The sequence below is a fragment of the Brachycentrus maculatus genome, unplaced genomic scaffold (genome assembly GCF_059751285.1).
Source record: "Brachycentrus maculatus isolate JH-2025_06_01 unplaced genomic scaffold, ASM5975128v1 h1tg000107l, whole genome shotgun sequence".
In the NCBI taxonomy this organism is placed as follows: Eukaryota; Metazoa; Arthropoda; class Insecta; order Trichoptera; family Brachycentridae; genus Brachycentrus; species Brachycentrus maculatus.
Window position 1 is genome coordinate 265289 of NW_028280860.1, and position 144179 is coordinate 409467.

Consider the following 144179-nt stretch of genomic DNA (forward strand, 5'->3'; position numbering starts at 1 on the left):
ATGCAACATATGTGCGATCAAAGCGTTTATTGTTATTACTTTTATAAATATTTTTTTAATATTTTGATATAAAAAAATAATCTTAACAAATTATTAAACATGACAAAAATTTGAGAAAAATGATTTATTGAATAATTTTATTTATTTTCTTAACAGCGAGTCCTACTTACAAGTACCTACATATTTTAATCCAAGAAATGAATGAATAATATAATATTTATTCTTAATATTTTTAAAGCATTTTGTGGTTAGTCATATTTACTTTTATATTTTTTACAAATATGATAGTTATATTAGTATTTAACCACTCACCGAGATTTTTATATCTACCAGTTTTGAGATGTACCCGTCTCTTCGTCAGGACAAACACTACAGTATAGCACTATTCACACACTTACAACTACTTGTAGTTGTAAGTGTGTGAATAGTTTTAATAATATGGTAGTGACGGATAGTATTATTTGCATGCTGTTGTAGTGATTGTCCTGAGAGACGAGTTCGTATCGAAATCGGTAGACATAAAAATCTCAATGAGTGGTTATATACTAATATTACTAATATTTTTGTACGAAAATATAAAAGTAAATATTTTATTTGCTCCAAAATTGTGTAAGACCATTATTTTGCTTAGAATACCAGTCCCCACATTAATGTAAATATGTAAAAAATTTGCTAAATTTTCGATTATTTAAATTTAAATTAATTACTTTTGGACCAAATTAAAGTATTTTCAAGTTACTCTCTATAGAGTGTAGTGAAAGACACTGTTTATAAATGAAAGCAAGAGAATTTTAAAAGCTGGAAAGAATATAAAATAATTCGTGTTTTTCTCATATTACAAAGCGAATTTACGTTTAATAATTATCAAAATGTATAAATTAATTGAAATATTGTATTTATATTTTAAATATAAATTTTTAAATTATTTTGTAAGAATCAAAAATCACCGTGTATTATTTGATGCACTTGAAATATCATTTAAATTATTTTGTTTATCAAAAAATATATATTCCTGAATACTTCTCCAGCTGGAATCAATACTTTAATCATATTATACCATCCTACGTGTTGTAGTGAATTTTTCACTCGCAAGAAGCTGAAAGATTGTTGTCCAATTTATTCTTTTTCATTTTTTTTTAATCTTTTAAAAATTAAAGTTTTGCTGATACGGCTTTAGTGTGGTCTCAGTTTTTTTTTTTTACTTTTTTTCAATTCAAAACATAAAGTTAAAATGTATAGATATTTCCACAAAGTGACTGCCAAATCAATAAATTAAATTTTTAAACAGTTTTTCAAAGGCCGGGATGAAAACTGACCGGATCAGTTAACACGATTCTATGGATAACAATAACAAAAATCCTTAAAAGTGATTAATTACAGGAGCAACGTAGCAATCGTTCGATAGAAAAATAAACACAGCTTTCGTTGTTTTGATGCTCTAAATTTAAAACTGATTTTTAAGTTCTTGTTTTAAAATTTTATTTTAATTTATTTTGTTAGAAATCAAAACATCAAATGCTATGAATTGTAAATCCACAATCAAATCGGATAGTTATTTTAAATCTTATTTTAAAAATATTTTTTCTACTTTTTTCCTTAAGTTTTTTTCGCAAGTATGGATCTGACAGGAAGCCTAAAGCTTCTGTTATGGGATTCGGGAATGTGGTAGAAAGCATTCAATATTTTAAACTGACTGTTTTTCTGAACAATATAATAATCCAAATCACTGGCAAAGCGAAATGAAATAACTGAACGTTCAGATAGAGAAAAAATATTCTCTTTTTATTCTTATTCCAATGAAACGCTGGTCCAGTGCTGTTATTAATTTACCAAATGGAGTTCAGATAGAATATTTTATTGTTCTTATATTCTCGGCACGATCGAAAGAGATGAATTGATTTTTGTGTAATTCTTCTCGCACGTGCCGCGTACATTGATGAAGAGCACCAACACATTCCCACTTAGTATTACGTCGTGTCATCACCGGGACCAGATGAGATGGCTCTCGTATTTATTCTGACCTACAAAACTTTTTTCATCAATTTTCATGCACCTGACAAATACCGACATACGAGAAGCGCGTTGAAAAAGGTACTGGGGTAGAAGATTTATGGCAGCATCCGAATTCAAAATGAGGAAGTTTTGTTCTAAGATTTATGGAAAATAAATTACGTTTGATGGCGGAAAAATATTCAGAATATGAAGTTTACATAATAGTTTAGTACGATAAAAAGACATATCTTTACCATGTTTAAATTCCTATATGCTAAGTATTATTTATAATGATTTAAATTTGATTCTCTTGTTTAAAAAGTCAATTCCTCTTAATTGTATGAAAACTTTAAACATATCGCCCACTCCTTTCAAAAACGTCATAAATCAAAAATCGTCAATTTTCAGTTGAGCATGTTTTCGGAATGCCCAGAAAATGTACTATATCCCAGCAAAAGAGGCATATTTTTAACTTAATATTTATCCGCTACAGGGCAGAAAGTGTTGTTTTGCATTTTGATGAAAGGGTATTGTTTTTTTTTTTTAAACTACATATTTTTCAAATGGAGAAAAATATTCAGAAAAAACCTTCAGGTTAAACCTAAAAAGATCTGTTACACAGTAAAAAGTTCAATAAGTGCCTTGATATTTATTTTTAATACACTGTATTATATTTTTAAACTTTAAAAACGTTCTCCTGAAAATCAAGTTTTTTGATTTATGACGTTCTTGAAAGGAGTGAGCGATATATAAAGGAGCTTATTTGTGACAATGTGAAGTATCGAACTATGGACCTCGGAATTATAAGAAAGCAATACTACAACGAAACTCAAATTACACTGGCTAGTTTTATGACGTGTAAAAACCAACTTCATTATCTATCATCAAATTTAACATCCGCGCGCCTTCGTAGTGCAATGGTCAGCGCGCTTGGCTGCCGTACTGGAGGTCCCGGGTTCGATTCCCAGGGGGGGTCAAATAATTTATTTTTTCACTCTTATATTTATTCAATATTACCTTGGACTGGTACCGGAAGCGGAGGGCTGATCACCTATCCTTCATGTGTTAACGATCAAGATACCTAGCACTGCGTTCCCTATGCACCATTAGGGTGCGGATAAGGGTTTGAATGAAAAATGAATACTATGTTCATATATACTCCTGTTCAAATTAAGTCAAAGTCAACGTTTTCACCTTATACAGCTATTTGAAATTGGTCCTTGTATAGTTTTTTAATGGTAAAGCTGTATGAATGGCAGTAAATGAATAAAGTGAATACAATTTTGTATGTACATATATGATACTCTGAACTGATGAAAAGGAAAGAGAACATATGATGTAGGATCAGGTAAAGAGTTAAGGGGGCTGGATAAATGTATGTTCCAAAAAGGGGATGATATTATAGCCACTTAGGTTTCTAATTATGAATGCATAAAAGTTCTTTTAGTTGAAATATACTAAGAAGAGGCTGTATAAATAATAAAAATTGAATTCGAGAACAAATTATATGGTTTTACCTATTTTTTTTCATAGAAAACCTTATATGTAGGTCCTGTGGGATAGGTTGGTCAAAATTGTTGACTACATCTTTATTAAAATAAAAACAAATCTTTGTTGATAACGTCCTTATGCACCACTCAATTTTGGGTGATTTGACAAAAAAATCTCATTTTCAAAAAAAGTCATTATCCTTTAATTTAATAATTTACTAAAAAAATAAACCAAGGCTACCAGACAAGAGAGAGAGAACCAATAAGATTGGAGTTCTGTGATAGGTATGCGAAGGGCGAATCTACTTTTTTGTATTATTAAATAGATTGTTTTCCAATACTTTTTCAATATAAATTCAACGTTAATATCGAAATTAATTACCTACTTCTTTTTTTTTTATGCGTTAAATCTCATCCATCTTCCTTAAGTAAGCAAATATTGAAGGATACGATTAATAATTATTTCTAAGGGATTTACAAATTAAACACCGAGTTAATTTGAAAAACTTTCTACAAATTTATTCACACAAAACTTAGCGGAAATCTGCTGAGGAAGCAAATTCTAAGGGATATCGAGATAGCATTTAATGAAACGATCAAATATTCATACAAAAATCCAGAGATTTACTTTAGAGTATTACATAAATTTGGAAAATGTTGAACCCTAGAGTAAAGGGTCATAACGCTGACTTAGAAAGACGGTTCCTCTATTTTACCACCCTACGCCTTCGATTCACTTTACCTACGGTTCCCAAAGTATAGAGTATGAAAGTATAGTTTATTTAAAAAAATTCACATTCAAATTTGCCTCAGAATTTTTTTAAAAATATATGTTTTAGTTCTGATCAAAAAAAGTTTCTAAAACAATTGAACTATAAATATGGAGACATTAATATATTTAGCTCCTAATTTTTAAAGCTGAAATTCTTCAATATTAAACAACATTAATATCGTGATATTCCATGTATTCTCATATTGTATTTCACTTCCTTTCCTTCCTTCCTACCGTCCATGTCTTGCTCCTTCTTTAAATTTTTAATTCATATAAATAAACAAATTAGAAATTGTAATTAGGCCAGTGTAAGTGTTTATTATGCAATCACTTATTATCTGGCACAGTGCATAAGAAATCAAAAAAAAATGAAGCCAATATGGATGTCTGGGCTTTATTGATTAGCCAAAAACCTGTTATTGGCAATTTATTATTCACAGTTTTGGTCCTGATGTTGAATTATGCATAAAGTAGTAAATTTTACACAGTATATAAAAATATCATTTAAACCAGAATATGAGAGGACATAAAATAAAAATAAAAATAAAAATAAAATAAGTATTATGAAACCCTTTAGAAATTATTATATAAAGTTAATTTTTATCAATTTTGAAGACCTATAATAACCACTGGCTAATATTATTATCTTTGTCGAATTCCAAGTGTTCTGATTTTATTAATATCAAAATAAACAACTTTAAAAAATAAAAGAATCTCAGCAAATATTCCAAGATAAAATACGAGTTGTTTATTGAAAAAAAAATCCAGCCAAATTTTTTTGCTTTAATTTTGTCCTTCAAATGTTATTTTTAATTTTTAATGGGAACTTTAGCTTTTTTTATTAAAATACAATAAATACATATATTTTTAAAAGTTTCTTTTGTAAGAACATTTTTGTAGAGAACAAATTGAATATTTAAAACAGTCTTAAAGTTTGAGAAACGTTTTCCTGACCCTCTGACGATTCTTCTGATGAATTAAAACCGACTGTGCGATTTATTGGTGTACGTCCGAATATTTATGTCCATTTGTCAGTCCAAGTGAAATACATTACGGCCTAGCTATACTTTATCACCTAACCGAGGCTAAAATATTAACAAACCGCGGACTTATTACAGCTTACGAGTATTATTTCAAATGCCGCTAAAGCCTGAATTTCGTTAGCTCATTGTAATAATGTCACCCCTTTACTACTGTTTCTAAAACGATTTGCAAGTAATTAGATTATAAACTGCATTAAATTCAAAAGTAAGTTATTGAAAAGCAGCCAAAAGAAATAAATCTGTTTACAAATAATTGAAACAAGTTCAATTAAGTCTCATCTTAAAAGCTAAATGAAAAATTTATTTGTTTATTCAAAATTATGAGATTATAAGAATGAATAAAAAATTCGATATATTTTTTTTTTTAAAAAAAATCGTTTATAAGTTTTAAAAAAAAACTTAGATTGATACCTATGGCTGATACAGACGTGCTCTTAAAATTCTCTAGTGGCAGTAACTATTTCCGATACAGACCTAGAATACGAGTAAGTGAACTTAAAAGAAAATAGAATCAACATCAAATTTTCTAGCATTTTCTAGAGACTGAAAATACAAATTCAATTGAGATTGCCTTATTTATGTACCATCTATGAACTAACGTAACGTCAAAACGCATATTTCAATCATCTTTGTGTCAATTGATTTCATTTTAAAGCATCGTTGTACATTTAAAAATATTTTTGGTTTTTTTAGATTCTAGTTCAACGTTACTCTCAAGTAATATATATATATATATATATATATATATATATATATATATATATATATATGTATATATATATATATATATACATATATATATATATATATATATATATATATATATATATATATATATATATATATATATATATATATATATATATATATATATATATATATTATATATATATATATATATATATATATATATATATATATATATATATATATATATATATATATAAGTATGTTCCCATTTGAAAGCTCATAGGTTCATTAATTTATAAATGTTTAATTTAACATTCTAAATAGCACTTACCGTTTCATATAATGTGTTTCATACACTGAATTGACAATGGCACGAAATTACCAAAGTCCATTTTGGCAATGGACATCCTAGATAATTAATACCAGTACTTGGTCCCGCCATTAAAGCCTTTTACGGGGGTTGTAAAAAATTAAAATTCTACAGTAAAACTTTTACTAGATAATTACCATTAAATGAGTAAGTTTGGATAAAAGGGTAGTGACACGTATGGTCCACGTATAATGATGAAAGGGTTAATGCAGCCATCCTACGTTTTAACCCTTTTGCGGTTGAAATGTTCAAGGAATATGCGATATTCAAAAATGAACTGTTAAAAAATAACGACCTATTTAAACATTTATATTTTGTACGTAAAAATGAGTAGGATAACCCCTGTTGAGAATACTTAACGTGCATGATTGCTTTTTCGTTTGGGTAAGCGAAATAATTAGCGTTGTTTAACATAAAAAAACTCTCTTAATAATGTGCTTGAAGAATAAAGCATCTCAGATATTCGTAGATATTTATTCTCAAATTAACAAAACCATGGCAAGGCAACTGAGTTGAGACGACTTCTCAAGCATAAAGAAAACTGGGTATCGGAAATCGGTTACAGCAAATCTATTAACGTCGAAGGTTATAAAAAATACAGTAAAACACTATCAGTAGGTCCCACGACAATAAATATCATTGTGGTTTCATGTTTTAAAAATATACAATAAATTAATATTAGGGAGTGTACTCGCAGTGCCAAATTTCAATAGTAACATTATTTACATAAAGTAGTACCACAGTATAGTTAGATAAAAAAGTTACCATAAATATATGTATTTCTATATGTTGGAGAAAGTAGAATATTGAATATTTTAAAAGATAATATGAAATTAGTGTAATTATGAGGCAAATTAATCGGCGCGTTTGTATGAGGAGATAATTAAAAGGCGAAGATGATTTGGAAATACAGAGTGGCATTCTATTATCGTTGTCTATCCCTGCAGGTAACCGGCGTGATGGTTAGTTAAGTAGTTAAGGGGAAAATACGGAATTATAGCCAAAGTGTGATAAAATAAGAAGAGATTTTATCAATTTATAAAAACAACAAAAGAACAATTTTAATTTAAGATTTACCTGGTTAATACCACCATATATTAAAATCTATTGTGACACGTGTTTCATACATTTTAATACATTCCGCATCATTTTGTTCCGCAACACCGTATGATGCGGAATTCATCGAAACACGTGTCACAAAGATTAAGGAAAACAAATGGTATTCATCAAGGAAGACTTAAATAAAAAAATGGATAAATATTAGCATAATGTGACTGTCGAATCAATGATTGAAAAAAAATCCTAGTAAAAATCAGAGAAGTCCTAGTGATTCAAGAAAAATGAACAGAAATTGGTAGTGTGATTGTCAATAATGGGTAGAATTGGAGAATGTTACTCGTGTGTAAAGTATCATTAAACCAGCCTATGACGGTCATCAGCCCCGTAAATGCCCAGACTTCCATATTCATCGTCATCTTTGATGAGATGTCAAAAAATAATATGAAAGTGACTCATATAATTGGAGATAATCCAGATTTGTGAACAAGTATTTGGACCCACTCAAAATGTTGAAAAAAATCCGTTACAGTATTAAAATGTGTAGATTACGTTTTAAGGCATAACTTTTCATTTAACGTGTTTAAAGTGTAAGTTTTGTCCCACCGTGCGCAAAGCGTACCAACCTTCATATGTAGTACTCGTTTAGATATAGGTACATTCTGAGTACGGGTGATGTGGTAAGGGTACCAAGTAGCCTCCCCCCTACTGAGTATGGGTGTGTGATTACCAACCACCGAACGTGCTCTTAGTCCTGATACAAATGTTTCAAGTGGATGAACGACTCGTTAAAGGAGACCGGTGTACCTTAACTTAAAATTATATATCAAGGATACTATTCAACATTTATAAATTAATAACAAACTTATCGCAATAATATGTTTCTATTATTTTTTGACATCTCATCAAAGATAAAGAAGAATATGGAAGTCTAGGTATTTACGGGGCTTACGATCGTTTTAGGCTGGTTTAAGTGATCACTTTACACACGCGTAACATTCACCAATCCTACCCATTGTTGACAACCAAACTACTCAAATTCTTGGAATTTCTATATATATGAACCAATTTAGAAACCTTGTTCTTGAATCACTAGAACTTCACTAGAGACATCTATTGGTGAGATAATTTGAAAATAACTCCTGTAATTGGAGAAAATCCAGATTTTGAGAACAAGTAATTGGACACACTCAAAATGTTGTTAAAATGTTTCTAATTTATTTAAAGATTTGGCGCTTAATTTGAAACTCCATTTACATTCATATATTAAATTTTAAAATCAAACACTAACTTTTTGAGTTGTATTTTATTGTTAAAAAAACACATGAAAAGATTATTTTGTAACAATTTTTTCGCATAGTAATGGCATTTCAAACGAATGTGAAGAATAAATGGACTGATGGTCCTTATACTGCTAAAAATTTCTAGGTGCCTATTTAAGTAATAGTTTTAATATGTGCAGTAATAATTTACGGGAGACAACAATAGTTAATAGAGCATGTAAGTACATACATTTATATTAATTTTCGGGGAAAATGAGAATTTTTCGACATGGTATTGTGAGACCATTAATGTTCTTTTAACTAAAACAAATGTTGATAATATTATAAATGTATCGGATTTAAATAACAATTACCTATTCTAATATAACTAACAATTATATTCAGCTTTAAAACATTAATTCTCTCATAATTGCCATGTCAACAGATCCATCATTTCTCAGAAAATGAATATAAGTATACGTACTCACATGTCACATTACCTATTGAACACATGATTCTTAAATCATGTATTGGAGCCAAATACCACTTACCTTTATAATTGAATTAAATATATATTTTGTTAACATTTTCGTTTTTTCCTTAATATTCATTGTCAAACGTTCTTATAGCACTCACTCGTTTGAATCCGATAGCAAAAATTGAAATTATTTTATAAAAAATGGTTAGGTCCACCTTAAGATTTGGCTAGCTCCAGCGATCACTTTATACACTTCTGTAAATTTTACCATTCTTTCCATTTCTAAATGTCCTCATTGTAATATTTTTTTTTGCAATGAAAATGGATTGCTTTCACATGCGAGGAGTCATTTAATATATTTGGAAGTATGGCTGGCAGTAGCGCAATCAGTTGAGAAATTTGTGAATATATGTAAGAATAACTTACTCCAACCGAACATAGATAAGATTTGATTTGAATAAACCTTTTCACGTAACATTTCGAAATACCAGCGTATTAAATATTTTTGAACAAAAAAATAAAGATAATTTACTTTCATGGAAACCAAGTACATAAATAACCTACCTGCAGATATGAAAAAAATGAAGACATGAAATGCTGAAAATAAATCGAATGAGTTATATACATGTTCATTAAAAAAAAAACAACAAAAACATTATTGAAAGTAAATTGTATTACCAACAAACGTAAACAATAAAATCATAAATGTAAGTCCTTCTTTAAGCACAAGAGCTAAGTCTCTTTATTGGAGAGAACTGTGGGATCAATTTTAAGATACCGAAAGTAGAAACGTCTAGAAAATTAATTAAAATTATAAATAAACTTTTTTAACCATATAAAAAAATACATAAAAAAATGTTTATCCAAGGTGGCCAGTATGTATTTTTTTAGAAATAAGTATCTTCGGTAGATTTTCGGTGGAATATCTCTCTAATCTTCAATAAGAACTTTTGCATGGGAATAGTGTTAAGCGTACCTACATATCTCACGTTTCTCCTCTTGAGCCTTTAAGGCTTCAAGTTCCTCTTCAGACCTGCAGTAGGGGTTGTTCAGGATGTTCAGTTCCATGAATATAAGGGGTGGAAATCCTAGACTAAGATAATGCGCTGCAATTCACAATTCAACCCTTACACTGCCATCTCCGTCTTACGATGAATACACCGTGGATTTTCCACGTTTCATTGATATCGACATTATTTCTTGTAAACTACAGATATGATTTCATTAAATGGTTTGGCAGTCACTTTGTGGGAAAGTCTATCCATTTTGAATTTTAGTTTTACTTAGGAAATAGTGATTATATTAATAATTAGTAACTAGGAAATAAGATTTTTTTAATAATTAATAATATTTTAATTAATAAATAAAAATAAGAAAAAGCTACAACCCCCTCTTCAACCTTCAACGTCCCAAGGACTAAACTCTAAAATATAGAATTAGCTTCACATACGGTGTTTGAAAATGATGTGGAATGCATCGAAACAAGTGACGGAATCTATTTTAAGAAATAGTGGTTTTTAGTAAGTTAAAAATAAAATTAAAATATTGATATGATACCTATAATTTAAGTTTTTAAGTAATGCATTTATCTAGCTTATTTTTACAAATTCGTTTATTTAAAATTTATTTATTTAATCATTTGACGTCCAAGTGACTTTGAAATCTAGCTACATGCCTTATGTAACACTGCCTACAGTGACCCTACTTTGGCTCTAAATTTATGAGTTTTTTAGCCTATTCCTACTTGTGAGCGAGTTTATTTTTAATGTTCAAAGTAACTTTTAATTCATGCAATCCATGAATGAAAATTATATTATTTATATATGTGTGTCACATCTTAATTATACTTCAATTATGCTTTAATTACTAAAATATAAATCATGATGTGATAGACACACACTAACATATATCGTATTTTACATCGTTGTTATTGGATTGAACTAAATAGTCATATCTACCTTTTTTATATTTGAGTACATACACAAGTATAGTAGTCATATAAATTTCAATGATCTTATTTAAATAATGATAGTTTAGTTTTTATCAATATATGTATATTAACTACAAAATATATGTATTTTGATTATACGGATGGACAAATACAATTGTATATAATTTTAAAATAAACAAATTTTAAGTACCTATTAAGGATAAAAACAATACCTCTTGAATATTGCACGATAAATTTTACGTCAAAAATAGAAGCAAAACTACCAACTACGTATAGTCACCTCTTTTTTTACTGCATCAAATCCTATAAATCCTTATTTAATAGCTCATATTGCCGTCAAAAATTGCGATAATCTTACAAAGGTTGAAGATGGTTGCTCTTAGCAAACCACCCCTTCCACGCCCCTCACCCCTCACCCTACCGCACTTAGTACAACGAAGAGCCAAGCTAAAAGGGTAGGGTGATATATAAACGGGTAATAGTCGCGTATTATGATTTCACTTGCATAAAAACCTGAAAATACAGGTAGGCTCCGCCCAAAGCGACTTGCACGAGCGCAGCTTGTAAACTTGTGGATCGCAAAGCGGAGGTATTTTTCTTTAACGCATTGAAATATAATGGTTTTTTGTAAGTTTGTTTAAAATTGTTTCCATATATCAGAATTTTGATTATTTATGAATTTTATTTAATATTTCAAATGCGTTTTGCTTCCATAAGATATCTGTGTAAAAAACATCCCCAATAATATAAAAAATAAAGTATTCGCAGAAAAAAAAGTATATAATAAAGTATATAATTTGATTTATTATACTTAAACTAGTTAAATATAATTTTTCAAGCGAGGAAAACTTAGAATTTTTTATTTTAAAATTTTATTGTTTTACTAACAAGATAGTGCTGTCGATCAAAATATTATGTCAAAAGCAAATAACTGAAAGATGTTAAATTCAATTTTTTCATATTATTATTGTTATTCAAAAATAGATTTATATTATACAATAATACTATAAATACTCTTTAATTTTTTCCCTACTGAAACGATATATATTTGATTGGATGCAGATAAATAAAGAAGCTTACATAAAAAAGAAGCTTACATAAACGATGCATAAAAGATGTTTGAAATAAGGTAATAATGTAAGGCATATAAGCATTATCGATAAAATAATGAAAGTTAAGATGGTTTGGATTTGTGAAATGAATGAGTGATGTAAGTACAGTAAAACGATTTGACGAGGCGAATGTAGTTAGAATAGCAGCAGAGAAAAACCGAGGAAATTTTGGCATGATAAGTATTTCAAATGCTTGAAAATGGTTAGGTCAAAAGTCGGAATAATGGCGTGTATGTATGAGGAGACGTTTAATGTGGAAGAGATGTAGATTTTTTGCAAAAACACAGTGGTGTGGCGTTTTAATCCCTTTGCCTACTCCTGCAGCAGCGTGATGGCTAGTAAGTAAGTTATATCGTATTACTTATCAGTTATATCATCAACGAATGACGCGTTAGCTATACGTTTATGTAAAATACAACTTATGGATGCAAAATAAAGCTAAAATATTTTTTCGATTATTCGAATATATAACCGGTTATTTTTCACGTAATTTTTTTTACATTGTGCTTCCATAAAGTCATCTGTTTTATATTTAAATGGCCATATCCTCGGAGTTTGTTCACAGTTCCCACCAGGCTCTCAGGAAGAGAAGGAGGTATTTCACTCGGTACCACTATGCGATATTATGTATGAACCCCCGCCCTTATATCTACTGGCGCTATTAACCTAACGAGATGTGTTTTCACCCGGAATAAGGAAACATGGCGCCCTCTTTGTAGCGGTTTCTCATGGGAAAATCATTTTTGCGGTTTATATTAAAACAACCTTGATATACATTTACAACACATTAGCACGTGAACATTTCCGTTTTCTTTTTTCAAACCATCACCTTCTGGTATTCATTTTCTCATTATGTATTTTGAATGTATTTTTGATATCATTAAAATAAATAATAATAATATACCCTTATACGCACCCCAATGGTGCATAGGGCACTGCGTCATATAAACGCAGTGTTATCTTGATCGTTTACGCATGAAGGAAAGGTGATCAGCCCTCCTCTTCAGGTACCAGTCCAGGGTAATATTGAATAAATATAACAGTGAAATAATCACTTTTATTTATTTAACCCCCATTGGGAATCGAGCCCGGGACCTACAGAACGGTAGCCGAGCGTGCTGACCATCACACTACGGAGGCAGACAAAAAAAATAAAATAAAATTCAAAACTGTTTTTTTTTCTGTTAATTGTTAATAAAATATTTATTAAATTACTTTATTTGTAGCTTACTTCAACCAAAAAAGTGTGTTCATAAGAAATGTAGAAAACTAATTGTAAAATTATTTTCTTATTAGCAAAAAAATAAAAGAGAGCTGAAGTGACTATGATTTTAATAAATTTTATATTTAACACTCTCCTTATCATTCATCGTCCACTTTGTGTAATACCACTTAAAACGTAAATGATGAATGATAAGGAGAGTGTTATTTTCCATACCAAAAAGTAAACATTTACTTTTAATGTTAAAAAAAATATATATACTTATTTGTTTACTAAATTTACAAATTATACCACAAAATACCATGAATTATAATTTTAGAAAAATATTTAAAAATTTTAACAATGTGAGATATCGCCTTTTATCCATAACATAAATGTATGTAAAAAAAAAACTAATTCGATAACCGCGATTCGAACTGACTCATTAGAATATAATTTATATTTGAAGCACTAACTTTGTGATTTTTCATTTTATCAGTCTTGATAAAGAAGCGGTTTGCTTCAAAACCGGTAGACATTATAATTATGTTATAATAAAATATTTTATAGTGATTTTAAAACAACGTTACATTTTAATTATATGACTTATTAGACTTTATTTAATTTAACTGCTTATTTCTATAACAAGACCACCAAAAAAATTAAAGAATGGAAAAATAAATGACCCACGCTCACATGTTCAAATCTCCTAAAGCAATTAATTAAATTCGTTGAAAACATACTTATTACACGTATTTTTATCTGTTATAAGTAAAAAAAATAAACATCTTTTTTTACTAAAACTGCAGCGCTATCTGTTGAATGTAACAGCAACACACGCAATACTAAACGTTGGTCTTGATGGACTCCTTGCTTCACTTTGATCGTTCGATTGTTTTCAAGCATTGTGAAATGAAGCGTACGAAATTTGTGGTTTCTATTTAATTTATTTTACTTTTAACCAGGTACAGCTAGTTCAGTAAAAGCTTTTGTAAAAAGTAAATTCTTATATGTATTGACAATTCTACCCCTTTTACTATTTGACAATAATTTGGTTTTTAAGTATTTTGCATGTTATTTTATATATTTTCCGGTATTTTATGATCAGTTTAATTTTTTTCTTTGTTTGGTATCCTTTTGTCGGCAATTTATGGTTTATATATGCAAAACAAATATTTAGTTTGATCGAATGACTAATGATGATTGAGGTCACGGAGGATTAATCCAACGATATTGCCGGACAGTAAATTTGAGCTTTTTACTGGTATAACATTATTCCACGCATACAAATTCATGTAAATGATTTATGAACTACCAGTAAATTAATTTCAGTGCCACATTATTCATTGGCCACTTTGTTGACGAGTTCAATACTATTATTATCGTTTTACCGATCAACAAAAAATAACATAACTCAGGCCAAGCTCTGTCTCTCTATTTTTACCACTGTTTTATTTGGAAATGGATGAAAAATCGAATACGGTTTTATGTGTTTTCAGCTTACCATTATTTGAAAATGACTCTTATTTTTAACTTGCCTCATACAAATATATTGAACTTATTATTTGACTGATTTTTTAACAATAAATTTACCTCGGTTGACTCATTTCTCTTTTAATTGTCAATTGTCAATTTGTAATTTATGTTTTTTAAATGTTCAAGTACTATCTACCCTCTGATTGCAAACGGCTATATATGGTATCAAACGTTTTAATCAATATCACTAGTCCGTCTTTGGTCGGTTGGAAGATATTGCTTTTTAGCAATAAACCCGCCAATGTACTTTTTATTTTCTGGACATGAAGTTTAAATAAATAAATAAAAAAAAAAATTTTTAATAGACTCTCGAATACGTTTCACGAATCCTTTGATTAAATTGTTTAATAACAAAAATCTCATCCATATAAAATTAGCATTCAAAGATTTTTTTCACATCATAAATATTTATTATTGAATAAAATCAACTTAAAAGATAACAAAATTATAACAATAACATTGATAAAATGCGTGCTAAGCACATATTCAAATTTTCAAAGTGCATGTTATATTGCTTGCAATTTTTCCTTAAATTGAGATTCTTGTATAAACTTATGTGGAAATCTATGAACCTGATTAGATGAGATATTTTCTTGAATGTTTTTTGCATATACTTTGTGGCACATTTTATAAACTTTATAAAATAAAACAACTTTGTTTTAATCACTTTTTATTGGAAAACTTTATCCAATCGGTTTTGACAAGAACCTTGTCATCATCAGGGTTTATGTGCTAAATTCTGAAACATAGTGTGCTGCGTAATATAATACATTACAAGGGCAGTAATCCCTAAATGAAGCCGTTTTACACGGCAGTTGAAATTATTTTTGATTGATCAAACACGTTATCAAGGCACGCACATGAGATAAATGTGTCGTATAAATAATGCAGGCTCTCTGCAAACGGAACGTGTGAACATACACACTGCGGGAGTGTGGGGGACACCTGGTCACGGAGTAAGTAAACAAAAGGACAAGAGATAGATGATGGGGCATATTTCACGGATATTGACGAATCCATAGTAACCCCTTCACGCCCAAAGAATAACAACACCCCCCATTATATCAATTAATAAATAACTACATAACACTCACAGATATTATTTTATAACGTCTCAACAAAGATGAAGATGAATATGGAGGTCTGGGTATTTACGGGACATACGACTATTATTTAAACCAGCGTATGACGGTCGTTAGCCCGTAAATGCCCAGACTTCCATATTGCTCTTCATCTCTGTTGAGTTAAAAATAATACTTTGTTCAAAATAATACTACTAATAACTCCTGTGATTGGAGATAATCCAGGTTTGTCAGCAAGTATTTGGACACACTCAGATACATAAACGAAATGTTGCACACACACATACATTATCGAAATACGAACAGAGGAAGACCGAGGAAAAGCACGTCAAAAGCTTTAAAGTGCTCGGGGAGGAGTCGGAATAATCGGCAGGTTTTTATGAAGAGATCCTTATTATTCGCCTCTTACATGAATATGGAAAAGGCGAATAATGTTTGCACGAACAGAGTGGTGTTTCGTTAATTTTTTCTGCCTACATATATATTTATATATATATATATATATATATATATATATATATATATATATATATATATATATATATATATATATATATATATATATATATATATATATATATATATATATATATATATTTATATAAATATATATATATATATATATATATATATATATATATATATATATATATATATATATATATATATATATATATATATATATATATATATATATATATATAAATATACATATATAAATATATATATATATATATATATATATATATATATATATATATATATATATATATATATATATATATATATATATATATATATATATTTATATATATATATATATATACATATATATATATATATATATATATATATATATATATATATATATATATATATATATATATATATATATATATATATATATATATATATATATATATATATATATATATATATATATATATATATATATATATATATATATTTAAATATATATTCATTTTCATTTCACTCAAACCCTTATCCTTACCCCGATGGTGCATTGGGCACTACACAATACAAACGTTATCTTGATCGTTAACACATGAAGGAAAGGTGATCAAACTTCCACTTAAGGTACCAGTCCAGGGTAATATGGAATAACTATTAGGGTGAAAAGTTCACTTATATTTATTTAACCCCCCTGGAAATCGAACCCGGAACTTCCAGAACGGTAACCGAGCGTGCTGACCATAACACTACGGAGGCGGACATACATATATACATGTGTGTAAGAGAGAGGTGAATGTTACACGTGTTTAAAATTATCACTTTAGTAGCCAATGACAGGTCATTAGCCCTGTAAATACCCAGATCACCATATTCTTCTTCATCTTTGTTAAGATGTTAAAATACAAATTTGTATGTTTTAAATTCTACTACCATCCAAGTAACATTTCAAAAAAATCATTAAACTATTTTTAATAATAAATAGTTTTATATTTTGGAGTATTGGAAGGGATTAAAAAATAGTTAAATTATAACAACGTGAGGGATCCGGGTCCCAAAAGGGTCAAAAATAATATATCTGTTTGTAGGCACGTAATCCGCCAGGTGTCTAACTTTACCCTCTGCACCCCGCTCCGACTCACAATTTCACAAAAATAATTATTACCGCCCCTAATGAGTGCTTTGCCGTTCAAGCCTTCGTGCCGCCTAAGAGTTCGTCCCGTCGTTAGCCCTAGATTTAAATAGATTTAAGGGTGTAAAAAATACTTCGTATCCGTTTACCTAATTAATTTCCCATTATTAAATACAGCGTGATATCTACATTTATAAATAAAAATGTCATGTAAGTTTGTACATATTAACAACATTTTGAGTGTGTCCAAATACTTGTTCACAAAATCTGGTATTATTGTATAATTTTAGACATCTCATCAAAGATGAAGAAGAATATGGAAGTCTGGGCATTTACGGGGCTGACGACCGTCATAGGCTGGACCATTCATTTCATCTCACCAATAGATGCCTCTAGTGAAGTTCTAATGATTCAAGAACAACGTTTCGAAATTGGTTCATATATATAGAACTTTCAAGAATTTGAATAATATGGTTGTCAATAATGGGTAGAATTGGTGCACGTTACTAGTGTGTAAAATGATCACTTAAACCAGCCTAAGACGGTCGTCAGCTTCGTAAATGCCCAGACTTCCATATTCTTGTTCATATGCTTCAAACTTCTAATGTTACTTACCGATTGATTTGAAATTTCGACAATACGTTGCATTTAAATACGCAAGTATTATATTTTAATCCATCCATAAAAACAATTGCTCTCCGTTTGCTCAGTATCATAAATCTTCTAAAGTTAATCACTGATTGCTTCGAAGATTTGACACAACCTTTCATTCTATTTTTGACGATTTTTTAACCTTTATAAAAAAATGTTTTCTAAACAGCTTTTGATACAATGGCAGGCCACATTTTGAACATAACAGCAACACATTCAATACTAAACATTGCTAATGGCGGATGGCGTATTTTTTGACAGATTCTTAAATCTTTCATACCCACAAAGTTGTGTTCTTGTAAAGTGTGTCAAGTGGTTATTTGATGCAAGTGATGACAGGTCATGAGGTCATTTTTCTACCTCGATTATTTCATTATCGAGTTCATAATCATAATTGTAATACTGATCCTCTTTTATGTGATTTTCCGTTCCCATCAGAGCATCCATTTCCCCCTTCCTAAAATGAAATTTGAAAAAAATTATTGGTATGTTACATCTCGTAAATGTTACACTAAAGAGTACATAATATTGTTTCACTCGTTGTTATTTAAAAAATATTATTGCTACCTCAAGGACGAAATTATCTATATATATACGAGAGAAGATAGAAGTCTGAGCATCCTACGACCGAGTATAGGGCCGGTTTGAATGATTTTTTTTAAAACACTTAATAATAATACTAATAAATCTTTATTCCAGCTTGACTAAGTAGTGGGTGCAATACTTGTCAGCCACATATGTTTTAAAACTTTTTTTTAAATGAAATTAAAAATAATAAACAAATAAAAATAAAAATAATAAAAACAAACGGTGAAATAAAAAATAAGAAAATTCGGAGAAATGTGGATGAAGATTAGCTCGCTGGCAAATGCAGCACTGTGCCCATAATTATAAATGGTCAAGAAGTTAAGCGGGTAAGTAGCTCAAAATATTTAGGACATATCCTACAGGAGAACTGTGCGGATGATGAGGACATCAAGCGCCAGTATCGTGCTCATTGCGTGCGGTCCAATATGCTGACACGACGCTTTGCCCACTGCTCAGGGCAGGTAAAAAATAGACTATATCAAGTGTTGTGTACGCAGAAGTACGGCAGTGAGCTATGGTGTAAGGTTACACAACGAAGCTTAAAGAACATAAAAATATGCTATCATAACGGTTACAGAGCTTTAATGAAGTTACCCCGATACTGCAGCGCGAGTGGTATGTTTGCCACAGCACGCCTACCACATTGGGATGGCCTGTTAAGGCACCAAGTGGCAGGCTTCCGGGAGAGGCTGATGAAGAGCTCCAACCTCATCATAAAGCAGCTTATGGAGCACAGATGGGGGTTGGACATGTGGTAACGGTTCACATTACGTCTATTTTTGAACATTTAAATTACATTATCTATATAAAATATGTAATCATGCATCATCAAACACCTACAATAAATATTAAGAAATTATCCATACGACGAATATTCCAGTATCTAATATGTTAAAATAAAATAAACATGATTATTCTATCCAAGACTTCGAAATATTAAAATTTAATTTTGTAAAAAAAAAATAATATATGTAATATTTTTCTTATCATTCTTTATGTTAATTTTCTTTATGTACGCGTAATGTCAAAGATGTATAATGAATTTAAACATGTACATAATTTTATTTGAATAAAAGCTAACTTATCTCTATTTCACGGTGAGTATTTTGCTTATCATATAATTAAAGACAAACTTGGAATACTAATATTCTATAAATTACATAATATTACTTAACGTGAACCATTATTTTTACCACGTTGAACTTTCTTACAACTTAATAAAGATAAGATTCGCTAGTAGCAACCTACTCGTACATTTTAGTTATATTAATTTATGATTTTATTTTAAAATAAGTATTTTCTTTTTTAAATATTGCCGATTTTAAACAACCATAAGTTCTGAAATTATAAAGGCTCTATATTCTTATCTTTGGTGATTCAAAAGTCAAATGTGTCTTGATTTGGTGGTATTGTTGAGAAAAGCCATTTTTAATTGGAAAATTATCAGATTGAATTGCATTATTGGACACAAGAATAACTTCTGAGAAAATATGTATTTTTAAAAAAAAAGCATAAACACACACACACACACAACCTCACATATTAAAACATACCTTTTCATTCTTAATAAATAACAAAGCATTCATAACATATATCGTAGTCGTACAGGAGAAAGTGACCAATTAACAAAACGTAAAATGTTCAGGAGGGGCGTTAAAGTCACTTTTGATTGTCAACAATATAAACATCAATGCAGTTAGTCATTTTCAACAAGTCAAAATATCATACTTCCAAGTTTAAAATAGCTTTGGGATTATTTTCAGGGCAATATTAAGCTAGTGAGATAACAAATACTCAATAATCACGTTTCTTGTAAAAAAAATGCACTTGGTCACGTTCTCCTGTATGACTACGAAATGTGGATTTTTAAAAATTTTCTTTTAGTATTGTCAATCTATTTTTAATATGTCAAACTTTTTTCATATTTTTATGCATAATTTCCTGTATTTTTTCCAAATAAATAAATAAAATTAAAAAAAGGAATTTTGTGGATTAATTTTCGTTACATTGAATAACTCAATTATGAATAATGACCGCCTCCGTAGTGTAGTGGTCAGCACGCTCGGCTACCGTACTGGAGGTCCCGGGTTCGATTCCCAGGGGGGGTCAAATAAATATAAGTGATATTTTCACTCTTATATTTATTCAATATTACCTTGGAATGGTACCTGAAGCGGAGGGCTCATCACCTTTTCTTCATGTGTTAACGATCAAGATAACATGACGTTTATATGATACAGTGCCCTATGCACCATTGGGTGCGGATAAGGGTTTAAAAAATGAATTATTACTAAAACTTAGAACTCCGTGTGATTTTTTTCATTATATCACTATGCGCCGTTCAGGTTATTTGAGGGTAAGTTAGCATAGAACGTATAGGAAGCGGGAAGCTGATAGTAGAAAGGTGAGTGACAAATTGCTTGGGGTGGTATCGACATGCCACGGAGGCATTTGTCAGCTATGAAGATCTCCCGACCTAACGACATTAACGTCGCAACTCAAGGATGCGTCAGTATTATACAAACTTTTATTTTCTAGGGTAGCAATTAAAATTCCGAACCAGATTCCTTTATGTTGATTATTATATACAAATGGGGTTGCGGCTTTTTTAAAACCGTAAATCACATTTTATTTAGTATGATGTTGTTTTTAACATTCTCAACTGCATTTTTTTTTAAATAACTACTGCCATATCATTTTATCCATTAAAATATTTTTTGTGAAACAAAATTACAATATTTTTACAACTCAATATTTTTTCAATACAATATTTTTTGCCGCTTAAAATAATTCTTTCGTATTTTTGTAATGCCCTGTTTTTATTTTCAATGTTACACAAATCTGCTATGAAAATACTTTAAAATGCAGATTTGTGTTACATTGTTACAAATTGTTACGATTTTCATTTAAATTACTTTGAAATGCACAATTTTCAATGTAATTTCATTCACCTTTAATTTTTATATAACCGTATTATTATGAAAAAAATGTATCTCAAGAATTATGAAAAAAAACGGAATTATTATACTTTCATAAATAAAAACAACTTTATTACCCCGCAGGGATAGGCAGAGAGAATTGAACGCCACAGTACTCTGTCTTTGCAAACATTTTTCGCCTCTTCCACATTCGTGCATCTCCTTATAGGTACACACCCGCCGATTATTCCAACTCCTGTCCCGAGCGCTTTCAAGTTTTAAACAAAAATAATCCCTTTATATTTTTATATGACGTCCAACTTTTAGTATTTTTTAAGCATGTAAAGTCAGTGTATTTTGGGTTCATAATTTAACTGTCATAATTTTATCTTGGAACTACAGAGTTGACATATTTTATGGCAATACTAATTTCACTTCAATAAGATATTTTACTCACTTATTCAAATGATAATAGAGTAATAATGATTAATTTATATTCCAAACGTTATATCATCCTCTTCTGCAGTACAACCCTGTTCGTACAAAAAAAAACCGTAAAAGTTATATCGCTCTTAAAGAAGCGAAAGTGAGATTTCACTCATAGCCGCCCTCTTTAGGCACCTACGCACATCTCTTGGCAAAAATAAAGAATAATATAATATTTACAAGTAAAATGTCACGTGCGTTCGGAAATACGTCACGTAGACGTACCTATCTCCCAATAAATCCGTTCGTACGTTATGTGATCACCCCCTTTCTCTTCGTACGGCCGATATAATGTTATCTACATCTGCGCACGTGCGTGCGTACCGTTACGAAGGTAAACTTGCTAAACGTTCATTTATAATACGTACGTTACTAAACTTATTTATTCTTAATACCCAGGTATAATAAAAATACTAACAGGAATCGTAGGCTTTTTCATATCACTTTGAGTATTTCACATGTAATAATATAATTTAAAAAAATGAAAAACATCTGAAGCCCCTCCCAATCATTGATATTCATATTTAAAAAAAAATTAAAAGAGGAATAATAAGAAATTGAGAATCTAAAGTATGTAACTAACTAACTGATCAACCATCACGTCACTTCTCCGCAGGGACAGGCAGAGAGAATAAAACGTCACACCACTCTGCCTTTGCAAAAATTCTTCGCCTTTTCCACGTTCATGCGTCTCCTCATACATACGCCAATTGTTTCGACCATTTATAAAAAGAACTAAAAACTATAAATTTTATTAAATACATTACGATTTCACTGACTGACTGTTTATTTCTATTAAATGATTCGTCAGTAATATCTGCTTATTTATAAGTTAAATTTTACTCGGTAAATACCCTTATATATTTATTGGTATTTATCGAGATTAAAATTTAAATTTATATTCTTAAATTCATTGAGATAAATTTTAAACCAAATGTAAATAAAGTGAAGGATGGGAGAAGGCTGTGATAACTACATATGGCTGGCAAGACTACATATTATTGAAAACATATTGAGTATTATGAAACAATGTTCTCTTTTAGATACCAATAACATAAATTAGACAAAATACACTCGCAGGAAGGTACGTAAAATTAAACAATCCAGCATATATTATTTTTATATGATGAAAAAACATAAGGAAGTCTGGGCATTTATGGGGCTTACGACCGCCATAGGTTGGTTTAAGTGATCACTGTACAAACGTGTAACATTCACCAATTCTACGCATGATTGACAAACACACTACTCAAATTCTTGGAAATTCTATATTTATATATGATCCAATTTCAAAACATTGTTCTCGAATCACTATTATTCACTCGAGACATCTATTAGTGAGATGAAAAGAAGCTTTTTATTGAGCGGAAACTCTTTTATTTGTATGTGAGGTCCGAATTTCGGATTTGAATCACATACACGAGAAACCAGAATATATAAGCTTCATTTATATTTATTTAGCTTATAATTTGACCAGTTAATGACTGCAATTGGAGATAATCCAGATTTGTGAACAATTATTTGGACACACTCAAATCTGCTAATCCACCATATTTTTTCCTCTCGTATAGAACTGCTTAAGGTTAACTTAAATATCTAACTTCTTCAAACCCTTATCCGCACCCCAATGGTGCATAGGGCACTGCATCATATAAACGCAGTGTTATCTTGATCGTTAACACATGAAGGAAAGTTGATCAGCCCTCCGCTTCAGGTACCAGTCCAGGGTAATATTGAATAAATATAAGACTGAAAAAAATAACTTATATTTATTCGAGATCCCCCCTGGGAATCGAACCGGGACCTCCAGAACGGTATCCGAGCGTGCTGACCGTTACACTACGTAGACGGACAAATATCTATCTAGGTCCATTAATTATCTATTAAATAAGCCTATAAATGTTTGAGAACTTCATCTTGAAAGTTACCTCCGTCCATAGAGTCGAATCAAAATGAGGCGAGGATTCATGAAGTTACACAAGGTGGCTCGGGTTTCGGGTAATTTGTTTACATTGAGTTTCAATCATTTTATTAAGAGGTTCCCCAATTTCGCCTCCACGCCATAGCGTCCCAGCACTAGGTAAACACCTTCAGGTCTGATTAATGTTTCACTTACATCACCCGGATAAACGCTTGCCGAAGGTGTCTATCAATATTGTTGTATAAATATGACATTACACTCAAAGGATGTGATAATAATACCTTCGGCATCTAAATAATATTTTGCGGCAAATGCTTTTAGGAAAAGCTCAAACTCTCATAAAATATTATTTTATTTCTGCTTTCTTCTTTCTGCATGTTCGCTCCCTAGGTGGAGCATATGGCTAAACTGACCATTTATTTTTGTCCTCAAAACGGGACATCTACCAATTTTTACGTAAAAGTATGTATATTCAAGAAAACAAGTATTTTTTTATACTTTTTATGCGTTAATAAAAAGAAAAGGATTGTTGGTAAAGAAAATAAGAGGAGTAAATATGAAAAAAATATGATGTTTTATATTTTTATATATGTAATTTATATATAATATATATAATAAGTGAGTTTGCTTTTAAATAGGAATGGAATTATTGGCAGAATCTTTAAAAATTTATCTTAACTAACTCCGACTTGTAATTTTGTTTTTTCTGTCGTCCACAACTGATTCATCTGTGAAAAGATTAAATCAAGCTACGATTTGTTGAGCAAATTTATATGAAACGGCTGTACTACAAACTGCCGTCGATTTTTAACACTTTTTTTTTAAAAAATTACCGTGTGTTGCTCTGTTTTGAAAAAGGGACATTTCGACGTCCCGAAACATTACTTGGGGACAACGGGACAGGCTATCTAAAAACGGGACGGTCCCGTTCAAAACGGGACGTATGGTCACTTTACATATGGCCAACACGAGACGTCTCCAAGTCACTTTTTCACGTCCGGCATCCCGAAGTTCCGCTGAGTATAGTCGGTGAATGGTCGTCAGCGGCCTTCGGGGGCGCCGGAATTCTCGGGGTTGGAAGAATCGACACGAGGGGTTAATGTTCTCAGGTGGCATTCTAAAAACATATCCAAATCATGTCCACCTTCTCCTCTTCAGGACTTTCAGTATGAGGGGCTGTTGGGCTGTTGTCATTCCTGACGAAGTCATATCACTTTACACCCAGTATTCGTCTCAGGCACCTATTTTCACAACTTGCTAGTTTCTTGCGTTGGTGAGGTGCCATGACTCACATCCGTACAGCAGCACTGTTATTTTAATGAATATAAGGCTAATCACAGCCTAATTGTTGAAGTTTCTTTATATAGTGTGGCTAAGTATTTTTTTAATGTGTTCAAAAAATACATTTGTACACAGAATAATATGAAAGGAAGACGTGATAATGTTTTATCAGGTTAAAGTTATTAAAGAAAACACTTGTTTTTATACCACTTGCTTAACTTCCGGATGATTACTCAGGATGCTTAGCTTCCGAAATTAGTAGTCATAAACAAGCTCAAGTGATACAAAAGCAAGTGTTTTCTTTAATAATTTTAACATGTCTTACCACAAAGTTAATGCCGAAACAATAAATATTTTATCAGGCATGTTTATAATATTTGCGATTGCACAAATTATTACACCTGGATATATATTTGAAGTGAATGCACATTTAGCCTTAATTCTTATTACATACTTATATTTTTAAGAAAAGAAAATTAAACTACTTTTTTTTTAAATGGCAACAAAAGTTGATGAAAAGATCAAAGAGCGTCGATTAAAACATGATGGTATAAATAGTTGTTGAAATCGTTTTAACTTGCAAAATGCCGATTTGTTTGACTATACTTTAATGTTTCGTCTTTTTTTATTTTTACCTTTATCTACCATAATAAGTGTACAGAATACTGCATCGTATCAATGTAGTATTATTTTGATTTTTAATTATTTAAAGGCTAATCGATCAGTTCCAGCCCTGGGTTGGATTTTATAAATACAAAGAGTATTTTTTAACTCCCCTCCCCCTGGGAGCTTACTCTGAAACCTCTTCTACGGATATACACAGAGAAACGAACATTTTTTTTCTCTATTATTATGTTGTAACATCCAAATTTACAAACATTTATATTCGATTAAAAATAAAATATATTACCATGAAAACGCACAATCAAGTTAAAAAAAAACACTGTAAATCAACAAAGTAGTTACGAGTCTACGTGGAAATATAACGAGTCAATTCAAACATTTGCTAATTAAAGTGAAATCCTTCATATTAATCACTGTTATTTTTGAAATAATAAACGTAAACAAACATCGTGTTTTTATTATGATAGCAAATTAAATTTTGGTTAAATCATACATTTTGCTATTAATACACTGCGGATAAATAGAAACATATTATTTTAAAGCCGAAACCATTCCCTTAACTTTCGTCTCGGAGGATGGAAAGTATTCAACAGTTCGGAAATTTGCTGGTTATACAGCGCTAATGAAACTCATACCGCAAACCGCTGCGAAGAGTATTTACGAAACGGCACAATAATAACAGGATAAATATATTCATAACAACACGTTATAATTACTCGGCGCAAATTAGTTTTGCCTGAATTTACGTTCACAGTTTAAGTACATTCTATAACAGATTTAATCCGTTCGGTGCTTGCTACCCTTCTAAGGGTGGCTTCGTGAATTTTAATAACAGCTTTGTAAGTTTATTTTCAGTAAATCTGGTCCCAGTTCAAGCTGCAGAATGCCCCGGAGAGTCCTAGATTTATCCCCAACCGCTTGCTAACGAAAGAGAAAATCAATTCTGACCGATTTTACCGAAATGCTCCCCAATAGGAACGTGCTTAAGCAATTCTCTTGATATTCCCTTTAATATCATTCAATTTATACGTATTCAATTTGTTGGGATTTTTAACCATTTTATTTTATTTTAATTGTGTTGTTTAGACCGTTCTAATAATTCAACAAACCAACTCATATTTATTTAAATGTAATTTTTGGGATGTTTTACAAAATGCAAAAAAAGACCTTCCGAGAAAAACCAAAAAAACATATTCAAATGGTTTTACGTAATCAACCCGTCAAATAAATATTCAAATTATGTAGGTACTATCACTCTCTTGACTAAATATCGTATCTGCATTTGCACAAATATTGTTGTGCAAGAGAGTTTTTTTCGTAATGCAGTATATTACCATTTATTTGAACTAAAACTTCAAATAAGTGTTTTCTCTTTTACAGGTAATTTAAAAAAAAAAAAATTTGAATTAATTTTATAATTTAATATAATATTATAATTAAGTTTATAATATGTACGTTAGATGTCTGTAATTAACAAATAATGTAATGATTTTAATTCTGTACGAATATACAATTTAAATTAAAGTATTTAAAAATGTTACGACAGTTTGTCTGAGGAGCAACGATATATATAAACCTATAAATATTGCACGCCAAGAATTTTAATTTGTCAGTTTATCAACTCAACATTCAAGAAAAATATTACAATTATCCAAATAAAAACTCGTTTTATTTTTATATTTAAAAAAATATCATTGATTGTAAATAGTGTAAAATATTACTAGCCCAAAACAGTTTTATATAATTCCAAGTCATGCATAAATCGCATAACTTACCAGAAAACCTTTTATTTCACCCTTATTGTAATACCTTAGTAACATACTTACCGTTTAATTAATACCCTTAGCACGAGAACCAAGCATTATTCATATTTGAATATTCAGCATTTTATACATTTGCTCATTCGTAAATTATAATGTTAAAAATAATGCATCTTACATCTTTCTCATACTATTAATCGATAACTACAAATGGTCAGTTAGCTCAATAAGGTATCAACTAATGACAAAACCTTATTTTAATTTAATTGCAAAAAAAATACTCACATTATGGTTAATCCTCTGGGGAATCAAACCCGGGATTTCATTTATTGGAGACAAACAAATCAATATATACCAGGTGACTATCAAACAAATTATAACAAATTCGTCGAAAATAAATTATGGCACGAAAAGACAACTCGAGAAAGGTAAAGACATTTTTTTAATGCTGTGTACTGAAGTTTTTACATGATATTATACAATGAATTTTTAAGCTTGTTTTTCCAACGTCTTCAAAAACAGAATAAATTTGTAAAAACAACTCCAAGTGACTTAAGTATAAGATTGTATCTTTTTAATATTAAAAACCAAAGATTCCCAAAACATGGGTTTTAAAAATGTTACCATGTTAAATTTATTTATGTCTATTTATATCTTTAATTCAATCTACTTGATTTTTGTAAAATGTATCTTTCACAATATTTTTTCATTATGTCTCTATATGAATATTTTGAGAATGTTAATATTTGAGTGAAGTATTTTATATTTTACAATGATATATAATCTAATACTTTTATAAATTTTGATCAGGATAAGAATTGGCTTAAAATTTTAAAATAAGTTTAAATAACATAAGTAGTATAATGAAAACTATCAGATCAAAGCTAATCGCAGTGAAATCGCTGACGTTTCATGTTTTAAAGAGAAAGTTTAAGAAGCCATGCTACGGTACAAAGTTCTTACGTATGCGGATATAATATTAAGTTTTTGTTCTTAAACGCTACCCCTTCTAATCTACATATTATCAGATTCAAATTTCAGCTTACTAATAATGTTGTTTAACTCCAAAGTAACACACAGCAAACTCCCATAAACAATAAAAGTAAGTTTCAAACTCTACTATGTCCCTTTACTAACTACTCGTACCCACGTTCATATCGTAATATGTAATTCAGATATGCATAATCTCGTACGTTGTTTTAACCCTCGGACCTCTTTCTTATTGAAATATACAAAAATACCTTTATACATATCCATAGCAATTGACTGAAAATGGAATAAAGGTTTTTTAGTTTTAAAAAATGACGAAACATATTTATGAGGTGCACAATGTTAGAAATAGGAGGAGAGGAAAACTGAGAATAACTTATTGAATCGATCTCTTAGATGTATGTGGGACAAAAAGATGTATGATAGATCTTCGAAAAGGTGATATAAGAAGAGAATACAAGTCTGAGATAAGCATTGTCGATAAAATTCAGAATGATGTGTTAAGATGGTTTGAAATAATAAAAAATATAAAGTATATTTAAAAATTAAATTACACGATACCTTTTCTTCAAAATGCAAAAACAACACTTTCTGCGCTGTAGCGGGTAAATATTAAGTTAAAAATATGCCGCTTTTGCTGGGATATAGTACATTTTCTGGGCATTCCGAAAACATGCACAGGTGAAAATTGACGAATTATGATTTATGTCGTTCTTGAAAAGAGTAAGCGATATATCAGCTCTCTTTGTGAAGAATAAGAATCGACAAAATGCTTCCATGCTTATTTATCAGCTGCCCAGCCCTTCGCATCCTACCAATTCAGACCAGCGTCTCTTAGCGGAAATGAAACAGACGCGAGACGTCCTAGTGCGTGGTCTAGGTCTACAGTCTAAGTCTACAGTCTAGTCAAATAAGTCGTCTGTCGTAAAACGATGATAAAATTTACGCTTTGAAAATAATCTCATGAAATTCAGACCGATTTAAAAAATATATCTTCCAATTGGCAGGCCAAACCTGCAAAGCAACCTTTTTCAGTTAAATGTTCACAGGAAGCTTGTCATTAGACATTTCTACAGACATCTTTGTTGATACAAAGCTCTGGTTTGCGGGTGAGGTTATATTGTGTAACCAAAGGAAAGTCTCGTCTGAGGTTACCCGTTGTACGATTGTATTGCTAAGCAGCGGAAAGAGGGATGAACGAATTCTTGGCTTGTTGTCGTTTGTTTTCAAAACTGATTTGAGCTGCAGTTCTCCAACAGTTCATTATATTTGTTTATATGTATAAAATACTAGGGAGTAAATTTGGTATGTTTCTTTTTACTCTTAAAGGTTTGAATGACATAATTTAGTTACATAAGTATTTATAAATAGCGTTTTAGTAGAATGACAGAATATTCTCCATCTAATAAAATGTCTATAAAATTAACTCAATTGAATTGAATCGTGTGGTAAAATACAATATTATTTTTTAAATCAAATCAAAACTCGTAAATGAAGACATTTTCACCTTAATATATTCTTTGGAGATAAAAAAAAATCTTTTTTTCTGCTATAAAACGCACCAGGTACTACGCCAAGGAGACAGACATTTTAGCAATCATTTTTCAGAGATCAGATTTTCAAAGATTTTTTTTTAACGAGAAATATTTGTGTTTTTATTATTTACACAAATATTTCAATTTCATACTATTTATGTGAGCCTGAGCGGCTCAATATTACAAATAGGTATCAAATTGTGGTGGTTTGGGTTCGAACCGAGAAACTCTGACTTAAGAGTCCGTGACACTAACCACGGGACTACAACCCTTTTGAACCGTCAAATATATTAATTTTTTATAACCTGATGAAGGAACAGGGGGTCACTTTGACCCGGTACTCTATGAGCCATTAGATCAAGTTCAAGTTCAAGACAAAGATCAGTCAAATATATTTTTCTTTTTTTATAAATACTTTTACAACATTATCTCACAAATAACCTTTTTATTTTTCACTATTGTAGGATAAAATTCAGACTAGAATTTTTATCTGAAAATTTATGTCTATTTGGTTACTGCTACTGCTGACTCTTATCTGCACCTAATGGTGCATAAGGCACTGAATCATATTGGTGCAATGTCAATGTGATCGTTTTTCATTATTAGAAGTCATTATTATCAATCCTACGCTTCGGGTAATATTAAATATTATGGTGACAAAGCACACATTTATTTTGACTTCCCTTGGAATCGAACCTCAAACCTTCAGCACGGCAGTCAAATGTGCTCACCAATAAACTATGAAAGGAGACAAATTTAATCTTTTGTGTTTAGTTATAAAATTGACTTTAAATTATCTCATTGATTCGGCAGTCACTTTGTGGTAAAATCTATCCATTTTTAATATTTTTTTACTTAGTCACCTCTTCAACCTTCAACGTCCCAAGAACTAAACTCTTAAATGTAGAATTAGCTTCACATACGATGTTTGAAAATGATGCGAAATGCATCAAATTACGTATCACAATAGATTCTAAGAAAAAGTGGTATTTATTTAGTAAAACAAAAATTAAATTATCTATTTAGTTACCTTAGGATGATCTCAATTTTTTAAAGCAAATATTTGACTGATTTCCAAACAAACAATTCTAGTATAGTGTGTTAGCTGGCTTAAATAACATGGCTTCACAAAATACAAAATACCGTCACGAGTTTTTGAATAAAAACGAAAAAGTGAATAAATCGAAAAACGCGAAACAAAGGTGAACAAATGAGTGTTATCTACTGCGCGTTTCAAATATCCCTACAAAATTGCGAATTTCCAGCGCCAGACATGTGTTTGCGTTCGAGCAGACTGAAAAAACTAGCGATACGGCAACTAAAATAGTGTGCATAAAATGGGACTGGGCCATCAGGCGAATAATGGCGTTTATAAGCAGAGCATTCTTCCTGCGGTCGCCAGATAATACACAGCCACCGCGGGTTGGCGGTAGCAGTATGGATGCTAGTACACCCACGAGTTATACATACAATCCAGGATGCAGTGGACTCGCACGCGAACTGCAAACTGCGAACTGTGAACACAATATTGCGACCGATGCGATACTGTCCGTGCTCACTGCACACCGCATATGTTGCCCGAGGCATATGCTTTACTGACATTACGAGAGGAGCTCCACTGGAAAATGTTTTTACTATTCCGTTATCTGATTTTGATACAAAGAACACCATTTTCAAAACGAATTTATGCAATTTTAAAATGACAGTTTTTTCGGATTATTTACTTGGCGAGTAGGTATGTGATTTGAAACTTTATTTACGTGATATTCGCATATGGTGTTTTGAAATGATGCGGAATATATCGTAACACGTGTCACAATAGATTTTGTCAAAAAATGGTATTTAGCAAGAGAAATTGAAATTAACCCTTTCAATGCCGGAAGGTATTAACGTAACCACTGCAGGCCGTGATTTTTTCAACAAAAATGTGAAAGCTTTCAAAAAGATGACTGTAATTTTGATTATATCGGTAAATTGTGATATATTAGAATTTTTTTATCTTTCTCATAGATTTATCTATATATTCTAATTAAAAAGAATTGCAATTGGATTTGAAATTGGCTTGCGACAAGCTCAAACGAGAGCGAGTTTACGCGCTCATTTTATAAGGCCGGCCTGGCGAGCACGAAATTGGAAAGCGCGTTAACGCGCCCGCGTCATCGAACCGGTTAGAGAATACGTAAATATTGCAACAAAGTGATCAATAAATAATGATTCAATTTTTTAAATTTTATTTCAAAGCTTTTAAAAATTTAAGATAATATGAACCTAATTAGTGAAACTAATAAAAGTTGATCTACATCATAATATTTACCTCGTCTCTGTTAAGATACTTATTAAATATTTTGATAAAAATCACTTGTAGGTTTAATCCAAAATTAGAGTTTGAAGACTTTGATACAGAGCTTAAGAGCAAGGAATTTTTATAAATATAATATTTAAGGCAAAAGTGTAAAAAGATATTTTTTGTTGTCTCAAAATGTGTAAATAGTTCTAAATAATATCAATTTAAAAAATAAAAATAATGTTTCCAGATTTTTTTTACTCGAACCTTTATAGATGTCGCCTCTAACTAGTATACGAATTAGTTTTGTTATTATATTTTTGTTATTTTTAACATCAATTCGTATGAAAATTCAATCACGAGCAGAGTGGTGAATGTCACACAGAAAATTAAATTAAAATATCTTAAGTCAGCCAATGATTGTTCTTAACAACTTACGTATGCCCATCTCAATATTTTCATCTCTATTTATATAAAATAGCAAATGAAAAATAAAACTCGAAAATGTAATTGCATGGGTGATGAGATTTTATTCAATTAAAATAGCGCTGAACTAATTGAATTCGATGTCGATTAATGTGAAGCTAGAAAATAAAATTATCGATGCACTAGAAGATTCTATCACATCTTGGCCGGGGTAAAGAAACTCTAGACTTTCATATAAAAAAAAACTAAATCGGTATAAAATCAATCATCCAAAGTATTTTAGACCACTATTACTGAAGCATTTAAAGTCCCAATCACTGTTAGCTGGGTATGTTAAGCCGTATTTTACGGCCATCTTTCAATTCCTAGAGTGACATTAGCAGGAAAGTAGCCTTACTTAGGGGATCTTACCCCCAATAGGGGAATGCTCCCACCGAGATGACAACCCTACCGCGCCCCGGACCTACCATCAAACCAAAGTACTGAGAAGGAATACCAAGCAGACTTAATATATTCTAACGACCCTATCCTGAACTTGTTTGCACTCGTTAAACTACATATGAATCCAGATTTTTTTGTTTGTTTGTATTCAGTTTTTTTTGTCCGCCTCTGTAGTATAAGGGTCAGCGCATTTAAATAGCATTCTGATGATACCGGGCTCGACTCCCAGGGGCGTCAAAATATAAACGAGTGATTTTTCACTTTAATACTTAATTTATATGAACTGGTACCTGGTAAGCGTGGGACTAATCAATTTTGATTCACGCAATAAACGTTCAATACAACAGTGCATTGATGCGATGTAGCGCCCTATGCACATTTTTTGCAGATAAGGGTATAAAGAAAGTATTGAATATAAATATATAAGAAATATATTTATAAAAAAAAAGTAATAAAAGAAACATAAAGAGATGAATAATTATTTATTGGTGATAAGCTTAATTTATGTTTTACGGGAGTTGAAACTGATAATTATTGTAGAGATGAACTTCGTTATTTTCATGGAAAACTTAATTTTATTATTGAAAATCAGAGAAAACGAAAGACGAATTAAGTAGCAAAATAAATAAATTAAGCAGACTTAATACCCCTTTTGTTAATACATAATTTAACCGCTCGTTTTCGCGTAATAAATTTTGAACAAAATGTCTAAATTAATTTGCTCAATTTTCGTAGAAATTGTTTAGAATAGGTACAATGAAATTTGTTCATTTCCACGTTTTACGGAGTAAAGATTAAACTGTGAAGTAAGGACTTCATTACATTTACCAAGTATATCAATACTAAAACCTTTTTTTGAACATTGGTATTTGTTGTTCATCAATATTTCTCACGTATATTTACGTGCAAAATGACTGAAGCAGACGAGCTTTTAGACTTATTAAGCTCCTTAGAGCATCTTTTCAATGTATTGCCGGAAAATGTACCTCTTAAAATTCATCGTTCGTTTAAGGTGGCGATGAATTGTGGCATACCGAAGGTTTGTTTTTTCAATAGAAATCAGAGTTTTGCATTTAAAATATTTCAGAATTTATCTTCTTTTTTTGTAAAATTCGACGGTCTGAAGAAAAGTATTTTAATATTTATTGCCGACTTCGAGAAAAGAGTCTGCTGTTTAAATTCAAAGACTTTTCATCTCATCCCCCGTTTTCTTGTCGAGAATAAGAAGCATATTGTATTTGTTGGCTCGAGAGTACTTGTGTAAGACCAAAAATGAATATATTGTGGAAAGATTACCAATGCGCATGGCTCAAATCCATTTTCGCTCTGTCTTCAGTTTATAAAATATTATAAGAAGGAAAGAAAAAAGCTCTTTTATTATTTTTCCATCATTACCAAATAAAAAGCTTCTCTTGTTCTACTTTAAGCCTTATCTTTTCATAAATCCTTCGAGCAATTCAAATACCGAGTTTCTCAACCCGATAACTAGAATTACAAAGATTAACCGAACTCTCGTGGCATACAAAATTAGAGATTAAATAATGTTAGTGGCAAATTCATAGATTTGTGTTAAAGGCCAGTAGCTTTGTTTAATGCAGCACTTTTTTTTTATCATTATTAGTACTCCAAATGAATTTTTTGGGATTCTAATGCTTTTGCGATAGTCACCCAATTTTATTTTGATGAAAATAACTACTTTTTTCATCAACTGATTCAGCAGTCAACATTGTGATAAAATCTATTAATTTTTAATTTAAATTTTACTTAGTAAATACCCTTTCTTAAATTCTTACTATTTCTTAAAATCTATTGTGACGCGTGTTAAGTTTTTACTTCTGTTTTTAAGTCCGCCTCCGTATGGTAATGGTTAGCGTGTTTAGCTACCGTGCTGGAGGTCCCGGGTTCGATTCCCAGGGGGGGGTGAAAATAAATATTAATATTTATTAAATATTACCCTGGACTAGTCCCTGAAGCGCAGGAATAATCACCTTGCCCTCATATAAGTAACGATCAAGATAACACTGCATCAATACAATGCAGTGCCCTAAGCACCATTGGGTGCAGATGAGGGTTAGAAGAAGATTGTTAAGTTCTTAGTTGAAAAATATCAATCTGAGAGAAAAAAATCTTTTAAAAATCTTAATTGGTAGAGTCTAACATCCGATAAGCTGCGTTAATCATAAGAGTAATATTAAAAAATACATTGCTTAGGATAGGGGTTGTCACAAAGGGAAAAAGTTACACTAAGCAGGATCAAGGCACTCTCCATGTATTAATAATAAATCCCTTACCGCACTCCAATGGTGCATAGGGCACTGCTTCATATAAACGCAGTGTTATCTCGATCGATTACACATGAAGGAAAGGTGATCAGCCCTCCACTTCAGGTACCAATCCAGTGTAATATTGAATAAATATTAGAGTGAAAAAATCACTTATATTTATTAAACCCCCCTGGGAATCGAACCCGGGACCTCCAGAACGGTAGCCGAGCATGCTGACCATTACACTACGGAGGCGGACTCTCCATGTATTACAATACTTAAACTGCTGAATTAAATTTTAACAATTTTAACAATTTTAAGTGATTCTGGTTATTGAGGTGTTATGAATGAGAAATAAAAAAAAAAACATCTTTGCTGGAGGTAAGTTTTATTCAATTTACAAACATTCACATAATTTTGTTTAAAATGTACATCTTAAATTGTAATGATTTATTCATATACTATTTCATTTACATTTCCATCATTGATTTTCCAAAACTTTGATATGACTTTAGAAATATTTTTTATACAATATACAAGATTGTTGAGATAATCAAGCATAAATAAAACCAGGCCCAAAATTTGTACTAATCGTTTCTTTTGCCAAAATTTCAGCATTTTTATAAAAAAGTTTTTCCAACGCAAAAAAATATATTTGTTTTAAGTAAGCATAACATATCAGCTAAGGTTAATATAGTTTTGGTAAAAAATCGACTAATTAAATACGACGGCACAAATATACCCGTTTTATAAATCATATTTTCATATGGTGTACGGAGTGCTTGGAAGTTTTTGGTATCGTAAGGGAAGGGTAATTATCTTTATCCTAACTATGAGTATTTCAATGTTTTAGAATTTTGTACATAAACCCTGATGATGACAAGGTTCTTGTCGAAACCGGTTGGGTAAAGTGTACCAATAAAAAGTGGTTAAAAAAATTGTTTTATTTTAATGTTTGTAAAATGTGCCACAAAGTATCTGCGAAAAACATTCAAGAAACAAAAAATACAAATTAATGCTTAATTTGATTTTCATAACTAGTTCACTAAATGACTCCGAATTCTAATCATGTACTTATTGATAGGGACGCATTTAATGCTAGTGAAAATTATCACACTTTTCACCATAATTTGATAAAATCGTTTTACGTAAACACCACACAGTAGATCATTTAAATTAATAATTTGACGATATTCACATAGGTAACATAAAGATTTCGCTTTTCTTAAAACGTTTTTTTTTTAATAATCATTTACTTATTTCACTAGTCGAGGTAACTACACGAAATTATTCGAAGGGCGGATGATGTTTGAAGTTTGGTGTGTATCAAACTCACTGCTTTCAACTGTAAATAAAAGTAAAAAAATGTAAGTAGTTTTTAACACATATTAATATTAAATACATAAAACTATTGAAAAATTGTAAATTATATAGAATCCAGCAGGCCTGCAATGTGATTTTTTTTATTATTGGCACTGAATAGATGGATGACTATGTAAGTTTATTAAAATAATAGACATTAAATCTACATAATTCAATAGATGTGTCATATTTAAATCAAATTTTGAAGATTATTTTTTTTAAATACGAATCCTTAAGAAAAAATCTAACTTATAATTTATCACTAAGCATATCTTATAATATGTGTAGCAACTGCGATTTTGTTTAAATGCAAAACCAACAGTGCATAAAAACTGTGCTTCGTTATAGAGCTACATAGGTTAACAAAAGATCGTACTCCCAAATAATGTATTTTGTATATTAAATGCATTGTTAACAATGTGGTTTGGTAATATAACGCTCTCCTTGTCATTTGTCGTTAACATTGTGTAATACCACTTTAAAGTGGTATAACACAAAGTGAACGATGAATGATAAGGAAAGTGTTAAACAAAAATCCACTGGATATTCAGAGCTACATATCAAAATGACACAATTGCTGAAATGATATTGAGGGTGTAAATAAAGACTTTTAGCAAGAAAAATTACTACCTTCCATAAAGTATGACCATCAGCGATAATATCCAGAGATATCCCGGGGAGTGAAACATCCAGGGTGCAGACGAGATGCCCTTACTGACCGAAGATGCCTGGACTCTGTCAGCTCTTGAATTACTGGTTGAAGCTACCTCTCTCGTCTTGGTGTAACTCTTTTGTCTCTCTCCCTGGACGCTCTCTTCATTACTCTTCCAGTAAACTGTGGCTATCATTGCTAGGCACTGAAATATAATAATGTAATTTATATCAATCTTTTAAAATAAATTGTTGATTTTATGTTGGTCTTTAGAACGGATTTGATATTTTTATTTACTTTATCTTGTTTTATTGATTTATCAAAAATGTTTTAAAACATTTATTTAAGTAAAACAATTTTGCATACCAAAATAAAATAAACGAAGTTTGAATAAATACTGGTGAAAGAAGAATAAAAATAAACAATTCATTTTACTTTATGGAATTAATGAATAAATAAACAATTGTCTTGCTTAAATTGGATTTATAGATATTTATTTACAAATTTGAATTCAATAAACCCCTTTTAGTATTATAATAACTTATATTTCTTCATTGTATTTTTGACCTTAAATTAGTTAACAAAATCCAAGATGACAGTACTAAACTGAAATTTAAATGACAACATAAAAATAATTCTCGAAATTCACATTTTCATCGAAATAAAAAAGGTAACTTTAGTTGTATATAATTATTTTTCACGTGAGTATGGCTCTTTTGGTTTTTACGCGTAAGTTTAAAATTGGGATGAAATAAAAGGTTAATGCAACAGAGTTAAATTCCTCAACATCTTAATTTAGATTAGCAATTATTGAACAGCCGTAAAAAAAACACAAAGGAGGGTTATTGAAATGGATTTTTATTGAATAATATTTTCTAAAAATCGTTACCTTCAATTTCAAATCTCCTTTTCTAAAATGTTTCGGCCGAACTTTGAACTCCAGGCCGAGTGAAGTGACCTCCATTTCATTGTCTGTCTCCATGATGTAAGGGCCCTTCAGAAGCGCGGAGTTGGCAGGCTCACCATTGACGAACCAGCTCAACTTGGCTGCAGGCTTTGACTGTCCCGATGTGCAGTTCACCTTCACATGGTCCCCGACTTGGTACCTCGGCCTCGACCCGGTAATTACCGGTCCGAATTCAGGCAAAGCTAAAGAAAAATAAAACATTTTCTTTTAAAATAATTTTCGTATTTATTTTTATCACGCTGAAAACTTTTATTTTAGGCGTTATAGCTATTTAACTTTTTTCAAAACCTTGAGATGAAGTGCATAGGTCTTTCAAATTTATTTGGTTAAAAACGTGATATATGAAAATTATTTATTTAAAAAAAAGCATTTTTTATTTAGGTTTTAAAACAGTATTCTCAAAATAAAATACACTGAAATGAAAGTAATGTAAATAAACGCACACACATTATTGAGCAAACATATTTTTATACATGATAGTTTAACACTTGATTATTTAATATTAATAATAATAAAACCCTTATCCGTACCCCTATGGTGCAAATGGCACTGTGTCATATAAACGCAGTGTTATTTTGATCGTTTACACATGAAGAAAAGGTGATCACCCCTTCGCTTTAGGTACCAGTCCATGGTAATATTGAATAAATATTACAGTGAAAAAATCACTTATATTTAGTTTTTTACTGAACCACTAGATTATTTACTGAACCACAAACCTTTGAACATTTATTAGCGATTGTAATAGTATATTTCTATCTTTTTACTCAAATAATTTCAATAGAAGATACTACTTAAAATAATAGATAAAATTGTGATTTTTACTAACTACGTCTAATGAAACTCGGTTAAAAGCATTATTTCAAAATTGTAAAATTACGAAATGTTGTCATCAGTAAGGTTTCGCCTAATTAAAAAAATAGCACGGTCACAGTATAACGGTAGCAGTTTTTTTGGTCATTCAATAAATATATTTACCGACAACATCCATGTCTCCATGATCAGACACGGTTTGGAACAGTGGGGCTTCACCAGATACTTCACAGCGGTATCGTCCTGATGACGACAAGGCCATCGGACCGAGGATTATTGATATGTTTGTAGAATTATCCAGCTGAAAAAAAATTCAATCAATAATGCCCTTTGAAATGTGCCCTTTTAAAGAGATATTAATATGCATAGATATTCACGTATTTTCGGGTACTCCTTGAAAGGATATTTAAGGATGGAAAGGTTTCAAAAAAGGTTTTCGTGCATCATCTGGGTTTTCAATTTGAATGCAGAACCGAACTTAAAAAAAAGTCTCATAGAAAAGATGGGATAGATATTCGCTTTTAACAAGCTCTGCATAGCAATGAGAACTAATCTACCCTTTCTAGATAGAAATTGTAGAGTTGAAAGCATTATTGAATTTCAATATTCATTATTTTTTTGTACGATGTGTTTACAAACAATTTTTTTTTTATTTCTTAGAAAAAAAAACATCCACCATCATTTACCTACAAAATTTAAACTAAGGACTAAAAAATTCAATCATTTATAAAGTTCATATTTTCTTTTTCAGCTTAAGTTCTACTTGGTAAATACCACTCTTTCTAAGAATTCTTGAATATTATATTTACTTGAATATTTTTTGCAAAAATTATATGGCATATTTTGCCAAACATATTTTTTTTTCAATCCCGGTACTTTTGAAATGTGTTTTAAGCGTGATTAATTTTAAAGTTAAGATTATCTTTACAAAAAAAAAAGGTTGGTTTAAATACATAGTTACGCTACTTTGAAACGAAATGAGTTCATCTAAACCCTAAGTGAAATAAAACTAGAACTTTGTTTTTAGCAATAATATATTTGGTACTTTTGTCCAACTAGTTTTGACAAGAACCTTGTCATGTTCAGTACATCCCTACTCCCAAAGATTTGTATCATTGATCATTTATCAGAAAAAAATACAATAACCTTATATTATGTCAACAAACGAGAGTTAGAAAAGAGAACAAAAAGTTCGAACTTGTTTTTGAAATGTGTTGAAAATATAATAATTACGTCGAAAATAAAAGTAACACTTAGTGATTTTTATTTTTAATAACGCATTTTAGTGAAGCCGTTTACTTTTCTCGAGTAAATAGCTTCATATATCACTAATGCCTGCCTATCACGCACATTACAAAATTTCCTTTTATCCGAATGTTGACTTTATGATCGCTTCAGGGAAAATGCCGTCTCTCCGTATTTGATCAAATAAATCAACTTTGTATTTGAAAATAACGTTAAAACGAAATTACCATCATATAAACAAATAATGTGGAGGGAAAACTCACGTTGTTGGCAATTTAATGTGGAGTAAACGATGTAAACAAATTTACGATATGTTTCCAATATTCAAGCGAAAGGATTTCTAAGAAAATGATATATTGACTTTACTGAAAAATATTTCATTTTGTATTTGAGATTTTTATTTCTTTCAGGAATGTAGATTTATTGTCAGACAATTCATTCCGACCCCCAATCATGCATAGGGCACTGCATCATATAAACGCAGTGTTATCTTGATCGAACACATGAAGTAAAGGTGATCAGCCTCAGGTACCAACCAGTCCAGGGTAATATTAAATAAATATTAGAGTGAAAAAAACACTTGCACATTTATTTGACCCTCCCTGGGAATAGAACCCAAGACCTCCAGTACGGTAGGCAAGCCGTTAGGGTGTCAGACAATAATAAAATAAATATTTTGAAACCGTTAATGTCTGGATTTAAATAAATTATGTTTATATTATCCACTGACACTTCGTGATGGAATTGCATTTTTAATATATTATTAGATTAAAACCAATATTTTTAGCTTTTCCACTTTTTTTTATTTGACCAGCGACCGGGTTTCATCGTTACCGACTAGTCTGATGATGTCAGTAACGACGAAACCCAGTCGCTGGTCAAATAAAAAAAAAGTGGAAAAGCTAAAAATATTGGTTTTAATCTAATAATATATTAATAAATTATGTAAATACCAATTCGCCAAGTATTTGAATTTGAAGTTTCCTTCTCCTGCGTGCCTTCCTGGACTTATGGAATATGTTTGAAACATTCAAAAGGATGCATATGATGAAGGTAAATGAACTCTGGGCAAATGACATTACCGTTATATTTGGGAGGGAAGGGAAGAAAATAATGGCGGTACATTTTAAGAAGAGGTAAAATAGATTAGACGCAATGGCTAAGAGGCTTGGGGCTGCATACCTGATTTTTTTAAATGTATACAAATCTCTGAGGCCAGTTTCAATTTTCTCTGTATAAAACTAATTTATAGAAAATGTTATTGAAATTAAAACGTACAATTTTTATTTATTTTTATTTATAGATTTTGCGTTTAATGTGTAAAACTCCAAACGAATGTCGTTTATTTGAAAAGGCCACAACTAGGCGAAACAACTGTCACAAAATTGATTTATATGTGTTTTTCTAACAATAAAATACAACTTAGTAGACTCAAAAAATTTGTGTTTGATTTATCTTTTAATAAATAAACTTTAATTTTATTTTTTTTATTGATACTCCTCTCTGCTTATTTTTATTTTTATTCAAAGTGTGTCTTTGTAGGTGAAAGTTTAAGATGCTCTTTATACATACACACACACATACACATGTTGTGACTCTTGTGGAAGCTGTGACATATAATATATCTTAATGAATATGTAATAAGGCATTTAAAATCGATGATACTGAACAGTTTTGGAAATTGGTCTGTGATTTTAATTAATAAATAGCACACATTTTCGTAACGCAATATCCAAAAAAAAAAGTTTCAGGTAAAATAATGAATAGGGGAGGAGCAAATATCACGTTCCTTTTTTTAAATTTCCTCGGGTAGTGTCGTTAGGCAGGAACGGAAGCGATTAGTGCGCCCGGCGCTGGTGAGAACTAATGGCCGGATCGCATGCGCGATAATCCTTCATTGTTTTCATACAAATCAACAATTCATTCATGGCATTCTAGCGAGTCATTTCGGCGGTTTTTTCTCCACCCTGACCCGATGGCCGACAGCGCCGACCCTTGTTAGCTTCCCCGAGTCACAATAAGTCGCCGCTGTCTGTTATTCCCCGTAATGGTGTCCGCTTCCCGATATTTTCTTGTCGGAAACCGAATAAAATATTAGGATCTATTTTTCCAGAGGTCAAAGTTGCGCGCAAGTCCCTTTTGTCTTCGATAAATCAGACTTATTTCGTAATGGTACATAAATCCGCTTTTGTAGATGTTTCATTGCCAATGTTTTCGATAATGTATGAGATTATTCCGACGAAATATATCGCTCCGGATATACTTAAATCACAATTTGCAGAAGGAGAATATATTATATCTACTCTCAGCGGAGAATCAATATGGACTTATGTTGATAACCTCATACATAATAAGCCCGTAGGTATTATTCGTACGCTTTTATAAAATATTATATTTCGAAAATTTACACAAAATATACACTTTTTATTTGAAAAATATTTTGAACGAAGATCGTTTTCTTTTTTATGAATCGTCTAAAGCAATTATATTACAAACAGCAAAGTTTAAATTATACTCCACTAACATATATGTACATACAATATTAAATTTGAAAATTGTAATTATTTCCATTACCTACTTACCACACTCAAATAATAAAATATGTAATAAGATTAAATACGGATGTGCTTCCGTGATAAGGGTTGCGTAATTTAAGTCATAGTTTCTTGATCGAGCTTACTCTACCGTTACTTAAAATAACTAATCTTATCTCAGCGTTTCATTATTTCTTACATTCGATGATCTATGTATAATACAGCAGTTTGCCGCACATTTTTCTGATATTAAGTATTTTTTATGCATTCAGTCAACTTTCATCCTACTTTTCTTTACTCTATGCTTCACATACATACATTAGGGTTAGAACCAGGACTTTATTTCTATTATTGATAACGGGCCACTTGGCGTACATAAATCTGAATTTTTATGCGGCTTATACTTTGAACAGTTATTTAACTATAAATGTTACACTTTTTAATTAAATAAATATAGATCCTAATAAAATTTTTATTTTTGGAAACATTGTTATTTTATTTTTTTGTTGTGTTCTTATTGTTTATATTTTATTAAAATTAAAAGAGGTAATGAGGGGATCCCGAGGGGTGGGGACGAAGTGTCGGCCTCTGTCCGTACATCCTCCTCCCCCCTCATTGAATAGAGCAATATTTATTTCTTCAGAAATATTTTGAAGATTTTCCTCTATGTGCAGCTGACAGAGAGTCCCTCAGGACTCTATAACTGCTGCGGGTGGATGGTGGGCTCAGATTCCAAAAAAAAAAAAAAAAAGATCCTAATAAAAATTTAAAAAATTTTGGAGTTTAAATCCAAGATTAAACAAGGTTTTAGATTGAATTCTACCTTTTTTTTACACATATCGCTCACTCCGTTCAAGAACGTCATAAATCAAAAATCGTCAATTTTCAGTTGTGCACGTTTTCGGAATGCCCAGAAAATGTACTATATCCCAGCGAAATTGGCATATTTTTAACTTCATATTTACCCGCTACAGGGCAGAATGTGCTGTTTTTGCATTTTGAAGAAAAGGTATTGTTTAATTATTTTTTTAAGCATACTAAATATTTTTCAAATGGAGAAAAAACCTTCAGGTTTTACCTAAAAAGATCTGTTGCACAGTAAAAAGTTCAATAAGTGGCTTGATATTTATTTTTAATACATTGTATGATATTTTTAAACTTTAAAAACGTTCTCCTGAAAATTCAAGTTTTTTGATTTATGACGTTCTTGAAAGGAGTGAGCGATATATGAAAATATGTTACGCGTTTTGTCTTATTAAGACATTGAAAATGTCTTAATAATACGAAACGCGTCCCGTATTATCATATATATGTATGTAAATAAAAGTAAAATTCAATCCTTTAACCTTGTTTAATTTTGAATATATTACCCAAATATTTCAAATTAAATTCTGCCAACTGTCTGAAGTTACAATAAATAAATTTTAAATTTCTTACAACAATGAATTTAAAAATATATACTTACATCGACAACTACTCCCGGGAGGTCGAAAACCTGAGTGGGAGGATTGTCTCTGGGGACGTATCTGAAGAATTCGTTCCCATCTTTATACCATTTAAGGGAGTAAAGCGATTCTCCATCATCCAGCTCATATCTACACTCTAGCCTCGCCGATGTGTTGAAGACAGAGTGAGACGGTATTCTCAACTCTACCAGCCGCAAACTGCTGACTCTCACTGAAAAAAAAGCAAACAAATGTTTTTAGCTCTTTTTAATATCTGAAACCGTCACAGATGTTGAGAGAAGGGTGAATAGAGGAAATATACTTAATGGTGCTTTGAAAACAATGATTGCAAATATAAATATTTCAATTGAAACTTAACTTAATAACAGTTCACAACGAAGTGCTGGTACCGATAGTAATATATGAAAGCAAAACAAGGAATGGGCAAAGGAAGGATGAAAGCAGAGTGAATGGTGTTGAAATGCGTTCCCTCAGACGAATGTGTAGAAAATCGTTATATGACAGTATTTATAATGAATATTTTAGAAAGAATTGATTTCACAGCATTTTGAGTGTGTTCAAATATTTGTTCACTAATCTAGGTTTCTCCACTTAAGAGTTATTTTTATATTCTTACACTAATTGAATTTACACATAAAACGTCATGAGATGAATTATATAGATGGTCCAAAAAATTGAGTAGTGTGGTTGTCAATCATGGGTAGAATAGTGAATATTAATGTGTGTAAAGTGATAATTTCACCAAAGTGATGACATGTCTAATTATATCCAGACTTATACCATATTTTTCTTCATCTATGTTGGGATGTCAAAATGTGGACTAGATTTCACCATGTAACGGTTTTGATGGCTAATATTGGTGCATACCTAATTATTTTTAAATTCATGCATAAAATCAATTTAGTATATTATGACATTGCGTGTTTTCATCATTATTTAACTACCGTTAAAATGTCTTACCGTCTTTAACTACCTAAATATGGATAAAACGTTTAAAATTGAATCACATTAGGACGATGAAAAGAAGCCCAAATACCAAAAATATCCCAAATATGCATGACTTGCACATTTCCTTCTAGCATTCAGCGTGAAATGTAGACATGCGAATAAAAGGTTTCAATTACGCTGTCAAAACAACCCTTTTTCTTTTTTGGAACGTAAATTAATATGAGTTATCTTTGTTGGTTTTCCGTTCGTCAAAAAGGTACTTTGATTTTTGTTTGTGAATTTACAATCAATGGCCGGTTCCCGGGCCGAAGGTCTCGCGAAATTGGTACCAAAGCAATTTAAATGGAAATGATTCTCTGTTTTAGAGGAGCCGAAGTACCGAGAATACCGGAACGTAATATGTGTATTCTGTAAATTATTAGGATCGAAATATTTGATTTCAGTTTTACTGTAAATAATATTGAAAAAAAACTTCAATTCTCTCTCACAATCGTTACATCAACTTTGATTTATGCTATTTTCAGACTCTTAATGAGATATTACATTTTTTTACACATAAACGATTGATTGAACTAAAATATATGATAAACTCATTTATAGATTTGGCGCTTAATTTGTAGAACTCCATCTTAATTTACGTGTTAAATTTGAAATCAAAAACTGATTTTTACTGTACTAAGTTGTATTTTATTGTTTAAAAAACAATAAAATACAACTTGCTTGAAAAAACTCAAAAAAGACTTCTAGTTTAATCTAAACAGTCTTTTTTTATATATTTAAACCCGTAGATGGAAGTATTTGTAGCTTTCTAAACAAGTCGTAACAAAAAAATGTGATTAACACCTCCTCTGCGATGGTGGGTCTGGTCAGACCCACCATCGCGGAAAATTATTGATTACGTAATAGGTAATTTGTTTACGTCGTTTTCCTTGAGTGTAATCGTTCTTCAAAAAATTACCTACAAATTGAGATACAAACGAAAATTATTGGACCAGATTCAAATGAGTTATTTAAAAAAAAAGAACAAATAAAATATCAAAAATCATATTGAGTAAGGTCAGTTGTTCGCTATCAATGTGTTAGTGTGCCGTCTGCCGTGATTTTGAAATCCCAAAAACAAAAGCATACATTGTCAATCTTTGGCGATTGTTTCCGTTTATTGTTTTTTTTTATATTTGTTTTTAACTGATTTATTTGTTTACTTGTATGACGGATTAAATATCATATATATAGACTATAAGGTAAATCTACATTTAAAAAATATTAATATTACAAAACACAGACCTTCACAATAAACTGTTTTATATTTGAACGATTTATACTTTTATTTTTTTTAATCTTTTCGACACTTTACCACAATGGCAGGAAAAAAATAATTATCTCATGACGAGATTGAACGACTTTTGGACAGTTCTAAAAGTGAAAGAAAAGTGAGAGAATAGTGCAGATGACAGTGATTTAGAATTCAAAAACCTTAGATTCAGAATTTGAAAGTGCAACGGAAAACGTGGTTTTATAAGAAATGTCAGTAAGTGATAAAAACATCGATTTCAACAAGAAAAGTACCGATTGTCCTCTTATTTTTTGGTAATAATTTATTGGTCAATAATAAAATTAAATATCATACCTATTATGTCTAACGAACTTGTATATAAAATTTTTATAATAATTAGTTTTATTTGGTTTCGTACAAAATTGTATTCATAATTTCTAAAACCCGCAAAATGTTTATGTAAGAAATGGCGAACTTTAAATGAATATTTACACCATTTTGGGCAATTCCGTATATATTTTTCAATGAAAATTTAAATATTTTCACTGTATTTAAAATGAATTTTAATTGCATTATGGACAAAAATTTATCTTGAAACATTAACTCAAAATCCTAGAATCATTTTGTGGTTTTTGGAGCTAACTGCCACGTTTTATATTTGAAGATAATTACTTAGTTGCATTTTGTTAATAATTCTATCTGTTATGATGTTGACTTAAAATATAGTTATAAAATTAAAAACACAAATTATTTGAATTCAGTAAAAATAAAAATGTTTACAATCACTGCTTTATTGCCAACCATGCTACATGCGCGTGTGACATGCTCCGCGGTAGTAGCGAGTATATAAATTAGTTAGTCTGTGGTAGTGAGCCGCAGCGCGCTGTCGCGTTTGGATGTAAAATAATGCGCTTGGATAATTTAATTTCAAAACTATCAAAAACTTGAAAATTCTCATACAAAACTTATGACACATTATCCTATTGCTATGTAGGCTATTTTGAATAATATATAAAATATAAAAACCCGACGAAAAACGCCTAAAAGGCGATTTCTGTACTGGGTCAGATCAGACCCACCACCGCTGGGCGCGTTTTGTTTGAGGCCATCGCGCTTTAGGTGTTAAAAACGAAATTATTTTATGTATAACTTACTAACGTCTTACCACAAAATTTATGCTGAAACAATAAATAATACATGAAAAAATATTAAAAAAAACCACTTATTTTGCTGGTAATATGTTCAAGTTTTTACAAAGTTTTTTGAATGTTTTTTTTAAATACTTAAAGTCTGTACGCATTATAGTGTCTGATATTTAAGACACGTATTTACCTTAATAATGGGTTTCGTACTCTAAGCACAAAATAAATTATTTGCTAACAAAATATTTGTATTTCCGATTTTCATCTAGTTTACAATGAACCGAGCCGTATATTTGAATATGAACCCGACGAAAGTATACGCTTTCAAATCAAAATAGAAAATACCTCAATTTCTTATTCATTTCCACGATTCTGCATAAATAAGCAGTCACTAATGCTCCGTCACCTTCGGCGAAAATCTTTTCCGAGATATTTTTCCCCATCTTTGTTTTTCTCCGTTCGTTTTTATGCCCAAAGACAATATTATCTCTAGGGAGACGATGGAAGTAGCAAAGTTCAATTTATCTTTTAAGCAGCCACATCTCAAACACCTCCATACATACGTATAGCGGAAAAGCTTCTAAAGAGCGTTTCGTCTCATCTGAGTGTTTTGCAAATAGACCCGCATAACCGTGCCGTGCTCTAACATGAGGTAAAATATTATATCGTGAACGACTAACCAGAATACAACGTATATTCATATAGGTAGGAACTATATCAGTCGACGAACAGTCATGAACAATGACTCAATCAAATTAAAATCTGAAAAATAAATTTAAAAACAATTAATTGATACTGTTTTGTGTGAGTGTGTGTGTGTGTGTGTGTTGTGTGTGTGTGGCACACTCACTATATATTTTGAATAAAACTGATATATATTTATTTCAATTACCATATTCGTTCCCTATGAGGAGCATACGGAGTCCACCAACTGGCACCAAACTTTTCTGTTGGCTGTCACCTTCCTCGTTTTACTCCCTTTTTTTTAAGCATAAAAAATATTTCGAAAAAAGAATCTTTCATATATTTCAAGCAGGATTCGATTTACTTACAAAATTCATCAATAGATAAATCCGTATCAATATTTTACTCGAAACATGCAAATTTTTTTATCATTAAAATAAATATTTTTATGTTTACACTTTAAAACTATTGTTTTATTAGTATGACCGGTTATACGCATCACCATGATTCTTACGAAATTCATAATAACTGATTGTAATCGAAAAGGTTGACAGGAAAGTTTAAGTGAACATTTTATCGTACTTAGCTCAAGTAAAAGATCACGGTATCTGAGTATTTATGATTCGAGATGTCTAAGGACTTAAGCAAGGGAAAAACTTTTGTGAACTTCAAGAAAGTAATTAGACCGTAATTAACTGGATAAGATAAGTCAAATGTATGAAATACAAAAGTGCTGTTCAAAATACTATATTAAAATAATTATAAACTCAATTGAAAAATAGAGAATTGCTTTATGTTTGCATATACTACAAGTGTCCAAAGCCGAATTGAATTTGTATTATTGCGTTATAATATTCCATGTATTTTGCTTGGGTTTTCGGAATAAAATACATTTTTATTTGAAAATCATACATTAATATAAAGTCCTATTTGTATATAAATTTTAAAGTAAATAATGAACTAAACCATTTTTTTTTTATGTAAATATAAAATGTACAACAATGTCTTAAACTTTCATTTGTCCAAGTATTGAACGCATTTATTTAATATTTTATATCAAATTTTCCTGGACACTTTTCTAGGAAGAAAAAATGTTAACTTGAAGAACTTGAAGACATATTATAAAATATTATTTCATAGTATTAAGTACAAGTATGATCAAGATATCGAGAGATTAATCGCTTCAAACAAGTGTCTAATATGAACAACCGAACCTTTTAGCCATTCAATTAAAAAGGGTAAATAAACGTCTTTCTTTACAAATAAAAGTTTACTTTTGTAGTACTTAGCTCTGAAGAAAGTTCGGTCTAAGAAAATGACAAAGTTCAGCCCCTATCTTAAGGGGTGATCGCAAGTAGCTTACATTGATTTCAGCAAGAAACTTTATTCTAGCTAATTGTTTCAAACAAAAACATAACGCCCTACATTTTTGCTAACGTTTTGTTAAATGAAACATTTTCGAACAAAAGGAACAAAAAATAGTATTGAACAATAGTAACATCATTCATTTGAATGTTTTCACATTTTATCGCCGATTTTGAAGAGAATTTATGAACAAGTTTTGAAATTTATTATCATTATACTCTCTTTTCACACCCAAATTGTACAAAATATGATCAAATGAATGTAAGATGTGTGTTGCCTACTTTCAAAATCCGCCAGATCCAATTTTATAAGATTTTAAAATAAATACTCTATCGGAATGCCAATTGTGGGTTTAATTGTTTAAATTATTTAAATACTTGAAAACCCTGCTAAAAAAATGCTTAAAACAGCGTTGTATTTCAAATTCCGCTATATTCATGAAATTTGCCTTCTGACCCATACGGCCGTCCAAACTTAAAACACAGTAAGGGACATTTTTTTAGTACGTTTTTTTGCATTTTTGGATTAATTAGAATCTACTTAGTCCAAAAATGCAAAAAAACGCACTACAAAAATAATGTCCCTTACTGTGTTTTGAGTTTGGACAGCCGCATATCGGCCAATCAAAGAGCGGGGATAGGTCAAAAATTAAGATGATGTCATTATCGGTTTATGTGACGTGTTTTTTTTTTAACATTGAAAAACAATCCAAAAGAAGGGAAAATTCTCTATTCCATAATATTTTATCTAAAGATAGACAAATCTTTAAAACATAAATGTTACCCGGAGAATTTTGCATTTTTTGTAAAATTGACTTACATGGATCTGGCGAACTTTGAAATTAGGCGACACATATGTTCTTCTCTCCTGTAACCTACTTTGATATAGGAGCGAAATATAAACAAAGGGATACATGACGTAAGTGAAGAAGCTTGGGGTGAAATACATTACTCTAGTGTAGAAAAACGAAAAAGATAAGATTTTTTAAATAGGAAAAAAGTATAGCACAAATGATTTAGGTACACAGGGTTGCACAAATAACTATTTAAATACGAATTTAATTACTTTTTTGTAAGTTCTTGAAAGCATTTTTTTTTCAGAAACAGTTTGAAGAAGGTTGGTTTGTGCACGGAACGTCTTATTTTTAATAAGACATTCCGTTACATACGTACATACATATGTTTCGATATGATTCACCTCGTAATATCATATTTATTGCATGCTTGTGCCACGTGCCACGGCATACGGGCTCTAGCGATACTATAAGATAGGGGATGAAAGGTGTCGATGGCATTTCGCGCCACCACAAGTGGAAAACTCTGCCATTTCGCAATAATTGGGTCATCATGCTTGACGGAAAATAAACTCGAACGTGTCACGCCCGTACCTCGCGTGTTACTTTCCCGACTATAGAGTACTGTTTACGTACACGTTATATCTCAAACCGCGTCTGCGAAGTTTATCGGCGTAACAATAATTACTATGTTCACTCATTTACAAGACGGCAAAACGATTTTGTAATCTAAACGCAATATTTTTCGTGTTTTCGTAGTAGACCAATAATTTATTTGAAAACTGTGGTTAAAACCTTAAAAACCTAAATAAAATGGTGGAAACCGAGGAACTTTCATAATTCCCAGGAGTGATTTATTGCTCGAAATATTTTACCCTGAACTTTTTTTACTGAAACTTAAGTGAGTTACTAAGAAAAACTGTGTTACCTTTACAATAATTACAAAAAATATATCTGACTCGATTCATTTATGATAGAAAATATATTTTCTTTTTATTTACTGTAGTTTTATTGATATATATTGTGTATTGCGTAAATGTGTTTCTTTTTTTCTTCATCAATGTATGTAAATACTCACAGAAAACAAAAAAATCTCAATAGTTTAGAAAATATAAACAAATATTTTTTTATTGGGATTTAAATGATTAATTTATGCGTTTAAAGCGTGGTATATATGAGTATATATTTTTATTTGTGCCACAAAATGTGAATCCTGATTTCAATTTTTTTTTGTTTTAAACGCTCCTTGATTGTGTTATAATTTTAGGGGCCCAAGAGCCTTTTTTACGTATTACACAATTATTATTTGTATTTAAAATTATTTTTTTCTCGTATTGCATCAAAAGAATTGAACTAAATTAGTTATGAATATTTGAAAGTCGTTCGTTTTGCAAGTAAATTTTCAAAAGTCAATATTCCGATCATCAACACCACACCAAATCTCCAACCAATAAAAGATTGTCCTGCATAATACAGGTAAGGCAAATGTTGAATTGCATTTAAACAAGCTATTGACTAACTGTCAAACCAATGGGATGGATTGCCTACAAGAAAGTAATTAAGTCTCGAAGATAAAACTGATATTTGTTGCACAAATAGAGGTCTCGTTCCATCCTTATCACTATCAGGGTGCAAAGAGATCTCATTTTTATTATTTACAAAAAATAGTCGCTTTCCAAGAACATTGAGTTTAAATTGATAACATAATTGAAGCAGCCAACGCGATTCTTTATGAAAGTCTGCGTATTAACAGGATTCTCTGACTAGTTATTGTTAAGTAATCACGTAATCTCTGCATAACACTCACCATTCTTGTAAATAGGAATCAAGTTGTGGTGGAGTTGGGGTCGAACCATTAGATATGTTTGTGACACTCACCAAGGAACCATTACTCGAGTGTTTATTAATTCCTTATTTTTGTTATTTCAAATTGGTAAAATATTATAAACTCTTACATTAAATAAATCAAATAACGTTTGATCAAAACATTTTCATTCCTTTGTTTAAAAAAACGTAAACTGTGAAAAATTGGCTCAAACGCCGTCAAAATAGGCTCACGTTAATATTCAACGCAATAAAGTGATTTGCAGCAAGAAACAAGAAAATTCCTCCAAAGCAATAACGGTAATTTGGGAAGAGCTAAGTTTTACAAAATATTCCTAGATGGAAGATTTTTCATCGTCGCCGGGAAACTTGGGGTAAGTTGAATGCGCAAAGTTTTCCAGCCCCTGGGTTCTATATATCGGTCTCATCAGAAACTAGCCCTCTCACCCAAATTAAACTTCACAAAAGTGCTGATTTCTCAAAGAGTCAACAGCCGAAGTTCAAAGTCTTTCGGCTGCCATGACACGACAATGAATATTTTAATACAAAACAAGCGGCGAACTTTTGCGTGGAAATTTTCGAAATTCGCTCAAGTTTTTTCGCCCAGACCTTAGCCATGAATCGGCAAGAGGGATAGTAAATTGATTAATGGTTCGCGGTATTAAATTAGTATTTCGCGAAATTCTAACTTTGTAACACCGCGAACGGTTTGTACTAATCCTTGAAAATGTCATGTTATCATTCATCATTCCTTCATAGTTGATTTAATGAATCTTTTTGTGGTGTAAATATTTTTCAGCATACCCTTATAAATACCCAACGGTGCATAGATCACTTTATCGAATCGATTCAGGGTCCAAGTAATCAAGTGTTCGTCAATTGAAGGTGTCAAAAAATTGAGATGGAGATTGGTTTTATAAGATACAAATGAGGTAAGTGAACTAGCTCAGGGTGAAGTGCTTTAATGTTTTTTTGGAAGAAAAGGGGATGAATATTTTAAAAAAAGAAGATAAAAACTGTCGGTCATAATTGTACACTCCGAGCTCCATATTTAAACTCGTACATATAAGGTTTCATTATTTGAACACAACATTTTTTTATACGTACAATTGCCTCAAAGAAAATATTTATTTATGTTTATTATTTTTGTAATATATTAATGACTGTTTTAACCTTATTTCTGAATACATATGAACGATTATCCTTCATACATTCATATTCCATTCATATCCAAAAACCAGAATTTCAGAACTGATTCAGCAGAAGCAATAATTAACGGTTAATTTTACATCTCGTTCATTCGTCGAGTAACCAATCCAGTATTTAATGCTTATATAAGGCAATACATAAGGGTATGTATGAGGACATGCATAAATGAGGAAGAGGAGAAGATTTTTTGCAAAGCCAGATTGGTGTGGCGTTCAATTCTCTCTGCCTAATTCTGTGAGGAAGCTCCGTGATGGTAAGTTAGTTAGTCAGATAAGGAATTATTAGTGTAAACACATAATACAAATTTCACTTATCTTTCAGGGACTTGTTTCGTTGTATGTGTCATGTATTTTTTTTACTAAATATTATCGAATTATAAAAATCAAACTTCTGAAATGTATTGTTATTTGTTTTCGAGTTAAGAATTGACTATTCAAATCTCCGACGGAAAATATACTGAATCTTATGTTATCGGGAAAAATGCTTTTTTTCATACAAAAAAATATATGAGGATTTCAAATAAATTGATTTACGAAGGATTTCAAACTTTTCGTGTCTATTATCTCTGTAGTAAAATTCCAGTTCCCAACTTGTGCCACCAATCCGGATCGTAAAATTTGATGAAATTACTAGACATCATGAAAGTTGGACTAGAATTTCATTATTTATTGATTTGACATTAACAAAAAATAAAGAAAAAATAAAAAGTGAGACCTGTTTCGCCTTATGAAACCATTTTACAACTTTTTTTTCACAAATTAAATAAATACAATCATACAAAAACTTAAGAAATAATTGGATCCTTCTAAATAAACACCGATCGGTTAAGCCTAAAAGTGAAAACCAAAAACACAAATATTTTATAGAAGTGTGCCTGCATCGAGATCGTTGTAATTACTATAAGTAACAAGTATTTGTACGATTCAAAGACAACGGCTGGAGTCCTGTTGCAGGAGCCTGGATAAGGACCTATCCGACATTGAATTCGTGTTTAAAATAGGAGTTGCATTTATAATTTACCTTTGCTTATTAGATTTGATAAATTAGTGGATTTTTCTAGCTTATTCGATCTATTTCATCAGATCCGTGTTAGTTCATAGGGAACTCTCACGATAGATGATATATAATATATGATAAAAATAGTGAAGGACACCATAAACCAAGCTAGGACACAAAATGCCGAACTCTTTTCTAGTAGTCTTTTTAGTCCGGCTTCTTCCGGTTCTTAGCAACAATTTTTCATGCCTCTTCCACATCCGTGCATCTCTTCATACATACCCGCCGATTATTCCGACACCTGATCTGAACAAGTATTTGAATTACTTAGTCATACCAAGTTTTACTCGGTCTTCCTCGGTATTCCCCTGCTTCTATTTTCAACTTAATTTTTTTCTTCACTCATTCGATTCAACACACCTTTCTTAATTTTATCGATAGTGCTTAGTTTAGCCTTGCATTATTTCCTTACATCATCATTTGAACATCTATCATAATTCGTTTTATCCCAGATTCATCTGATATATTGCATTATGACTGCATCCAGTCTGCTTTCATAATTTTTTGCCAACTCCACGCTTCACTTCCATACATTAGTGTTGAAAATTTTAAGTCAACAAAATTTTTGTTTCCAAAATAAGATATGATTGCATTTAAATTAATTTTGTTAGTACGTGAACAAACTTGATCTTTGAATAACATCAGGTTACAGCTTTACAAAATGTTTATATTATAAACAGCTTCGATTTACGGCCAGTCTGAAAACGATTCTACCATTTCAAATTCCTTAGTTTTCTTAGCTTAAACTTAACGTTTTGTACTTGAAAACGGGAATCAAGTTTCGACAAATTGGATATTCGAACTCCAGACCTTTAACCACAACCCTTATTACTTTGACAGTTAATTTATTATTATTCAGGCAGCTGGTTTCAACGTAATCGCCACTTACAATTTTCATATACATTTAAAATACTTCTATAAATACTCAAGATTTGTTTATTGTAACTGCAGACAGTTGGTAGAATTCCATATTGAATTGTTGGGTAATATATCCAAAATTAAACAAGGTTTATTGGATTTGATTTCTACATTTATTTATGTATTGGATATATTACCCAACAACTCAAGATTTGGATTGATTTTCGGAATAATTAAAGGTTACACCTTTCATCTCACCAATAGATGTCTCTATTGAAATTCTAGTGATTCAAGCACTGTATTTTGAAATAGAACCATATAATTAGTAGTTCTAAGAATTTTAATTGTGTGTTTATCAATCATGGGTAGAATTGATGAATGTTACATTTGTGTAAAGTGATCATTTAAACGGCCTATGACGGTCTGTAAATGCCCAAATTTCTATATTCTTCTTCATCTATGTTGAGATGTCAAAAAATTATAAAAACAATTGATAATTAATAATTCTTTAAATCTTTATCCACACCCGATGATGCATTGGGTACTATTTCGTATAAATGCAACGTTATCTTGATCGCTGACACATGAAAGAAAATGTGATCAGTCCTCCACCTGAAGTACGAGTCCAGGGTAATATTGAATAAATATGAGAGTGAGAAATCACTTTCATTTATTTGACCTCCCAAATGGAACCTGGGACCTCCATTACGTGCTGACCATTACATTTCGAAGGCGGGCATATAATGATAATAATAAAAATAGTTAAAATCCCTACCATTCTGGATATCCCGGGTTCGATTTCGAGAGGGATCAAATAAATATAAGTGATATTACCCTGGACTGGTACTGGTACTGGATCACCTCAACAACGTGCAATTAACGATTTAAGTATCACTATATCTCTATGAAATAAGGAAATAATTCAAAGAGGTAAGCGCTATTAATGTAATGGTCAGCACGCTTGGCTACCGAACTGGAGGTCCCGGGTTCGATCCCCAGGGGGGGGGGATCAAATAAATAATGAGTGATTTTTTTACTCTTACATTTATTCAATTTTAAACTGAACTGGTACCTGAAGCGGAAGGCTGATCACCTTTCCTTCAGGTGTTAACGATCTTGATAACACTGCATTTATATTAAGCAGTGCCCTATGCACCATTGGGTGCGGATAAGAGTTTGAAGAAGAAGCACTATTAATAAAATGAAGAAAGACGTGTTTGGATATGTGAAACGAATGCGTGATGAAAGAACGGTAAAACAAATTAATGAGGCGAATATACTTGGAATAAGGAGCAGAGGAAGACCGAGAAAAACTTGGCATGATCAGGTATGTCTTATACTTGATAGTGGTCAGTTAAGAAATCGAAATAATCGGCGGGTATGTATGAGGAGGTGCATAAATGTGGAAGAGGTGACGAATGTTTACAAAGACAGAGTGGTGTGGCGTTTTATTCCCTCGCCCACCCCTGCGAAGAAAGGGTGTGTTGGTTAGTTAGTCAATAAGTTAGTTATATCAATACGATGCAAATCCCTATGCGCCATTGGGTGGCGATTGGAGTAAGAATTTATTTATTTATTTATTCAAAACATGTTACTTACATAAGTCATATATATAATATTCCCGATGAGTATTTTCTATTTCTCATTTTGAGGCATGGGATTAAGGTTAACAAGACTGGCACACAAATAATAAAGAAACAGATTTTTTTAAATAACCAAAACTAATACACGGCAAAATATAAAAAAACAATAAACAGATATATTAAATAGACATAAGAAGCATATTTAAAATAAATAAATAAGAAAAAATAAGGTAAGAAGCATATTCAAAATAAACAATTGAGAAAATATTAGAAACAAAAAAATGTAAAATAAAGTTAGAAGTAATAATGGATTTTTAAACAAAAACATATAAAATATAAAATAAGGTATTTTTGTGTACATGTGAAATGTATATGTTTTAGTAAAATGAAGGTACATTTTGTCTTACGAGGTGGTTCGAATTACATTAACATGTAAAAAGCGAAAACGAATTTTATATTAAAATTGTCTCCCTGATATGTGGAAGAGCTTATTCTAGCTAATTTGAAAGGGCCGTAAACTGATACGAGTGATGCTTTAAATTATTTGCGACAAAAAATGGCTTCCTCCCTTACTAAGGCTCAGACACGAATACGCCGACACAGTACATTGTTAGGGCTTGTACTGTTCAAATAAAGAAATGTAATTTTAGTAAAATGATTTTTTTACGACTTACAAATATTTGACAATGATTTGTAAAAAAAACTATTGCAAATTCTCTTGAGATGCCTAGAAAACTGTGATGTTTTAACCAATTCTGTGGTCAACCTCTTGGAAACAAGTGGGTAAAAAAAAGCCAACCTTTTTTTCACTATTATGTTTTGATAAGTCAGTATATTTAGTGATATATAGGTAAAAATCTATAAAATTAACATCAAATTCCACAATTTATTAGTTTGTGGTAAGTTTATGTAAAGTCATCATAAATTTGTCGATTAAAATTTCGAATAACTTGGTAGTAGCAAATGTATTTCGTAGCAAATGTATCAATTACAATATTTATATATAATTGTGTAACTCATTAATAAATATAGTACAATTATTTTTTTATGGCAAAGAAAGGATTAGTTAAAGGTTAAATCGCAAAACAGTAATGTTTATCAAACAAATTGGTATATTCGATTCAAAATTATCTTTCAAAGAGTAATAGTTTTGAAACAAGTATTCAATCTTAATTAGCTTATATTTCATTTCTAAGTTTTCTTATGGTAAACATATAATGCAAGTTTTCTGATTTAAATTATATAATTATACATAACAAATCTGTTTCAATAATAAAAAGTCTTGTTTATTTATTTAAGATATTCAATTTATACATAGAAATATATTCAAAAGCGTTATTTTGGGAAATCATTGAATTCAAATACAGAAAAAACTTTTTCATTGACTATTTTCATTATTTTGGTATATTTGTATTACGTGGGGAGGGTTTCTAAGAATGATTGAATATAAAAATTGAATGAAAATTTTATATAAAATTGAGATGAATGGCAATGATCGAGGATGTAAAAATAACATTTTAACCAAAAAATATATATTTATGTTAAACCTTTCTGTTTAAGTACATATTTTTTCCCTGTTAACATTATTTTTGTATAAAATTTGAAATTAAATTTCAAATATAAATGATAGAAATAGTATAACGATTATAATGATTTGGACATGTGGAGATAATGGATGCTGAAAGAATAATTTATAAAATGTTTTTGGAAATATTGAATGGGACATTGGGATGAAGAGTAAAAGTTCAAGAATCCCAGGGCTTACAACCTGGCATTTAGCTTTAAGTAATCACTTTTTACACTTGTATAACACCCACCATTCTTTCCAAGTAATCACTGGAGCCAGCTAAATGAAAGCTCGCAAGCTTCCATCTTCCTGCGTTGAAAAACCATACATATTTCATCTATCATGTTGATGTATCATTCACAAAATGAGTAATCTAGTGTCTAATAAAAATTAATAATAATAATATTTTTTGTAAGGGAAATATGCGAGATCGAAGTTTTCGTAAGGAAGGCAACTAACGAGACAATGGTGTACGGATGTGAGGAGAATGGAACCATACAGACATTTCATTTATAGCACTGTACGCTCAACTCCAAGATAGACGACTCTCTGACAGACCACCAATGGATCGACAGCTGGGAATTGACATCGCAGGAGGCTAATCCCTGTTAAAATAGGCCACAAGGCCTACACCAAGAAGAAGAAGAAGAAGAAGAAGAGTAATAATAATATTTTGAGTGTTTCCAAATACTTGTTCATAAAATCTGGATTATCTCCAATTACAGGAGTTATTTTCATATTGTTTTTTGACATCTCATCAAAGATGAATAAGAATATGGAACTTCCATATTCTTCTTCATCTTTGATGAGATGTCAATAAATAATATTGAATTTTAATGTCGTATGCCAAAGAAAAATTATCCTAATAGTAAAACTACGTAGATACATACGACATATTCCTATCACCATGAATTTCTTCACTCACTAATAAAAAACTTAAATACTTTTTTAGTTTTTTAATTTATCTGAAAAAACATAAAAAAACGGCAATGAATTCTCTTTTTACCTGTACATTTCAAGGTTTCGTGTCACTGAGACGGTACGGTATCCAATGACTTTATTGAATGATGTTTCATTCAGAAGTCTTACAAAAGCTAGACTGGCGCCCCTTGTGTAAGTTGACCCTTCACCCGGGGAAGTGAACTCTTACGATCCTCTTGTAAGTGGGTATTATAATCACTCGACACCGTGTTGCGTGCTAAGCGTTTCGGTGGGCCAATGAATGGCGATAGTAAGTCGTCAGAAATCTAGATAGAGTCTAGTCGGAACAATGTCAACAAACATTGACTAAATAAATGGTTTAAAAAAATTAAACACGTGTATTACACCAGTTATTGAATTTTGTTTCATTAGACACGACTAGTTCCAAAAACTTCACATGTTTTCATCGACAGGTGATTACAGAAACAATGTGATAATTTTGTAATCACATTTCGATGAAAACATCTGTAGTTTTCGAAACAAGTCGTGTGTAATGAAATAAAACTCAATAAGTGGTAGAATATAAGTGTTTATTTTTTTTTTAATAGTTGATTGCAAAATCAATGAATACATATTTTTATAAATTAACACGAGTATTGTACATATTTATTTTCAAGTAAATAGTGCAATTATTGGAGTTAATCCAGACTTGTGAACAAGAATTTGGACAACATCAAAATATTGTAAATAAATTAACTGGTCAAATTTTAAGCTTTTATAATAAAAATGAAAATGATATTTTCTGGCGTTTCTCATGTTTGTGATTATAATCCAGGATTCGGACCTCACATACTAATATAAGAGTTTCTGCTCAATAAAAAGCTTCTTTTCATCTTATCAACATATGTCTCAAGCGAAGTTCTAGTGATTCAAGAACAAGGTTTCTAAATTGGTTCAAATATATAGAACATCCAAGAATTTGAGTAGTGTGGTTGTCAATAATGGGAAGAATTGGTAAATGTTACACGTGTGTAAAATGATCACTTTAACCAGCCTAAAACGGTCGTTAGCCCCGTAAATGCCCAGACTTCCATATTTTTCTTCATCTTTGATGAGATGTCAAAAAATAATATGTGACTGTTAGTGATATCAATAAATAATTATATTTCGAAACACATGTTACTTTTTAATGACATATTTTGACAGAAATAAAGCGAAAATAAAAATTCAAAGGATTCATATTTCATGGATTTGTAAATGATCTATTTTGTATATCGTATTAATAATTAATATGTAAATCATTCATTCAGTTGTTGCTTTTTCAGCTTCAATTATTTAAAAATATTTGTAATTATAAAACGTTTCTCAAAATATTATGAATTCTCGATATTATAAATTGATTCCTCATTAAAAAGTGGAACTTTCTGGAGAATCTGTCTCTATTTCCATTATTTTTAATAGGTATTCTTCCAATAAAGCATTTTCAGAAGGGGAACTTTTTTTTGTAAAATGAGAAAAGTTGTCAGACTTCTTTATAACTCATAATTAATTTCCTCGAAAATGAGACTTTCAGTATTCTTCTGTATTATTTAAATCGAATTAAAAATACATTTTTGTGATAATCGACGCATATTAGAGGCATTAATGCTTGAATGATAACGATTACTAGGTATTTAAATGAAAATAAATATAAATTATAGCAAAACGGTATAGTAAAATCACTATAACAAAAAGGAATTTACATGCATTACCTCTATTAAGACAAATACGTAATAAGGAATCTAGATTACCCATATAAGTATTTTCTCCAAATTAGATATTGTAAATGACGTATTTGTTTAAAACATACGTATAGGTCCTTGTTGTAACATGAACATATTGAACTAAGTTGGTAAAATTCCGAAAATATAACTGTAATATAACAAAAAGTACTTCCTTAATATTTTTTTAAACTTTTTTAAGGCAAATGTACGAAAAATAACATAAGGGTGAGCTTTTTTCGATACGACGTTCTTACAATATCTAGTTGTTTCTTGAAAATCACCGAACGTATTGTCTAATGATTCGAATACCCAAACATGACACGGGAGATTTGATAGAGATAAAAAGTATTTCATTTTCTTTATTTTGTCGCTACGTTATTGAAACGTTTTGTGAGGAGAAAATGAACAAGACAAACACTCAGATGTGCCCTAAACAACCTTCGGTGACACATTTCTGATACAATCTAAATCAGGATCCCAAAACCTTTGCCTACTCGCCTATTTGAAATCCCCGAGGAAAAACACTGTATCTTTCTCACACAAGTATTATTTCAGGTATATTATGCCTAAAATAAATTTCATTACAATCCAAAAAGTGTGTTTATATTGTCTTTCAATGCAAACGCATAATAGATAAAAGTATAAACGTTTTTTTTACTATACCAACACACAAACAATGGTTTAAAAAAATTGAACCACACATTATTCTAGTGACCTCTCACAACAGAGCAGGAGAACTTCCATAACAGCTTTATAAAAGCAGGAATTGAACTCCCCACCCAAGTATATATTATTATTTCTGATCTCTATTTTATAATAACGGTCTTAATCTCTAAACTTATAAAATGTAACTGATTTAAACCGTATTCTTTTATAATAAAATATTTATTATTAGTATTTTGTTATTTAAAAAATCAAACCCGCTTGTATACCACTTATTGAATTTTATTTCATTACACATGAATAGTTTCGAAAACTTCCGTTGTTTTCATCGACAAGTGATTGTTACAACCCACGACAAAATAAATTATTCAGGTATATAAAGAGGTTGTGGGAAAATAAATAGAGAACAATGTAATGAAACCACGAATAATGTAGGTGATGTATTTTAGAAAAACATATTATTAATCAATATTTTAAATCCATAAGAAGTATTTTACAAGTGCTTAGTATTAAAAATAATCAATACGTTATTCCACAAAGTTATTGCGGAATCAATGTATTATTATGTTAATTTGTTAATTAGTATTATTTTGTTAATTAATAAATAATAAGTCTTCACACAATCAGAAACACAAAGGTTTCACACAGGGTCTTTTCACAGGTGACTGACAGATATGTTTATGTTTTTGTTTTTTTTTTTGCTTATTAAAAGAATGGTTAACTTTGTGGTATTACACTCTCCTTATCATTCATCGTTCAATTCGATTAATTTTTTTTTTTTTAAATCTTTTTTCTCTTTATTTTTTTTTATTTTTGTACATATGTCAGACCGTAATAATTTTATTTTAATGACTATTGAGTGTTAGAATATTTTTTTAAATATATGTTATCATTTGCCAAAAAACCGTACAAAAATAATTTAATTTACTAAATAGCAACTAATTATTGTCATTAGTAAGTGACAAATGAATATTTTATACTAGTATGATGTTTGAAATTCTCACATAATTGGTATTCGATAAAAATGTTTATGTTACATGACGATTGCTTTATTTGTAAATGTTAATACGCTGGTTTTCCTTTAAGGGTTTAGTGGTAAAATGTGTTTACTCAGAATGGTGGCTATCGAGCCACCCCAATAGGCTTACACAACCCGCACAAAGTTCAAGATCATATCGGGGTTGCTTCATGGCTTCATGGTTATCAGGCAATTTAGTAAACATTGTATAAAAGAACACCAATATTCTTGTGGGGAAATTCTGTTTCTGCAATTTCAAATACCCTTACAACAATTTTGCACAGATTTCTCAAAGTCTCGGTCAAAATTTGTTGGAGATAAATCCAGATTTGTATGTGATAATTTAAGGGCATTATCATCAAATCTTTTGTCAATTTACTTTAGTTTTATGTCGACATAACATTTAAAAATACCAAGCAGATTTTGTAAGTTATTTCTTACAAAAGTTTGTAGAGTACAGATGTATAACTTTGAGTGCCCGATACGTTGTTTCTCTACCTCCAACATTTTAATTTATATATGCAGTAACGTCCTTCAATTTAAACTACTTCACTTGTATTACATGTATCCCATCAAATATCTAGATCCCAGAATTTGGACCGTTCGTGTTCATTACGGTCGAGTCGTAGAAAAAATATATTAAAGCTCTCCTGAAATCTGAGAATCTGCATCGTTTGTGAAGCTGAAAAAGAATTTAATATTGTGTCATTTCAGATCGTTCTAATTGAAATTTTTCTCATATTCAAATGTTCGGATTTTTTTATGAATTGATCGTGAAAAGCAAACAGTTGCGAATTGCGACAGTAAAATTCAATTATTAAAATAATATTCGTATGTAAAGCAATAAAAAAATTCACGTGGAATATCAAATATTGAGTGAATTTTAATGAATAAGAATATAAAATGTTTAAATAATTACTTTATTACAAAATTAAATATATTATATTATTATTATAACTACTTTATACAATACATTTTAAAAATTATGTTATGCTTTTCCAAAAAGAGACGAAGCGCTTGTGTTTGGAGAGGTATTAACACAACATTATTTTTACGATTTTTAGGTTATAATATTTAAAATAAAATATATGTTATTCATATATTATCATTGTATGTTTTTTATGTGAAGGAAACGTTTCTAAATGTATGTCCCAAATATATTTTGAGAAGAAGATTGAAGGTTGGGTAATTTCATTATAAACGTAAATAAGATTCCATTCAAAGAATTCGTATTTACATTCCATTTTTTCGATTTACATACAAAATGGAAGAAGATTAACTCAAAAGAAAGCACAATACGAAACCAACAACATGATTTAGGGATCCAAAATATCTTTTCCAACCTATTCGGCCAAATTTACCGAAAAATATTCCATTTAGAGAAAATAGAAAAATTCTGAGAAAACATTTTTGTCAACATATATGTATTTACTGATCTTTGATGTTGATATGAAAACATCATACGAACTCAATTTTTTTTATTTCGATTATTTATAGATAAAAGATTACACAGGATATTAATAAATAATACAAACGTGAAAAAAATATTGCTGAAACAATATTCGGTGAAAGAAATAAAATATATTAACATATTCTGCTTTTACGCATTTTTAATTTACTTGTGACCAGGTTTTGTTATTACGGATATATTAGACTGATGGTAATGTAAAAAAAAATAATAAGTATACATTAAAATATTTTAATTTTAATATGTATAAAATATAAACAGTTTAATTTTTTTTTAAAAAGGCCGGTTCAGGAGTCGTAATAATCGTCGAATATGAGGAGATGCATGAATGTAGAAGAGGCGAAGAATGTTTGCAAATACACAGTGGTGTGGCGTTCGTTTCTCTCTGCCTACCCCTGCGGGGGATCGGCGTGATGGTAAGTTAGTTAGTAAATTTTATGACACATGGTAACTTTTTTATGACACGTAATAATTTGGTCATTTAAAACATTTGAGCTAAGAGCGTGAAAATTTTGAAAATCGCATGAAACATATTTTATCCAAAATTATAAATAAATCTTAATTTTTTTACAATTTTTAACAGATGAAGAAGGATATGGAAGTCTGGGTACAGAGCTAATGACCTATCATAGGGCGGTTAGGTGATCACTTAACACACGTGCAACATTCACCATTCTACTTATGATTGACCACCACACTACTTAAATTATCGAAAGTTCTTTATATTTGATTCACATCTAGATATATGATCAATGTCATAACAATCAGGTTAGAATAACTCCTATGTGGAGAAAACCCAGATATAGGAACAAGAAATCTCAACTCCGTTATTAGTTTTAAAATTAATTTAATCAAAAATGAAAAATTCAAACAATAGTAAAAACAGTCTTAATCAAGGAGAAGACCGGTAAAATTGCTAGTAAATAGAAACCTTATACAGAAATATCACTAAATTTATTATTTATTTATTGAAACTGCAGGGATACAATACGGCAGAGATTTCCAGGACTGCAAATTATTCATTCAAGTATTACACAATAAAAAATGTTAATAAATAAAGGAGTAGGAACGCAAAAGAAATCTTTTGTGTATTAAGAAGGTTATTACTTTTTAGTACGGAGTTAATAAATATTGTATAAAAGGCCTTTTCAATGACGTTGTAATCGGCTGAAATAAGCGAGTTTCATTCTCTCTTTGTCCCTTTTAGAATGTTCGCTCTCCGAGTCGTAACTAACTTAGCATGGAGATTCTATGGGCAAAATGCAAATTATTTTTTTCTTATTTTGCGGTAATGACTTTATAAAAATCTGGAATTGTTCTTTCAGAGAAAGATTCGCTTTATGCAGCATATTTTAATTTTACGTCGTAGCTAATAAAATACGTGAAATCGTACAAGTAATAAAGAAGTTTAAGACGCATTGTAACGTGTTAACATACATCACAACTATAAATTGGATTCCAAAATGAACGAGTTATAAAGAAGGTTTTTTTTTTAAAAAAAAATGACACAATGAATTCTCAATTAAATATTTGTTATTCTTATGATATATCCTTTATGAGTCCGCTTCCGTGGTGTAATGATCAACACGATCGGCTTCCGTTCTGGAAGTCCCGGGTTCAATTCCCAAAAAGAGGGGTTAAATAAAAATAAATGATTTTTTCACCCCAATATTTATTCAATATTACCCTGGACTGTTACCTGATTTGTGTTTCAATGTCCTCTTCTCTATTAATGGACTGTAATTCTTAAAATATAGTGTTTATTATAATTTGCAACATAAGGTAGTTCATTGCTAATCACTGAAATTGTGTTAACATTTTTAACTTTGTTCCTCGAAATTATTTATTGATTAAGGTATGTATCTCAACGGTGGTATAAATGTTTTCGAGAATGGTATAGAAAAGTCTGGGCATTTACAAGATTTGCGACGTTTCACTGACCATTTTTAGTGATCAATTTATACACTGGAAAACGTTTATGAAATAAATCAAGTAGCATTTGAATTAAACCAAAAATAAATAAATAAAAACTAATAAATAATAAAACGTGTTACAGAGATATTATCAATTTGTTTTATTTTTTTATTTCAGAATTACAAATTACATTTTTATATTCAATAGTATCAACACCCAATCCTACAAATTCGTGTAATATGCTTCTTTAGCGTAAACTTAAGGTTCTTTTTAGGGGTTAAAAGGCCTTGTCCGACCAACTAAGTTTACAAACCGTTCTCCGTTTTCAGGCTTACTAAAGTAATTGACCATACTGTCTGTCAAAAGTTAGAAAATACAAAGATACGTATACCAGTTACAATTTACGGAAACAGGATTTAAAAATTTATACTTGATATTCAATTGCACAAAAAGTACTTTGATACGTTTATCAAATTCCAATACCAAGTTGACTTTAGCTTGAAAGTTACTCCGTTCTTTCAAGGTGAGGCATATAGTTAACCTTTGAGAATGAGCTATTTATAACTCAAACACCATCACAAAATAATGCAGAATGCATCGAATCACGTGTCATAACAGATTTAAGACAAAAGTGGTTTATTAAGTAACACTTAAATTAAAAATGTATATATATTACCACAAAGTAACAGCTGAATCAATTGATGTAAAGTAACTCCACAATTTGAGCATCCAATTTCAAACAATATTTTAAAGTTTTAATTTTGAATATCTCATCAATAATAACAATAAGTCTGGGCAGTCAGACTTCAATATTCTTCATCTTTGATGAGATGTCAAAAAATAATGTGAAAATATTTCCAGTAATTGGAGATAATCCAGATTTTGTGAACAAGTATTTTGACACACTCAGAATGTTGTAAATATTTGAAAGCTTTCAAAAATCTAGCAAAATCCTTACTTTCGACAGTGAAGTAGTCAGTTTTGATAACTCAAATATGGCCTACATTTTGATACGTAACGAACGATATTGGTACTGTACCTATACATATAATATTTCTTCCGGAAGGAGGAGGAAATGGAAATAAGGAAAAGGCGTATTTCCAGCGTTGGAGGTCAGAGGGCTCTTAAAAAAGAAGAAGAAAACATATAATATGATACATATCTACCATAAAAATTCTCAATGCCAAAGTGCATCCGGCTTCAATTTTCGTTTCCCGTCAAAAGGCAACATTGTTCAATACGCCCCCACTCTTGCTCATCGGGAACAAAAATGTTCAATGAGGGATGACATTTGAACGTAACAAAGGAGCCTGGTACTTGAACAGAGTGTACCCCATTGTGTTCGGGTGAGGGGGACCCCGCAGGGTTGGAGGTCACTTGGGGAATGGGAGCCGGAGAATCCCCACCTAACGTTTTTGACCTTAAAACCCAAGCAACTGTTCTGGAATTCGGTTCAAATTCTTATTCATTGTTAAATGCATACACAGTTTTATTTACAGTTTAGGTGCAATTTTCATTTCAACTGGTACAGCGGAACCTCTCATATCGAAGCAAAATTCGTTCCAGAATCTTACTCGTTAAGCGAAACACTTGTAAAGAAAATTATTTTTTATTTTGACTAGCGCGGAAGTCCCGTCTCATAAGTTCATGTTGTAAAAAAAGGACTTGCCTTTTCTCTGTAACTGGTTCGTTAAGGAAGCAACTTTTTCAAATCTTTTTTCCTCGTTATGCGAATTACTCGTTAAGAGGGGTTCCACTGGATATTCAAGTTGCCCGAGAGTGTAACTATGAACGTTATGAGAGGTCTCTCTTATTCTTTTTTTACATCATTAACCTTCATTGCTAGTATATTGATAGTAATCAATAGTTGCATACAATTTTCAGATACGTATGTTTTGTAGTCTTCCGATTAAATTAAATGAAATTGAAACTGTCCACATTAAAAATGTTGTAGGTGTTTTACTCTATGGTAGTTCACTACGCTCCTCCAAAAACTAAATGTTAATCGTTTTAGTGCCGAAGAGCATGATCGCACTTCTAGGTAGCTCCATAAAAAAATTATAGAACTAAATTGGTTAAAATTTATGTTAATCATCCTAATTAAATTTAAGCACTCTCTTGAATTTGGTAGGAATTGAACCAGTGATGACGAATTCGCAATCTGGTACTACAACTACACGACAGTCTTGTCTAAATTGTTGACAAGGGTTTTTTGAAGAAATAGGTATATGTTGTATCATTTTTGGGATATTTATATCTAAGTATCTTGATATAAATATCTTTAAAAATTGAGCAAATAAAATTAGTAAAAAATTTTTAAAGATTGTTAATGTTACATATTTGTGTTTATTTTATTCATATGAGGTGAAAAATTAAGCCATGATTGTAAAATTTATGTTCATTAAATAAAATAAAATATCTTTCTATATGCCAAAGTATTACTACAATTTATTTTAATTGATTGACATCAATAATCAGAAACATAATTTAAATTGCTTCAATTAACTAATTAACTCTTCAAACGACTAAAACGATAATATTAGATATTGGTTAACCAAAGTGGGAAGCGGTGGTAACAGTGGGAAGCTCAAATTACAAAACTTGTCGGTCCTAAATTTCTTATGTCAACTCTCATAATTATGTTTGTTATTTAACCCTATATTCCAGTAGATTTTTTTAACCCTGCTAAAATTTCAATAATATAACTAACTAACTAACTAACCATCACGCCGCTTCTCCGCAGGGGTAGGTAGAGAGAATAGACCACCACACCACTCTGTCTTTGCAAACATTCTTCGCCTCTTCCAGGTTCATGCATCTCCTCATACATACCCACCGCTTATTACGATTCCCAACCTGACTACTTTCAAGTATTTGGCATACCTGATCGAGCCATGTTTTTCTCAGTCTTTCTCTGCTCCTTTTTCCACTTACATTCGCCTTATAAATTTGTTTTACCGTTCATTCTTCACTCAATTTCAATAATATGCTTTCAATATTTCAGTACTCATTATCTTTATTTATTCGGAAAATAATTATCAACATAAAAAGCAGTTAATAGGCGTTATTGATGTAATTTAGATAGGTTTAGTAAAATGAAAATGGTTTTTGGAAAAAATTCGTAAAAAAAATAATCGTAAAACAAATATACATATGTGACCAATAAAGTTGCAAATAGAAGCAGACAAAGATGAATGAAAACTTGAATGGGTCAAGTACTGCGAGTACTTAAAAGTGATGAGGAGTTGTATTTATCTGCCGGTATGTATCAGGAGATCCATCAATGTAAAAGAGTCGAAGAATGTTTTAAAAGATAAAATGGTGTGAAAAAGCCCGCAATATGCGTAAATTGTTCTTCTCACAATAATCTCCACCCATTGGAGCATATAACACTCCATCGTATTGATCAAGTGTCCTGTAAACACAGATACCATGCAAAGGTGATATTTAATGATAACAGAGTGAAAAATTACTAATATTACGGTTGATAATTTAACAAATCAACCCGAGAATTCCAGAAAGTCATTCGATAATAAAACCATATTTTAAAATAACACTTTTTTGTATTTTTTTCTATGATGTTGGTTTTGTGATAAATTTGTATTTTAACAAATTAAAACAAAGATTTTCATATCACATTCCGTATTTTTTAAAATAAGGTATCAATGTTTTTTTCTTAGAAAACAATGTTTCCTCATTCAAACATTTTTCCGTTCCTCAAGGGTTACGAGTATTTATTTCTTGTGTGAACCACTGGATATTAGGCGAATAACTTAGTCCAACTAAGAAGCGTTTCAAGAGGGTGACTATTGACATTTACAGGATCGGCTCAAAACATTACCAAAGTTGCTATCTTAAATACCAAATAATTATATAAACGCATTTTATGCTATTGCTACTCCGCAATTAGAAATGATTTATCTTAAAGTTAATTTTCCAATACAAATAATGTTTTGACGTCTCACAATTTACCAACAAACAAATAAAAAAAAATATTTTAGATGATATATTTTTGTAGTGATGTATTTTTTTACATAACAAAAAAAAATATATTAAACAACTTTGAATTCAAACACCCTTATTCTTAAATACTCAAACAATGAATTTGATAAAAAAAATATTCTCACTATCTGCATGGCATAGTGCATTGGGCACAACATAGTATCGAAGAGTATAATTTTGATCGTTAATTATATGAAGACAAGGTGATCAATTCTACGCTTTGGGTATGAGTCAAGGGTCGTTTTAAATAAATAAGTGAAAAATCTCGTTTATTTGTTTTTACTCCTCTGGAAATTAAATTTGAATACTTCAGCACTGTAGTTAAACGCATTAACCATTTTACTACGGAGGTTGAATTATTAAACCAAAAAAATGGATAAGTGTAATTTTTTAACAGTTCCGAATTTAATGAATGATTTCATTAATTGATTTGGCAATGATTTTGTGGGAATAAATATCCGTTTTTAACTTAAGTTTTACTTAGTAAATACCAATTTACTTTTTAAAAATTATGACACGTGTTTTGATGCATTCCACTCATTCTACGGTGTTTGAAAATGGTGCGGAATGCATCGAAACACGTGTCATAATAGATTTTAAGAAATAGTAATATTTACCATGTTAAAATTCACTTAAACATATGGATAATTTTTTTTTTAAAAACCTACGTCGAACAAAATTGATATAAAGAGGATTTTCGATTGATGCATTTAGTGCTAACATTTAAAAAGGTCATTGTTAAATATCCGCTGGTCATGCATTTAAGGTAAACTCCTCTGCAATTAACCAATTGAAGAAATAAGTTAACGATCCGTTATTAGTCCACAATACATACAATTTACCAAACGATCGAAGATAATCTCCCAATTACTTAAATGACTATCGGGAACATCCACAAATGAAGTCAATGTCAAGCTACATCAAGAATAACAAGCTTACGACAGCTCGTAGGATAATTTTATAGAAACCGCCCCATGTCGCTCCGTCTAGGCGTATTTGAACGGACACTAATTTATATCTAATGTGACATGAAACATGAGCAAATATAAGTACAAACAAATTTACTATTTTTACGAAAAATGAATTATCATACAAGATAAATAAAAATATTACCCATGATCACATTGTAATATAATAAATTAATATAATTAAATAAATAGGAGAATAATAATAAAATTAAAATAAAAAATTGTATCAACACGTAAGTATTTCGGATCAACACAGGCCATGCCTGAAGACCCGTAATACATATAGTAAAAAAATGTTTATATCTTTGAAATAAATAAATAAAAATAAAAATAAAAATGTAGGATGTGTGAACTCATATCGCTCACTCCTTTCAAGAACGTCATAAATCAAAATTCGTCAATTTTCAGTTGTGCGTGTTTTCGGAATGCCCAGAAAATGTACTATATCTCAGCAAAAGAGGCATATTTTAAAGTTAATATTTACCCGCTACAGGGCAGAAAATGTTGTTTTTGCATTTTGAAGAAAAGGTATTGTTTTATTATGTTTTTAAATAAACTAAATATTTTTCAAATGGAAAAAAAACCTTCAGGTTTCTCCTAAAAACATCTGTGGCATAGTAAAAAGTTCAATAAGTGGCTTGATATTTATTTTTAATACATTGTGTTATATTTTTAAACTTTAAAAATGTTCTCCTGAAAAATCAAGTTTTTTTTATTTTTGACGTTCTTGAAAGGAGTGAGCGATATGTACAGCATCATGAGATCAATGACATATGTAGGAGTTCTAAAATTTTTAGTAGTTTTAGTAGTCTTATAAGCTCTGTAAATACTTCCGTATTCTTCTTCATCTATGTTGAGACAAACGCTGTGGCGTAGTTGTGTAGACGCTCTACTGCAAAACTGGCGTCGCTGGGCTGATTTCCACCAATTACGAAAGATTTATTTTCAATTAGTCTAGGTGTTTGTGATGTATTTTTCACATTTACCTTCCCTATCCTTACTATCTTACCTGCAGACAAGCCTCTTAAAGGAGGAGCATTGCGGGTTTTTCCTTTAAAAATAAAATAAAAACATTATACAAAAAACTATTTACATTTTTAAATATTTGAGAGAAAAAAACAATTTGCATAAATACCCAAATTAAAAACAAATAAAACGTCCGCTCGTTTTACAGCAAGTACGATTTAATAATTTATTTTTGAATACCCGAACAGAGGACGTTATCTCTAAGTATGATCGTTTCTTAATATTGCTCTGCAATTTCGGTTATAAGATCTGCTGGCCTGTACCAAATCGAGAAATTATGAGCTACGACGGTTATTCCTCCCAGATGTCACCAATTTGTAACAATTAGCGGTGGAGATCAGGCTAAAGAGAAACTGTGAAATCGCCAGCTTAGACCCACTTAACCGGAAAATCGACGAGCCAAAGTGCTTAGTAAGGACTGTTGATATAAAACAACCCAGTAGAAAGATAACGAAATAAATCACATATATTGAAAATTAATCCTTCCATACGTATATTAAAAATGTAATTAAAACATTTTTAACACAAACATTGTCTAAAACCTTTGTTATTTTTATGCTATTTGTAATAAAATGTACTGACGGCTTGTGATTAATACATGTACATATGTATCTGTACTGATCACTATGTGTATGATGCGACGTTTCAATATTAGGTAAAAATCAAATGTTTATGTATTTTTATTTATTTATTCCTTACAACACATAATATTCCTTTAAATTTTATAATAATATTCCCTCACTTGGTTTTCCTATGCTGAGTTGTTCCATTAGTAATATTTTAAATTTTAAGGAGATCTAAAATCATAACACCATCTTTTTCGTATTTACTCACAGTAATTATCCTATTATAAGTAGCTCTTTTATAAATAATTTTCTTACTCTTTTTACCAATTCAAAGGATAATGGGATATGGTTATGGAGCTTGATTGAGATATATTCCTAATTCAAGTTCGTTTGACCAACCTTGGCATGTTTGCCCTTTTTGGTATGTATCTGCGTTTTAAGCCTTGCGATTCTTTGAATGTTATACATAGTAACATATGTTATTATTAGTGAATTTTTTGAGCAATTAATTGCATACATTTACGGATTATTCTAACAATTGTGTGACTGTCATGAGTTTATAGTCATTTATATATTTGGTATACATAAACATATGTTCATATACATACATGGCTACACCCTCTCAATGTACCTTAAACCCACACATATTCATGGGCTGATAATAGATAAGATAGTAGTTTGACGGATCAATAACTCACTCCACGATAAGTGCAACTTATCGCGTGATTCTATTTGTTAGTATCTCATGAGCTTTTTTCATCTAATTCCTTATCGATCTATGGATGACATTGAATACAACCTACCCATTTGAACACAACGGCAATAATACTTTAAACATCACTGCGACGTCACGCTTCTTGATTAGTCCAATAGTAATTTGGTACTATATTCTATATGCACGACAAGCTTGAGTTTTATATTTATTATTGTGTCGGGTTGTGGTCCCGTGGTTAGTGTCGCAGACTCTTGAGAGTTTTTCGGTTTGAACCCACTTTACCACAATTTGATACCTACCTATTTCTTATAATAAGCTGCTTAGGCTCACAAATAGTATGAAATTTAAGTATTTTTGTAAATAATAAAAAACACAAATATATCTCTTTTTTAATAAATAATTTTGTTATTATCGAATATCAAATGTGTATTAATACGCTAGTCTGCCTTTATTCCTGGCAAAGGACATCAGTGGTTTGAGATAGGTCCTATAGAGTATTCCGTTGCGGACCAATATAATATACATACTCGTACATATGGCACGGAGTTAAAAAAAATGTTTTAAGATATGTAGTCTACCGATTATTTCATGGGAATTGATTCATCCGCAATTCCTATTCAAGGATTCTTACATATTTTAATCTCTCTTATTCATCACGTCTTTTAAAGAGTCTCACGGATAATCCTGTTTACATTTGTAAAGCACTTCACAAAGTATTTGCCGAGCGTTTCTCTACCCTGAATATTGAAATAAGTTCGTTTCTATTGACTAAGTGACTTCATATTACTAATTATACGCCCTTCTACTCGAGTGTTTGTTGGATCTTAAGACCGGGTTATCCGATTCGACGGCTCGGTCTATTAGGCGTGCTATTTAAAGCGACACTCGCACTGCCAAACTTTAAACCGATTCATCATTTATAATTTAAGACATGAATTATTCATCCCGTTTGAAGAAATAATTGGATTGACAGCCTCTATACAGAGAAACCAATAGTTTATACAATTCAAAAAGTTTTTTGTTTTTGTTAATTATAAGGTCTAATTGCACTAAGAAATAAAGATAAAGTATAATACTTAGAACGAATTAAATACCAACTTCCATTTATACTTCTTAGAATAGCCAATCAATGTACGTTTTCACTGAATGATGATGAGACAAATATGAATCTTTATTTGTTCGACTTATTCATATAATAAAAATAATGATAATTTATATGGCGCCATTTTCTCAAAATATTACCTCAAGGTTACATAAAGTGATACTTTGAGTATTCAGTATGTGTTTGAATATTGCTACCGCCAGTCCATCTTCGTAGTATTATATAATGGTCAGGACGTTCATCTTCCATGCTAGAGACTCCGGGTTCGATGCCTTGGGGGTGAAAATAAATACGAATAAATTTTCAATATAATATTTATCTAATACTACCTTCGTCTGGTACCTGGAGGACAGGAGCGATCACCTTGCCTTCGTGTACGATACGATATAGTGCTCTATGCACCATTGGTGACTGCTCGTTTATTTAACATCATAAAAGTATGATGTTGAACAAACGAACATTTTTATTTTTAGTAATATATGTTAGATATGGTATTTTGTTTTAGATTGATAATCAATTTCATAGTTATACTTTTCTTATTACTCGGTTGTAGTTTCGATTATTTAGTGGATTATTTATATGAGTGAATTATCCACTAGACCATATAATCACTCGGTGTTCTGTTTCATGAATAATATTGATTTTTTAGGTGAAAAAAGGGGGATAAGATAAAATTTGAATAAATTAATACAATTGTAGCCAGCTTTATTACAAAAATTTCCATATTGTATATTTTGTGGCTATTTTGCTTTATTCTCTGAGATTCATTCACAGGCTTAAATTCCACCATTCAGTGGATTTCGCCTATTTCAGCACTAAATGCAAATAATCCACGTCGATGAATGCTGCTCTGCGGATGCTAGATCAGTTATCTCATTTGATATAGCGGGCTTTGAAGTACCCACGTAATTAAAACTTTCAATTAAATCGTCGACAGTGCGAGGCTACAATCAATACGGTAACAGTGACCAGACGTCAGCTTAAGTTGTATCGACTGCAAACTAAATTCAATTTGTTTCATCTATTCATCAAGTGAACACACAAACTGGGATCAAAATACTATACATTTCTTTTCACATAATTCAAGTTTTTGAAATTTGAATAAATTCGATGAATTCGAAAATGAAAGTTGCTTGAATGTTTTTCGCAAATATTTTGTGGCACATTTTATAAACTTTATAAAATAAAACAACTTTTTTTTAATCACTTTTTATTGGTACACTTTATCCAACCAGTTTTGACAAGAATCTTGTCATCATCAGGGTTTATGTACTAAATTCTAAAACATTGAAATACTCATAGTTAATTACCCTTCCCTTACCAAAAACTTCTACGCACTCCATACACCATTTGAAAATATGATTTTAAAAACTCCTAAATGTTGTTTTTATTGTGCATTGCGTAGTGAATACGTCAACTCCAAATGACAACTTGTGAGCTACGAATGAAAAAATGAGATAAGTTTTTTCGATATAATTAATGAAAGTGTGTTAAGACGGTTTGGACATTTGGAACGAATGAGTGAGGAGAGTACGGTAAATACAATATACGAGGTGAATGATATTTGAAATAGAAGCAGAGGAAAACCAAGGGAAAATTAGTACGTTGAAGTATTTCAAATACTTGAAAGTGGTCAGATCAGAGGACAGAGTATATGAAGAAATTCCACGAATATTAAAGAGAGTCAAAGAATGTTTTCAAAGGCAAATCAATTCTCTCTGCTTACTCCTGCGGAGGATGATGGTTAGTTAGTCATATTGTTTAGAATGAAATGTATACATACCTTTTAATTTCAAGACTTAAAAGAAAGACTCTTCGATTATGAATCCACGGTACGGTCAACAAAAGATAATAAATGTCTTTCCGTGATTGACATTTTTAATAAAACCGTGATCGCCGAACGTCAATTTGTGTGAATATTTTTTTCCCTCTGTTTTGCTTTGTCATCATCTGCAGTAACAAGTCTACACTAGCCCTTTTTCATAAAACATTTTTTGTTGTTGTTTTGATTCAATTACTTTTTAGCTTCCTATTTCATAAAAATCGCGAATGATTTTCTTGAGAATATTTCAGTCAGAGTTTTTATTTTTGACAAAAAAAAATATAATTTGAAAGATGGTTTACCACTTAATACAAAATATGAATAATGCCAAAGATTAAATATATTGATCAATCTGCTTAGTCAATGGCTCGTATCGGCCTTTAATAAAAATTCTATCATCTTAGTCAACGAGAAATCGCGTTTGCATATATAGGTATACATATAACGATAAATTTATCGTATTAATATTTGCGAATACTTTGATAATCTTACTCAACATTCCTGAAGCACTTAAATACGATGGCAATAATTATTAATTTTCTAATTAACGCGTTTATATTGTTGACACCTTTTTTCTTGAGCTGCGAACGATATCGAAAGACGAGAAAATAAGTGCTGATCTAATTTATTTATCGGTCTTTGTAAGATCTATCGTACCTATCTATAACCGTATAATTGTGAAACTTGATAGCCATATTATATACCAGTAGCAAAAGTTCTCAATTTAAATTAAATTTAAAATTCAAATGAGGAATCTAACTCCAAGTTTAAAACATGAACGGATAATTTAACTGAAATGAGTTGTCAAAAGTCTATTGAGTAGGGTAAAGTTACCTAATACCGCACCGAAACGTTTTCGGAACTTTCAATATAATGTTTCCTCAAAATACAATAAAATAAATATTTTTTTAAACAATTTCAACACAATTTTTGCAATCGAATACGCTCATTTTTTTAATCTTTCTGTATAAATAAAAAAATGTTAGCGTTTAAAAAAACCAAATGTTCCAAAATTCACCGATTGCTTACTAATGTTTACATATACATCTGGTGTTGTTTTCTGTTACATGTAAAATATGCTTTTATTGAATAACAATTTTCAGCGTCATCTGTTAAACGTTACAACAACACACGCAATAAAAGCCATTGTTCATGGAGAACAGTGCTAAAATATTGTGTACACAAAAACCTTATTCAACATATTAGAAATTATGAAATTATGAAACCTTGTGAAATATGAATCTAATAAAATTAACATGTTGATCTGTTCCATGTGTCTGAAAGGGTATTCCGCAGCGGGATTCTTCTCCTTCTTTAACAAGAGTCTTTTTACGTTTTGTACATGTTATTTATATTTATCATACCAATTTTGTAATTTATAGTATTAATTTTTACGAATTAAATAGATTTTTTTTAAGTATATATTTATTATTAAATAAATTAAATTGAATTAAACAGAAATGAACACTTTTTGCTTACTTTTCCCTTTGACTCATACTGAGCCACATTGACGTGTGCTTCGTAATAGCTAGTTACTAATGAATATTTCAGTTTATAACTTCATTGAGGTTCTCCTCCGAACCCATCTTTTATGACTGTAATGGGTCTCAGCGGTGGTCTTGATCACAGCTCGTCTGTGCGCGATCTCTCTCCATTTGGAATGATTCTGCTTTGATCCGTAGACATCTTTTGTTAATTTATCCAATTTTATCAGTGTCCACAAACTTTTTTTGCTGGGAAAACAGCTTTTTTAACCTTTCCTACCAAGTAACATAGAATACTCACACTATCTCATATATGAGGTAGTGTAAATACTTTATTTGACTTACTGTTCTAAATATTCTCATTCGATATAATTCTTAACCATAAACAAACCTTAATATTCGGACACAAAATGCCGAACCCTCTTGTAGTGGAACTGAAGGTCTGTTGACGATAGTCAACAGTTCAGCTTCTCCTGAGGAGTTTTACATAGTTTTCTCCCAACAATGAGCAAATGTTGAGAAGTTCGTGATTGGCCTACACTAGATTAACCCTCCTGTTCTCAACTCAGATCAAAATAAGACATCCTTTTATTACGTTAAAAAAATCAAAAATCTACCAAAGGATCTATAAACCTTGTACATTTAAGCAAGGTAAATATTGTTATAAATGCATTTTACGCCAAAAAATAAACCTTAACATTCTACTTAGCCCCAGCCCAATATTTGCCTTCTGGATTCTCTAACTCCACTCAAAACATCTCGTAGAACCCTAACATTGAGAACCACTGGTTGAAATATGTATTACAGTGTTGGCTAGCATCAAATTTATTATTTATGTTAAATAACGGTCATAGGATTAGTTGCCGCGAGTATAAATGTTTGCGTGTCATTTGAAAGTTAGCGCTAAGCGAGCACCAAAACCATAAATGCGAAAGCTACTCGACATACACAAATTGGCATTTGAAATAGGAAATACGTGATTCAAAGGTCAAAGCTATATTTTTCTCATAAATTATTAGAATAACTAATCTGCAAATAGAACAATGTGTTTGATCTTTCAATAATAAGGCCAAGTGAGGCAAATTTAATTATAATATCAATTGATATAGTAGTAATAGAGTACACTAAGAGTTCTCAACTTATGATAATGTATCTTTAGATATTATTTAATTGTTTTGAAACAAATCATTTGCCTCAATAAAGATTTCTTTGCGAACGGACGGAGGAATTTTAAGTGTTACAGATAAATAAATATAAATATTTTGCAGTATCCATAAAGTCAATAAATAACGTTATTTCTGAAATACATATTCTTCATCATAGATGATGAAGAATATGGAAGTCAGGATATTTACAGGGCTATGACCTGTCAAGTTAACTTAACCAGCCTAGGACAGGTCGTAAAACCTGAAAATACTGAGATCTCTATATTCTTCAAAACCAAAAATAGCATTTTTGGTAAGTTAGAAGATATTGCTTCTTAGAAATAAACCCACCAATGTACATTTATGCTAAATAAGAATTTTAAAAAATAAATAAAATAATTAGTGGAACAACGGCAAACGAACCAACTTACATTCCAGCCCATTTTGAAATGTGAAATGAATGTAAAATATCTAATTATCCCGTATAATAAAACGCTTAAATATAATGAATAACGGTATCATTATATCCCAATATATACAAAGTATAATTATTGGAAATTAAATATATTGCAAATGTAAAAATTATTGCGAAATTTTCATAACAGAACAATAATATTTTACTATGCAAATTCGCAAAATATTTCGATAATTTCTTTCAGCTCCATCATGATAACATTTATTGTATTATGTGTAAATATTATTCTCGCGCATTTACACAGCATTTAAATTTTCGATAACCACATGTACGAATAATGAACATATTACGTACGTATGTACGATGTACGTTTTAACGTACTTGGCGCTGTATTATTTATAAGTGTTAGGGGTTGGTTTCCGATGAACTGTTATGGTTACCACTTTAATCGGTGTTAATATTTCGACTCATCTTGCATATACTATCATAAGCCACAAGCCGAAAATGTGGAGTTTTATGTATACTTTGCATGAATTTCATCATGTCTTTAATAACAACTATTACCAAATTAAAAATGATTCAATATCATATTTTGATAGTCTTAAAACAAGCCTTAAATTAGAACCCTTTTAGTTAAATAAATAAATTAAATTTTCTGGCTTATGATAGTAAAAATCGTAAGGAAGTCTATATCCTTTATATCAACTAATTTAATCTTAAGAAATCGGGTATTTTCACTATTTTTTACAACGAAAGAATACAATGACACAGTTTTGATTTTAATTTTAATTTTCCTACAATATTTAATGATCTTTTCAAATCTGTCTTGAAAACGGATAGTTTAAATTCACTACAAAATCAAATTTTGCGCGCTACTTAACCATAATACTCCAACCAATCGTACATCCTAGTGTATATCCATCCGTTTCTTAGGAGAAACTAACCGTCTCATGCAGTTATCATTTTATATTTACATTAACATAATGTGGTAATAATCGTAAAAATGGATTTAAGCGTTTATAACGGTATATTTCATTTGCGAAAAAATCATATCAAGTTGATTCAAGACCAATAAACTTTTATTGAAGCATTAAAGGCCTATGAAGTAAAGCGATCATTTACATAAGCATTTATAAGTTCTAAAAGAAATATGTTTATTTTAATAATAACTAAACTAACTGCGGTTTTATGAAAACTTTTGTACTGCATACCTACCCCTCATAAAGACTTAATATGGTATATACAGAGAGGATCACAAAGCACTTAAAAAAACACCCTTTTACCATGACATATGCGCTATAAATAAATTAAACTGTTTTGTCTCGACGAAATAAAAGATGATGGGGGTCCTTCAGTTACAACTCATCAAGCCCTATTTTTTATCGAGTATATATTTATTTAATTCATTCTAGGAAACGATTGCCAGAGTTGAAATCAACCGCATTTTTATAAATTTATCGAGTCAATTAAATTATTGTTATACACATTAAAATTAAAGTTTTCTTTTTTAAACTTACTAAGTCATCTAAGTTTTGTAAAAATGTATAAATCAAAACAATGCAGCACGTTAAAGTTGACCAAGTATATAAATATGATCATTTTCAAATGATTTTTTTCTCTGATTTGATTAAAAATATTATAAATCCATAAGCCTATCGTTGAAATCTAAAGATGACATTTTTTTTTTAAATTATAAAATGCTCATTTCATAACGGTCATAATATAAATTGTATCCGACAAATGTAAAAATGTGTTTTGTTATAAAATACCAAACCCTACGTAACCAAGATAACAATATAACGAAAAAGTACAGGAATGACATATTCCTATAATTTTGATATAATATATTGAGCAATAGTGAACAATCAATATAAACTGATATCATTATAGCGATAGGATATCTGCTAATCAAATAGAGTATAAGACGAACAGCTACATTATAGTATTTTTACAATAAACTTTCTATAAAAAATATGCTATTTCCATCAAACTATACAAATGATATGAATTTAAATAAAGGTGGACTCAATTTATGAACCAATGAAATACTTTATTTCGTTTTATTCTAGTATCTTTTCAATATGCCGGTTAACTACATAAAATCCTTTTTTCAATTGTTGAATCACCGAACATAAATATTAAAATATTAGAAACTGCGTTCAAAAAATTATAGTCAACTGCTGGTTAAAATTACATCGCGCGAACATTTAAATTTTTTTATTATTTACCGGCTTCATTATAATTTTACAAGTCACTTCATTAAAAACGTCTGCAATTAGACAAATTAAAGCGAGTTTACAGAAGACTGCTCAAATACAAATATTGTTTGCCATCATTAAAATATAACTTTAAATAAAAGACGGCCAAGAATAACCTTTTGCGTAATTAAAAAAAATGATTTACCAAAAAAATGGTTTACGGCGAAAAAAGAATTAGGTTGACTTTCGAACGACTCAATATTTTTCACATCTTTTTTATGAATCGCTGTTATTTTTCATCGCTTACATGCGTTTAACACAATTACTAAAAAAGTTTCTAAATACAATTTTAATACAAGAAAAACCTGCGAATATAACTAAATTTAAAAAAATATATACATCAAAGATATTCCTTAAAATATAAATAAATAATCGTGATGAACCTTAGAAGCGTTCATATATTTTTTTTTATGTTTTATTTTTCTAAATCTTATAATATTGTTTCGTCAACTTCTTAGGTTTATCATTTATTTATTTAAGAATCAACATAACGCCCACCTTTTCAATTCTGGTTTAGCCTTGATTAAAATTGCTTTATGGAAGTCCAAAAATTCCTTCCATATTTCTTAAAATATAATATATACTGTGATAAATGATTGACAAAACTGTTTACTCAAAAAGGAAAACCTGGTTTGCTATTTAACTTTTTTGAAGATTCTTATATATTTTTCATTTACTTCTGCAAACCCTTATCCGCACCCGATGTTGCATAGAGGTGATGGTGATCTTTTAAAACATGAAGGTGATCAGCTTTCCGCTTCAGGCACCATTCCAGTGAAATATTAATAAATATTTGAGAGAAAAATAAATAATAGAAAATAATTTGTCAACAATCAAATAAAATGTTTCACGTACAAAAAATTAAGCCTTTTAATATAGAAGTCACAGGGACATTAGCACCGACGTATTTATTTTATAAAATAACATGTTTAAGCTTATTTTAATTAAAATATGTTTTCTCATTTTGATAACATGCTTTATAAAAATAAAAATAAAACATTTGGCGAGTTAAATGTTGAAGTTCTTTTCTGATATTGCAAAAACCTCCTTTCACCTTACTTGATTTTTTAAAGCAAGTGCTTAAAAAACTGTATCGAGATTACTTTGGATAGCCAAAAACACAGTTGATTTTTTTTAATACGCAGTAAAAAATCTGTATCGTTAATAATTTGTGAAGCCAAAAACACTCGAAATTTCCAAAATACGCATGAAAAAAAAAACTGTGTCGTGAAAACTTTGTATGGCCAAAACGCCACACTCGAATTTTCCAAAATATGCATGAAAAAAGTGTGTCGTGAATACTTTGTAAAGTAAAAATACACTTAAAATTTCCAAAATACGCATGATAAAAACTGTGTCGTGAATACTTTGTAAAGCCAAAAACACACTTGAATTTTCCGAAATACGCATGAAAAAATTGGAAATACCAGCTAACGGTGAAATATCAGAACGCATCAGCGAAATTCTTCAAACCGAAAATGTCTCGGAAAATCTCTTGAGCAAACTCGAGTAAAGTTGTGTTTTCACGCTCGGCAGTATCGTATTGTGCGGGTTCGGGGGCGAGGAGGAATTTTTTATCGCGGAATTGTGCTTTCATCCGAACAATATCGCTCCGTGGGTGGGGGCCTTTATCCTCTGCGTTCTCAACCCATCGCCGAAACAAAGGGGGAGTTAATCAACTTAGCGCTCCAAATGCCGTCATCACTCTCTATCAAGACGATATTATTTTTTTCAATGCATTTGTCGACTCTGAGATGTTCCAAATGATTAAACGCCCAGACGACAAAACAAATATATGCGTCTCCGTAATACAATTTGTCATTTTTATTAGAATCTTATTAGAATCATTTACAAACAATCAGATTATGAATCGGCTGTGCGTTATATTATTTTTCAATATATATATATATATATATATATATATATATATATATATATATATATTTTTTTTTTTTTTTTTTTAAATACCTTGATGAAACAATGAACCCATGTAAATAAGAGCAAACTCTAGAAAATACACTTTATATATAATTGTAGCCAGATGCCTGGCATACAAAGAGTGAGCTTAGTAAATATTTTCATATTTTATGAATGGTAAATTAGCATTTCACAAACTATTTGACTATAGAGAATTTATACATTAGCTTATATTTTTGTGTATTTATTTAATTATGTTTATGTGAGGTGTATGTATTGCTGGAGTTGAAAATAAATAACAACCAAAAAATAAGCGATTTATATTTTCAGAAATATGTACCTACTAAAACTCTACTCGTTACTTTTGTCGATGTTCAAAAAAAATACAATAAATGACAAGTGAATCGAGTGAGTGAAAAAAAACAGTAAAACATGTTTATGAGGCGAATGTGGTTGGCACGATCAAGTATTTCAAATTGGCGTGTATGTATGAGAAGATAAATGTAGAAGAAGCTAAGATTGTATGCAAAAAGAGATTGGTGTGACATTCTATTCTCTCTTTATATCCCTTCGGGGAAGCGGCGTGATGGTTAGTTAGTTCGTTTCTTAGTTTATTATTATCATATTATAATAAAGCGTGTATTTGAATGCATTTCTTGTATATTTTTTTATGTTTCATGTGTTCAAACATTATTTAATATTCAATGATTTAATGTCCTCTAAGCGCCTATATTTGTTCGGATAAAGACGCGATTACGTTACATATTGATAAGGAACGTTGTAAGATATCAGATGCAATTTTCGATATCAATGCAAGTATATACAATAAATCCCGCCACTTTATATAAGTTTATCGTTTTAAATGTATTTAAATTTCAATTCATAATTGTACAAACATATTTTGACTGATTGATATTTTTTTTTATATTATAAGTAATCATAAAATAAGAGCCAATGTATATTTTTTCGAAAATCAAATTAATAAAAAAATGCCAATTGTATTTTTATAAAATTTTTATCATGTTGTGCTTCCACTTTAAGGCTTGCTAACTAAAAATTCCAAATAAAATTAAATATTTGTACAATATTTAAATGTTAAATATTGAAATAAAACTATATATATATATATATATAAAAAGTATAGATTTATACAGACTGCCAAATTGTATTTTATTATGAAAAACAGATAAAAATATATTTTGTGACAATTGTTTTGCCTTGTCATGGCATTTTCAAACTACTGTCTAATGGTCACAAATTTTATTTTGATGTGTTTTTAATAAAAAAATACAATTTAGTAGACTCTTAAATCTATCCGCCTCCATAGTGCAATGGTCAGCACGCTCGGCTACCGTTCTGGAGGTCTCGGGTTCGATTCGCAAGGGGGGTAAAATAAATATAAGTGATTTTTTCACTGTAATATTTATTCAATATTACCATGGACTGGTACCAGAAGCGGAGGGCTCATCACCCTTCCTTCATGTGTAAACGATCAAGATAACACTGCGTTTATATGACACAGTGCCCTATGCACCGTTGGGGTGCGGATAAGGGTTCTTCTTCTTAAAATCAGTATTTGATTTTAATATTTAATAAATAAATTAAAATGGAGTTCTACAAATTAAACGCCAAATCTATAAATAAATATGTTACGATATACGTGGGTAGCGGGTAAAAACATTAACTGTTTATAAAAATGATATATTATAATACCTACCATGAGCAAACAGCTTCTAGCTTTCGCCATTCCTTATTTGCAAATTGTCAGAACATTTTAATTTGAATAAAAATTAATCAGTTTAATCCGAATGTTTACTGCAGATGAGATGTTTTAATTATAATTTCCCGCTTTTAATTTTCCCTCCAGCGTAACGCTGTACGCTGCTGATAAATTTGAAAATTAATTAAAATAAATTAAATTTATAGCCGACGCCATACAACGGGAACGTGATTGTCAATTTGTAGTATTTCTATGAAATCAACGTTCATCATGGACACAATATGTATAAATTCACCACACCCCATACTCTGATGTACCTACACCAATTTCATCAGGGAAATTTATACTGTCTATTTCATTGTGATTTTATGTACAATTACATGCAATCAATGAAATGGGAACCGATAATGCTCCATTAGTTATTCTCGTTGTTATGGATGCAAATGTATCCAGCAACACGTCATTGGAATGGACTGACGTATTATTATGCACATTTTTATGAATTACCCCTTTTTCATTTTACTTTATACAATACTTTTACAAAAGCATTGAGAGAAATGGATACTCAAATAAATATTGACTTTAATTTAAACGCACCGTTTATTTATCATGGGTACAAAATATCTTAATAAAAACGTACATTTTTTTAAATAAGTTTTTTTACTGACATTTCTTGGTAGAACTGTATTTTATTACTTTGGTACATTATCAGACTGTACAAAACTCTCCATAGTATAGTGGTCCGCCTCCATAGTGTAGTGGTTAGCGTGCTAGGCCACAATGCTGGAGGTGCCGGGTTCGATTCCCAAGAGGGTCAAAATAAATATTTGTGATTTTTCACTCTAATATTTATTTAATATGACCGTGAACTGGTACCTGAAGTGGAAGGCTGATCACCTTTCCTTCATGTATTTAACGATCAATATAACACTGCATCTACGGAGGTGGACAGGGTGTAAGTACTTTAGGTATACGTATACCTACAGTACCTACACCCTGTCGACCTCCGTAGTGTAATGGTCAGCACGCTCGGCTACCGTTCTGGAGGTCCCGGGTTCGATTCCCAAGGGGAGTAAAATAAATATAAGTGATTTTTTCACAGCAATATTTATTCAATATTATTACCCTGGACTGGTACCTGAAGTGGAGGGCTGATCACCTTTCTTTCATGTGTAAACGATCAAGATAACACTGCGTTTATATGACGCAGTGCCCTATGCACCATTAGGGTGCGGAAAGGGTTTGACACAAATCAGTGTTTGTTGAATTAAATATTTAAATTGTATCAACCACATATTAAGTCATTTCGAGCACCGGTAATATTATGTAAATATTTTTAAAATCTATTTAGAGACATGCCGAGCTTTTAGCTCGAAATATACTATATTACCTTATCCCTTATCACTACCTGACTGCAGCTTGTTGGACAGAAGGTATATTTCAGTACCTACACCCTGTACACAAAGGTGCGGGCGTGCGAAGCGCGTTGACGGACTCGGGCCATCGCCGGGTGTGCTCGCATAAAATAAATTGTTACACTTTTATTGGCCAGGTGGCGCGACAGCTGTCAGCTGGCAACCCCAAATGAGATGCTCCGGACCCGAAATTAATATATATTTTTATCCGCTTCGTGCAGCCTATCGTGTCAAAAATTTTACGCAAGCTTAAAACTCATTACGGGCGATAAGAGCGGCGATGGAATGCAAGGGGACTGGCCATCGCGAAGAAAAAATTGTTTTAATTTTTTTAACCTTGACTTTGATATTGTGAGTTTACTAACTTACTTCAGGTCGTTATTTTGTATTTTATTGTATCTTATTCATTGTCTACATGACATTAATTGTCTATTCATTTATCGTACAATACTATAATTAGTTTTTATTTTAATTTAATCAGACGACTAGATTTTTGTTGGTGTATTTTTATTTGTTTGTTCTTATTAATGCTTTAACTCTTAATGTTAGTTGTTGAAATAAAACAAATTAGCAATCTGTATAAAAAAAAACAACCAAACTTAATGTAAAAAAAATGCAATATGTTTTATCATATGTTACATTTATGTTATGCAATGGATTATTTTAGGTTACTCAGCTTTATGTTTTTTACATTTTTAACATAAATGAAGAAATATATGGAAGTCTGGACATTTACAGGGCTTACGACCGTCATAGTTCTTTTTACACACGTATAACATTCACCAATTTTGTTCATGTGAGTTTACTACCGCGTACATTTTTTTAATACAAAGATTAGCAATTAATATTATTAGATTTAAAAGAAATAGACTATCTAGTCGAAGTTAGTCGGTTTGACTGATTTATTAAACATTTAGCAGATTAGTTGTAATGGTTAAGACTTGCTTGCCAAATACGATTTTTTCTTCGAATCGGTAAAAATATCATGATGCATTAAAAAACTTTACCAACTTAAACTTTACCAACTGGTTGTGAGAAATAGACAATAAATAAACAATATAGGTAAACTATAATAATAATAATAAAGCCCCTATCTGCACCCCAATGGTGCATAGGGCACCGTGTCATATTAACGCAGTGTTATCTTGATCGTTTACACATGAAGGAAAGGTGATCAGCCCTCCGCTTCAGGTACCAGTCCATGGTAATATTGAATAAATATTACAGTGAAAAAATCACTTATATTTATTTTACCCCCCTTGGGAATCGAACCCGGGACCTCCAGAACGGTAGCCGAGCGTGCTGACCATTACACTACGGAGGCGGACAACTATAGGTAAACTAAACCAACTTAAACTATACCAACTGGTTGTGATAAATAGACAATAAATAAACCATATTGGTAAACTATACCAACTGAAACTATACCAACTGGTTGTGATAAAAAGAGGAATTTTTCATCCTTGAAAGATTCAAAAAATATATATTCAATGTACGTTTATAATCTCGATTCATAATTTAAACAGTCAAGATTTTCAAAAAAAATATAGGGTCAGATTTTTTCCAATTAAAAAAATTATGTTACCTCATTCCTTTATTAGATACGATATTTTAAAGCTCATCATCCCAAAAAGTGTAAAAATTTGGTAGCTTCGTATTTGATGGTTTCACAACAAAAAATTATTATGGAAAGAAATGTAAATCCTTCCCCTTCCTTCTAAATCTATTATTTTATACCATACCCTTTTTTAATCTCTGAATGTTTTTTAAAAGTTTTACTATATAAATGTGGAATTGTTTAATTGGCTTTTTTTAACGTAACTATTTTTGTTAATTTAATGCATTGTTTATTATTGTTAATGTAACTATTGTTTATTATATCATTTTTAATATGTAAAGCTGTACAATACCCGAACAAATAAAAAAAAAATAAATAAATAAAATAGATAAATCAAGAAAAGGTTTCTACTGCCCCGATCGGGTTACCGTAAAAGTAACAGTTACGTTCCCGGCACATCTCTAATTTTAAAGTTATTGGACAAGACGACCTTCAGGTTAAGGCTGCTAAAGCGCGCCGTAGGATTTGGGTGCCAATGTATTTACAGACGAGATAAGAAACACAATAGTGATTATATACGAGAATAGGTACTGCGTATCGGTTGACGGTGGCACGTGATGATTTACTTTGTAAGGGATATCATAATAATGATATATAATAATATTATCGCTCTGCAAACAACGCATGTCATGTTGTGTTGACTCTTCGGAGACGTATTTACTTTTATTAAGGTTTATTTAGCTAGGTACGTATTTGTTTTTTTTGGGACAGGGTAAATCACAAGGACAAATTTATTTCGTATTTTATGAATATACCATAATAGATTTATATTATTCACTGACACTTCGTGATGGAATTGCATTTTAATATATTGTTAGATTAAAACCAATATTTTTAGCTTTTCCACTTTATTTTTATTTGACCAGCGACCGGGTTTCGTCGTTACCGACATCATCAGACTGGATAGTCGTGATGTCTGATGATGTCGGTAACGACGAAATCCGGTCGCTGGTCAAATAAAGATAAAGTGGAAAAGCTAAAAATATTGGTTTTAATCTAATAATATATTAATATACCATAAGACAGTGTTTATAATTTATTGTTTGATATCTCTAGATAAAGAAGAATATGGAAGTCTAGGCATGTATAGGGTTTACAACCGTCATAGGCTGGTTTAAGTGATCACTTTATTATTATTCTACCCTTGACTGACAACCACACTACTTAAATTATTGAAAGTTCTTTACACTTGATCCCATTTCGAAACGTTGTGATTGAATCACTAGAATTTTACTAGAGATATCTATTAGTGAGATGAAAAAATAATTTGAAAAATAACTGCTATAATCGGAGATTATCCAGATTTGTGAACCAGTATTTTGACACACTCAAAATTTTGTTTATAACTTAATCAATGAATGGTAAATTTTAGCAGAATTTTTAATTATATTTTTCGGAGGCAGGATATACAAAATATGTCGATATAATAAGTAATGAAACAACATTAATATTTTAGAATATATATGTTTATACGAGTGTATGTATGCAGTTAATATGGCAATATTTTTTCAACGAATTTATTGATTGAATCTGATGTATGTTTAAAAAATATTAATAAGAATATAGGCATTAAAAAATATATAAACTTCTACATATGTATATGCAAATGAAAGTGCTCGTTTGATCAAAACACCAAATGTTGACAAAACGTTTAATTCAAATACTTGTCTGTTGTTATGAACTTAAGACTGGTAAAAACATGTATTTGACCATATTTTTCAATGCTATGGCAGCGCCATCTGTTTACAACAACTTTCGGAATACTTGAACAAATGCTGTCGCTTAGTATTTCGCTTGGCAGTTGTCAGTATTTTAGGTTGCGTCGTTGTTACATAGATGTTTCATTTTTGCAATGGTCAATAGTAAAATTAACCATATTAAAAATGTGTGCTTTCTTTTCCATTTAACCAGAAAAATTATCTTATATGTAATCAATATTATTATTATAAGTCCCGGGCTCGATTCCCACGGGGGGTAAAATAAATTTAAGTGATTTTTTCACTGTACTATTTATTCAATATTACCCTGGACTGGTACCTGAAGCGGAGGGCTGATCACCTTTCCTTCATGTAAAAACGATCAAGATAACACTGCGTTTGTATTACGCAGTGCCCTTTGCACCATTGGGGTGTGGATAAGGGTTTTATTATTTTTAATCAATATTACCGTTATTTTAATATTAAGAATATTCTCAGACAGTATTATTATAAAAGTTACACGTAACGAATGGAGATATAACGTTTTCAAATTACAATATTATCTGTGTAATAACTCAAAAATTAATAATGGTTAAAAAAGATGGCCACCCTTCAATATCCCAGATATTGATTTATCACTGTCAAAATATCAAGGTGGGTATTCCCTTACAGCTCAATCCAGGTGGAGCGATATCGATTAAATTTACGAAAGTAAATAAAAATAATATTCCAATAAATCAATCTTCACAGTGTGATTCCATCAAAACAGGGGACGGATAAGAAGGAAACGTTAAACAATAGAAATCGATAAATTCAATGTCTCGTATTGTGTACAACGCCACTAACTATTACCGCTTCCTTAAAATAATATTAAACTCGACTCATGTTTTTTTTTATATGAGACATTCTACACCGGAAGGTGTTTTATTCCAGCACTGATAAAAAGATATCACATCCTATCCCATCCCTATCCCATCCTTGTCTCATGTCTCTTCTTATGTATAGACTTTTCTTATGCATAGTTGTGAAGAACTTAAATTGGTACTCATAATTTTTTTTTGTATTCTGATTTATCATATATTGTAACTGTTGTTTTTCCTTAAAATAAAATAAAATAAAAATAAAATCAAATAATAAAATAAACTGATAAAATGAAGACTCTCCGATCCATAATCGGAAACACATTGCGATACCGAGTAAGAAATACCGACATTCGAAGCATGTGTAAGACGGAGGATATCGTGAGGTGGGGACGACAACGAAGGCGATACTAGAATTAACATATAAACAGATTTTCAGAAGACAGACTTCCACGTATCGCCCTCCAAGGCAACTCTGAAGGACGCAGACCCCCAGGCATCCCCGAAAAGATGGATAGACAGCTGGGAGTCGACAGCCCAAGAGCGACATGCGGAGGCACAAACAGATCCCTAGGATCTACGTAAAAAGAAGAAGAAGAAGAAGAAGAAGAAGACTGATAAAAACCCCTCACGATTTGAAAAAGATTAATATAGATATACAAGTATGTGTATATAGTCCGCCTCCAGCGCGAAGTGGTTAGCGGCTACCATGCTGAAGGTCCCGGGTTCAATTCCTAAGAAAGTCTAAATAAATATAATTGATTTTTCAGACTATTATTAATTTAATATCAGCCTGGACAAGTACCTGAAGCGCAAACCTGATAAACTTTCCTTCGTGTATTTAATGATCAAGATAGCATTGCTTCAATACGATGCAGTGCCTTATGCATCATTGGATGCGGATAAGGGTTAGAAAAAGAAGATATATGTTTATTTATATAAACTAGCTAACTAACCAACACGCCGCTTCCCCGCAGGCATTGGCAGATAGAATAAAACGCCATAACACTTTTTTTTTTTTTTGCAAATTTTATTCGCCTCTTCCACATTCATGTATCTTTTCACACATAGTCGCCGAGTATTTCAACTGCTGACCCGGCAGCTTTCGAGTATTTGACAAACCTGCTCATTCAGGTATGTCAAATACTTGAAAGACTTAAAAAACTTCAAAATGACGATTCCGAGGGTAAGAGAACCTATAAAATCAAAAATAAACATGCGCTCAAAGTCTTTGATTTTGTTAAATATAAAATATATTCAATTGAAAAAAACCTATTAAATAAATTTAATGTTTTTAAATTAAACCCTTATTTTCATCAGTGGACGTTAAAGATATGTTTTAGTGTATAAATATTCATTTATTTTAAATTTATACATTTTAATCCAATATAATATCATGCATACTTAATAGTAAAAAAGAATATGCAATACGGACAAAAAAATGCTAATATGATCATAATTTACAAAAAAACCACAATAGAAAATAAAACCACAAATATATATTGTCATGTTACACCATCAGAGAGGCATTGCCTAAATCTAGATGTTCTCAAAAGAAAAAGAAACATATCCTTGGAAGGGTATTCAGTAATAAAGCTACCACGCAATTTTATTTCATACTTGATATTACTATTGTGAGAATTTGATATATGTATTATTAAAGTACCCCTTATAAAATGTTGAGGGTAAAAATACACTCATATTTTTTCAAAGCTTCCCGTTTTTTTTAATGTGAAATAAAAAACTTATGTATTAGAAAGTGAAAGAATGGAATCATGAATAGTGAAATAATAGTTATTTAAAAAAAATTGGCATGTGAAAAATTATTTAATAATGCAAAACCAAATAACATATAAATATTTCTATACATTTTATGTATGTTGTTAAAATATTTTCATTGATTGATTTGGTAATCACTTTGCGGTTAATATCCATCCATTTTTAATTAAAATTTTACTTAGTTAATACCAGTATTGACACACAACTCTATATTTGGTCATCCATTACACATAAATTTTGCCTTTTTTAACCGTTCTGGCTTCAATAATTTTATAACTTTATTCGGCACACGCATTGTGGTATTCACTACAATTGTATTTACCAAATTAATTTTAATTAAATTTACTCAATAAAACAACCAATCCACTAAAAATAAATTAAATGAACACTACAAGCTTATTCAATAAAATATAATATTAAAATAAACGCAATATTAAAATTACAAGTCTCATAGAAAACCCACATACATAGCTTAATGTTAGTTTAAGATACCTCAGTGTACGTCTCAATAATACGTATTTCATAACTTAAATGAATGCAAAAGTAGGTATATCTAAAAGCAAGAAAGTATATTAGTTAAGTAAGTCTCTTTATAGTATTCACCGTGATAAATGAATATTTTTTTGACTGAACTAATAATTTAAGAAATGTGAATTGATATGAAGCGATTTGTAAGAACCCATTTAGAATTTAATTATTTAAAAAACAACGAAGCTCATAATTACTTTCAATGTTACTAAAATCGAATAGTATTGTATTTCGTATTGATGTGAAAATGTATCTCAAGTTACATAGAAAATAAAGCATAGATTGAAACGGACTTATGGAACCCTAAATTTGTTGTATAGGTACACGAGTCCACCCCAGCCATATGGCATCTTTCACATTTTAGGTGCAATTGACTTTTAAATGGCTTGTTTATTTATGTTTAATACATAAATGAAACTGTCAAGCACACCTTTAAGAGCATTCGTAAACATGAAACATTTTTATATAATATCTTATTCTTATCTTTTGTAAATGAAAGCTCTGTATACATGTATCGTGTTTAATATAGCTAAGTTAACACAAGTCATACATTTTATATGTGCATTGAAATGATATGCCCGATGATAACATTATCTTACAAAGCTGCTCTTGTATTGTATTTTTTCAAGTACTTATAATAATAATGGCTGTTCGTATATGTTACGCTAGAGATCGTCGATTTAAAATGTCTACATCTACATAGTTAAATTACATAATACATTATATTTCTACCCAAACGGTTCTATGGGTTTGATTTCAGATAAGGATTATACTCAATAATTATCTTGTGACATTTTTAGATTTTTCGAAAACCGCTTATGAGCGACAAATATGAGCGACAAAAAAGTTGAAGTAATATGTTGTTTGGTAGTCGATACAGGAAATGTTTTTTTTTTCTCTTATAAAATACACTAATTGATCTAAAAATCCTTTGAATTAAATGACACGTGTTTATTCAAAACTTATATTGACACGTTAAAGCTTTAAAATATTAAATGTGAATATAAGCATTTTCTCTAATAATGTTTTAAAAAAGGATTTTCTAAACAAAATATGGATAAAAAACTGGATTATTTTTATTTTAAATAAATATTTGTAATCATATATTATATTTTTCTTTATTATATACAAATATTTTAATGAAATACATTTTTGAGTAAGATATTTTTGGCGTAAGAACGGAAATCGAACCTACAGATCATGACTCACAATTCTCGACACTTACCACGGGATCCTTAAAACGTTACACAACTCTGTCTTTATAAATATTCTTCACCTCCTCCACATTCGTGCATCTCCTCGTATATATCCTCCAATAATTCCGACTCCAAACATGTCCGAAAAGTATTCGAAATACTTAATTAAGTAAAGTTTTTTTTCAGTCTTGTTTCGCTCCTTACCCCAACTACATTTGCCTCTTTGATTTGGCTATTTTTTTTTGCTTATTTAACAACAAAAAAATAATTTCGACCTAACTGAACGAATAAATTGTAAAATAAAATCTTATTAATAATAAATTACTTAATTTTTAAAACTTAATCAAACTTTTTTGTATTATATATAAGAGATTTAGTTTAATTGAAACCGGTTCTTACTTGTCTAAAAATATTTTTGTTTCTACTTTGTCACAAATGGAATATAAGAGAAAATGTTTCGTCTCCAAGGGAGGCTATTTTTGTTTAATTAAACCCAACTTTTCCCTTTTTGCCGACCTTAATTACATCCCTCCCAAATGACTCCCAAATGACAGAAAAGCCCTAGAGCTCACATTCTATTATTGTTTCGAATCAATAACCCTTGTCCTCACTCAACTAATATTCATTAAGATAATTACTAATTAATTTGGGGATTCGTTGTAATATTTTATACCAATTTTCATATTCGGATTCTTTACTAATTTACCAAGATTTATTTATTCATTGTGAATATTTGTATTCATATATATTTGAATATATATATATATATTATATATATATATATATATATATATATATATATATATATATATATATATATATATATATATATATATATATATATATATATATAAATATATATATATATATATATATATATATATATATATATATATATATATATATATATATATATATATATATATATATATATATATACATATATATATATATATATATATATATATATATATATATATATATATATATATATATATATATATGTCCGTCTCCGTAGTGTAATGGTCAGCAAGCTCGGCTACCGTTCTGGAGGTCCCGGGTTCGATTCCCAAGGGGGATAAATAAATATTTGTGATTTTTTTCACTGTCATATTTATTCAATATTACCCTGGACTGGTACCTGAAGCGGAGGGCTGATCACCTTTCCTTCATGTGTAAACGATCAAGATTACACTGCGTTTATATGACGCAGTGCCCTATGCACCATTGGGGTGCGGATAAGGGTTTTATTATTATTATTATTATTATTATTATATATATATATATATATATATATATATATATATATATATATATATATATATATATTTTTTTTTTTTTTATTCATTTAATATATTTACATTTTTATTTATAACTATATATATATATATATATATATATATATATATATATATATATATATATATATTTTTTTTTTTTTTATTCATTTAATATATTTACATTTTTATTTATAACTATATATATATATATATATATATATATATATATATATATATATATATATATATATATATATATATATATATATATATATATAACATATATATATATATTATATATATATATATATATATTTATACATATATATGTATATAAACACACACATTTATTGTAATGATAGGTTTACTTGAAATGTTTGGTATTTAAGATAGTTTTGTAGCGTGATCGAAGCATATTTACAACATTTTGAGTGTGTCCAAATACTTTTTCACAAATCTGGGGCCTATGACTGTCGTCCGCCCCGTAAATGTTCAGACTTCTATATTCTTCTTCATCTTTGATGAGATGTCAAAAAATAATATGATCAAAGCGTGTCAAAAATATGTTTTTCGAAAAGTAATGGCGGAATAGCTAAGTATGAAATGGCATAACCAAATCCAAGAATTCTTTTAACCTTGAGTTAATAGTCGATGAAACCAAATGACATGTATGATTATAGATATCGAAAGAAGTGTGTTGTTAAGTATGCCATTCTATCTTCGAGACTAAATCTTCTCTAAATAATCATCTCTATTAATCGTTTAAATAGAAAAAAAATGGGAACAGCACAACCTATTTCCCTGGCCTAGATCCGCATACAATGGTGCATTAAGCACTTCGTCGAATTGAATTAAACAGCCTTTACCTGAAAGATATAAGGAAGATGGCGAGACAATCCACTTCAGGTAATATGAAATTATTGTTTGAAATGGATAATATTATTTCAACAGGTTTAGTTATCGAACCCGAGATCTTTTGAACGGTAATCAAACCTAACCTAACCATACCTTATCAAATGCACTACTGCAATTATATTACAGAGGGTGATAAAACTTACGTTTTAAAAATAATTCAAAGACATTTTTTACTAACATTAGAATAACAGTATTGATCACGAAAATATGTCACGAAATTTTACAAAACCTTTAAAAATTTGTTACCATTAACGTGATAAAATTAATTCTTAAATAATTACGTAAATGTAATTAATATTATTTTTTGAGCCCCTAGTCAACCAACGTCTCGATACAATCAGCCAGGTGACAAAATGTCACCTTTATTGTACAAAAAAGTGAATGACGTTATCGCTGTGGTTAACCGAAACGAGTGAATAAATCGATAAACTTCGTAACCGCATTGCACCCGGAAAGAGCTTTCGACTTACTTGTGTAAGAGTACTTACACAATTCGTGGAATTTTAAGGACAACTTAAATAAGATTTTAGCTGTATTTACAATGTAAGTAAGTCAATATGTATTAAAGCATAGTATAATTTTAATTTAAAATCACCTCTAGAATAACCTCTTGTAAATAAAGTACAAAACCTAAAACAATAACCCTCTCCTTATCATTCATCGTTCACTTTGTGTAATACCATTTTTTTTTCAAACTATTGTTACAAAAAATGAACGATGAATAGGAGAGGGTTTTTTTACAATACTTAACAAGTAAACAAGGTTTTTTTTTAAATACCTAAAAAAAATATGAAAAAAATAGAAATCCTTAATATTAAATTTCTTTTTTATTTAATATTTCAGAGTAATAGAATATTAACGAAATTCCTTCCTAAATAAAAGCTTCCGTCAACATTCTATCACACAGCATAATTCATTGTTTGTTGGAATCGTTCTTCTTTACTCAAGTTTCACGTTACCTACTTTAATCCTCATAAATAAGCGGAATTTCGTTTTTGGCCTCATGAAATAATCATGAAATATTTATTATTTCCTAACTTGAGCCTTTTAGCAATATCTATTTATGTGCGCTGTAAAAACACGTATAAAATATCTTATCACCCTGAAGGCTCTAAATGACTCTGTGTATCGCATTATTGGCATTTATATACTGGTTCGAATGATATATATTATGAAGAGATTGTTACGTATAAGTAGTTTAACAAAAATATCAATTGAAAGGATACGAACAATAACGTATAATTAATATCCATGTTTAATCAAGGAATATTTAAATGGATTGTCTGATTTTAACCGGTGTTCGAAAATGATGCGGAATGCATCGAAACACATGTCACAATATGTAGATTTTAAGAACTAGTGGTATTAACTTAGTAAAACTTAAACTAAAAGTGGATAGATTTCACCACAAAGCGATGCAAAGTAATACATAAAGGAATGCGTCGAAACATGTGTTACAATAGACTTTAAGAAATCGTGGTAATTATCGAGTAAACTTAAATTAAAAATGGATAGATTTAACTACAAAATGACTGCCGAATCAATTATTCAAATGATTTTTAACTGTTTACCATATACTGTTACTGTCATAGTAATTGTATTGTCATAATAATGCTTAATTTAATATTTCTCCAAATATTCAATTTTCCTCCACTTTGAATCTTGATTTGTATATCGAATAAAATTACTTGATTGTTTTGGGTTTTATCATATTGTTTAATCTTTTTTTAAAAATCCAATCAAATATGCCTTCTTATGGAATAACTATATAAGTACATATTGATTGGAAAAATTAAACTTTATAATATAAAAATCAGTATTTAAAAAATAATGAAACAAAATATTTTAATAGTACGTGCTTATATTTATTAGCTCTTATGGTCTTTATTATCTCTTTTGTTATACTATATTTTCAATGTATAAAATAAAATCAACCAATACAGAAAATTTTGTTGAATGAAATATTCTTTATACATATTATATAATATATAATATACATATTATTGTATATCTTTTGTAAAAAAAAAAAATTTTATGATTATAATAAAAGCCATTTTATATAAATAACAGGTAAGCTCTTATAATTAAAAATATCAATTCCCGAATGTTTGGCCATGATAACGCAGAAATATTTCTTATTTTTAAAAATCTAATTAGTTAGCACACCAACATTTTTTATACGTGACCATTCATTCTCGTGTTTGCAATTTTTATTACTGTACTATTTGAACAGTTTATTGATATCACAGGTCTAGCTCGTAAAGCTGTGGCCTAAAAATGCCACATGCAACAGGAAAATAAAATAAAAATTATGGCATATTGACGAAAACCATTTCGTTTTCAAATGTTTTGAAATAGAATATCAAGCTTGGCCATAGTTTGCTACAAATACAAAAAATTGTAAAGTTTGAAATGGGATAGTATTTATTGATATGATAAAACAATTCAAGTATAACACAAAATAACCAATCAAAATTAATGTAAATTAAGATTATTCTAGCTATGAGAAGGAAAATAATCATATTATTTTTTTACATCTCATCAAAGATGAAGAAAAATATGGAAGTCTGGGCATTTACTCAAACCAGCCTATAATGGTCGTCAGCCCCGTAAATTCCATATTCTTCTTCATCTTTAATGAGATGTCAAAAAATAATATGAAAATAACTCCTGTAATTGGAGATAATCCAGATTTTGTGAACAAGTATTTGGACATTAACTAAAATGTTGTAAGGAAAATAATCCACCAATAATTATTTTTAAGATCATTCACATAAGGGACTGCTAAATATTGATGATCGGTTTCATTTTATCTTATATATTATTAAATCAAACACAGATTTTTTGAGTCTACTAAGTTGTATTTTATTAACAAAAAACACATAAAAAATTATATTGTGACAATTGTTTCGCCTTGTTAGGGCATTATCAAACGATATTCGTTTGATAATGCCCTAACAAGGCGAAACAATTGTCACAATATAATTTTTTATGTGTTTTTTGTTAATAAAATACAACTTAGTAGACTCAAAAAATCTGTGTTTGATTTAAAATTAATACATAAATTAAAATGGAGTTCTACAAATTAAACGCCAAGTCAATAAATAACATTTTATACATTCATATATATAAATATATATATATATATATATATATATATATATATATATATATATATATATATATATATATCTCTATATATATATATATATATATATATATATATATATATACATATATATATATATATATATATATATATATATATATATATATATATATATATATATATATATATATATATATATATATATATATATATATATATATATATATATATATATATATATATATATATATATATATATATATATATATATATATATATATATATATATATATATATATCTACATATATTTATGTAATTATTTTTAAAATACATAAGTAATCTTTCGCATGTAAATTTTTGTATCACATTTTGAATGAAATTAATTATCGGGACCAAAAGTTTTCAGAAAATGGAGGAGTTTTCGCAATGATATTACTGAATACTTCGCATCAGCGAATCCTTTGGTCTTACTTGGAGTGGAAAAATGAGGTAGAATTGGCCAGCAATATTACGAATAACTTTTTAATACACTTAATACCTACGAGAAACATAATTTACGGATGAAATTTTTTGCTGGAGGTGTAAAATTTGTATGAGATAATTTTGCGCAATACAAAAAAGGAATCGTGATGTAATAAAAACTTTTTTTTTCGAAATTTTCTGATTTTTCGTATTGTGAGTTCAATACAATAAGGCGGTTAGTGAATCTTTCTGTTCTTTTAATGGGAATAACTATACATTATAATTTGCGTATATGAAATTTTGCTTTTCTCAATTGGAAAAACACTTCATCAACGTTTTAAAACTTATCTACGTTACCCTCAGCATAACATTTTAATTAATGTGGGTATTAAAAAAAACAACAATATTTAAAACGATTTTTGGGTATACAGTTATTTTAGTATACTAACGTTGGGTGATTTGAGATTAAAAAAATGCAATGAATAAGCAGTATCTCAATTTCTTTATTAATTAAAATTTAACTGTCAGTTTGCTTAAAATTTTAAACCTCCAAAAATTAATAACCGATTTCATTGAAATTTCGATACAACATTGAACTTGAATTCTCCCGTGTTTTTATCAGTGCAATTAAAAACATTTTTGTTCAATAAATTACTGCTATGGCAGCGCCATCTGTAGAATGTAACAACAATACATGTTAAACCAAATATTGTCACTAAACATTTTCAGTTTCTTTTTTTTATTGTGTCACAAGCGTTGTAAATTTATACGCATCAAAAAAAAATCTTCATTATTTTTAAGTTAACCAGACTGAGCCACAATGTGTAGGCCAGTACAGTTATAGCTCCTTGCTAAAATTATATTTAATTTGATTCAATCGTGTAAGTATTTTGCGCAATTTTTACCTCAAATTAGTTGAACAAACATCTGTTCATATTCCTAGAAAACAGCTAAAGTACTCATTACTAATTATTTCTTCTTAACAACATTTTGAGTGTGTCCAAATACTTGTTCACAAAATCTGGATTATCTCCAATTACAGGAGTGATTTTCATATCATTTTTTGACATCTCATCAAAGATGAAGAAGAATATGGAAGTCTGGGCATTTACGGGGCTTACGACCGTCATAGGCTGGTTACACGTGTGTAAAGTGATCACTTAAACAAGCCTATGACGGTCGTAAGCCCCGTAAATGCCCAGACTTCCATATTCTTCTTCATCTTTAATGTGATGTCAAAAAATAATATTTCTTCTCAACATGAGAAGTAAGAAACATCAAGTTATGTATTTCGAACATCAAACAAAACTATTCTAAGATGTTAAGCAATCATCGTTTTCTGGACCAGAATACAACCTATTCACATAACAATCAATCAAGAGTGTTTAACAGAGTCTATAAAAACATTTATTTTCATTGTAAATTAAACTTTTATGGCTCAGCCAACAGAAGTATCCCCAATAATTATGCTTTCCTCGCCATGTTTAAGCCCGAGATTAATTCGAGAGCTTTAGTTTGGAATGACTTATAGAACCACGTGTTCTGTGTCAAGAGACACATGGGTGGTCTTGATCTATGTAGAATACTCGAATGAATCTATTATACTTATGTTAGATACAAAAATGTCTCCACGGTTGAAATGCTTTTAAAAACATCGTCCTAGGAAAATGAACAGAAAAAAATAAGAATAATTTAACCTTAATGGTAAAACAATAATTCAACTTCATTTATTTTATGATACACATAGTTCTTCTTCTTCTAACTTTTATTTACACCCAATATTGCTTAGGGCACTGCATCGTATTTTTTTTTATTTGTTCGGGAATTGAACAGCTTTATATTTTAAAAAAATATACAATAAAAAATAGTTACACTTACAAAATAAAGCCAATTAAACAATTACACATTTATGTTATATTACAATGATTAAAGAAAACACTTGTTTTTTACCACTTGAGTTTAAAAACAAGTGTTTTCTTTAATCATTGTAACATGTCTTACCACAAAGTTAATGCCGAAGCAATAAATAAAATATGTTTTATTAACTTTTAAAAAGAGATAAAAATATTTAAAAAAAAGAGTGGGAGTGTACGAGTGAGGATGGGAGTAAAATGGTAAGGGAATGGTTAAAAAAAAAATTGCAGGAAGGGTATTTACCCAGTGTTTTCATGATCCTTATACTTTCAAAAATTTTAAATATTTGATTACTACAAGATTTTTTCCAGCCTCTCGCTGCTCCTGTTTCCAGCTGTATTCTTATCATATATTCGTTTAACTGTTTTCCTCACTCATTCGTTCCGCATATCCAAACCATATCAACTCACCTTATTTAATTTGATTTGATAATGCTTATCTTAACATTGCATTGTTTTCTTATCTAACCATTCGAACATCTATCGTACATCGTTTTGCCGCACATAGCAAGTGAAACTTAAATAAGACTTAATAAATAAGGATATATTTTGTTCGGCAAAGTTTTAGTATGAGATGCGTTAAATCATTTATAAATCCTTGTAATATTTTTTGAAGACAAAACTTAGTGAAAAATAAAGTAGAACAATTAATAAAAAAAAATAAGTTTTACTAGGTAAATACCATTAACTCTTATAATGTATTGTGACACGTGTTTCGATGTATTCAGCATAACTTTTTCATTTAAACACGTGTCATAATAGATTGTATGAAAAAGTGGTATTAACTAAGTAAAACTTAAACTTAAAAAAAAATATAGATTTCGCTACGATGTCACCACCGAATCAATTTATGAAATAATCAAAACAATATCTATTTCTTGGCCACATTTTCATAGAATTAATTACTATCCCCTTGGCATTTTCAAAACCCGGAAATTGTTAGGAAGAAAGTTAACCAAAGCGTGTAAAAAGGTACCGGAAATATTTCCGCCAAGTTTAGAGTAAAATATATTTGCATTTAATTTAAGGATCCATTCTTCACTTGTTTGCGACTGGAACGTTTCTCCTTGTAAGCTATTCTTACTTGCATGGCCGGGCTTCCCAATATATTAGTGTTTATTTTATTGCTGGCAAAAACAAAACTTGGGTGACTGCCTTAATTATGTGCGGTTTTACCGGTTTCGTTACAAAACATTCGCCAACATCTGTATAGAGAAATAAAATATATTCCCTTATTTTCCTTGCTCCTCCCCGTACTAAGGAAGCCGGAAGAGAGATTTTACTTTTTTTTACTTCCGTGAAGTACCTACTAAGCTACTTGCGGTTTTCCAAACTATGGCCCTATTATTTTTCTGACAATTGAAACTTTATAATAAATATTAATATGAACTGACAAATTCTTTAATATGTTTATATGTACACAGACACATATATATTTATACATATATATATAAACATATATATATATATATATATATATATATATATATATATATATATATATATATATATATATATATATATATATATATATATACATAAATATATATTTATATATACATATATGTATACATATATATATATATAAATATATATATATATATATATATATATATATATATATATATATATATATATATATATATATATATATATATATATATATATATATATATATATATATATATATATATATATATATATATATATATATATATATAAATATATATTTATATATACATATATATATATATATATATATAAATAAACATATATATATATATATATATATAAATATATTTATACATATATATATATATATATATATATATATATATATATATATATATATATATATATATATATATATATATATATATATATATATATATATATATATATATATATTTATATGTATATATATATATATATATATATATATATATATATATATAGAGAGAGAGAGAGAGAGAGAGAGAGTTTAATATTTCAATACAAAGATTCGTACAATTATTGGTATTAAAATACAACAAAAAACATAAACCTAAGTATCCAATATTTCAGTCATGAATAATTTATTCAGGCTAAATTGAATATGAGGGCGGGCGCTCTTGGCCCAATAAGTCATTTTAGCTAGCTAAAAATCTTTAAAAAATATTTTTACTAAAAATATATTTCTTATATTAATAAGAAACAAATTAACCATACTCGTTTACGTAGGTAAACAAATTCAGAAGTTGATCAAATCACATGGTTTCATATTGTGACAGTTTTTCAATGAGTTTCATAGCTTCCATAATCCTTATTTTAAACATTAATTTCTAAATACAGCAATAATAAATTAACAGCAAGGGTCTTCAAAATTTCTTCGTATTATCGTTTCGCGTATTTCACCCTGCGTATTTTGCATGCTGTTTTTATTGCTTATGTGTATTGCTCAATATCATAAAATCAAGGCACTTATATATCTCATACGTATATATTTTCCATTTATTATTCAGGCGATATTTTTAATTTACACTCGTAAAACTTAAGTGCTTATTTAACTATTAACAATGATTAAGATCACTTTATGGCAATCTAATAAACACAACCCTTGATATAAATACAACCGGGTATAAATATTTGAATTACCTCGAGAAAGTTCTAAAAACAGCCCACACTAAAAATTAAAGTTATTGAAAGAAACCTACTACCTAAAAATACCTACCTAAAAATTAATGAAAGATACCTACATATGAAATCATTTGAGTTATTTAATTCTAGATAACTTAACTTTATTTGTAGATACACAGTAACCAAACATTCGTCAGGAGGACTACGCAATAAAAAACGTGAAAATTATCAAAAGTATTTATCAAAAATAGTAACTGGTTACATGACATTTAAGATTGGTTTATCAGGAATGAATGTAAGAGATATTTAAAAACAAATCACTATTTCGTAAACAAAGCCTGGCGGGTGCGGGGTGCAGGAAAGTAAATGCACTTGACTTTTTTGGAGAAGGGCGTCGTCGCGTGGACGAATGTTTAGTTATCTAGGGTTAAAATACTTATACCTGCTTCGTAGGATTCAAAGAAAGGGATTTTTCAAATGAAATGAATCAATAAGCTGTTACCGCGTTTTCCATTAAAGGTTCTGCCTTTTTTCATCCAGCCGTCCTTACCTTTTTCTTTCTTTTCAATAATGACAGCCAAAAAACAAAAAAAGGTCCAATTCTCGAGACGTTTTAATATCCGAAAACAACTTTTTCGATAAATTAGGGATGAAAGAAGCACTCGGCTTTCTTTTTGTGAAGCCACTCATTGTTTTGTTGAAGAAGTCCATTTCATAAGAGCTTAGAACATCGGATAAAATTCAAATTTTGTTCAACGGTTCAGGTATTTCTATCTCGTGAAATTTTTTTTACATTAAAAAAAAGTATGTAGAGACCCGGGCTATGATCAAAATAAACTGAAAACAAAATTACAACAATTTTTTTTTTTAAGTTCTTTGTTATATTTTAATGATATTAGTTTTATTTATACAACAGAATTCAAACCTTTGTACCTACGTACATATGATAAAATCCAAAAAATTGTTATCTTTAAATTATAACACTTGAATTGAATAGATAAAAGCGTTGAAAGATATTTTTGGCAATCTCTCTATTCTTCTGGCATATATTTTTTTTTCAAATATTTACATAATTTTTTAATAAATTTAATATTTTATAAATCATTTAAACAATACTATTATTTTCGACAACTACAACAACTTGTATGAGTACGTACACAATCCTCAGCTGCTATTTTCGTTTTACTATTTCTATTCCATTTCCTTTTCTGCGTAATGTCTTCTTCTCTGTGCTCCTTCACACATGTCATCTGTATCTTATAAAACACTACACGCCTAGTTTTATATATCTGTAATCCAAGACTGTTTACCTGGCATTCATATGATTGACGAAAATAGCGCCGCTCAATGTGATGCAGTGATCAATGTATCATTTTGTGCACATAGGGGTTAAAAGTGGTATCGGGTTGTGGTCCAGTGGTTAGTTCCGCGGACTCTTAAGTCAGAGTTTCTCGGTTCGAACCCACTCTACCACAATTTGATACCTATTTCTAATAATGAGCTGCTTAGGCTTACAGAAATAGTATGAAATTGAAATATTTATGAAAATAATAAAAACATGAATATTTATCTTTTTTTAAACAAATAATAAAAAAAACCCTTATCCGCACCCCAATGGTGCACAGGGCACTGTGTCTTATAAACGCAGTGTTATCATGATCGTTTTACACATGAAGGCAAGGTGATCAGCCCTCCGCTTCAGGTACCAGTCCATGGTAATATTGAATAAATATTAAAGTGAAAAAGTTACTAATATTTATTTTTACCCCCCTTGGGAATCAAACCCGGGACCTCCAGAACGGTAACCGAGCGTGCTGACCATTACACTACGTAGCCGGACAAAAACAAAAAGAAAGTAAAACAAATATATTCTGACTCTATTTTGGATGAAATGGAAATAAGTAAATATTTAATAAATGTTTTTTACTGAAAACCGGTTGTGCGAATATATGACAGGAAGAAATTCGTTTTCGGTGTATAAAATGACCTTTAATAAGTTTTACGTGAAGGCAACTTATAACACGTTTTGCGATCGTAAAGAAAGTTAATCTGCAAATGGTACAATATTTCTACGCAAATTCAATTGAGTAAATATAATCCTCCATTGAAATAAAACCTTATTCGTTGGAATTTCCTCACACTGGTAAATCAACTCGGGCACAATTCTAACGGAATTAAATATTCCATATCAGTGAAAAGGCCTCATTTTCCTTAACATGGCCCATAAAAGAAGATCAAATGACAACTACTGACGTAAAAGGATACTTAGACGAGATATTATTGATTTTTTTAACCCTGCGAACACAGCGGAAAATCTTTTTATTACATATAAAGCAATAAAATTTCATAAAACGGAATATTGATCAGGATCAGACATAAACGGTTACTTTATATCGCAGCATAAAGTTTTATTATTCTCAAACTGTTTGTTATATGCTGTCTAAATTATAAAAAAACTTTTTTCACCCTATTGCGTGAAATGTTTCCTGGATTGTACGGTAATTTTAATTTTAACTATTAGTGATTTTTTTCCTCTAAAATTTATTAACGATCACTCTGGACTTGAATAGCTGGACTGATCACCTTGGCTCATGTAATTAAAGTAATTAAAGATCAAAATAACACTCACTGTTAATTACTTCGATACAATTCAAGTTTACATTATGTCGCCTGATGCGGTGCCCTATACACCATTGGGAACGGATAAGGTTTAGAAGAAGAAGAATTGTGGTAGCATGTGTATATACGAATACTCAAAAAAACTTTTTGTGTGTTCGATATGTACATATCTATCTCTGAAGATGTCAAGGTGCTTGTTGAAATCGGTAGGAATAAAGAATCAATAATATAAGCTGAGAAAACAAAGTTTGAGTTTTATTTTATAAAGTTTATAAAATGTGCCTTAAAGCATCTGCAAAAAACATTTATAAAATGTATTTTTACCCTTAATTACTAGATCATAATTTATTAAAATTCTACAGAACGCAATTTACCTCATTTCTAATCCAGTGTATTTCATAACTTAAAATCAACCCATGGATCTCATGTTTACTACATAATAATAACGAATTATTTTACGAAGTTGACTTTTTAGTTATATTCATTTTTAAAATACAAAATTGTTAACTTAAGCGGATATTTTTTTATAAAATTTAAAACCAGGATTTTAAAATGCAAACCTAGAGCAAAAAGATTTTGATACAATCAATTCGTATGCATTGTTAAAAACATTTTGAAAAGTCTTGATTTGACATTGAGATTGTTTTGTTTTAAAGACATGGTAACAAACAAAATATTTTACTTGACGTGTTGCTATTATAATAAATATCACATAATTTTTAGTGTTATTATACTATTTAAGGATTTCAAGGTGTGTTAAAACATTATGAAAATTAAAATTAAAAACAAACGCCACGCCAAACAACTATAAATTCCTATTAATTTATATTTTTTTCGTATTTTACCAGTATAAAGACTAGTACATACAAACGCATATTACAGCTACAAATTTCAATAATAAAAATAATATTTTCAAAACAAAAATACTCTACAACTAATACCTTATTATCTAAAAAAAAGATATTTTGTTTGAATTCTCTTATCGATATTTAAATATAAAAATTGAACACTTGTATGAAACCACTTTTTGAGTTTATTTACTTCACCCCCTATCTTACTTCCTCCGTTTATTACCACACCCTTCTGTATCAGTACATAGATTACGTACTGATTGTTTACCAGATTATATTTTCACCTACTGATGAGAACATTTATGTAGAGTACTCGAAATTAGTTGTATTTACTTTGTATATCAAAAGCATTGTAAACTTTGTGGTATGGTAAAAAACACTCTCCTATCATTTATCGTTCACTTTGTGTAAAACCACTTAAAAATACTACTTCATGACTACCGGTTACCACTCTGATTCCTTTATCTTATCTTTCTCTCTTTCAAAGAAAATTATAAAAAACAATAATTTTTTAATAAATATGAAACTGTAGCAATTACATATCGCCCACTCCTTTCAAGAACGTCATAAATCAAAAAACTTGATTTTTCAGGAGAACGTTTTTAAAGTTTAAAAATATAATACAATGTAATAAAAATAAATATCAAGTCACTTATTGAACTTTTTACTGTGCAACAGATCTTTTTAGGTAAAACCTGAAGGTTTTTTCTCCATTTGAAAAATATTAAATATATTTAAAAAAATAATTAAACAAAACCTTTTCTTCAAAATGCAAAAACAACACTTTCTGCCCTGTAGCGGGTAAATATTAAGTTAAAAATATGCCGCTTTTGCTGGGATGTAGTACATTTTCTGGGCATTCCGAAAACATGCACAACTCAAAATTCACGATTTTTGATTTATGACGTTCTTGAAAGGAGTGAGCGATATATTATAAGTCTACATTTAATCTGATGATGGAAAAGTTATTCCAATGAAGCGTTAAATGGTACTATATAAAGTGAACGATGAATGAAATAGAGAGTTTTAGTTGTGTTTACATTAGTAAACTAATCTCATTCAAGTGATTTTTTTTTCTTTTTTAAATTATTATGTTATTTTATGCAATTACAATATCAATAATATATGTTAATGCTAGGCTTTTTAGCAATCGATATCTTATAAATTGGGAAAATTTGAATGACTTACCATCAAATACGAAGACACTGTAGACTAGTAGGTAGAGAACTAAACGAATCAGTTCCATCATGTTGCTTGGGTTATGTTAAGGCAGTCTTTGTTCATCACCACATTTTAAATTTCTTTACAAAAACTTGGCACTAATCAACAAAGTTTCTCTTGTCGAGTCTGAGCCGCAGTGACGCTCCAGCCATCTTAATGTCCCCTCGTCGTCGTTTAACATCTTACATCATTTTATATTGTTCTCACACGGTACATGTTTCAGAAACTTGGTATTAATACATTGTCTTTCGAGTTCGTGTTTTATCAAATCTGCGCGTCCTTGTAAGTTCCTTACGCCTCTGGAAGATAAAATACTGTTGCTATATTGAGCTATGCAATACAAACATATATATTATTTATAGATTTGGCGTTTAATTTGTACTCCATTTTCATTTATATATTAATTGTAAAAATCAAGCACTGATTTTCAAAGTATAATAAATTGTATTGTTTTCTCCCGTAAATTAAATTTTACGAGGTCTCAACCATAGATGGTACCGAGAACTTGAATAAGAAAGAGGGTGTCAATTGACACTTCTGAAATTTGAGTAGTGTCATTGTTTATCATAGGTAGAATGGTGAATGTTACATTGTATAAATTGATCACTTAAACCAGCCAATGATAGGTCGTAAGCCCAATAAATACACAGACTTCCATATTTTTATTCGTCTTTGTATTAAATATAAAATTTAAACTATTTTGACTTTGTTAACGCGTAATCTATTCTTTATTTGTTTCAGTTGGTTCATAGGCTATAAATAATTATAGCCTAAATTTGTTTTTATTTTGTATCATAATGATGGCTCAAAATACGGCAAACTGCACCACAAGCCTCTTTATTTCCTAGAAAAAAATCGTAAAATGGGACAGAATATTTCGCTCACTCCTTTCAAGAACGTCATAAATCAAAAATCGACAATTTTCAGTTGTGCATGTTTTCGGAATACCCAAATAATGTACTATATCCCAGCAAAAGAAGCATATTTTTAACTTAAAATTTACCCCCTACAGGGCAGAAAATGTTGTTTTTGCATTTTGAAGAAAATGTATTATTTAATTATTTTTTTAAATATACTATTGTAAATAATTTTCAAATGGAGAAAAAACCTTCAGGTTCTACCTTAAAAGATCTATTGCACAGTAAAGAGTTTAAAAAGAGGCTTGATATTTATTTTTAAAACATTGTATTATATTTATAAATTTTAAAAATGATCTCCTGAAAAATCATTTTTTTTTGTTTATGACTTTCTTGAAAGGAGTGCTCGATTTATAAACTTAAAATATCGAAATTCGATACTTCTTTTTGACCCTAGACTATGTTGAGTTAGGTCGAATAAAGGTTATTAAAAAATAATTAGATTCATTTTTATATCCACACCTTTCCTTAGTCGAATCATGCACGAGCATTATTATTTTGATATAATCTAATTACGGGCTAGTAAGCTAATTTTAATTTATTCAAATTTATTTCTAATGTAAGTGGGGACGATCGGCGAAGCAGAAAATTAGAAAAAAATCACGCATCTATCAAAAATTGTTAAGGGTTTTACAAAACCTAGCCTCAAATTTTACAATTTAAATGGACTGACGGTCCATAAGGACCGTCTGTCCATGTAATCTTCACATTCGTTTGAAAATGTCATAACTAGGCGAAACAATTGTCACAATATTGCCTTCTCCTTCCTGCAAAATCTATTTTTTTATATCATACCCTTATTTATCTCTGAATGTTTTTAATAGTAATTATAACATAAATGTGGAATTGCTTAATTGGCTTTATTTTTATTATTGTAACTTTATTTTTAATGTAATGTAATGTTTATTATTTTTAATGTAACTTTTGTTTAATATACACTTTTTTAAATGTAAAGCTGTACAATTCTCGAACAAAAAAACAATAAATAATATTAATTTTTATGTGTGTTTTTTTTAATTAAATACAACTTAGTAAACTCAAAAAAAACTGTGTTTGATTTAAAAACTAATACATAGCCTTGTTATTGTTTGCTCGCTACCTACAACAGTTAGATATTTCGCAATCATTTCGTTTCAATTGTGTGTTTTGTATTATAATTTATGCATTGTGGCTTATACATTCTAACATTGGGATGTTTTCCCCATTCATAAGCTGTGAAATATAGCCGGAAAGAGTAGATCAAACACACATTCAGAGACTTGACCGATGCATTTAATTTGACACGGTTTGGCGGCCAGCGACTACGCCATTTGTTAAACCTGAATATATTATATTTGAATCTAATTTTTAACATATTACACGGTCAGTGTCGTCACCCAATGAAATAAATTACTTCAATGGCATATTTATTTTGAGTATTTAGATATGCGTTCGCCTCTGTAGTGTAATGGTCAGCACGCTCGGCTACCGATCTGGAGGTCCCGAGTGCGATTCCCAAGGGGGGTCAAATAAATATAAGTGATATTTTCACACTGATATTTATTCAATATTACCCTGGACAGGTACCTGAACCGGAGGGCTGATCAGCTTTCCTTCATGTGTTTACGATCAAGATCACAGTCTGATATATAAAAAATGTAATTTCCTTTTACTTTTCACGTCTTGGGCATTATGTAAAAAAATATTGAAGGAGATTCATTATATCCAGACACTTTTGTATATACATATTAAAATTAAAATAATATTTTTTTTAGATACTCCTTATGCAATTTGTCCGTTATTATCCTGAAGAAAAAAATTAAAGCTCTATACATTTAAATCTTAAAAAAAATATATAAAAAAAACTATTATATCTTTTATTATATAACATTAAACCACGAGTGTAAGTCCCTTTCCAAGCACAAGAACACAGACTCTTTTATGGAGAGGCACAGCGAATCGAAATATAAAAGTTCTCCATATGTATAAATGATTCAAATGTATTATGTTATAAATAAAAATGTAAATATATTAAATGAATAAAAAAAATACAAAAATTATTTTCCTCCTATTTAGTGTAGGCAATTTTTCTTTTAAAACTATTAAAATCTTTGATTATATATAGGTACTAAACTTTTTGACAACTTCTTTTTATAACTAAATTTCAAACTATTCCAACATATTTAATTATTTTGTCAAAGAATTCATTCTCGCACGCCATATCGGAGGCGTTTGCTTAAGTATGTCTGTAAAGTTTGAAATTGATTGGAAATCACACAGCGCTTTAAAATTAGATCAAAAATACCGCTGACAAAACAAAACAAACTAAGTCTAATGTTAAAACAACGGTTATTTTCGGATAAAATTATTTATTGTTTAATAACAAGAATCATACCTTTTGAGCTTTAGGCGAGTGTCGAGTGTGAATGAGGTGTATGTAGTTCTCGTGTAGATAGGCATTTCCCCATATGAGTATAATCAAGGTTTTTTTTTAACAACAACAAAGTGTCTTTATCCTTTGAAAAATATATGTTTATCAAGCATTTACTGGTTTTTGATATCTCAAGACAGATAAAGAAGAATATGGATATCTGGGCTTTTACGGCCCTTACGACCGTCATAGGCTGGTTTAAATGATCACTTTACACACGTGTAATATTCACCAATTCTATCCATGTTGACAACCACACTTCTCAAATTCTTGGAATTTCTATAAATATGATCAGATTACAAAACATAGTGCTTGAATCACTAAAAAAATCTATTGGTGAAATGAAAGAAACTTTTAACTAAGCAGAAACTCTTTCATTTATATGTGAGGTTTGAATCCTGGATTATAATCACATACATGAGATTATTATTTGACCAGTTGATTTATTTATAACATTTTAAGTGTGTCCAAATATTTGTTCACAAATCTGTTTTTATTGGTAAATTTTCTGTAATTGTTTAAGAACAACTAAAATACCTTGATATGCAAAATATTACCCAATATACCTAAGTTTGACAATGCCATAACAAGGCAAAAGAATTGTCACAAATTTTATTTTTATGTGATTTTAATAATAAAATACAATTGAGTTGACTCTAAAAATGTTACGCATGGTTGTGCAGGAACATTTAGTGCATGTTGGTCTTCGGGTCGACCAAAAATCGCATGTGTTAAACGTTTTGTGTAGTTTTAAGTGTGTAAATGATGCTATGGTGGTGAAGGGTGGTATTGTTTGCATGCTATGGTATTGATTGTCCTGACGAAGAGACGGGTACGTCTCGAAACCGGTAGACATAAAAACCTCGGTGAGTGGTTACATACTAATGTTATAAACATTTTTGTAAAAAAATAAATATGTAAAAATGACTAACCACAATGTAAATGCTTTAAATATTAATAATATTGAGAAATATATGTGAATTAATTCGGAATGAATCTCATTTATGTTTAAACGGAATAAGCTAAACAAATACTTCACCAATTTCTTAACTGATGGCACCACAACCAACCATATTTTTTTTTTATTGTATTGAAAATCGTAACGACATATGAAAGGTTCTGAAACCATTGCATACATACGGGATTCAAAAATACATGCAATATGGAAAATCAATAAATGGGCAGAATGGTAAACGTTACACAAGTGTATAAAGTGATCATTTAAGCCAGCCAAATGTAAAGTCATAAGCCCTGGGAGGCTCAGACTTCCATCTTCTTTCATATAAGTCGGGTTATGGTCCCGAAGTTAGTGTCACGGAGTCTTAAGTCAGAGTTTCTCGGTTCGAACCCACTCTACCACAATTTGATACATATTTCTAATAATGAGCTGCTTAGGCTCACAGAAATAGTATGAAATGGAAATATTTCTGTAAATAATAAAAACACAAATATTTCTCTTTATTAAAAATAAAATAAAATAAAGAGGGGAACGTTTCAAATAAAGTTGATATACCTATAATACCAAAATATGTTTTGTTTTGTATTTGTTTGTACGTTTGTCATCAATTGATGAATTCCGTTGCTCTGAATATATTATTTAAGGCGTTAAATATATCAAACTTAACACTCTAAGCCGCCTTAATAAAATTACGAACATGTTTTGTACAATATAAGCCGGCAGTTGACGTGGTAAATGTTTCCCGGTAAGCCATCAAGTCTTCATTTAAATATTCCTGTCTCTATATTAAATAATGTTATTATTTTCGATTTATTTTCGAGGGATCTGTAGTGTAAACAAATATCGTTGAAATACCTAGAAAGGTAACAAGCAAAAGCTGTCTCGAAAAATAATGAAAAATATGTTTTTATTTGTTTAAACTTCTCGTACAGAATATAAATTTTATACGTTTTCGGGCTTAATGCTAAGAAGCGTCATCTTCCAATTAATTAAAAACGGGTTTTAACTTTTTCTGTCTCCACATATATACAATATCATTATATCATTATTTCGATTTATTTTTTAGGTATATCTAGTTTATCCAAATATCGTTGGCATGATGAAAATATATATTTACTTATTTAAAATTCTGGTACATAATATAAATATATTGCCAGGTTTATTGCTATGAAACAATATCTCCCAACTAACAAAAAACATGCTAGTTATAGTATTCAAAAGTTTGTGGCTTATATGATCGTTTGTAATTAGAGGGCAAACAGTGGCTTGTACATAAGTATTAACGAAAAAAAACATTTATCACCTACAATTAATTGCATTACAATTAAATAAATAATTACCAAATTAAATATTAAATGAACTATATATTTGTGAAAGCAAGTAAAGGAAGTAGGATCAGAAAAGAAGATGAGGGGGAGAGAAAGATAAAACCAAGGTGGAATGATATGATGGACAGTAAGGGTTACAATGATAGATAATATTTCAACAGTTTCTTAAAAGTCATCAATCACGGGATATTTTTAAGACACCGCAATTATTTTTTTTAATATATACGAAATGTGTGTGTATTTTTTAAATGTTTTGATATTTTAAAATCCGATAAATGGTCAAAAAACTTGCTACACGGGCTGTCATGTCTATTTGTTCATTTGTATAAAGGCATATATTTATGATTTATACATGGAATAATTAATGTAAATGAGAACATTATTTTGACCTATTTTCATATTTATATAACTCCCTTTTTTTTAAATGACAACTAAAAAATTGACATAAACCAAAAAATATATCACAATCTAAGCCATGGGTAAAACCGAGTAAAAACGTAAGGTGCGTATACAAATTCACGAACTTTAGCTTTTTATTAAAATCCCAATTAAAAACCCCTTTTGTAAAATGAGTTTGTTTACTCTCGTTATCGACATCAAATATATGATTAATATATAAGCAAAAGAAATATATTTATTTTTAATAAATGAAGGCATTTTCAGCCCCGTGGTCTTTGACAAATTGTATTCAATAATTAAATACGTTATCATACTCCCTACACAGAGGTATATTGATTGAGATGTCTCGTTTTACTGTATTATTACCTTATTACCTTATTTAGTTATATCGGAATTCAACAAATAAATTTGCCAAAATCGATATCAAATAACTGTGTATCGAATTGCCACTGATAAATTCTGTAATATGAACTCGTACAATTTCTCTAATAATATCGCTCGGAAATGTTATACATTGACCATAATATTGAGTACTGAATGTACCATAAACCGTGAACTATTTTGCCATGTTTAATAACTCATATACAATGTTTTTCAATATTTTAAACAAGGTATGGTAACTATATCATTATGACATTCCATGACTGCTTATTTTGATGTTCATAATAGTGATAGTAATCATTAGGTTGACTGTCAAATTGTTGTTGTTGTTTGTCTAATCTAAAAGTTGTCTAATTTTATTAAATATGAAATTTTAAAGTTAGTGACTGTATATTATATACGAGTATATATGTTCATTTATGATTTAACGTGTAACTTTTTACAAAATTATGAATTAATAATAACTACATTCTTGCGAATTGCATATATATTTTTAGACAATGTTAACTCTATGTATCCAAAATGTAAACATAAATCCAAAATAACAAATAGTATTTTTAAAAATATAAAATAAACTTGAATAGGCTCAACCATACAATGTCAGATTTAAGATAACTTTAGAAATATATTTCTGTAGGTACATGAAATAAAATAAAAAAGATAACTGCAATGAAATAGATTCGACAACGCTATAATGATGTTTAACAGTTTTTCAGGCTTTAAATCAGACTTAATCATTATACTCTATTTTTTTGCACCATATTTTTTGTTACATGCTGTAGGTATATTAAGTGCAAAAAATCGTTAATAAAATATTTTTAAATGCTTTTACATTAATAATAGAATGTAAGCATTTATAATACTTGCATTTCTTTAGAAATGTGAAATATATGTCATATTAGTAATTCAAATTATATATTTTTTATTAAGTGTTTTTCTGTCAATCATCATAACATTGATAAGTATTCAGCAAGCAATGGTCTATTATTTTTTTATACGAAATGATGTATTGTATTTTTTATTCGTAAATACGCGTACCATCGAGCTTTTGAACGTGTGCGATAGTATCATTAAAATATTATATTTTATGTAACCTTGCAATAATGTATGAAATAAATGTGTTTAACACGCACTTAGAGCACTTACAATAAATTATTCCTGAAACATCGAAGTTAGAGTAATTCCATAACAAACATCGATACCCGCTGTAAATCGTAAAACACTGTTTTCGACGAGGTTTCCAAACAAACTTTCAGTACATGAAACATTAACGACAGTTATTGTCAACTCTTCACTTGTCACTTTGTCATTCACAATAATTCCATTTTCCACACAGACGAGTTCGTGGACACGTATTATTCAGCCACACAGACGCACGTTAGACAAGCACCCGCCCCTCGAAACGGTTCGCGACTTACTGAACTCACTATGCGATTAGAGCGAGCAGGACGTATTCCGTTCTCCACATGAATTCTTCCCCTAAATTCTTATTGGAAAATAATATGTTTACTTAAAATCCATGCACGCGCATTGAATTTAACTTTAAATTATACAACAGGGTATTATAAATACCGATATTTTTTTTATTTCCGTACTATACTTAAATTAAACATAAATATTTGAAAATATTTTTATAAACGTAATTTATTTCATTATTTTATTTTTTAAATATTTCCTAGGATTTTTGTGTCATTTTTACTCCTTCCTTTCTCAATATACGCTTTCGTTCAATCACCCCTAGCTTAACCAATCGTCGCGTATGTATGAGGAGATGCATGAATGTGGAAGAGGCGAAGAATGTTTGCAAAGACTGGTGTGGCGTTCGATTCTCTCTGCCTTTCCCTGTGGGGAAGCGGCTTGATGGTTAGTTTGTTAATAATTTTTTTTATATAGAAAAAAACTGCTGGCCTTTTTTAAGTTTAAAACACGTTTTAAATTTTTTTTCATTTCTTACTAATAAATCACATACCAATAATCTTTAAAAATAAGATATCGATACATTGCGATTATATAATATTGCAGTACAAAAATGTATTGCGGAGTATGAAAACGTATTTTTTAAAGTAAAAAAAATAATTCATAAACATATTTTTTTCACTGAGATCAATCCTTTTCTACTCGCACTTTTATGTGGCTGCGAAGGGTAAAAATATCAACAATAAGCAACACAGCTCTTGAAAACTCTTAACTGCTTCGTCCTATGGGTATTAGGAATATATATTTCTACGATATTATACGACATTTCGACGGTATTGACATAATATGTTAAAAAATTCGTATTACTCTTGATCAAAATACTTTTTTCCTCTGATCAAAGATAACTTGTTATTATTGTATAGTTCAATGGTCGGTAAATATGTATACTTAAAATAATTTTAACAAAGCGAATACAATAAATTTATTAAGAACTGAATTGTATAAGTGTAGAGATCGGAATCCTTAGACGTCGATGCGCGCGCACCTCCTAAGACCAACCGCGAACTTCAGAACCTCCCTATAGTTGTGAAGATAATTACAAAAAATGGAACTTGCGTCAAGTTAGTGAACGCCCAATGCTTTGGGAATCTTCAGTCCGTTAGGTATATTTGAATTATGAAACAGGGTTGTCAAAACGTATCACTTCTCTCATTCATTATCTTTTATTCGAAAGCAATACAAATATTTTATTTCATGAGAATATTGTATTGAAACATCTGGAGAGGCGTAAAATTAATTAAAAATGAATATTTCATTATTATGATAAATTTTACCGTATTTACACAGTTTGATTAATTTTTGACACAGTTTGATTAATTTAATATCCAACCATTTTTTTCGTATGTGTAATTAAATATTGATCTCTCCAGAAATTATTTGCCCGTAACAAAACGTTCTTGACAGTGTCATTATACAAAAAATTGTTTTCTAAATTGTTATAAATACAACGAAAAATGTGAAAAAAAACCTTTAAATGTATTTTACATCAGAAATATTTAATATGTTTAATGAATATTTAGTCTAAGCAATAATTTTTAAATAATCCTTGTAAAGTATACTTTCTTATGTATATCCTTGTAAAGTAAACTAAGCTTAATTATAACGGTGATATTTTAGAAATAAAATCACCATGTCTGTGATAAAATTTGTTTTCATCTCGAATATTATTTTTAGTTGACTTTTAATTTATACAATAGGTACGGATCAAGTCGTTTTGTCCTGGTTATTAGCACATGGCCTCTGAGCACCGATATATAACTAAAGATTTTTTTTATGTGGATGCAAAGAGTGAGAACCAGCATTTTTTTAATTTTTAATTTTCAATTTTTATTTTTTATTTTAATACATTTAAATTGATGTATGATACTTTACTTCAAAAGTGTTAAGTTATTTTCATGAGGCGCATCCCTAAAAATTTAATTTTATCCATTTATATAAATAAATATGAATTCAAAATAACACATCTAATAAAATAAAAATATCTATGAGTTATAAATATTATTTGTAGGTAGACCCGTTTACCAATGTAGTAATTTATTCTTTGTCTGCAATCGAAGCATGAATTACACGAAATTCTTGCGTTAATAATATGTAATTACTATTAGATTTCATGTAAAATTGGTACGGGTGGTATAATATAAACATTCAACGTATATTTCTATTGACTGTGTATAACGATATAATTAATCACAATTTATCTAATCGTTCAAACATTTTCAGTCATTGGTTTTTGGGGGCACATGTAGGACGACCCTTTATGTAAAGAAATACTGTTTGATAATAGAAACCTAAATTATCCAATTAATTTTATTGATTTCAATTTAAGTCGATTATATTATTATTATCCTCATGAAATGAGTAGGTTGCAATGAATAAATGCATATTTTAAATATAAATATTGTGAGTGTACTGCGAGTAGTGACCAAGTTGATATATGGGATTTTGACGCGAGTGTGAATTTTCTTGTTTGAATTTTAAATCTTATTTCTTGCCTTAAAAGAGTTCTTCGAAGAAAAAAAAGGAAACAAACTATTTTCGACTAAGTTTTCACAGTAACGATATATTGTACATACACATTTTTTTACAAAACATTAAAATAATTTTCTCAGGAAGTTCTTAACTGAAAAAAATATACCTCTTTTTAAATCTCTGTAAATTAAACATTACCTGTTATATGCAACATTCTTGACAATACAGAATATTACAAGTTTCAAAATTATAAGTTAAGTTTTACTTTATAAAAATATTTTTTTGTATTTTAAAAATTGAGTTTCTTGATTGCATATTGTACTCAAATTTCAAAAATTTAATGATTCATGTAGGTATCTGAAACACAGTATTGACATTCTGGTCATAATAAAATTAAATCGAACAATCATCACATAAATCCCATGCAGTGTTTTATGCACCATTTGGCCCGGATAGGGGGTGGATTTAAAAAATATACCATTTATACTCAACCACGGATCTATCCAGAACCCTCAGTTAGAAGCCCAACTAATGAAATCAACAAAAAATATTTCGTATTCTAAAATAATAATTAGAAGCTTGGAGCTCAATTAACTTCAATTAAAATCTTACAAATCCAATAAATCGTTCAATTAATCGTAATTAATACTAAATACTTGCTTTGGGATATTACCATATAAACCGATATACATATTTTGTATAATATACAGCTTATCTCTGCCAAATTTTCGTAAAGATTTATTATTTGGTGTTCCGAAATTCTGAATGTCAGTAATTTGATTCCCGGAGTCACCGACCTTTAGTATTAATTCATCTCCATTGTCTAAGGTCACAGAAATAAATCAGGTTACCTTAAATGATAATGTACTGTATAAAAAAATCTACCTTTATAAAATGCGCATTTAAGTCATTTATAATAAATATTCTTAAATTTAATTTATATTTTTATAAACGTTTCAAACCGAAAACCTTGAAGGCAATGAACAAATGGAATAAGTTATATTTTAAGTTTAATTTATGTTATGACAAGCATAGTGGTGTAATAGATAGATAGATAGATATTTCATATTACAACTTTCAACTTACAATTTTCAACTTACAATTTACAATTTTCAACTTCCAAGAATTTGAGCAGTGTGGTTGTCAATAATGGGTAGAATTGGTGAATGTTACACGTGTGTAAAGTGATCACTTAAACCAGCCTATGACGGTCGTCAGCCCCGTAAATGCCCAGACTTCCATATTCTTCTTCATCTTTGATGAGATGTCAAAAAATAATAAGTCTAAAAGTAATTTACTGTAAACCAATTTGTAGTTTAAGTACTTTTTAAAAATAATTTACGGGTACTATTAACTCAGCTCATATGAGAGTTTAATGTCGGATAGGGTTAATAACGGAATATTTAAACAGCAAGATAAGAGAGCTCCCTGAAACATTAATACAACCTGACGCATCTAACGATTCAGGTATTATTATTATTAGCGGGTATTGAATAATGAGAGCATTTTTTTTCGTATTATTTTTTATAACTAACTTAATCAAAAAAGTAGTGCAGGTATTCGATTTGAGCCATCTTCTTCTTCTTCTTCACCTGGCCTGTCGGGTCCCCCAACGTTGGCGATCAACTCGACGAATCTGTTCCTGTTCTGCGCTGCTCAGAACAGCTCCTTCACACTTGGGTCCATGTCGGTCCACTCCCTTATGTTTCGCAGCCAGGATATGTCTCCTACCGGATACTCAGCGTCCCTCAATTTTCCTCCTTCAATATTAGTTAGAGAAAGTGGTAGTTCTTACGCAGCACATGACCCATATATGCAGTCTTCCGAACCTTGACAGTTGACAGCAGCTCCCTGTCAACTCTAGCTCGCCTCAGTACTTCGGTATTGATAACAATGTCTGTCCATAGAAATCAGATCATAATTATATTTTTAAGGGAATAACCCGCAAAGCCTCTTACTTTTAGAGGCTTGCCTGCAGATATGATAGTGAAGATAGGGAAGTTTAATGTTTAAATCATACTACAAACACTCAGATCAACGAAATAAATCGTTCTTTTAATTTATTTAGCAATTGGCGGAAATCGAACCCACGACGCCAGTTTCGCCGTCGAGCATCTACCTAACTGCGCCACGGCGCCTGTCGATGGAACTACATTTAAAATGCTTCCTGTTTGTTCATAGAGTTGACTTTCAAGGTCCACATTTTACATCCATATCAAAACAGACCACACGTAGCATTTGATCATTCAAGTTTGATGACTCAAATTTATTTCAAATTTGAGTCATCATTGAACCCAAAAATTTCATAAACAAGTGGCATTGTCTGTTAATAACAACATCATTATGAAACCATTGAAAGCAAAGCGGCATCGGAACACAAATCAACATGAATAAAACTTTTGTTGGAAATCATACAATGGATGTGCAACTGTCACGGGTACGTTGGCACAATAAAAATGTAAAAGTATCTCTTTATGCTCACACAATTGTATTAAAATGTGGGTATAATGTCCGCAGGGCGCGTGCGCATGCCATGTCTGTAGGCAAAATCATTTTTATATTCATTTTACGTATCAACATGATATATAATGGCATTTTATTAAATAAACGAGTTTGATTTTACAACATTTGAGTGTATCCAGATACTTGTTAACAAATCTGGATTATTAGCTGCTATTTTTTTTTACATTTTTTGGTATCGCAACATAGATGAAGAAGAATACGGATGTTTGGGTATTTACAACGCTTACGACCTATCATGGGCTGGTTAAGTAATCACTTTAAACACGTGCAACATTCACCATTCTACCCATGATTGACAACCACACAACTCAAATTATTGAAATTCGTACATATTGAACGATCTTGTGACACAGTACGTGTGAGTTCACAACAGCCATCTATGTTGGATTGAGGAAAGCTTTTATTCAGCAGAATCCCTTTTATTTGCATCCAAGATCCGCATCCCAGATTATATTCACATACTGGGAAACGCTTGAAAACACGATTTTCAATTTTTAGCTTTTAATTCGACCTGTTATAATAATTATCCTTTTTTACTTAACCAGCCTATTACAGGTCGTATGCGTTGTAAAAACCCGTACTTTTTAACAGGAACTATTTTTGTATTATTGAAGTATTTGGACACAAAGACACAAGTCAAAATGTTGTTTAAATGAGGATTCATCATATATATATATATAATAAAACATTTACCGTTGTTTAAATGTAAAAATCATTACATATGGAACTAACCCATTTCTCGTTTTACCGTCATCTGAAAATCGGCCACAAATTTTTTTATTTTTTTTTAAAAATAGTCGTTATTTGTGAACAAGTACTTATATGGACTCACAAATTAGTATTCAATTCACAAACTAGTAGGGAAGAGGAGAATTGAAACATAGTCGCGTTAACTTTTAACTATCCTTTTAATTCGAAAAACGTCACGCTTGAGACAACTCGGGGGAGGATAATGACGTCACTGTTGATAAATGAGCCTGTTGTTAGAATGTCGGCGGTTAGTGTATACGTTTGTGAACCGGTACGTGTGAATGTGTTCCCCTTGCTACTGATTGACTGCAACACGCCGTCGCGTCAACACGCAATGAACAAGTCTGCGGAATATTTATTCAGTCATATCGCTTCAGCATATGGGATACTTCGTGTGGCATCAGAAATAGAATGGAATCTTAACAGGGCCCTGATATTTATTATGATGAAAAATTCTCGGACAGGCCTGAATGATATTTGTTATTCTTTCGGAATTGACGCCGACATTTAACCAGCCTGTCCGTTTAAAACGCCATTTCTCTCACTCTACTCGCCTCAGAATAAAAAGGAGAAATTGTTGAAAAGTTTAATAAAATCAACATGCTGTGTTATTATCGTGGTCCATCTAATGATTTTTTTTAAAAATAAGATAGTAACTGTGGCTAAATTCGATTAAATGCAAGAGTAAGACATGTATAAAAAGAACTCTACCGACACGCTACATATGGTAGCTTGATGGGTCAATGCAAAAAAAAAGTTAATTTTGTTTATGAATGCACGAATGAATGTTTGTATGTATGTTTATTTATGTATTGAAATAACAAATTAACGAAAAAACCACAAAATGTTTGGGAAGCAATGAAAAAATTAAAAATATATGACTGTATGTACTTATAATATATATATATATATATATATATATATATATATATATATATATATATATATATATATATATATATATATATATATATATATATATATATATAGGGTCCGCCAAATAACTTTTTTTTTTTGAAAAAAGGGCGCAAAACATCGAGTGTAGCTTCGGCTGTGTGGCACGTAGCGCCGTCCTGTTGAAACCAAATGTTGCCAATATCCTCCTCTTCAATTTTTGTGAACAAAAATCCGTTCAACATGGCCCGATAACGATCGCCATTGACTGTAACGGCCACTCCTTGCTCATTTTCAAAGAAAAATGGCCCAATTATGCCTCTGGACCAAAATCCGCACCAAACAGTGACTCGTTTTGGGTGTACCGGCTTTTCAATGTATGCGTGCGGGTTTTCTGTGCCCCAAATACGACAATTTTGCTTGTTTACATACCCGCCAAGATCAAAATGAGCTTCATCCGAAAAGATGATTTTTTTGGCAAAATCGGCATCTTCTGTAAGTCGATCGCAGGCCCACTCAGCGAAGCGAAAACGCATTGGATGGTCAGTTGGCTTCAACTCCTGAACCAATTGGACTTTGTATGGCGTCATACCAAGGTCTTTATGCAAAATTCGTCTCAATGATGTCTCCGAAATGTTCAATTGTTGAGAACGACGGTGAATTGATGTTGATGGCGCTTCACGCACACTTTCTGCCACAACATCGATATTCTCGGGTGTACGCACTGTTTTTGGCTTTTCACGCTTTGGTTTATCGATGAGGATGCCAGTTTCTTTCACTTTTTTCACAAGATAACGAACATACGGAGCTGACGGTGCTTCTCTTCTTCCAAAAACCGTACGCAATTTTCGCACACATTCTGCAACATTACCATGATTTTCAAAGTAATGTCGCAATATTTCCCAGCGTTGTTCAAGCGTATACACAACCATATTTGCTTAGCGGAAGGATAAAACTAATTATTTGTCAAATCAGACATGAGCTAAGTGTTACCATTCACGAAATAAGCACTAGTTGAAAAAAAAAACTTTAGATGGCGGACCCTTTATATATATATATATATATATATATATATATATATATATATATATATATATATATATATATATATATGTATATATAAATTATTTATTTAATTTTATTATTTTTTTTTTTATTTAGGTGTGTGTGTGTGTGCTCATAAAAATAATAAATTGTTCAATATTTTCATGTGGTAAATTTTGATAATAAACGGTAGACGAGTTTCAAAATATTATTTTAAGTTTAACGGCTTTATTAATGACTCGGAACAAGCACATCAAAATAATATCGCGCAATAGCGCGCATAATCAATCTTCAATTTTACAACTTGCTAGATTGGTTGACGCACTACATCAATCAAAACGGCATTAAATTTACATCGAGGATGATAAAATATCAAAAGATACAGGCAGAAGTGCATTTACCGACGAGTTAAGTCTCCGCCGGACGTTTTAGTGCAAGGGTGGCCAACCTGCGGCCCGCGGTTATGTATGACGATTTTTTTTTAAATATCGGGTCCTTCCGAATGTATTTTAAAACATGTACATGTATAAGTTATTAAAACTAATCAAGTGTCTGTTATTACATGAAATACATATATTCTGGTGAAATGAAACTCAAATCTCACACCACATGAAAATATTGAAAAATTGGTTTAATTTGAAATATTTTCTTTAATATTGTTTGATTTATTTATCCTTATTTAAAATTTTGTTGTAAAAATTTATAACAATGTTTATTACTATATAGATACATTTTTGTAGGTTTATTGTGTGTTTTCTTCTCAGATATGGTCATAGTAATGTTTTTTTTCACATTTATCCTGATTCTACTTCCTAGTTACCTCTGCATTCGAATTCTTTATGATACATAAAAAAATCAATGTGTTTGAAACTCGTTATATTTTATAAAATATTTATTACTGTCTGTATGCGGCCCTTATTTTATTTATTTTCATAATGAGGTCAAGGGATCTTGCATCCTTATGTCACTGCGACCAAATTAGGTCTATTGTGACCTCCCTCTGTATCATAGCTCACTCTCAAGACAAAATGAGTCAAGTAGCTCACGACCTGTCTTGGTGGTGAGAGCTTCACCTTCTCGGAGTCCAGTAGTGGTCCTCCAAAGATGTGACTTCGTTTTCGAGCGAGTGCGTCACAATTATAGAGAATGTGGATTGGTATGCGGCCCATAGGAAAGTTTTAGGTCGCGATGCGGCCTGGGGTGCAATTCGGGTTGGCCAGGCCTGTTTTAGTGTTTAGATTACGCAAAATGGTTCCCGTGATGCAGCTGCCGGCTATTTTAAACAGGAGCCAACCATTCAATGCGCATAATCCTCCGGATTGAAACCAAAAGCACCTCGTAAACCTAATTCTTTCAATAAAAACACTCCATACGTGTTTCTTCTTTCACCGCTGCAGCTATTTTGATTCCAATAATGACCGATAAAATCAAACGACCACCGCGGAGAGAAAATGTCGCATAGTGCAGCCACCAATACAATCGCCTTTTTAAGATTATTTCCTACTCTGGAAATAATAAGAGAAAACTCATTTTTACGTTCCGCGAAGCGGAGATCCCGCGTTCGATTCTCAGGAGGGGTTCAATTAAATAAAAGTGATTTTTTCACTCTAATATTTATTGAACATAGTATTCACGACACAGTGTTTTTAAAGTACCTACTTTCGTTAAAAAAAATCGAATAAGTTGAGACGTGGTTTTTGCAATGTCAGGAAAAAAAATCGAAGTTCACTCGGCAAATAATGTTTTATTTTTATAAAGCTTATTCTAATATTTAAATAATTAAAAGCTTTATTAAATTATTTTATAAAATTGATACGTCAGCGTTAATGCCTCTATTACTTATATAGGTTTTATTTTTTAGTACGTATTTAGTTTTACTTTTCACCTGTATATGAATACATCATTAGTTTTCGAAAAAAGTCGTGTCATTAAATAAAACCCATTAAGTAAAATAATCTGTTTTAGAGTTTTTTATTTGTTTTATATAATGGTTTTTAACCATTTAAATGACTTTATACCAAAATTAACCGGATTCACTTGGTTTCTTTACACAGTACTGTCATGAGATATTTTGTGTGACAAGGGACAAGGAGTTGCGAGGATAAGGTACGGGCAAGTTGCTACTATAATCGAAATCCAATTTTGTTTTCTACATAAAAAATGACTATTCATTCATTTTACGATAAAAAATTATTTCATTTGAATATTCCAACGCATATACGTGATCACGAATTTTAAATCCAATAATGTGAAAATTAATGGCAATAATTTGAGTGTGTCCAAATACTTGTTCTCAAAATCTGGATTATCTCCAATTACTAATATGGTAATGATTTTACTTACTTAAGTCATATATTCAAAACCCAAAGTTTAATATTTATTTTATTTTTACATTAAATATATTCAAGTAAAGATTTATTATTACGTTCATTCAATTTAGGTATATTCTCATTTCTGCATGGTATACATGTACCTTTTATATATACCCACATTATACGAGTTTACCCCAATTATAAAACATTTTCCCTACTTTTGATATTTTCCTTGAACCTCCATCAAAAAGAGTTCGACAAAGGGCCGAAGCGAGGTTTGTGCCACGAATGCAAGACTTTAAAAGGGCCGGGAAATGTGCCCAACTTGACGATATTTCGGCTTCCTTAGTCCAATATATCACAGAAAGGAAAACACACCGCTAAGCTTTGTTCGATTCATCGAAGCTGACATTTGAAAGGGCTCCTACTGCCTTGACGGTTCTAAAGAAGAAGTTGTTGTTACAAGCAGTTCCCGTTCTTTATGCCTCCTTAAATATACAATAATCTTTTTTGTAACATAGATCAATTAATTTGATAGACAAGAGTAGGTACATCCTTCGGATATTTCATATCCAATTTTTCAAAGCGTTCCGCTGTGTAAATATTACGTATGATAGACGTATTGAGCTTCCGGAGGTATCATCGTAAGCACTCTAAACATTTTCCGGATAAAATATAATTTTTTTTTATTATTATCATTAAGGATAATTTTAAATCTCCCATTATAAGTAATGAACATCTCAACATACATCAATACCGTAAACATTCTCGTATTATAGATAGAAATATTAATACGTGTGTAAAGTGATCACGTAAACCAGCCCATGACGGTCGTATCCATATTTAAAAAATAAATTTGAATGTACAACTTGCCATTTATACATGGATTGTGAGTTATATTCATCTAAACATCTTTCTTTGTGTGTAATTTAGAGTCAAGAGCTAAAATATCTAAAGATGTACGAGAATATGAACAACCATCGATATAAATAAATATATATATATATATATATATATATATATATATATATATATATATATATATATATATATATATATATATATATATATATATATATAATATATATATATATATATATATATATATAAATATATATATATATATTTATATATATATATATATATATATATATATATATATATATATATATATATATATATATATATATATATATATATATATATATATATATATATATATATATATATATATATATATATATATATATATATATATATATATATATATATATATATATAAATATATATATATATATTTATATATATATATATATATATATATATATATATATATATATATATATATATATATATATATTATATATATATATATATATATATATATATATATATATATATATATATATATATATATATATATATATATATATATATATATATATATATATATATATATATATATAATATATATATATATATATATATATATATATATATATATATATATATATATATAATATATATATATATATATATATATATTTATATATATATTTATATATATATATATATATATATATATATATATATATATATATATATATATATATATATATATATATATATATATATATATATTTATATATATATATATATATATATATATATATATATATATATATATATATATATATATATATATATATATATACATATATATATATATATATATATATATATATATATATATATATATATATATATATGTATATATATATATATATATATATATATATATATATATATATATATATATATATATATAAATATATATATATATATAATATATATATATATATATATATATATATATATATATATAAATATATATATATATTTAAATATATATACATATATATATATATATATATATATATATATATATATATATATATATATAATATATATATATATATATATATATATATATATATATATATATATATATATATATATATATATATATATATATATATATATATATATATATATATATATATACATATATATTTATATATATATATATATATATATATATATATATATAATATATATATATATATTTATATATATATATATATATATATATATATACATATATATTTATATATATATATATATACATATATATATATATATATATATATATATATATATATATATTATATATATATATATATATATATATATATATATATATATATATATATATATATATATATATATATATATATATATATATATATATATATATATATATATATATATATATATATATATATATATATATATATATATATATATATATATATATATATATATATATACATTTTTGTATGTTTTGTGAAGTATAAATTTATGGATGATGAGATTCCACCCCCCATTCCACACCTCCCCTATTCAGCGGTCCCCCATAACCACCTGTACCTACCGATCCCCCATAACCACCTGTACCTACCGATAAACGGGCGTGAGGACGAATAAGCATCGAAGATTTGTAAAATTGATGAGAAAAATACATCTTTCGGTTTATTTCCCGTATCTCATTTAAAGAAGCAAATACCTGGAAAATTTATTTTAATTCTACGGCAATTTTTTCCCCCATCCAGGATATCAAATATTTTGCGTGATTGGAAATGGAATGTGAAAAAAAATATATTAAGTGTGGTTAAAATGGGAATTATGATTAAGCGGATATTAAATATACTATGCTAAATGTGCACAAAAAACTATAATATTTTTTTTTATAATATAGAAAAATATTCGGTTCATCAATTTTAGTACATACTGACATAATTTGAATACAAACAAATTCCATTTAAATTAATTGGTGATATTTTTACTATTTCAAATTGTTACATTTAACATGTTAAGATTCGTCCTAGAAATAAAAAAAATCCACAAAATATCAAAAACGTTTTATCGTTGATGTTATAAATTGATCATTATGTATATAACATAGAAACATTTAATTTTTCTTATTGAAGGAAAAAAATACCTATTTCGATAAAAGAAATGCTTTAAATGATTTTGTTTGCCACGATTTTGTTGAGATTTTTTTTTAAAAACCCTCATCCGCACCCCAATGGTGCATAGGGCACTGTGTCATATAAACGCAGTGTTATCTTGATCGTTTACACATGAAGGAAAGATGATCAGCCCTCCGCTTCAGGTACCAGTCCATGGTAATATTTAATAAATAATACAGTGAAAAAATCACTTATATTTATTTTACCCCCCTTGGGAATCGAACCCGGGACCTCCAGAACGGTAGCCGAGCGTTCTGACCATTACACTACGGAGGCTTGTTGAGAATAAAAACATTTATTTATTTTTATCTTGATTATTGTCTCAACACTGTTTTAAATTGTGTTCATATTGTTATAAGTAAAAATTAAATCACATAATTGATTCATTTATCTCAAACAATATCCTATGTACCTATTATTATAAAGACGTTGTTGTTATTCGTGAAACGAGGTTTTATACTATTTTTAAATGGATTCAATTTTATGGTTTCTATTATTTTTTAGCATCTCATCAAAGATGAAGAAGAATATGGAAGTCTGGGCATTAACGGGGCTGACGACTGTCATAGGCTGGTTTAAGTGATCACTTTACACACGTGTAGCATTCACCAATTCTACCCATTATTGACAACCACAATACTCAAATTCTTGGAAGTTCTATATATATATATAATATATATATATATATATATATATATATATATATATATATATATATATATATATATATATATATATATATATATATATATATATATATATATATATATATATATATATATATATATATATATATATATATATATATATATATATATATATATATATATATATATATATATATATATATATATATATATATATATATATATATATATATATATATATATATATATATATATATATATATATATATATATATATATATATATATATATATATTTATATATATATATATATATATATATATATATATATATATATATATATATATATATATATATATATATTTTATTTATATATATATATATATATATATATATATATATATATATATATATATATATATATATATATATATATATATATATATATATGAACCAATTTATTGTAGAAACCTTGTTCTTGAATCACTAGAACTTCACTAGAGACATCTATTGGTGAGATGTAAAGAAGCTTTTTACTAAGCAGAAACTCTTATATTAGTATGTGAGGTCCGAATCCTGGATTATAATCACACACATGAGAAACGCCAGAAAATACCATTTTCATTTCATTATTAAGCTTATAATTTGACCAGATAATTTATTTACAACATTTTGAGTGTGTCCAAATACTTTTATTGTTTCTCACTTTCCACAGTTATTAATAAACCCAATGGATAATTTGAATACTTGAAAAATATTGACAAATCATACTTAAATTAAAATCGTTATTTACGTACACACATAAAAACCTATCAGCGGAAGCTAAACTGGCAGTGCACAACGGAGTCCTGGTTCCAACTCTAATGTATGGAAGTGAAACATGGAGTTGGCAAAAGAAGGATGAAAGTAGACTGAATGCAGTCGAAATGCGATCTCTCAGAAGAATGTGTAACAAAACGATGTATGATAGATGTGCGAATAGTGAAATAAGGAAAGAATGCAAAGCTGAGATAAGCATTATCGATAAAATTAAGAAAGGTGTGTTGAGATGGTTTGGACATGTAGAACGAATGAGTGAGGAAAGAACGGTAAAACAAATTTATGAGGCGAATGTTAGCGGGAAAAGAAGCAGAGGAAGACCGAGAAAAACATGGCACGATCAGGTATGCCAAATACTTGAAAGTGGTCAGGTTAGGAGTCGTAACAGTCGGCGGGTATGTATGAGGAGATGCATGAACGTGGAAGAGGCGAAGAATGTTTGCAAGGACAGAGTGGTGTGGCGCTCTATTCTCTCTGCCTACCCCTGCGGGGAAGCGGCGTGATGGTTAGTTAGTTAGTTAGTTTTACGTACACACATCGATTATATTTAATTGACTGTACCTGAGTCCCTCTTGTAAGTGAACGTTCCGTGTAACTACAAATCATGCTTCCTCGAGTAGTCAAACCAAGTATTTGCGTGTGCTGTAGATAAATACTTGTAAGTAATTGAGAGATTTGCCACTAAATCAATGGTACAATTAACAGGAGGTTAGTAACGTATCCAGTTCACGCTCATTAGATGCCACAAGCGATCACGACTAGATCTCTTTAATGAGATAGGATTCTGAGAGTTATTAGTGGCTTCTTACCATCATTTTCACATCATAACGCGAACGGCTTACACCGATAAAGTCGCAAGCGATAAGTGGTTCTTATTTTTAAAGCTTCATTCTTGCACAGTAAATAAATGCATCAACCATTACTCATTTCACACAATAAATAATTTTTATTTGATAAATGTTGGATTACATTTATTATTATTTTCATAATGTTATCAATAACATTATCAAAAAAATACTGGGCATAGGCTTATCCTGTGCGTGGGGTATATTTTATAATCTAAAAAATATAGCATCCGGTATTATTTTAATTTAAAAAAAAAGGATTTTAAGAGAAGATATAAAATAATAATTTTTGAAAAATAAAATTGGTGTATAAACAAAAGTAATAAAATTTAAGTTTTTTTTTTAAATAAATTAGAATGGAAAATGTTTTTCTATATTACAATGATTAAAGATATATTTCTATATGTATTCATTTCATAAGCTGGCTTATGTTTGTAAAAAAAATATCGAAACGAGCTGGCAATTTTTGATATTCATATTTTAAGAATTAAAAAATGTAAAAAATACACTAGGAAAACTTGATATGATCAAGTTTTCCTTATTTCAAATACTTGAAAGTAGTCAGCTCGGAAATCGGAATAGTTTGAGAAGATGCATAATACAGATGAAGCGAAGATTGTTTGCAACGACAGATTGGTGACATTCTATTCTCTCTCTCTAGCCTTACGGAGAAGCAGCGTTATGCTTAATGTTTTGATATGATTAGAACCGTAAATCATTACCCAGATAAATAATTAGTGTCTCGTCAAAGGGTTCATTAAGGAGTGTTTTATGACATGTGTTGTTCAATGAAACGTAATATTGTGTTGTATTCCTAACTCGTTCAGTGTTCAGTTCTATGTAATATGAGTGAACGCGGAAAGTTCTCTACCATATCTATTAAAATTTCCTTTCTCTCAAATAATGGTTTCGTAAACACGGGAAGTTTTTTTACCGTTATTTGAAGTATTATATGTTTTTTTCCAATGGAACAACTTCCATCTTGTTACAGCAAATGTTCTCAATGTTATTCTTTTGCGCGATACTTATTGGTTATTAATTCATTGAAATAATAAGACTAAGTATGTTGTACTCTAAGGTCACAATAGACCTTACCTTGACCTCAAACAAAAAGTTATTGTGATATATGTTTCGATGACATATCATTTTTATAATCACGATGTTTGAAAATGGTTCGGAATCCATCGAAACACGTGTAATAAAAGAATTTAAGAAATAGTCTTCATCAAGTAAAATTAAAATTAAAAATATATGTTACAATTACGAAATACAGGTACAAATATGTATAATATACACACTATAAAATACTCAATAGAATGAAAATATTTTGAATTAATTTTGCCTTCCTACAATATAATCTTTGACGACAAACATTGTGACATAGCAGGATATGTGCAAAGGCACTTAACACATCTATAACTCAACATGTACATACATGTGTGTGTTACTTACCTACTTACTGCCATGAATAGCAAGTTTGTCTGAATGGACATTTCAACTTGAAGTAGCCGGACTACCTAAATACCGGAGAGCCAAGCAGGAAGGAGTAGGACTCCATATGTTCTGATCATGTAGTAACCTAATCCTTTAAAACTTCGTACATCTGTTTTATAATACAATCTAATTTGCATACTACGTACCGATTATATTGACCCAACCCGGGTAAATCGTGAGCTCGGGCCCCATTTTCCCTTGTATAACAATGTATTTGAACGGAACATGTATAAATACGTGCACGTCTAATAGGTATAAAGACTATAATGCAAAAACTTTTCCCAACTTTCATTTAAAAAACGGCCGTAATAAAATTTTAAATGAGCCTTGACTTTTAAGCTCCCCAAAGTTTTCCCCTATTCCGAAATAAGAGTAGGGCTTTTAACGTTGACACAAGCAAGGATTTGGCGTTGTAAAGAAAATAATTTGACTAAAGCGCACATATTTCGTATATTTTATTACTTCGGCTGTTTAAATTCTCGCCAAACTTTTATATCATTCAAGAATTTTAATCTTTATCTTGATATTTCCTTTGTATTTTTTTTTAAATTTCTTTGAAGTAATATATGAAGTATAATGAGAGACGGATATGAATATTGATGACTTCATTTCTATCTAGCTGAATTTGGTAATCAATCATGTCCACTCCCCACATAACGATTTTTCTCTTTATTTTTTACAGTTACTCTAATACGGCTTTTGTCTCGTAATTATCACAAACGACAGAGGAAATATGGGAAAGAGAATTAGTTGAATGATTTAGAAAGTAGACCCCTTACTTAAGATTGTATCCAGAATAAAGAAGTGTGTGAAGTTTGGCCAACTTTCCCAGGATTGTCCAAATAGACTCTTAAACTTTGGTCGATGGGTTTTACTAAACACGATAATCGTTTTACGTTAACAGCTTTGTCATTCTACTGGACAAAGGACCAAATTATTTTCGGTATGGTCCTTTTATTATTACGTCGAATGGTTTCCTCAGTTTAAAAACATTATTGGATACTAATTATTGACATATCATCAAAGATGAAGAAGAATATGGAAGTCTGGGAATTTACGGGGCTGACGACCGTCATAGGGTAGTTTAAGTGATCACTTTACACACATGTAACATCAACTAATTCTACCCATTATTGACAACCATACTACTCAAATTTTGGAAGTTCTATATATACGAACCAATTCTGAAATATTGTACTTGAATCACAAGAACTTCATTAGAGACATCTATTGGTGAGATGAAAAGAAGCTTTTTATTGAGCAGAAACACTTTTATTAGTAAGTGAGGTCCGAATCCTGGATTACAATCACACACATGAGAAACACCATAAAATGTCATTTTCATTTTTATTGTTTAAGCTTATAATTTGACCAGATAATTTATTTACAACATTTTTAGTATGTCCAAATACTTGGTCACAAAATCAGGATTATCTCTAATTACAAGAGTTATTTTCATAATTTTTTTTGATATCTCATCAAAGATGAAGAAGAGTAATAAAGTCTGGGCATTTACGGGGCTGACGACCAAGTATTTGGACACACCGAACAAGTATTTGTACACACTCAAAATGTTGTAAAATAATTAGAACCCATAGGCTCCAAACCCTTTACACGTATTTCAAAACAAAACTTTTAAAATTTTAACTTATTTTCTTTTACCAAAGTTGTTTAAAATATGTTATAATTCAAACAAATATATTATTTGGTAAAATTACATGTTTTACAGTTTTATCATTGAAATGGTTTCAAATATCTCACCCCTTTTAGTTTCATTTATTTGTACATGTGTTATTGGTTATTTTATTTTCGTATAATTACTAAAATATATTTTAATAATGAAACAAAACCTTTATTGAACACGGCTTTTATCTTTAAAATAAATAATTTTTTATGATTGTGTTACAAAAAAATTTATATAAAACCGTATATGTTTTACATAAAAGCTTGAGTGTAAGCTATTTTAATCTTCATATTTCGGGTTTTTAATACTTCTACTTCAAGCTATCATATTTATGGTAGTGTTATTAAAACATTATTTTATTACAATCACGCTTAAGATTCTACATGCAAATAAACAATTTATTTATTCACTATTTAAAAATGCATATTTAAAATTATTTTACTTTGTTAAAATTTATCACGAGTTTTTAAATAAAAAATATAATTAAATGAAAAAAAACTTAAAATAGACTTGTACCCTAGAATAAAACTTCATAATAGATAAATATGATATAAATTACTAAAAATAGAGTTATATTGTGTGTTGACAGGTATGCCGCAAACATCATTTTTATGAAGAGGGAATCTAGAATTTAAATATCATCCGCTGGTTTAATTGATCAGTTGATACACTTTTGTAACATTTATGATTATGATTGATTCAAAATTCGTTTTTTGGATCGATTTCTCAAAAACTTTTTTGTACTCAAGTTAGAACAGTTTCTAGAATAATTTGATAGATATTTGAGGTATTAGATAGGTGAACGATATATGTAGATACTATACTATATTCTGGTATCACTAGAGAGAAACTTGAAAGCCTGAGGCTATAGATACAAAGTTTCTTACATTTCCCAAAAGCGTGTTAGTATCGATTCTCTCGAGGAGACAGTATGAACATTCTGAAGAACTTCTTAGATAATAGTACAATTAAATCTGATTCATCATTAAGAAGGTTGATACATTTGTTCTAATACTAAGCCGTAGTCTGAAAAGCAATGTAGAGAGGAGATTAACTGTGGTATGATATTGACATTTACACCACCATTAAGGCAAAAAGATTACCGTATTAATGTTAAATATGTACCTAAATATGGTTTTAATTGCTTCGATTTATCATCCTATTGAAATATGGTTTACTGTTTTAACATCTTAGGAAACCAACATATCAATGGCTTACCATACAATGATTACAATTTATCGAATAACTGACTACATTGTGTATTTCTAGCAGTAATTATTTTTCAGAATTTGCAAATAACATAATAGAAACTAACCACTCATTTGACTCACAAACGCTTAAATTATTAGATTCAATCACAAATAAAGGTTTAGTCATGAACAATTTAGAAAATTTAGAAATGTATTCAAATTTAAAATATGCTGTTAACTTTTCACCTGTAGATGAAAACATCTGTTAGTTTTCGAAACGAGTCGAGTGTAATGAAATGAAACTCATTAAGTGGAATCAAAATATATAATTTTTTTTAATTATTAAATTTACTGATAGCAATTCTACAAAAGAGCTTAACATGACACGGCTGCTAAAAAAATAAGAAAGTATTTCTTTATCTTATATCATTTTATTAGTATTCGTCATTATTTTGATTAAATTTTTATAATGTAAGCGCATAATTTTAAAGAAAACATTTTCCTTGTCCATTTTGGACGCCTTAATAAGCCAATCGCAATGTTGCAGGATTTTTTATTATATAAAGCTGTACCCGACCACGCATTGTTGAGGCTCGGTTAAGTTAAATGGAAAAGAAAACAAAAGAGAGAGCATACATATTTTTATATGCTTAATTTCACATTGCTTGCGAAGCAATAAAAAAATTACAAACCATTAAAGAAAAACGTAAAAAAAACAATATATATGCTTTAAAAAAACATATTTAAAATTTAAACAGCTGTCAAAAAAACGCTGCTCACAGATGATGCAGATCCACCAGATGCAATTTTATAAGATTTTAAAATAAATGCTCTATCGGAATGCCAATTGTGGGTTTTATTTTTAAAATTTTATTTAGGTACTTGAAAACCCTGTTAAAAAATACTTAAAAACAGCGTTGTATTTCAAATTCTGCTATGTTTATGAAACTTGCTCTCTGACCCATATCGGCCAATCAGAGAGCGGGGAAAGGTCAAAATTTAAGATGACGTCATAATCGGTTTGTGTCTCGTGTTTTTTTTTAATTTTGAAAAAAATCCGAATAAATGGGAAAATTCTCTATTTCACAATATTTTATTTAATGATAGACAAATCGTTGAAACATAAATGTTACCCGGAGAATTTTGCATTTTTTGTAATATCGACATGGATCTGGTAGATTTCGAAAGTAGACGACACAAATATGAAATGATGGCATTTTGTAAAAATGCCCTTTCATACAAACTCTCAATTCGCAATATCCAACTGGGTTATACTTTTTCATAAGAACCATTAAATTAAGTCATAAAAAGGCACAAAAGTCCTCAAAATTTATTGAAAGAGTTTTTTTGCAAGTCTTTCATATTTTGTAGCAGAGAAAAGATTGTCTAATAAGAAAATCATCCAATTTTGCTGCGAGGACTTCCCGAAATGACACGATCGGTATTGCGTAAGGCTCGGCGCTCGGTATCAAAAGATAAAGCCATGAAAATTCGAGGCAATATCACTTTGGTCGTATTCATGCAGAGGAGTCAATCTTTCAATACGGCTCTCGTAAAATTCTACGTGCCGGCATCCCATATTCCTGCGCGGTAGGTGTCCCTTATCTACTGATATGGTTGATATTCTGAGCGAGATTTTCCAGAACTCCAGCCGCGGGTGACGCACGATTAGTACTTAACCTCAAATCACATAACGGAAATCAATGAGGCACATAATACAGAAATGGGATGAGTCTAAAAAATATATAATTACATCGCCGTTTCCGTAGTGTAATAGTCAGCACGCTCGGCCACTGCACTGGAGGCCCCGGGTTCGACTCCCAGGGGGATCAATTAAACATAAGTGATTGTTTCACTCTAATTCAATATTACCTTGGACTCTAATGTTTATTCAGTATTACCTGAAGGGAAAAGACGATTACCTTGCCTTCACGTGTTAATGATCAAGGCAACACTGCATTCATATGTTGCAGTGCCCTATGCACCATCAGGTAAAGATAAGAGTTGAAGACAAAATTACTATAATAAATGCGATTTTTACTTTAATTTTGTGAGTTGACATTGATATCAAAATGTGTATTTCGTTCGTAAAATTTGTATTTGACATGAATATTGATGTTTTCCCCTTTCCGTTTTCCTCCCTCCCGTCCCTCTTCTAGGTATTTCTATAAATGTGAAATTTTGTAATTGAAATTGCTTAAGTAATTGTTTTGTATTTTCGTATATATGTAAAACTTCATGTTACGTACTTGATGTTGATGTACTGTACCCCAGCATGGTAGTCAAATGATCTGCAGGTAAATGCTATGGAGGTCAGCAATATATATATTTTTGGTTAAGGTAATAAGCTTTTTTGTTTTCAACATTTTCAGTGTGTTCAAATACATGTTCACAAAATTTGGATTATCTCCAATTAAAAAAGCTTATTTTTTATATTATTTTTAGACATCTCATCAAAGATGAAGAAGAATATGGAAGTTTGGGCATTTATGGGGCTGACGACCGTCCCATATTCTTCTTCTTTGATGAGATGTCAAAAAAATATGTAAAGCTTATTTGTTTTTAATTTATTTTATTTTGGAATTTAACAGAACATGCATTATCTTTTCAATTAAAGTATGAATATAACATCCAAATTTCGTGAAGTGTGATTGGCTATAATCATGGCTAGATGGCAATATTACACGTGTTTAGAGTAATCATTTTAACCAGCCTTTGATAGATCGTAAGCCTTGTTATATCCAGGGTTCTATATTCATATTCATCTTTGTTGAGATTTTAATGGAAAACACTTAATATAAATAATCCCTGAGTAGAGCAAATCCCGAATTTGTGAAGAAAAATTTAGACATTATATGAATATTGTGAATAAAAACGTTTGATTAAAGATATACACCTATTCATATCTACCTTGTAAGGAATAGAAAAAAGGCCTCATTTTAAGAAGCCAAACATGATTTCAAAAGTCTTGAGGAAGTGGTCATAATCGCTGTGTAATAATAAAATATCAAAACCATTTTTTTTACAGAGGTATTCAAATTATTTCCCGTCTTTTGTGGTGTCGCTTCGTTCCCGCATCGGATTATTCAAATTGATATCCCCAAGGAAGAAATTGGTTTCGGAGATTCCTTCGCTTCTAACTTCGATGTTCGCGAGCACGTCAATCGAGTTTTAAACTATAAAATCACACATGTAAAGGAACCCCTATCTTTTGTTGCCTTCGGCTCTCTGCCTTAATAAGTTTTCCCTCATAAGCAATAATAATAAAATCAAAATCCCCAAATTACCCGGGCGGTTAATGCTAACGCGAGTCTATGCGTACAGTATCGTCCGATCTGTATTAGAGATAAATTCGTATTTATTTTTTGCACATTTATTTTTAATGGGAGTTCATCTTTTGTTCATCGAACAATTGGAAATTCATTTTTATATAAAGTTTTATTAAATTGGTAAATACCACTATAAATAGTGGTATTAACCAAGTAAAACTTCAGTAAAAAATTGGATAACGGATTGGTAACGTTCGCCTCCGTAGTGTAATGGCTACCGTTCCGGAGGTCCCGGGTTCGATTCCCAGGGGGGGTCAAATAAATATAAGTGATTTTTACACTGTAATATCTATTCAACATTACCCTGGACTGGTACCTGAAGCGGAGGGCTGATCACCTTTCCTTCATGTGTAAACGATTGAGATAACACTGCGTTTATATGAAGCAGTGCCCTATGCACCATCGGGGTGCGGATAAGGGTTTAAAAATAATAATTGGATTGATTGTAAGACTGCAGAATCAATAAATGAAATGATTGGAAATTGATTGCATTTTTTTTTAATCGAAACTATTATCAATTTATTTTTTAATTTTCATCAGTTTTCTTCTCGAACTTATAAGATATAGGTATTGATCGATTTTTAATTGATTTCTTTTAATATCCTACTACCTTTACCCGGTCAAGCGTAGATGTATGGTAGAAAATGATAAATAAATTGTGGTATTTAAAAAAATACCACAAGCTTAATCCATTAATGGAAAGATAATTAAATAAATTAGACAGCACGCATTTGTATTATGATTTATTTCGCAAAACTTGTGAGGCAGTGAAAATATTAAAAATCTACACAACAACAATGCAATCGTAAGCATTTCAAATGCTAAGTGACACAAGCCATCTGTCAAGAAACACGCTATCCGCCATGAGCAATGTTAAGTTATGCGTGTGTTGCTGTTACGTTCAACAGATGACCTATGACAAGTAATTTTTTTTAATTTATTTTAGGAATGCAACGTAATGTCAAATTGTGCATATATTATGCATCCTAATAGAGACCTGAGACGCATCTCTCATCTAGGACATCGAACATATCGCTCACTCCTTTCAAGAACGTCATAAATAAAAAAACTTGATTTTTCAGGAGAGTGTTTTTAAAGTTTAAAAATATAACACAATGTATTAAAAATAAATATCAAGCCACCAATTGAACGTTTTACTGTGCAACAGATTTTTTTAGATAAAACCTGAAAGTTTTTTCTCCATTTGAAAAATATTTAGTATATTTAAAAAAATAATTAAACAATACATTTTCTTAAAAATGCAAAAACATCATTTTCTGCCCTGTAGTGGGTAAAAATTAAGTTAAAAATATGCCTCTTTTGCTGGGATATAGTACATTTTCTGGGCATTCCGAAAACATCATAACTGAAAATTGACGATTTTTGATTTATGACGTTCTTGAAAGGAGTGAGCGATATGTACTATGTATATCAGAAGACGAGCTCAGTATCTATGAATAGTGAATATTCAATATACCACTTTTATACGCCAGTATTTGACTTGACAAAACTTGTGTAATATGTATGAGACCTATCAAACGGACTCAGTAAAAATAGTCCAAAATTATTCTCAAGGCCCAGTATTCGATAAATTGCAACTTAATTTTCTTTCATTTTCTTTGTCCACCTCCATAGTGTAGTGGTTATCGCGCTAGGCTACAATAAATATTAGTGATTTTCCAGTCTAAAATTTATTTATTGTGACCCTGGACTGGTACCTGAAGCGGAAGGCTGATCACATTTCCTTCGTGTATTAAACGATTAAGATAACACTGCTTCTATTCCATGAAGTGCCTTATGCACCATTAGGGTGTGGATAAGGGTTAGAAGAATTTTCTTTAAACCCACCTAAAATTGCGTAATTGATATTTTTCTATATATACATAAATATGTGTGTGTGTGTGTCTGTGAGTAAATTGTTGTGCATGTATAGCTGTGTAACGTTCTCTCACACCCTCAATATGAACAAGACCACTTTTTAGGTCACAGCGATGGGAATCTTTGATTAAAAACTAATATCTGTTACACAACTCAACCCGTATCGAACAACCGTGTTTGCTTTTAAAGCGTATCTGTATATTTCCCATTACAATGCCATATTTTTAACAAATCAAAGAGTTATAATGTTTGTCCCATGTTACCTCCGTTAATGTTACCTTTATGGGCAGATGCCTCGGAAGGGACGGCTCCCGGCTCCCGGCTCCCCGGCTATGGAACAATAGTAATAACTAATGGGGCAAAGATAACGCTATACATCTACACGGAGAGGATAAGCGTTATCGGTTATCTGGTAATAGGGTTGTGCCCAATTATGTTTTTTGCCCACGCGCAATAATTTGATCCGTCGGGTACTTTTACGTATCTCTCTAGAGCAAGATTAACTATTTCATTCTGAATATAAAAAAATACAAAATTATGCCCATTTTATAACAATCATAATCATTTTTATTATTATGATATTTTCAATATTTGAATGTTTATCTGCCACATTAAGATAACATTTAACAAAACACAAACTTGGTTTATTACAATTCAATATTTTCATATCTGGAAAAGTAATGATAAAAATCTCGGCGTATGAATATTTAGAGAAAAATAATATTTATTGAAATATTTCATCACAAAAAAACTATGTACATACTTCAAAATATGATAAAGCACTTTTTAGATGATTTTAAGTCAATTTAGGTTAAATTACAATCATGGTTTTGATGTTCCCTTCATAAAACTCAAAAACACTAAATGATATCTGAATTTGCAAGAAGCGCGACTATTAATTTATTAAGATAATTTAAAAATCACCGTTTTTGTAAAATACTTACTCAAGGGCGCTTCGCCGTGATTAAAATATAGGGAAAAGAAAATTACTCTCCAAGATAAGCAATGTAAAATAGATAAATAATTTTGGACTTATTTATCTATCTATCTCTACCATCTTAAGGATGAAATGAACAAATCTCTGAAGTTAATATGGTATACTTATGTATTTTATAAAATCAAATGAAAAAAATAATTTTATGTTTATGTATTTATATATATATATATATATATATATATATATATATATATATATATATATATATATATATATATATATATATAT

At 29.9% G+C, this 144179-nt stretch overlaps 1 protein-coding gene across 1 annotated transcript; it reads right to left on the reverse strand.

The window, feature by feature from the left end:
- Positions 1-36178: 36178 nt before the first annotated feature.
- Positions 36179-117929, reverse strand: LOC148310090 (uncharacterized). Its single transcript, XM_088259018.1, has 7 exons — positions 117655-117929; positions 110083-110414; positions 44846-45057; positions 39767-39902; positions 38711-38970; positions 37800-38026; positions 36179-37152 (listed from the first exon to the last, which is right to left on the reverse strand). The coding sequence occupies exons 2-7, from the start codon at positions 110141-110143 to the stop codon at positions 37149-37151; spliced, it is 900 nt and encodes a 299-aa protein (XP_088115144.1). The 5' UTR covers positions 110144-110414; positions 117655-117929; the 3' UTR covers positions 36179-37148.
- Between the last annotated feature and the right edge of the window lie 26250 nt (positions 117930-144179).

Bases quoted from the DNA above. Each gene is read 5' to 3' on its own strand.
- LOC148310090 (XM_088259018.1), bottom strand. From the start codon at position 110,143: ATGATGGAACTGATTCGTTTAGTTCTCTACCTACTAGTCTACAGTGTC. The intron at 45,058-110,082 runs GTAAGTCATTCA...CTTTTTTTTCAG, and splicing joins CAGTGTCTTCGTATTTGATG to TGAGAGTCAGCAGTTTGCGG. The intron at 38,027-38,710 runs GTAACGATTTTT...ATTATATTTCAG, and splicing joins AAGGAGATTTGAAATTGAAG to TGCCTAGCAATGATAGCCAC.